The sequence below is a fragment of the Rattus norvegicus genome, chromosome 7, assembly GCF_021556685.1.
Source record: "Rattus norvegicus strain SHRSP/BbbUtx chromosome 7, alternate assembly SHRSP_T2T, whole genome shotgun sequence".
Classification (NCBI taxonomy): Eukaryota; Metazoa; Chordata; class Mammalia; order Rodentia; family Muridae; genus Rattus; species Rattus norvegicus.
Window position 1 is genome coordinate 18,128,725 of NC_141540.1, and position 144,179 is coordinate 18,272,903.

The following is a 144,179-nucleotide window of genomic DNA, read 5'->3' on the forward strand; positions in this document are numbered from 1 at the left end:
TATTATAAATAAGGCTGCGATGAACATAGTGGAGCACGTGTCTCTTTTATATGTTGAGGCATCTTTTGGGTATATGCCCAAGAGAGGTATAGCTGGATCCTCAGGCAGTTCAATGTCCAATTTTCTGAGGAACCTCCAGACTGATTTCCAGAATGGTTTTACCAGTCTGCAATCCCACCAACAATGGAGGAGTGTTCCTCTTTCTCCACATCCTCGCCAGCATCTGCTGTCACCTGAGTTTTTGATCTTAGCCATTCTCACTGGTGTGAGGTGAAATCTCAGGGTTGTTTTGATTTGCATTTCCCTTATGACTAAAGATGATGAACATTTCTTTAGGTGTTTCTCAGCCATTCGGCATTCCTCAGCTGTGAATTCTTTGTTTAGCTCTGAACCCCATTTTTTAATAGGGTTATTTGTTTCCCTGCGGTCTAACTTCTTGAGTTCTTTGTATATTTTGGATATAAGGCCTCTATCTGTTGTAGGATTGGTAAAGATCTTTTCCCAATCTGTTGGTTGCCGTTTTGTCCTAACCACAGTGTCCTTTGCCTTACAGAAGCTTTGCAGTTTTATGAGATCCCATTTGTTGATTCTTGATCTTAGAGCATAAGCCATTGGTGTTTTGTTCAGGAAATTTTTTCCAGTGCCTATGTGTTCCAGATGCTTCCCTAGTTTTTCTTCTATTAGTTTGAGTGTGTCTGGTTTGATGTGGAGGTCCTTGATCCACTTGGACTTAAGCTTTGTACAGGGTGATAAGGATGTATCGATCTGCATTCTTCTACATGTTGCCCTCCAGTTGAACCAGCACCATTTGCTGAAAATGCTATCTTTTTTCCATTGGATGGTTTTGGCTCCTTTGTCAAAAATCAAGTGACAATAGGTGTGTGGGTTCATTTCTGGGTCTTCAATTCTATTCCATTGGTCTATCTGTCTGTCTCTGTACCAATACCATGCAGTTTTTATCACTACTGCTCTGTAATACTGCTTGAGTTCAGGGATAGTGATTCCCCCTGAAGTCCTTTTATTGTTGAGGATAGTTTTAGCTATCCTGGGTTTTTTGTTATTCCAGATGAATTTGCAAATTGTTCTGTCTAACTCTTTGAAGAATTGGATTGGTATTTTCATGGGGATTGCATTGAATCTGTAGATTGCTTTTGGTAAAATTGCCATTTTTACTATAATAATCCTGCCAATCCATGAGCCTGGGAGATCTTTCCTTCTCCTGAGGTCTTATTCAATTTCTTTCCTCAGTGTCTTGAAGTTCTTATTGTACAGGTCTTTTACTTGCTTTGTTAAAGTCACACCGAGGTACTTTATATTATTTGGGTCTATTATGAAGGGTGTCGTTTCCCTAATTTCTTTCTCGGCTTGTTTCTCTTTTGTATAGAGGAAGGCAACTGATTTATTTGAGTTAATTTTATACCCAGCCACTTTGCTGAACTTGTTTATCAGCTTTAGTAGTTCTCTGGTGGAACTTTTGGGATCACTTAAATATACTATCATGTCATCTGCAAATAGTGATATTTTGACCTCTTCTTTTCCGATCTGTATCCCCTTGATCTCCTTTTGTTGTCTGATTGCTCTGGCTAGAACTTCAAGAACTATATTGAATAAGTAGGGAGAGAGTGGGCAGCCTTGTCTAGTCCCTGATTTTAGTGGGATTGCTTCAAGTTTCTCTCCATTTAATTTAATGTTAGCAACTGGTTTGCTGTATATGGCTTTTACTATGTTTAGGTATGGGCCTTGAATTCCTATTCTTTCCAGGACTTTTATCATGAAGGGGTGTTGAATTTTGTCAAATGCTTTCTCAACATCTAATGAAATGATCATGTAGTTCTGTTCTTTCAGTTTGTTTATATAATGGATCACGTTGATGGTTTTCCTTATATTAAACCATCCCTGCATGCCTGGGATGAAGCCTACTTGATCATGGTGGATGATTGTTTTGATGTGCTCTTGGATTCGGTTTGCCAGAATTTTATTGAGTATTTTTGCGTCGATATTCATAAGGGAAATTGGTCTGAAGTTCTCTTTCTTTGTTGTGTCTTTGTGTGGTTTAGGTATAAGAGTAATTGTGGCTTCGTAGAAGGAATTCGGTAGGGCTCCATCTGTTTCAATTTTGTGGAATAGTTTGGATAATATAGGTATGAGGTCTTCTATGAAGGTTTGATAGAATTCTGCACTAAACCCGCCTGGACCTGGGCTCTTTTTGGTTGGGAGACCTTTAATGACTGCTTCTATTTCCTTAGGAGTTATGGGGTTGTTTAACTGGTTTATCTGTTTCTGATTTACTTCGATACCTGGTATCTGTCTAGGAAATTGTCCATTTCCTGAAGATTTTCAAGTTTTGTTGAATATAGGTTTTTATAGTAAGATGTGATGATTTTTTTAATTTCCTCTGAATCTGTAGTTATGTCTCCCTTTTCATTTCTGATTTTGTTAATTTGGACGCACTCTCTGTGTCCTCTCGTTAATCTGGCTAAGGGTTTATCTATCTTGTTGATTTTCTCAAAAAATCAACTTTTGGTTCTGTTGATTCTTTCTATGGTCCTTTTTGTTTCTACTTGGTTGATTTCAGCTCTGAGTTTGATTATTTCCTGCCTTCTACTACTGCTGGGTGTATTTGCTTCTTTTTGTTCTAGACCTTTTAGGTGTGCTGTCAAGCTGCTGACATATGCTCTCTCCTGTTCCTCTCTGCAGGCACTCAGAGCTATGAGTTTTCCTCTTAGCACAGCTCTCATTGTGTCAAATAAGTTTGGGTATGTTGTACCTCCATTTTCATTAAATTCTAAAAAGTCTTTAATTTCTTTCTTTCTTTCTTCCTTGATCAGGTTATCATTGAGTAGAGCATTGTTCAATTTCCACGTATATGTGGGCATTCTTCCCTTATTGTTATTGAAGACCAGTTTTAGGCCGTGGTGGTCCGATAGCACGCATGTGATTATTTCTATCCTTCTGTACCTGCTGAGGCCCGTTTTTTGACCAATTATATGGTCAATTTTGGAGAAAGTACCATGAGGAGCTGAGAAGAAGGTATATCCTTTTGCTTTAGGATAGAATGTTCTATAAATATCCGTTAAGTCCATTTGGCTCATGACTTCTCTTAGTCTGTCGACATCACTGTTTAATTTCTGTTTCCATGATCTGTCCATTGATGAGAGTGGGGTGTAGAAATCTCCCACTATTATTGTGTGAGGTGCAATGTGTGGTTTGAGCTTTAGTAAGGTTTCTTTTACGTATGTAGGTTCCCTTGTATTTGGGGCATAGATATTTAGGATTGAGAGTTCATCTTGGTGGATTTTTCCTTTGATGAATATGAAGTGTCCTTCCTTATCTTTTTTGATGACTTTTAGTTGAAAATTGATTTTATTTGATATTAGAATGGCTACTCCAGCTTGCTTCTTCTGACCATTTGCTTGGAAATTTGTTTTCCATCCTTTCACTCTGAGGTAGAGTCTGTCTTTGTCTCTGAGGTGTGTTTCCTGTAGGCAGCAGAATGCAGAGTCCTCGTTGCATATCCAGTTTCTTAATCTATGTCTTTTTATTGGGGAGTTGAGGCCATTTATATTGAGAGATATTAAGGAATAGTGATTATTGCTTCCCTTTATATTCATATTTGGATGTGAGGTTATGTTTGTGTGCTTTCATTCTCTTTGTTTTGTTGTCAAGACGATTAGTTTCTTGCTTCTTCTAGGGTATAGCTTGCCTCCTTATGTTGGGCTTTACCATTTATTATCCTTTGTAGTGCTGGATTTGTAGAAAGATATTGTGTAAATTTGGTTTTGTCATGGAATATCTTGGTTTCTCCATCAATGTTAATTGAGAGTTTTGCTGGATACAGTAACCTGGGCTGGCATTTGTGTTCTCTTAGGTTCTGTATGACATCAGTTCAGGATCTTCTGGCCTTTATAGTTTCTGGCGACAAGTCTGGTGTGATTCTGATAGGTCTCCCTTTATATGTTACTTGACCTTTTTCCCTTACTGCTTTTAATATTCTTTCTTTATTTTGTGCGTTTGGTGTTTTGACAATTATGTGACGGGAGGTGTTTCTTTTCTGGTCCAATCTATTTGGAGTTCTGTAGGCTTCTTGTATGTCTACGGGTATCTCTTTTTTTAGGTTAGGGAAGTTTTCTTCTATGATTTTGTTGAAGATATTTACTGGTCCTTTGAGCTGGGAGTCTTCACTCTCTTCTATACCTATTATCCTTAGGTTTGATCTTCTCATTGAGTCCTGGATTTCCTCTATGTTTTGGACCAGTAGCTTTTTCTGCTTTACATTATCTTTGACAGTTGAGTCAATGATTTCTATGGAATCTTCGGCTCCTGAGATTCTCTCTTCCGTCTCTTGTATTCTGTTGGTGAAGCTTGTATCTACAGCTCCTTGTCTCTTCTTTTGGTTTTCTATATCCAGGGTTGTTTCCATGTGTTCTTTCTTGATTGCTTCTATTTCCATTTTTAATTCCTTCAACTGTTTGATTGTGTTTTCCTGGAATTCTTTCAGGGATTTTTGTGTCTCCTCTCTATGGGCTTCTACTTGTTTATTTATGTTTTCCTGGAATTCTTTCAGGGATTTTTGCGATTCTTTCAGGCATTTTTGCAATTCCTCTCTGTAGGCTTCTACTTTTTCTCTAAGAGAGTTCTTCCCGTCTTTCTTGAAGTCCTCCAGCATCATGATCAAAAATGATTTTGAAACTAGGTCTTGCTTTTCTGGTGTGTTTGGATATTCCATGTTTGTTTTGATGGGAGAATTGGGCTCCGATGGTGCCATGTAGTCTTGGTTTCTGTTGCTTGGGTTCCTGCGCTTGCCTCTCGCCATCAGATTATCTCTAGTGTTACTTTGTTCTGCTATTTCTGACAGTGGCTGGACTGTCCTATAAGCCTGTGTGTCAGGAGTGCTGTAGACCTGTTTTCCTCTCTTTCAGTCAGTTATGGGGACAGAGTGTTCTGCTTTCCGGCGTGTAGTTTTTCCTCTCTACAGGTCTTCAGCTGTTCCTGTGGGCCTGTGTCTTGAGTTCACCAGGCAGCTTTCTTGCAGCAGAAAAGTTGGTCTTACCTGTGGTCCCGAGGCTCAAGTTCACTCGTGGGGTGCTGCCCACGGGCTCTCTGCAGCGGCCACAACCAGGAAGACTTGTGCTGCCGTTTCCGGGAGCTTCAGTGCACCAGGGTTCCAGATGGTCTTTGGCTTTTTCCTCTGGCGTCCGAGATGTGTGTGCAGAGAGCAGTCTCTTCTGGTTTCCCAGGCTTGTCTGCCTCTCTGAAGGTTCAGCTCTCCCTCCCATGGTATTTGGGTGCAGAGAACTGTTTATCCAGTCTGTTTCCTTCAGGTTCTGGTGGTGTCTCAGGCACAGGGGTCCTGCCGCTCCTGGGCCCTCCCCCACGGGAGCCCAGAGGCCTTATACAGTTTCCTCTTGGGCCAGGGATGTGGGCAGGGGTGAGCAGTGTTGGTGGTTTCTTCCGCTCTGCAGCCTCAGGAGTGCCCACCTGACCAGGCAGTTGTGTCTCTCTCTCACAGGGACTGGGGGCAGAGAGCTGCTGCGGGCCAGGATCCGCGGGTGTGGGCCTGATTTTGTTAATTGGACGCACTCTCTGTGTCCTCTCATTAGTCTGGCTAAAGGTTTATTTATCCTGTTGATTTTCTCAAAGAACCAACTTTTGGTTCTTTTGATTCTTTCTATGGTCCTTTTTGTTTCTACTTGGTTGATTTCAGCTCTGAGTTTGATTATTTCTTGCCTTCTACTCCACCTGGGTGTATTTGCTTCTTTTTGTTCTAGAGCTTTTAGTTGTGCTGTCAAGCTGCTGACATATGCTCTTTCCTGTTTCTTTCTGCAGGCACTCAGCGCTATGAGTTTTCCTCTTAGCACAGCTTTCATTGTTTCCCATAAGTTTGGGTATGTTGTACCTTCATTTTCATTAAAGTCTAAAAAGTTTTTAATTTCTTTCTTTATTTCTTCCTTGAACAGGTTATCATTGAGTAGAGCATTGTTCAATTTCCATGTATATGTGGGCATTCTTCCCTTATTGTTATTGAAGACCAGTTTTAGGCCGTGGTGGTCCGATAGCACGCATGTGATTATTTCTATCTTTCTGTACCTGCTGAGGCCCGTTTTTTGACCAATTATATGGTCAATTTTGGAGAAAGTACCATGAGGAGCTGAGAAGAAGGTATATCCTTTTGCTTTAGGATAGAATGTTCTATAAATATCCGTTAAGTCCATTTGGCTCATGACTTCTCTTAGTCTGTCGACATCACTGTTTGATTTCTGTTTCCATGATCTGTCCATTGATGAGAGTGGGGTGTTGAAATCTCCTACTATTATTGTGTGAGGTGCAATGTGTGTTTTGAGCTTTAGTAAGGTTTCTTTTATGTATGTAGGTGCCCTTGTATTTGGGGCATAGATATTTAGGATTGAGAGTTCATCTTGGTGGATTTTTTCTTTGATGAATATGAAGTGTTCTTCCTTATCTTTTTTGATGACTTTTAGTTGGAAATTGATTTTATTTGATATTAGAATGGCTACTCCAGCTTGCTTCTTCTGACCATTTGCTTGGAAATTTGTTTTCCATCCTTTCACTCTGAGGTAGAGTCTGTCTTTGTCTCTGAGGTGTGTTTCCTGTAGGCAGCAGAATGCAGGGTCCTCGTTGCGTATCCAGTTTGTTAATCTATGTCTTTTTATTGGGGAGTTGAGGCCATTGATATTGAGAGATATTAAGGAATAGTGATTATTGCTTCCCGTTATATTCATATTTGAATGTGAGTTTATGTTTGTGTGCTTTCATTCTCTTTGTTTTGTTGTCAAGACGATTATTTTCTTGCTTCTTCTAGGGTATAGCTTGCCTCCTTATGTTGGGCTTTACCATTTATTATCCTTTGTAGTGCTGGATTTGTAGAAAGATATTGTGTAAATTTGGTTTTGTCATGGAATATCTTGGTTTCTCCATCAATGTTAATTGAGAGTTTTGCTGGATACAGTAACCTGGGCTGGCATTTGTGTTCTCTTAGGTTCTGTATGACATCAGTCCAGGATCTTCTGGCCTTCATAGTTTCTGGTGAGAAGTCTGGTGTGATTCTGATAGGTCTGCCTTTATATGTTGCTTGACCTTTTTCCCTTACTGCTTTTAATATTCTTTCTTTATTTTGTGCGTTTGGTGTTTTGACAATTATTGACGGGAGGTGTTTCTTTTCTGGTCCAATCTATTTGGAGTTCTGTAGGCTTCTTGTATAGCTATGTGTATCTCTTTTTTTAGGTTAGGAAAGTTTTCTTCTATGATTTTTTTGAAGATATTTATTGGTCCTTTGAGCTGGGAGTCTTCACTCTCTTCTATACCTATAATCCTTAGGTCTTATCTTCTCATTGAGTCCTGGATTTCTTGTATGTTTTGGTCCAGTAGCTTTTTCCGCTTTACATTATCTTTGACAGTTGAGTCAATGATTTCTATTGAATCTTCTGCTCCTTAGATTCTCTCTTCCATCTCTTGTATTCTGTTGGTGAAGCTTGTATCTACAGCTCCTTGTCTCTTCTTTTGGTTTTCTATATCCAGGGTTGTTTCCATGTGTTCTTTCTTGATTGCTTCTATTTCCATTTTTAATTCCTTCAACTGTTTGATTGTGTTTTTCTGGAATTCTTTCAGGGATTTTTGTGTCTCCTCTCTATGGGCTTCTACTTGTTTATTTATGTTTTCCTGGAATTCTTTCAGGGATTTTTGAGATTCCTCTCTGTAGGCTTCTACTTGTTCTCTAAGGGAGTTCTTCACGTCTTTCTTGAAGTCCTCCAGCATCATGATCAAAAATGATTTGAAACTAGATCTTGCTTTTCTCGTGTGTTTGGATATTCCATGTTTGTTTTGATGGGAGAATTGGGCTCCGATGGTGCCATGTAGTCTTGGTTTCTGTTGCTTGGGTTCCTGCGCTTGCCTCTCGCCATCAGATTATCTCTAGTGTTACTTTGTTCTGCTATTTCTAACAGTGGCTAGACTGTCCTATAAGCCTGTGTGTCAGGAGTGCTGTAGACCTGTTTTCCTCTCTTTCAGTCAGTTATGGGGACAGAGTGTTCTGCTTTCCGGCGTGTAGTTTTTCCTCTCTACAGGTCTTCAGCTGTTCCTGTGGGCCTGTGTCTTGAGTTCACCAGGCAGCTTTCTTGCAGCAGAAAAGTTGGTCTTACCTGTGGTCCCGAGGCTCAAGTTCACTCGTGGGGTGCTGCCCACGGGCTCTCTGCAGCGGCAGCAACCAGGAAGACCTGTGCCGCCCCTTCCGGGAGCTTCAGTGCACCAGGGTTCCAGATGTTCTTTGGCTTTTTCCTCTGGCGTCCGAGATGTGTGTGCAGAGAGCAGTCTCTTCTGGTTTCCCAGGCTTTTCTGCCTCTCTGAAGGTTTAGCTCTCCCTCCCACGGGATTTGGGTGCAGAGAACTGTTTATCTGGTCTGTTTCCTTCAGGTTCCGGCGGTGTCTCAGGCAGGGGTCCTGCCGCGCCTGGGCCCTCCCCCACGGGAGCCCAGAGGCCTTATACAGTTTCCTCTTGGGCCAGGGATGTGGGCAGCGGTGAGCAGTGTTGGTGGTCTCTTCAGCTCTGCAGCCTCAGGAGTGCCCACCTGACCAGGCGGTTGGGTCTCTCTCTCATGGGGTCTGGGAGCAGAGAGCTTTTGCGGGCCGGGATCTGCGGGTCCCTTTGGTTTTTTATATCCAGGGTTGTTTCCATGTGTCCTTTCTTTATTGCTTCTATTTCCATTTTTAACTCCTTCACCTGTTTGATTGTGTTTTTCTGGAATTCTTTCAGGCATTTTTGTGATTCCTCTCTATAGGCTTCTATTTGTTTATTTATGTTTTCCTGCGTTTCTCTAAGGCAGTTCTTTATGTCTTTCTTGAAGTCCTCCATTTTCATGATCAAATGTGATTTTAAGTCTAGATCTCACTTTTCTGGTGTGTTTGAATATTCAGTGTTTCCTTTGGTGGGAGAAGTGGACTCTGATGATGCCATGTAGTCTTGGTTTGTGTTTCCTGGGTTCCTGTGCTTGCCTCTCGCCATCAGGTTTTCTCTGGTGTTACCTTGTTCTGCTATTTCTGACAGTGGCTAGACTGTCCTATAGGCCTGTGTGTCTGGAGTGCTGTAGACTTATTTTCCTGTTTTCTTTCACCCAGTTATGGGAACAGAGTGTTCTCCTTTCAGGCGTGTAGTCTTTCCTGTCTACTGGTGTTCAACTGTTCCTGTGGGCTTGTGTCCTGAGGCGATTAGGCAGATCGCTTGGAGCAGAAAAGTTGGTCTTACCTGTGGTCCTGCAGTTCAAGTTGCTCATGTGGGGCTGCTTTTGAGCTCTCAGTGAGGGCAGCAACCAGGAGGGCCTGCACTGCCTTTTTCCGGGGCCCCTGTGCTCCGGCGTCCTAGGTGGCAATAGGTGTTTTCCTCTGGAGTCAGAAATGTGGGCAGATTGTAGTCTCTTCTGGCTTCCCAGGCGTGTCTGCGCCTCTAAAGGTTTAGCTCTCCCACCCACGGGATTTCGGAGTAGAGAACTGTTTACTGGTTCCTTTCAGGTCCATGTGGTGTCAGCACTGTCAAAAACTGGGAGTCTTAGGGGAGTCATTGTGTGCAATGAACAGAAAGCTAGTGGAACCATTGAGTTAAGGGTTAACTTGATTCTTTTTGACCACTGCCTGGAAGCTTTGCCTATGTCATTTATCATTAGAGCTTCACAGGAAAATGCAAGTAGCTGATTAGGAGCTTTGACTTCTAAAGTATAATAAGTTAATAGTTAAAGTTTAAATAATGATAAGTTTACAATTATTATTATTTTGGCCACAGGCCTGGGAATAGGGGAAGGTTGAAACTTTGGGGAGCAATTGTTATTCTTAGTTCTTTATGGGATGTGGTTATTCTTTTGAATTTGATGTGGCAATGATTATACAATGTCTTTTTGAATTATCAATAAAAGACTGGGGCAAGAGAAAGGCTGGAAACCATGAGAAGAGCATGCGAAGAGTGTGTGAAAACATGTGAAGAGTGAATGAGAGAGTAAATGAAAGAGCATGTGAAGAGTGAATGAGAGAGTACATGAGGGAGTGAATGAGAGAGCGCATGAGGGAGAAAATGTGAGAGCAAGTGAGAGAGCATGAGAAGAGAAAGTAAAGAGTGAGTGAAGAGAGAATGTGAGGTGTATATGAAGATTGTGTGTGAGTGAAAGGAGAGTGCATGCGGTGTGTGTGAGATCTATGTGTGCGGTATGTATGAAGTATGTGTGAGAATGAAAGAATGATGAGCAGAGTTGTGCATGAGTGTGGGAGTTTAAGAAAAGAAAACCACAATAAAAAAGCATAGTGCACAAGAGAAATCAGAGAGTATGTAGCCTCAAACTTCAAGAGAGAGAGAGAGAGAGAGAGAGAGAGAGAGAGAGAGAGAGAGAGATATTGGTTGATTTTAAGCCTGGAAATTGCCTGTCTGTACCCAAAGAGTAGTCTGTGTATATTTATTATGGGTCTTCCAGATATCCCTGCTTCCAATTGAGAACTCCAATGCTGTGTCAAGGATGGACCCCGGCATGAGGTGTGTTTCCCGTACACAGGATGCAAGAAAATCAGGACATAGTGAAAAGAACAAAACAACGAATAATTAATAAAAATGAAGAAGGTGAAGAATTCCAACTCAAAGTGCCAGAAAACATCTTCAACAAAATCAGTGAAGAAAATTTCCCTGACCTAAAGAAAGAATTTTCCATAAATGGAATACCAAATGGATTGGACTAGAAAAGAAAAAATTTCTCATCACATAATAATCAAAACACTAAATGTACAGAACAAAGAAAGAATATTAAAAGCAGTAAGCAAAAACATCAAGTAACATATAAAGGTAGACCTATCAGAATTATACCAGACTTTTCACCAGAAACTATGAAAGTTAGAAGGTCCTTGGCAGATGTTATCCAGACCCTAAGAAAACACAAATGCTGGCCCAGGCTAGTATACTCAATAAAACTCTCAATGACCATAGATGGAGAAACCAAAATATTTCATGAGAAAACCAACTTCAATAATATCTTTCTTTTAATCCAGCCCTACAGAGGATACTGGCAGGGAAACTCCAACAGAAGAAGAGATAAAACATCCAAGAAAAGTAGAAAAATTAAACATCACACAACAAACCCCAAAGAAGAGATTCATACACATATAGTACACTGTTCTGCAACAAAAATAACAGGTATTAGGAAGCATATGTCCTTAATACCCCTCAACATCAGTGGAATTAATGCCCCAATTAAAAGATACACGCTAACAAACTGGATACATAAAGAGGATCAAGCATTTTCTTGCACACAAGAAACACACCACAGTGACAAAGGCAGACAATACCTCAGAAGTAACAGCTGGAAAAAAGGTTTCTCAAGCAAATGTTGCCATAAGCAAGTTGGAGTTGCCATTCTAATATCAAATAAAATGGATTTTCAACCAAAAGTAATCAAAAGACCTGGGGAACAACACTTCATATACTTCAATTGAAAAATTCACCAAGAAGAAGTCTCAATTCTGAACATCTATGCCCCAAAGACAATGACACCAACATTTATAAAAAAAACTTATTAAACCTGAAAACAAATACTGAATCTTATACATTATTGGTTGGAGACTCCAAAACCCTTTCTCACCAATACACATGGCATTTAAACAAACTATAGAGATACATTATGAAACAAATTGAAGCTATGATCCAAGTTGATTTAAGAGATACCTATAGAATATTTCACCTTAAAAGAAGAGAATATACCTTCTTTTCAGCACCTCATGCAACCTTCTTCAAATCTGACACGACTCTAAAGAAACAAAATAATTTAAATGATCCCATGTATTCTATCAGGCACCTCAGCCATGGCTGAACTTCATTAACAAGAAAACAACAAAAATCACATACTCATAGAAACTGAAAAAGGCTATTCTCAATGATAATCTGGACAGAGGAGAAATAGAGATGAAATAAAAGACTTTATAGAACTCAGGGAAAATGAAGACACAACACACCAAAAATAATGGGAAACAATGAAAGCAAATATAAGAAAATTGATAAGGTCCCACACAAGTAATATAAGAGCATACCCAAAAGCTCTAGACCAGAAAGAAACAAAAACAACAAAGATGAATAGATGGCAGGAAATAGTCAAATTCAGGGTTGAAATCAACGAGTTAGAAATGAAGTGAATGAAAGCTCAAAGCACACATTGCACCTCACACAATAATAGTAAGAGATTTCAACACCCTACTCACATCAATGGACAGACCAAGGTAGCAGAAATTAAACAGAGACAGAGAGACACTAACAGAAGTTATGAACCAAATGTATTTAACAGATATTTATAGAACATTCCAACCCAAAACAAAAGGATATACCTTCTCACAACCTCATGGCACCTTCTCCAAAATTATCATATAATTTGTCACAAAGCATGCCTGAACCAATACAGAAGGTAGAAATAATCCTGTGCATTCTATCAGAACACCATGAACTAAGGTTGGTCTTCAATAACAACAATAAGGAAAGAATGCCCACATATACACTGAAGTTGAACAATGCTCTCCTCAATGATAACCTGGTGAGGGAAGAAATAAAGAAAGAAATTAAAGACTTCTTAGAATTTAATGAAAATGAAGGTACAACATACTGAAACTTATGGGACACAATGAAAACTGTGCTAAGAGGAAAACTCATAGCTCTGAGTGCCTGCAGAAACAGGAGAGAGCATATATCAGCAGCTTGACAGCACACCTAAAAGCTCTAGAACCAAAAGAAGCAAATACATGCAAGAGGAATAGAAGGCAGGAAATAATCAAACTCAGTGCTGAAATCAACCAAGTAGAAACAAAAAGGACTATACAAAGAATCAACTGAACCAAAAGCTGGTTCTTTAAGAAAATCAACAAGATAGACAAACCCTTAGCCAAGTCTGACCAGAGGTCACAGAGAGTGTGACCAAATTAACAAAATCGGAAATGAAAAGGGAGATGTAAAAACAGAATCTGAGGAAATTAAAAATATCATCAGATCCTACTACAAAAGCCTATATTCAACAAAACTGGAAAATCTGGAGGAAATGGCCAATTTTCGAGACAGATACCAGGTACGAAAGTTAAATCAGGAGCAAATAAACCATATAAACAACTCCATAACACCTAAAGAAATAGAAGCAATTATTAAAAGTCTCCAAATCAAAAAGAGCCCAGAACCAGATGGGTTTAGTGCAGAACTCTAGCAGAACTTCATTGAAGACCTCATACCAATACTGTCCAAAATATTCCACAAAATTGAAACAGATGGAGAACAACTAAATTCCTTCTATGAAGTCACAATTACTCTTATAGGTAAACAAAACAAAGACCCAAGAAAGAGAATTTCAGACCAATTTCCCTTATGAATACTGATTCAAAAATACTCAATAAAATTCTTGCAAACCAAATCCAAGAACACATCAAAATGATCATCCATCATGATCAAGTAGGCTTCGTTCCAGGTATGCAGGAATGGTTCAATATACAGAAAACCATCAACATAATCTACTATATAAACAAACTCAAAGATAAAATCCACATGATCATTTCATTAGATGCTGAGAAAGCATTTGTCAAAATTCAACACCCTTTCATGATAAAAGTCCTGGAAAGAACAGAAATTCAAGGCCCATATCTAAACATAGTAAAAGCCATATATAGCAAACCAGTAGCTAACATTAAACTAAATGGAGAGAAACTTGAAGCAGTTTTACTAAAATTAGAGACTTATCAAATCTGCCCTCTCTCTCTCTCTACTTATTCAATATATTTCTTGAATTCCTAGGAGCAAAATCAGACAACAAAAGGAGGTCAAAGGGATACAAATTGGAAAGGAAGAAGTCAAAATATCACTGTTTGCAGATGACATGACAGTATACTTAAGTGACTCCACAAGTTCCACCAGAGAACTTCTAAGCCTGGTAAACAAATTCAGTGAAGTGCCTGGGTATAAAATTAATTCAAACAAATGAGTAGCCTTCCTGTACACAAAAGACATATGGGCTGAGAAAGAAATTAGGGAAACAACACCCTTCTTAATAGTCCCAAATAATATAAAATACCTCTGTGTTATTTTAACCAAGCAAATGAAAGATCTGTATGATAAGAACTTCAAATCTCCGAAGATAGAAATTGAAGACCTCAGAAGATGGAAATATCTTCCTTGCTCATGGATTGGCAGGAGCAATCTAGTAAAAACGGCCATTTTACCAAAAGCAAATCTACAGATTCAATACAATCCCCATCAAAATTCCAATCCAATTCTTCATATAGTTCGAAAGAATAATTTGCAAGTTTATCTGGAGTAACAAAAAAAAACCAGGATAGCTAAAATCATCCTCTATAATAAAAAGACTTATGGGGTATTCACTACCCTGACCTCAAACAGTATTACAGAGCATTAGTGATGAAAACTACAAGGTATTTGTACAAAGACAGGCAGATAGACCTGTGGAATAGAATTGAAGACACAGAAATGAAGCCAACACACCTATGATCACTTGATTTTTGACAAAGGAGCCAAAACCATCCAGTGGAAAAAAGATAGAATTTCAACAAATGATGCTGGTTCAACTGGAGCTCAGCATGTAGAAGAATGCAAATTGATACATTCTTATCACCCTGTACAAAGTTAAGTCCAAGTAGATCAAGGACCTCTACATCAAATCAGATGCACTGAAAGTATAGAAGAAAAAGTGGGGTAGGGTTTCCAACACATGGGCACTAGGGAAAATTTCCTGAACAGAACACCAATGGCTTATGCTCTATGATCAAGAATCGACAAATGGGATCTCATAAAGCTGCAAAACTTCTGTAAGGCAAATGACACTGTCATTAGGACAAAATGGCAACCAACAGATTGGCAAAAGATTTTTTACCAATCCTACAACTGATATAGGGCTAATATCCAAAATACACAACGAACTAAAAAATTAGACTCCAGAGAGCCAAATAGGATGGGGTACAGAGCTAAAGAAAGAATTCACAATTGAGGAATATCAAATGGCTGAGAAACACCTAAAGAAATGTTCAACGTCCTTAGTCATCAGGGAAATGCAAAGCAAAAAAACCCTGAGATCCCACCTCACACCATTCAGAATGGCTAAAAATCAAATATTCAGGTAATAGCAGATGGTGTTGAGGATGTGGAGAAAGAGTATTACTCCTCTACTGTTTGTAGGATTACAAACTGGTACAACCTCTCTAGAAATTAGTCTGGAGGTTCCTCAGAAAATCGGACATTGCACTTCCTAAGGATCTAGCTATATCTCTCCTGGGCATATACCCAATAGATGCTGCAACACATAACAAATACACATGCTCCACTATGTTCATAGCAGCCTTATTTATAATAGCCAGAAACTGCAAAGATCCCAGATGTCCTTCAACAGTGGAATGGATACAGAAAATGTGGTACATCTACACAGTGGATTACTACTCAGCTATCAAAAACAATGACTTCATGAAATTCATATGCAAATGGATAGAACTAGAAAATATCATCCTGAGTGAGGTAACCCAATCACAGAAAAACACACATGGTTTGCACTCACTGATAAGTGGATATTAGCCCACATGCTCAATATAGCCAAGATACATAGACCACACGAAACTCCGGAAGGATGACCAAATTATAGATGCTTCATTCCTTCTTTAAAAGGGGAACCAATATATCCTTAAGATGAAATAGGGAGGCAAAGGTTAGAGCAGAGACTGAAGGAATGGCCATTCAGTGCCTTCTCCACATTTGTCCCATATATATGGCCACCACAACTAGATAAAATGGATGAAGCTAAGAAGTGCTTGCTGACAGGAACCGGATATAAAACTCTATTGGGAGATACAGCCAGAACATGTCAAATACAGAGGCGAATGCCAGCAGCAAACTACTGAACTGAGAATGGGACCCACGTTGGACGACTGAAAGGACTGAAGGGGCTTGCAATCCCATAAAAACAACAATGCCAACCAACCAGAGCTTCTAGGGACTAAGCCACTATCCCAAGACTATACATGGACTGACCCCAAGCTCCAACTGCATAGGTAGCAGTGAATCACCTTGTTAGGGCACTAGTGGAAGGGCAAGCCCTTGGTTTTGCCATGGTTGGACCCCCAGTATAGGGTATTGTTGGGGGGCAGTAATGGGAGGTAGATGGGGAGGGGAACAGCCATATAGAATAGAAAGGGTAGGGGATAGGGTGGTGATGTACAGGAAACTTGGAAAGAGATTAATACTTGAAATGTAAATAAGAAATACTTCATTTAATAAAAATGAAAGAAAAAAAGTCATACCAATTCTGAAAATGATGTCATTTCAGAATTTCCTTCATTATTTGCCTACAAATAAAGAAAATGCACTTCACAAAATTCCAACTCAATTCTTCATAGAGTTAAAAAGAGCAATTTGTAAATTCATTTGGAATAACAAAAATCCCAGGACAGTCAAAACTATACTCAACAATAAAAAAACTTCTGGGGGAATCACCATCCCTGACCTCAAGCAATAGATATAAAAACTGGTATTGGCACAGAGACAGGCAGCTAGATCAATGCAGTAGAATTGAAGACCCAGAAATGAACCCAACACACCTATGTTCACTTGATCTTTGATAAAGTAGCTGAAACCATCCAATGTAAAAAAGGTAGCATTTCAACAAATGGTGCTGGTTCAACTGGAGGTCAGCATGTAGAAGAAAGCAAATCGAACCATTTTTATTGCCCTGTACAATCCTTAAGTTCAAGTGGATCAAGGACCTCTACATCAAACCAGATACACTCAAACTAATAGAAGAAAAAAATAGGGAAGTGTTTCAAACACATGGGCACTGGGGAAAATTTCCTGAACAGAACACCAATGGCTTATGCTCTAAGATCAAAAATCAACAAATGGTACCTCATAAAACTGCAAAGGTTCTTTAAGGCAAAAGACACTGTCCTTAGGGCAAAATGGCAACCAACAGATTGGTAAATAGCTTTTTCAATCCTACGTCCAATGTAGGATGGGGAGGGGAACACCCTTATAGAAGAAGGGGAAGTAATGGGTTAGGGGTCTTATGGCCAGGGAAACTAAGAAAGGGAATAACATTTGAAATGTAAATAAAAAAATCCAATAAGAAAAGGAAAAAATAAACAAAAGTAAGTGCTGGTGCTTTGACAAAGTCAACAAGAAAGAAAAGATAATACCGGTATTCCTCAAACTCTTTCATAAAATAGAAACAGAAGGAACACTACCTAATTTATTCTATGAAACCACAGTTACTACAAAACTTTACCCCACACAAAGACATAACACAGAAAGAGAACTTTGGGATAGTTTCACTTATGAATATTGATCGAAACATACTCAGTAAAATTCTTGCAATCAAAGTTGAAGAACACACCACAACAATCATTCACTACTATCAAGTAGGTTTCATTTCAGGGATGCAATATATTGCAATTCATCAACATCCTCCACTATAAAAACAAACTGGAAGGAAAAAATCACATGAACATCTCACAATATGCTGAGAAAGCCTTCAAAAAGGTACAACACACTTCATATTAAAAGTCTTGGCGAGATCAGGAGTTAATGGCATGTTACTAAAAATAATAAAAAAGTAATGTACATCAAACCAATAGCCAACATCAAATTAAATGGAGAGAAACTTGAAGCAATCCATTATAATCAAGGAAAAGGTAACTCTGGCCACTCTCTACCTATCTATTCCTTATGTCTATTCCTATTCCACAAACTTTTAGCTAGAACAATTACACAACGAAAATAGATAAAAGGGTTATGATTTGGAAAGGAAGAAGTAAACATACTTATAAATGATAATATACATAAGTTACCCACAAAATTCTATCAGAAAACCCCTACATCTTATAAACAAAGTCTAACAAAGTTGCTGGATATAAAATTAATTCAAGTAACTCAGTAGCCTTCCTTTATAAAATGATAAATGAGTTGAGAAAAAAATGTCAACAAAACCCAATAGCTACAAATAGACACAATTAATATAAAACATATTGGAGTACCTCTCACCAATAAACTGAAAGTTAGGGATGTAAAGAACTTCAAGTCCCAGAATAAAGAAATGAAAAAAGACCTCAGAAGATTGGTGAGGACTCCCATGTTCATTGATTGGTAGTATTACGATAGTGAAAATTGCCATCTTACCATTAGTGATTTAAAGATTCCTTGCAATCCCCATCAAACGTCCAAAAAATTTTCACATAAATGGAAATAATAATACTACACCTCATATGGGAAAACAAAATGCAGAATATCCAAAACAATTTTCAACAATAAAGGATCTGGAATAATCACCATCTCTGACCTCCAGTTGTACTACAAAGTAATATTGATAAAAACCAAATGGTACTGATATCTAGACAGACAGATCGATCAATGAAATAGAATTGAAGTCACAGAAATCAACACACACTGTTATGGACAGTTAATCTAGCCAAAAACATCCAGTGAATAAAAGAATGCATCTTCAATAAATGGTGCTGATCTAGTTGGCATTCTGTGTGTAGAAAAATTAAATTTGAATCGTATTTTTCACCTTGTGGAAGGTTCAAGTCTCAGTGTATCAAGAACCTTAACATGAACCCAGATACACTGAATCTAAGAGAAGAGAAAGAAGGAAAGAAACACGAACCCTTTCAGGTCTCCATCTGCACCCCATAACTAAGGCTGTCCCACAGGTGTCCATACCCAAATCCTTTCTAGAGAGAGCTAGTCTCCTAGGAGTTCTCTCACTCCTAAAACTAAGTATGAGAACTCCACTTTTTCTCCAATAACTGTCCAAAGATGAAACTGCTAGGAGCACACAGGGCACAGGAACCATGTAACAGCCAGGGACAGAATCTTGTCAGTCCCACTCAGCATCCCAGAGCTAAGGCTGTCCCACAGTCCTCTGTACCCAAATCCCACCCTGAGAGAGCTGGTCTCCCAGGAGTATTCACACTCCAAAGATGACAGGCTCACATGTCCAGAGGAGGGACAAGGTCTAATCAGAGAAGGCAAGACCAACTTACATCAGACATAGCCAGATGGCGAGAGGCAAGCACAAGAACCTAAGTAACAGAAATCAGAACCTGGCATTAGCAAATCCCAGTTCTCCAAGCACAGCAAGCCCTGGATACCTCAGCACGCTATGAAAACAAGACTCAGATTTAAAATAACATGAGCCTCGCTGATCCCGGCCCACAGCTCACTGCTCCCAAACCCCTTTGGAGAGAGAGCTCATCGCCTGGACAGGTGGGCACTCCTGAGACTGCAGAGCAGAAGTGACCACCAATACAGTCCACCCCTGCCCACATCCCTGGCCCAAGAGGAAACTGTATATGGGCTCTGGGATCCGGAAGATAGGGCCACTGGAACGGCAGACCCCTGCAGTCCAGACACCACCCGGACCTGAAGGGAATCAGTCAACAGTTCTCTGCACCCAAATCCCGTGTGAGGGAGAACTAAACCTTCAGAGGTGCAGACATGACTGGGAAGCCAGAGGAGACTACACTCTGCCCACATTTCTGACTCCAGAGGAAAACACCTAATGTCATCTGGGACCCCAGTGCTCGGGGGCTCTGGCAAACGTTGGCGCAGACCCTCCTGGTTGCTGCCCTCACCGAGAGCTCAAAAGCAGCACCCAATGAGCAGCTTGAGCTGCGGGACCACAGGTAAGACCAACATTTCTACTCCAAGCGACCTGCCTGGTGGATTCAGGACACAGATCCACAGGAACAGCTGAAGACCAGTAGACAGGAAAGATGACACGCCCGAAAGCAGAACAATCTGCTCCCATAACTGGCTGAAAGAAAACAGGAAAACAGGTCTACAGCACTGCTGACACCCAGGCCTATAGGAAGGTCTAGCAACTGTCAGAAATAGCAGAACAAGGTAACACCAGAGAAAGCCTGATGGCGAGAGGAAAGCACAGGAACACAGGCAACAGAAACCAAGACTACATGGCATCATCGGAGCCCAATTTTCCCAGCAAAGGAAACACTGAATATCAAACCACACCAGAAAAGCAAGATCTAGACTTAAAATCACATTTGATCACGATGCTGGAGGACTTCAAGAAAGACATGAAGAACTCCCTTAGAGAAATGCAGGAAAACATAAATAAACAAGTAGAAGCCTATAGAGAGGAATCACAAAAATCCCTGAAAGAATTTCAGGAAAACATAATCAAACAGGTGAAGGAGTTAAAAATGGAAATAAAAGCAATAAAGAAAGGACACAGGGAAACAACCCTGGATATAGAAAACCAAAGGAAGAGACAAGAAGCCATATATACAAGCATCACAAACAGAATACAAGAGAGAATCTCAGGAGCAGAAGATTCCATAGAAATCATCGACACATCCGTCAAAGAAAATGTAAAACGGAAAAAGCTACTGGTCCAAAACAAACAGAAAATCCAGGACTCAATGAGAAGATCAAACCTAAGGATAACAGGTATAGAAGAGGGTGAAGACTCCCAGCTCAAAGGACCAGTAAATATCTTCAACAAAATCATAGAAGAAAACTTCTCTAACCTAAAGAAAGAGATGCCCATAAACATACAAGAAGCCTACAGAACTCCAAATAGATTGGATCAGAAAAGAAAATCCTCCTGTCACATAATACTCAAAACATCAAATGCACAAAACAAAGAAAGAATATTAAAAGCAGTAAGGGAAAAAGGTCAAGTAACATAAAAAGGCAGACCTATCAGAATTACACCAGACTTCTCACCAGAGATTATGAAAATGAGAAGACCCTGAATACATGTCATACAGACCCTAAGAGAACACAAATGCCAGCCCAGGTTACTATACCCCACAAAACTCTCAATTAACATAGACAAAGAAACCAAGATATTCCATGACAAAACCAAATTTACACAATATCTTTCTACAAATCTAGTCCTACAAAGGACAATAAATGGTAAAGCCCAACATAAGGAGGCAAGCTACAACCTAGAAAAAGCAAGAAACTAATCGTCTTGGCAACAAAACAAGGAGAAGAAAAGCACACAAACATAATCTCACATCCAAATATGAATATAAAGGGAAGCAATAATCACTATTCCTGAATATCTCTCAATATCTATGGTCTCACCTCCCCAATACAAAGACATAGATTAACAAACTGGATACGCAATGAAGACCCTGCATTTTGCTGCCTACAGGAAACACACTTCAGAGACAAAGACAGACACTACCTCAGAGTGAAAGGCTGGAAAACAAATTTCCAAGCAAATGGTCTGAAGAAGCAAGCTGGAGTAGCCATTCTAATATCACATAAAATTGATTTTCAACTAAAAGTCATCAAAAAAGATAAGGAAGGACACTTCATATTCATCAAAGGAAAAATCCACCAAGATGAACTCTCAATCCTAAATATCTATGCCCCAAATACAAGGGCACCTACATACATAAAAGAAACCTTACTAAAGCCCGAAGCACACATTGCACCTCACACAATATTAGTAGGAGATTTCAACACCACACTCTTATCAAAGGACAGATCATGGAAACAGAAATTAAACAGAGACATAGACAGAGTAAGAGAAGTCATGAATCAAATGGACTTAACAGATATTTATAGAATCTCAGTCTCTGCTCCAACCCATATGCCTGCATTTCTTGTAGAAGGCAATCTTGAGGGTTGAAAGTTCTCGGAGTATGTTTTTGTATCACTTAAATGGGGTTCCAAACTACCTACAAAAGGTAGCCTCTTTTGGTTCCATATCCTCAAGAATGTGAGTGAGAGCTTAGATCACCCCCAATGATTCTTGAGTTATTCCCATTCCAGGTCTCTGTATCATCCTGAAGATGTTCCCCACCTCTTAATCTCCATCAGCTGCAGGGTTCCATTCATTTTAATGGTCATCTAGCCACCTCTGCTGTTCTTCTCCATACCTGATCATGAATCACCATTACCCCTCCCTTTAAGTTCCTTCCCTCTATCTGTCTTTTATGACTATTTATCCAGCTTCTAAGTGAGATTTGGGCTTCCTTACTTGGGTCTTCCTTATTTTTGAGCCTGTTTGGGTTGGCAAAGTGTGGCCTGGTGCCTGTATTTTATGACTACTTACTACTTATAAGTGAGTACATAGCATGCATTTCCTTTTGGGACTGGATTATATCACTCAGGACGATATTCTCAAATCTCATCCATTTGCCTGCAAAACTCATGATGTCATCGTTTTTAACAGCTGAATAGTAGTCCATTTTGTAGATGTATCACTTTTTCTTTATTCTTCAGTTGAGGGACATCTAGGTCTTTTTCAATTTCTGGGTATTATGAATACACTTGCTAATAAGCTTAGTTTAGAAAATGTCTTTTCTTGGATGGTGGAACATCTTTTGTGTGTATGCCTATGGGTGCTGTAGATGAGTCTTGAGGGAGAACTATACCAAGAAGTTCTAGAACACACTAGATTGATTTCAAATGTGGTCTTACTGTTTGGACTCCCACCAGAAATGATGAAGTTTTCTTCTCACTCCACATGCACAGTAGCATATGCTATCTCTTGAGTTTTTTTTTGAAATTTGTTGTATTTTTATTTGTTTGCTTATCCAACCAGAAATTTCAAGCCATTTTGAGGTTGTCATCAACCAAAATGCTTCTGGCCAAACACTTTCCTCTTAATTTTTATAACCAAAGAAATTTTCAGAGAAATTTAATCCACATGTTTCTAAGTCAGTCCACACCCAGTAACATTTCAGTGCAGGACTTGTGATTCCCAGATTTTTGAAAAGCATTTTTTTTCTTTTTCTTTCTTTTTTTTTTTTTTTTATTAACTTGAGTATGTCTTATTTACATTTCGAATGTTATTCCCTTTCCTGGTTTCCGGGCTAACATCCCCCTAATCCCTCCCCCTCCCCTTCTTTATGTATGTTCCCCTCCCCATCCTCCCCCCATTGCCGCCCTCCCCCCAACAGTCTAGTTCACTGGGGGTTCAGTCTTAGCAGGACCCAGGGCTTCCCCTTCCACTGGTGCTTTTACTAGGATATTCATTGCTACCTATGAGGTCAGAGTCCAGGGTCAGTCCATGTATAGTCTTTAGGTAGTGGCTTAGTCCCTGGAAGCTCTGGTTGCTTGACATTGTTGTACATATGGGGTCTCTAGCCCCTTCAAGCTCTTCCAGTTCTTTCTCTGATTCCTTCAACAGGGGTCCTATTCTCAGTTCAGTGGTTTGCTGCTGGCATTCGCCTCTGTGTTTGCTGTATTCTGGCTGTGTCTCTCAGGAGCGATCTACATCTGGCTCCTGTTGGCCTGCACTTCTTTGCTTCATCCATCTTGTCTAATTGGATGGCTATCTATGTATGGGCCACATGTGGGGCAGGCTCTGAATGGTTGTTCCTTCTGTGTCTGTTTTAATCTTTGCCTCTCTATTCCCTGCCAAGCGTATTTGTATTCCCCTTTTAAAGAAGGAGTGAAGCATTCACATATTTATCATCTGTCTTGAGTTTCATTTGTTCTAGGCATCTAGGGTAATTCAAGCATTTGGGCTAATAGCCACTTATCAATGAGTGCATACCATGTGTGTTTTTCTGTGATTGGGTTAGCTCACTCAGGATGATATTTTCCAGTTCCAACCATTTGCCTACGAATTTCATAAAGTCATTGTTTTTGATAGCTGTATCTCTTGAGTTTTTGATTTTAGGCATTTTGGTGTGTGTACCATGGAATTGTTTTGATTTGCATTTCTCAGATGATTAAGGAGTTTGAGCATTTCTTTACCTGCTCCTAGGTCATTTGATATTTCTCTGCTGAGAACTGACTGTTTAGCTCTTTATCCCAGTTTTAAATTGGGTTATTTAATTCTTGGTGCCTATTTTCTTGAGTTCATTGTAAAATTTGGATATTACCCTTATGTCATATATAGTGTTGATGTAAAACCTTTCTCGCTCTGTGCCATTTTGTCCTATTGACAGATCCTTTGCCCTAGAGCAACTTTTCAGTTTCATGAATTCACAAATATTAATTGGATATATTATAGCTGAGTCATTTCTGTTATTTTCATGAAAATATTTCCTACACCAATAAGTTCAAGGAAACTTATACCACTTTCCCTTCTGTGATATTTATTCTGCCGAGTGTTATGTTGAGGTCTTTGATCCACGTGTACTTGAGTTTTATGCAAAGTGGTGAGTATATATTCATTTGATTTTTCTACATGCATACATCCAGCTAACCCAGCACCATTTGTTAAAGATGCTTTTACTTTTCTATTGTATGGTTTTGGCTTCATGGTCAAAAATCAAGTGTCCATATCTGTGTAGGTTTATTTCTCAGTCTTCAATTCAGTTCCATTGATCAACCTGTTTGTCTTTCTCTCAATACCATGCTAATTTTTTTACTATATTCCTTTACTACAGATTGAGGTCAGAGATGGTGATTCCTCTTGCAGTTCTCTTATTTTTCAAAGTTGTTTTGGCTATCCTGGGTTTCTTGTTTTCCCATATGAAGTTTATAATTGCTCTTCAATTTCTGTAAAAATGTGTTGGTATTTTAATGTGAATTGCATTCAATCTGTTCACTGCTTTTGAGAAAATGCCATCTTTACTATGTTAATCCTATCCGTCCAAGAACATGGGAGATCTGTCTATCTTCTGGTATCTCCTTCAGTTTCTTTTCAAGGAGCATGAAATTCTTGTCATACAGGTCTTTTACTTGCTTGGCTAGAATCATAACATGATATTTAATATTATGCATGGGTAATATAAAGGGTTTCCTATTTTCTTCCTTGGACCACTTATCATTGTATACATGAAGGTTCTTGATTACTTTGATTTAATTTTGTATCTAGGAATTTGAAGAAGGTGTTCATTAAGCTATGAGTTCTCTGGTAGAATTTTTGTGGTCACATATGTATATTTTCATAACAACTACAAAGCAGAATACTGTGACATCTTCCTTTCCTAGTTATATGCCCTTGATCTCATTTGGTTTTCTTATTCCTCTGGCTAGAACTTTAAGTACTATGTTGAATAGATCATTAGAAAGTGGACAATTTTTTCTTTTCCTTGACTTTAGTGTGATTGCTACAAATTTATTTCCATTTAATCTGATTTTGACTTTCTGCGCATGGTATATTGGTTTTTGAATGTATAGGTATTCATCCTGAATTCATGGTCTCTCCAAAACTTTGAACATAAAGTGTTGTTAGATTTTGAGATTTTGTTGAAGGCTTTTTCAGCTACTAATAAAATGAGCATGTAGATTTTCCTTTGAGGTTTTTTTTTTTTTTTTTTAAATATAGTGGGTTACACTGATGAATGTATATTGACCCCTCCCTCGCTTCCTGGGATGCAGTCTTCTTGATCATGGAGAATGGTGCTTTTAATGTGTTCTTGGATTTTGTTTGCCACAATATTATTCATTATTTTTACATAGAAATTCATAAGTGAAATTGATATGAAGTTCTCTGGTACTCTTAGGTTGGTTTAGTTATCAGTGTACCTGTGGCTTGAGGGAACAAATTTGGCAATGTTCCTTCTGTGACACTTTTGTGGAATAATTTGAGGAGTATTAGTGTTAGCCCTTATTTAAAGGTCTGGTAGAATTTTCCACTAGAATCATCTGACCCTGGGCCTTATTTAGTTGGGAGGATTTTAATGACTTTTTCTATTTCCTTAGGGATCATGAGACTGTTTAGATAATTTACCTGATCTTGATGTAAATTTGGCATGTGATATCTGCCTAGAAAATCTTCCCTTGCCTCTAGATTTTCCAGGTTTGTTAATTATAGGCTTTTATGGTAATAAATGATATGTTCTTTTTTTAAAAATTTCCTCATTTTCTCATGTTATTTATCAATTTTTTTATTTTGTTTTTGGATTTTTTGTTAACATTTCAAATGAAATCCCCTTTACCAGTTTTTTTGGCCATGAGCACCCTATTCCATACTCCTCCCCTTCTTCTATATGGGTGTTTCCCTCTCCACCACCACAAACCCTTCCTTCCCCCCTGACATTCCCCTGTACTTGGAGGTCCACATTTGGCAGGACCCAGGGTTTCTCCTCCCATTGGTGCCCAACAAGTGCATCCTGTGCTAGATATGCAGCTGGAAGCAATGGTCTTTCCATGTGTAGTATTTGGATAGTGATTTAGTCCCTGGGAGCTCTGTTTGGTTGCTATTGTTGTCCTTATGGGATTGCAAGTCCCTTTATCTCCTTCAATCCTTTTTATAATCCTTGCAACAGTTCAATGTCTTGCTAAGCATTTGCCTCTGTATTTGACATGCTCTGGCTGTGCCTCTCAGGAAAAACTATATCAGGTTTCTATCAGCATGCACTTGTCAGCATAAACAATGTTGTCAGGATTTGGTGGCTATATGTATATTGTCTGGATCCCTATGTGAGGGTGGTAATGAGTGACCATTCTTGTAGTCTCTGCTACAAACTTTGTCTCCATATACCCTCCCATGAATATTTTTCTTCCCCCTTTTAAGAAGGACTGAAGCATTCACACTTTGATCATTTTTCTTCTTAAGCTTCATGGAGTCTGTGGATTATATCTTGGGTAATTCGATCTTTCGGGCAAATATCCAGTTATCAGTGAGTGTATACAATGTGGACTCTTTTTTTGTGATTGGTTTACTGACTCAGGATGATATTTTAGAGTTTCATCCATTTGCCCAGGAATTTCATGAAGTCATAGCTTTTGATAGCTGAGTAGTATTCCATTTTGTAGGTGTACCTCATTTTCTGTATCCATTCCTCTGTTGAAGGGCATCTGAATTCTTTCTAACTTCTGGCTATTATAAATATGGCTCCTATGAACATAGTGGAGTATGTGTCCTTGGTGTGTATTAGAACATCTTTTGGGTATATGCCCCAGATATATAGCTGGGTCTTCAGGTGGTGCAATGTCCAATTTACTGAGGAACCACCTTAGTGATTTCCAGAGTAGTTGTTCCAGTTTGCAATCCCACTAACAAATGAGGAGTGTTCCTCTTTCTTCACATCCTTGCCAGCCTCTGTTGTCTCCTGAATTTTTGATCTTAGCCATTCTGACTGGTTTGAGGTGGAACCTCAGTGTTGTTTTGATTTGCATTTCCCTGATTACTAATAATGATGAACATTTCTTTAAATATTTCTTTGTTTAGCTCTGTACCCCATTTTAATAGGGTTATTTGGCTCTCTGGAGACTAACTTCTTGAGTTCTTTGTATATTTTGAATACTAGCCTTCTATCGGATATATGATTGCTAAATATCTTTTCCCAATCTGTTGGTGGCCGTTTTGTCCTAATGACAGTTTCCTTTGACTTACAGAAGCTTTGCAGTTTTATGAAGTCCCATTAGTCAATTCTTGATCATAGAGCATAAGCCATTGGTGTTTTGTTCAGGATATTTTCCCCAGTTCCCATATGCTCAAAGCTCTTCCACATTTTTTCTTCTATTAATTTGAGTATATCACATTTTATATGGAGGTCTTAGATCCATATAAGCTTTGTATAGGGTGATAGGTATGGATTGAGTTGCATTCTTCTATATGCTGATTTCCTTTGAGTCAACACCATCTGTTGAAAATGTTATCTTTTATCCTTTGGATGGTTTTAGCTCCTTTGTGAAATATCAGTTAACCTTAGGTGTGTGGGTTCATTTCTGGGTCTCCAATTCTATTCCACTTATCTACCTGCCTGTCTCTGTACCAATACCATACAGCTTTTATCACTATGCCTCTTTAATGCTGCTTGAGTTCAGGGATGGGGATTACTACAGAAGATCTGTTATTTTTGAGGATTGTTTTCTCTATCCTGGTTTTTTGTTATTCCAAATGTATTTGCAATTTGCTTTTTCTACCTCTATGAATAATTCATTTGGAACTTTGATGCCGATTGCATTGAATCTGTATACTGCTTTCAGTAAGATGGCCATTTTTACTATATTAATCCTGCCAACCCATAAGCATGGGAGACGTTTCCATCTTCTGAGATTTTCAATTTCTTTCTTCAGAGACTTGAACTTGTCATACAGATCTTTCAATTGTTTGGTTAGAGTCACACTAAGGTATTTTTATGTTATTTGTGACTATAGTGAAGGATGTAATTTCCCTAATTTTATTGTCAGACTGTTTATCCTTTGAGTAGAAAATGGATACTAATTTGTTTGAGATAATGTTATACCTGGCCATTTGCTGAAAATGTCCTATAAGCCTGTGTGTCAGGAGTTCTGTAGACCTCTTTTCCTGTTTTCTTTCAATCAGTTATGGGAACAGAGTGTTCTGCTTTCGGCAGTGTAGTTTTTCCTAACTACAGGTCTTCAGCTGTTCCTGTGGGCCTGTGTCCTGAGTTTACCAGGCAGGTTGCTTGGAGCTGAAAAGATGGTCTTACCTGTGGTCCCAAGGCTCACGTTTGCTTGTGGGGTGTTGCCTATGAGCTCTCTGTGAGGGCAGCAACCAGGAGGACCTGTGCTGCCCCTTGCGGGAGCCCCCATGCATCAGGGTCCCAGATGGCGTTTGGTGTTTTCTTCTGGAATCAGTAATGTGTGCAGAGTGCAGTCTCTTCTGGTTTCCCAGGCGTGTCTGCCTCTCTGAAGGTTTAGCTCTCCCTCCCACGGGATTTGGGTGCAGAGAACTGTTTATCCAGTCTGTTCCTTCAGGTTCCGGAGGTATCTAGGCACAGGGGTACTGCCGCTCCTGGGCTCTCCCTCACCGGAACCCAGAGGCCTTATACAGTTTCCTCTTGGGCCAGGGATGTGGGCAGGGGTGGGCAGTGTTGGTGGTCTCTTCCACTTTGCAGCCTCAGGAGTGCCCACCTGACCAGGCGGTGAGGTCTCTCTCCCACGGGTTCTGTGAGCAGAGAGCTGCTGCGGGCTGGGATCCGCAGGTGTGGGACTCCCAGTAAACACAGGGAGTGCCCAGTCCTAGAGGAATTCTGCCTCTGTGTGTCCCCAGTTCACCAAGCAGGTCACTTGCAGCAGAAAAGTTGGTCTTACCTGTGGTCCCAAGGCTCAAGTTTGCTCGCGGGGTGCTGCCCATGAGCTCTCTGCGGTGGCAGCAACCAGGAAGATCTGTGCCGCCGTTTCTGGGAGCTTCAGTGCACCAGGGTTCCAGATGGCATTTGGTGTTTTCCTCTGGAATCAGTAATATGTGCAGAGTGCAGTCTATTCTGGTTTCCCATGCGTGTCTGCCTCTCTGAAGGTTTAGCTCTCCCTCCCACGGGATTTGGGTCTCTTATTCCCCTTTTAAAGAAGGAGTGAAGCATTAACATTTTGATCATCTGTCTTGAGTTTCATGTGTTCTAGGCATCTAGGGTAATACAAGCATTTGGGCTAATAGCCACTTATCAATGAGTGCATACCATGTGTGTTTTTCTGTGACTGGGTTACCTCACTCAGGACGATATTTTCCAGTTCCAACAATTTGTCTATGAATTTAATAAAGTCATTGTTTTTGATAGCTGAGTAATATTCCATTGTATAGATGTACCACATTTTCTGTATCCATTCCCCTGTTGAAGGGCATCTGGGTTCTTTCCAGCTTCTGGCTATTATAAATAAGGCTGCGATGAACATCGTGGAGCACGTGTCTTTTTTATATGTTGGGGCATCTTTTGGGTATATGCCCAAGAGAGGTATAGCTGGATCCTCAGGCAGTTCAATGTCCAGTTTTCTGAGGAGACTCCAGACTGATTTCCAGAATGGTTGTACCAGTCTGCAACCCCACCCACAATGGAGGAGGGTTCCTCTTTCTCCACATCCTCTCCAGCATCTGCTGTCACCTGAGTTTTTGACCTTAGCCATTCTCACTGGTGTGAGGTGAAATCTCAGGGTTGTTTTGATTTGCATTTCCCTTATGACTAAAGATGTTGAACATTTCTTTAGGTGTTTCTCAGCCATTCGGCATTCCTCATCTGTGAATTCTTTGTTTAGCTCTGAACCCCATTTTTAAATAGGGATATTTGTCTCCTTGCGGTCTAACTTCTTGAGTTCTTTGTATATTTTGGATATAAGGACTTTATCTGTTGTAGGATTGGTAAAGATCTTTTCCCAATCTGTTGGTTGCTGTTTTGACCTAACCACAGTGTCCTTTGCCTTACAGAAGCTTTGCAGTTTTATGAGATCCCATTTGTCGCTTCTTGATCTTAGAGCATAAGCCATTGGTGTTTTGTTCAGGAAATTTTTTCCAGTGTCCATGTGTTCGAGATGCTTCCCTAGTTTTTCTTCTATTAGTTTGAGTGTGTCTGGTTTAATGTGGAGGTCCTTGATCCACTTGGACTTAAGCTTTGTACAGGGTGATAAGCATGGATCGATCTGCATTCTTCTACATGTTGCCCTCCAGTTGAACCAGCACCATTTGCTGAAAATGCTATCTTTTTTCCATTGGATGGTTTTGACTCCTTTGTCAAAAATCAAGTGACCATAGGTGCGTGGGTTCATTTCTGAGTCTTCAATTCTGTTCCATTGGTCTATCTGTCTGTCTCTGTACCAATACCGTGCAGTTTTTATCACTATTGCTCTATAATACTGCTTGACTTCAGGGATAGTGATTCCCCCTGAAGTCCTTTAATTGTTGAGGATAGTTTTAGCTATCCTGGGTTTTTTGTTATTCCAGATGAATTTGCAAATTGTTCTGTCTAACACTTTGAAGAATTGGATTGGTATTTTGATGGGGATTGCATTGAATCTGTAGATCGCTTTTGGTAAAATGGCCATTTTTACTATATTATTCCTGCCAATCCATGAGCATTGGAGATCTTTCCATCTTCTGAGGTCTTCTTCAAATTCTTTCTTCAGAGTCTTGAAGTTCTTATTGTACAAATCTTTTACTTGCTTTGTTAAATTCACACCAAAGTACTTTATATTATTTGGAACTATTATGAAGTGTGTTGTTTCCCTCATTTCTTTCTCGGCTTGTTTCTCTTTTGTGTAGAGGAAGGCAACTGATTTATTTGAGTTAATTTTATACCCAGCCACTTTGCTGAAGTTGTTTATCAGCTTTAGTAGTTCTCTGGTGGAACTTTTGGGATCACTTAAATATACTATCATATCATCTGCAAATAGTGATATTTTGACCTCTTCTTTTCCGATCTGTATCCCCTTGACCTCCTTTTGTTGTCTGATTGCTCTGGCTAGAACTTCAAGAACTATATTGAATAAGTCGGGAGAGAGTGGGCAGCCTTGTCTAGTCCCTGATTTTAGTGGGATTGCTTCAAGTTTCTCTCCATTTAGTTTAATGTTAACAAGTGGTTTGCTGTATATGGCTTTTACTATGTTTATTTATGGGACTTGACTTCCTATTCTTTCCAGGGCTTTTATCATGAAGGGGTGTTGAATTTTGTCAAATGCATTCTCAGCATCTAATGAAATGATCATATGGTTTTGTTCTTTCAGTTTGTTTATATAATGGATCACGTTGATGGTTTTCTGTATATTAAACCATCCCTGCATGCCTGGGATGAAGCGTACTTGATCATGGTGGATGAATGTTTTGATTTGCTATTGGATTCACTTTGCCAGAATTTTATTGAATATTTTTGCATCGATATTCATAAGGAAAATTGGTCTGAAGTTCTCTTTTTGGTTGGGACTTTGTGTGGTTTATGTATAAGAGTAATTCTGGCTTCATAGAAGGAATTCCTTAGTTCCATCTGTTTCAATTTTGTGGAATAGTTTAGATAGTATTGGTATGAGGTCTTCTAGGAAGGTCTGATAGAATTCTGCACTGTACCTGTCTGGACCTGGGTTCTTTTTGGTTCAGAGTCCTTTAATGACTGCTTCTATTTCATTAGGAGTTATGGGGTTGTTTAACTGGTTCATCTGTTCCTGATTTAACTTCGGTACCTGGTATCTCTCTACGAAATTGTCCATTTCCTTCAGATTTTCAAGTTTTGTTGAATATAGGCTTTTGTAGTAAGATCTGATGATTTTTTTGAATTTCCTCTGAATCTGTAGTTATGTCTCCCTTTTCATTTCTGATTTTGTTACTTTGGACACACTCTCTGTTTCCTCTCGTTAGTCTGGCTAAGGGTTTATCTATCTTGTTGAATTTCTCAAAGAACCAACATTTGGTTCTGTTGATTCTTTCTATGGTCCTTTTTGTTTCTATTTGGTTGATTTCAGCTCTGAGTTTGATTATTTCCTGCCTTCTACTCCTCCTGGGTGTATTTGCTTTTTTTCTGTTCTAGTGCTTCTATGTGTGCTGTCACGCTGGTGAGATATGCTCTCTCCTGTTTCTTTCTGCAGGCACTCAAAGTTATGACTTTTTCTCTTAGCACAGCTTTCATTGTGTCCCATAAGTTTGAGTATGTTGTACCTTCATATTCATTAAGTTCTAAGAAGTCTTTAATTTTTTTCTTTATTTCTTCCTTGACCAGGTTATCGTTGAGTAGAGGAGTGTTCAACTTCCACATATAAGTGGCCGTTCTTCCCTTATTGTTATTGAAGACCAGCTTTAGGCCATGTTGGTCTGATAGCACGCATGGGATTATTCCTACCCTCCTGTACCTGTTGAGTCCCGTTTTTTGACCAATTATATGGTCAATTTTGGAGAAGGTCCATCTGAGAAGAATGTATAACCTTTTCCTTTAGGATAGAATGTTCTATAAATATCTGTTAAGTCCATTTGGTTCATGACTATTCTTAGTCTGTCTAAATCTCAGTTTAATTTCTGTTTCCATGATCTGTCCATTGATGAGAATGGGATGTTGAAAACTCCTATAATTATTGTATGAGGTGCAATGTGTGTTTTGAGCTTTAGTAAGGTTTCTTTTAGATACATAGGTGTCCTTATATTTAGGGCATAGATATTTAGGATTCAGAGTTCATCTTGGTGGATTTTTCCTTTGATGAATATAAAGTGACCTTCCTTATTTTTTTTGATGACTTGTTGAAAATAGATTTCATTCGATATTAGAATGGCTACTCCAGCTTGCTCCTTCTGACCATTTGCTTGGAAAGTTGTTTTCCACCCTTTCACTCTGAGGTAGTGTCTTTCTTTGTCTTGAGGTGTGTTTCCTGTAGGCAGCAGAATGCAGGGTCCTCATTGCATATCCAGTTTGTTAATCTATGTCTTTGTATTGGGGAGTTGAAACCATTGATGTTGAGAGATATTAAGGAATAGTGATTATTGCTTCCTGTTATATTCATATTTTGATGTGAGGTTATGTTTGTGTTCTATTCTTCCCTTTGTTTTGTTGCCAAGATGATTAGTTTCTTGCTTTTTCTAGGTTGTAGCTTGCCTCCTTATGTTGGGCTTTACCATTTATTATCCTTTGTACCGCTGGATTTTTAGAAAGATAATGTGTAAATTTGGTTTTGTCATGGAATATCTTGGTTTCTCCATTTATGTTAATTGAGAGTTTTGGTGAACACAGTAGCTTGGGCTGGCATTTGTGTTCTTTTAGTGTCTGTATGACATCTGTCCAGGATGTTCTGGCTTTCATAGTCTCTTGGGAATAGTTTGGTGTGATTGTGATAGGTGTCCCTTTATATGTTACTTGACATTTTTCCCTTACTGTTTTTAATATTCTCTCTTTATTTTGTGCATTTGGTGTTTTGACTGTTATGTGATGGGAACAGTTTTTTTTCTGGTCCAATCTATTTGGAGTTCTGTAGGCTTCTTGTATGGTTATGGGCGTCTCTTTCTTTAGGTTAGGGAAGTTTTCTTCTATGATTTTGTTCAAGATATTTACTGGTCCTTTGAGCTGGGAGTCTTCACTTTCTTCTATACCTTATGTTTGATCATCTCATTGAGTCCTGGATTTCCTGTATGTTTTGGACCAGTAGCTTTTTCTGCTTTACATTATCTTTGACAATTGAGTCGATGATTTCTATGGAATCTTCTGCTCCTGAGATTCTCTCTTCTATCTCTTGTATTCTATTGGTGATGCTTGTATCTACGACTCCTTGTCTCTTCCTTTGGTTTTCTATATCCAGGGTTGTTTCCCTGTGTTCTTTCTTGATTGCTTCTATTTCCATTTTTAATTCCTTCTACTGTTTGATTGTGTTTTCCTGGAATTCTTTCAGGGATTTTTGTGATTCCTCTCTATAGGCTTCTACTTGTTTATGTATGTTTTCCTGCGTTTCTCTAAGAGAGTTCTTCATGTCTTTCTTGAAATCCTCCAGCATCATGATCAAATATGATTTTGAATCTAGATCCTGTTTTTCTGGAGTGTTTGGACATTCAGTGTTTGCTTTGGTGGGAGAATTTTGCTCCGATGATGCCATGTAGTCTTGGTTTCCATTGCTTGAGTTCCTGCGTTTGCCTCTCTCCATCAGATTATCTCTGGTTTTACTTTGTTCTGCTATTTCTGACAGTGGCTAGACTGTTCTATAAGCCTGTGTGTCAGGAGCTCTGTAGACCTGTTTTCCTGTTTTCTTTCAATCAGTTATGGGAACAGAGTGTTCTGCTTTCAGCAGTGTAGTTTTTCCTAACTACAGGTCTTCAGCTGTTCCTGTGGGCCTGTGTCCTGAGTTTACCAGGCAGGTTGCTTGGAGCTGAAAAGATGGTCTTACCTGTGGTCCCAAGGCTCAAGTTTGCTCGTGGGGTGTTGCCTATGAGTTCTCCGTGAGGGCAGCAACCAGGAGCACCTGTGCTGCCCCTTGCGGGAGTCCCCATGCATCAGGGTCCCAGATGGCATTTGGTGTTTTCCTCTGGATTCAGAAATGTTGGCAGAGTGTAGTGTCTTCTGGCTTCCCAGGCGTGTCTGCCTCTCTGAAGGTTTAGCTCTCCCTCCCACGGGATTTGGTTGCAGAGAACTGTTTATCTGGTCCATCCCTTCAGGTTTCAGTGGTGTCTCGGTCACAAAAGACCTGCTGCTCCAGTGCCCTTATCTACGGGATCCCAGATGCCGTATACCATTTCCTCTTGGGCCAGGGATGTGGGCAGGGGTGGGCAGTGTTGGTGGTCTCTTCCGTTCTGCAGTCTCAGGAGTGCCCACCTGTCCGGGCAGTGAGCTCTCTCTCCCACGGGGTTTGGGAGTAGTGAGCTGGGTGGGAGACATTTAATAACTGCTTCTAATTCTTTAGGAGTTGTGGGTTGTCTAGATGGTTTATCTGATCCTGATTTAACTGTGTTACTTGGTATCTCTCTAGAGAATTGATTATCCAGATTTTCCACTGTTGTTTAACATAGGCTTTTATAGAAGGATCTGATGACTTAATGAATTTCCTCGAATTCTATTTTTAGGTCTACCTTTTCCTTTCTGATTATCAATTTGAGTACACACTTTCTGCCCTCTGGTTAGTCTGCCTAAGGTTTTATCTATCCTGTTGATTTTTTCAAAGAACCAGATCCTGGTTTTGTTGATTCTTTGTATAGTTATTTTTGTTCGTACTTGGCTGATTTCAGTCCTTAGTTTGATTAATACCTGCCTTCTACTCCTCTTGGGTGTATTTACTTCTTTTTGTTCTAGAGCTTTTAGGTGTGTTGCCTCTCTTGTTTCTTTTTGTAGGCACTTGGAAGTATGAGTTTTCCTCTTAGCACTGGTTTAATTGTGTCCCATAAGTTTGGGTATGTTGTGCCTTCATTTTCATTAAATTCTGAAAGTCTTTAATTTCTGTCTTTATTTCTTCCTTGATCAAGTTATCATTGAGTAGAATGTTGTTCAATTTTCATTTATATGGGTGTTTCTGTCTCTATTTTTGTTATTGAAGTCCTGCCTTAATCCATGGTCATCTGATAGGATGCATGGGATAATTTCAATCTTGCTGTATCTGTGGAGGGCTGTTTTGTGACTGATTATATGATCAATTTTGGAGAATGTACTATGAGGTGTTGAGATGAAGATACTGTCTTTTGTTTTAGGATGAACTGTTCTATAAATATCTGTTAAATCCATTTGGTTCATAACTTCTCTTAGTTTCTTTATATATTTTTTAATTTCTGTTTCCATGATCTGTCCATTGATGAGATTTGGGTGTGGAAACCTCCTACTATTTTTGTGTGAGGTGAAACGTGTGCTTTGAGCCTTAGTAAGGTTTCTATTATGAGTGTAGCTACCCTTATATTTGGAGCATACATATTTAGGTTCGAGAGTTCATCTCAATAGATTTTTCTTTGAAAAATATGGAGTTGCCGTCCTTATCTTTTGTGATAACTTTTGGTTGGAAGTCCCTATTATTTGAATTTGAATGACTACTCAAGCTTGTTTCTTCAGACCATTTGCTTGGACAGTTGTTTTCTAGCCTTTTACTCTGAGGTAGTGTCTGTTTTTGTCTCTCAGGTGGGTTTCCTTTATGCAGCAAATTGATGGATCCTCCTTATGTGTCCAACCTGTTAATCTATGTCTTTTTATTGGGGAATTGAGTCCATTGATGTTGAGAGATATTGAGGAATAGTGATTGTTGTTTCCTGTTATTTTTGTTGACAGAGGTGAAGTTATGTTTGTGTGTCTCTCTTGATTTCGTTGCAAGGAGATTAACTTCTTGCTCATTCTAGCGTGCAGTTTCCCTCTTTGCATTGGACTTTTCCATCTATTATAATTTGTAGGGCTTGATTTATAGAAAGATATTGTGTAAATTTGCTTTTGTCATGGGATATTTTGAATTCTCCATATATGTTAATTAAGAGTTTTGCTGGATATAGTAACCTGGACTGGCATTTGAGTTCTCCTAGGCTCTGACACCAGCCCAAGATCTTCTGGCTTTCATAGTCTCTGGTGAGAAGTCAGTCTGGTGTTATTCTGATAGTCCTGCCTTTATATGTTACTTGACCTTATTCCCTTACTGCTTTTAATATTCTCTCTTTGTTTTGTGCATTTTGTGTTTTGACTATTATGTGATGGGAAGGATTTCTTTTCTTGTCCAATGAGTTCTGAAGACTTTTTGTATGTTTCTGGGCATCTATGTCTTAGATTAGGGAAGTTTTCTTCTATAATTATGTTGAAGATATTTACTGACCCTTTAAGTTGGGAATCTTCACTGTCTTCGATACTTATTATCCTTAGGTTTGATCTTCTCATTGTGTTCTGGGTTTCCTGGATGTTTTGGTCTAGGAGATTTTTGTAGTTCACATTATCTTTGACAGTTCTGTCATTTTCTATGGTTTCTTCTGCCCCTGAGATTCTCTATTCTCTCATTTGTATTGTTGGTGATGCTTGTATCTATGACTCCTGGTTCTTCCCTAGATTTTCTATCTCTAGGGATGTCTCCCTTTTCTCTTTCTTTGTTTTTATTTCCATTTTTTAAAAATCCTGCATGGTTTTGTTCAATTACTTCACCTGTTTTTTTTGTTGTTGATTATTGGTGTGTGTGTGTGTGTGTGTGTGTGTGTGTGTGTGTGTGTCTGAGAGACAGAGAGAGAGAGAGAGAGAGAGAGAGAGAGAGAGAGAGAGAGAGAGAAAGAGAGAGAGAGGGAGAGAGAGAGAGGGAGAGAGAGAGAGAGAGAGAGAGAGAGAGAGAGAGAGAGAGAGAGAGAGAGGGAGAGAGAGATTGTGTTTTCTTGTAATTCTTTAAGGGATTTTTGTGTTTCCTCTTTAAGGGCTTCTACTTGTTTACTTGTGTGATTCTGTATTTCTTTAAGGGAGTTATTTATATCCTTCTTAATGTCCTCCCTCATCATCATAAAATGTGATTTTTATATCCAAATATTGCTTTCCTGGTGTGTTTGTATATCCAGTATTTGCTTTAGTGGGAAAACTTGGCTGTGATGGTGCCAAATAGTCTTGGTTTCTGTTGCTTAAGTTCCTGTGCTTGCCTCTTGCTGTCAGGTTGTCTCTTGTGTTATCTTCTTTTGCTGCCGCTGACAGGAGCTTGCCCCTCCTGTAGTCCTGTGTGTCAGCACTCCTGTAGACCTGTTTCCTTTCAGCTGGATATGGGAACAGAGAACTCTGCTCTAAGATGAGTATGTGCTCCTGAATTGGATTTCACCTTTTGTTGCAGGCAGAAAACTGAAGTGTCTGGTCCCTGACTACTCCTGGGTCCCTATGCCCAGGGAGCACAGATGGCACTAGGTGATTTCCTCTTGGGTCCGGAGTGTGGGCAGAAAGTAGTTGTCTCCTCTGAGTTTTCTAGAGTATCCACTCTTCTGAGTGACTAGCTCTTTCCACCACAGGATTTGGGTACAGGAAACAGTGTGACCAATTCAGTTCAATTCTGTGTGCAGGCAGGAACTGACTGATGATTACTCCTACATTCCTTTATTTGGAGGCACTATGCAGTTTCCTCTTAGACCAGGGATGTGGGCAGAAGTGGACAGAAGTGGCAGTCTGTCCTGTTGTCTCAGTATTGTCTGCATTTCTGGGAGTTTAATTCTCTTCTCCACTCAACTCCAAATTCTCAAACCAGAAGGGCTCCTGTCTAAAGGTAATATGGAGACAAAGTGTAGAACAGAGCCTGAGGAAAGGCCATCTATGACTGCCCCACCTGAGGATCCATTCCATATACAATCACCAAACCAGACACTATTGCAAATACCAAGAATTTCTTGCAGAGAGTAGCCTGTTATAGCTCCCTCCTGAGAGGCTTTGTAAGAGCCTGACAAATACAGAGTGGGTGGCTCACAGACAACCACTGGACTGAGCACTTGGACCCCAGTCAAGGAGTTAGAGAAAGGATTGAAGGATCTGAAGATTTTTGCAACCCCATCGGAAGAACAACAATATCAACTAAACAGACTCCTTGGAGCTGCAAGGGACTAAACCACCAACCAAAGAGTATACATGGAAAGACCCTTGGCTCTAGCCACATATGTAGCAGAAGTTGGCCTTTCTGGCATCAAAAGGAGGAGAAGCTTTTCATGCTGTTAATGCTGCATCTCCCAAGTGCAGGGGAATGCCAAGGTGTTGAGGTGGGATTGCATGGGTAGGATTGAGGCGAACCCTCTTAGATGCAGGGGGATGGAGAATGAAAGAGGGGTTTCTGGAGGGAAACTTCGGAAGGGATAACATTTTAAATGTAAATACATTAAATATTCAATAAAAAGAAAAAATAAATGCTGTCTTAGTGCATTTTTTTTGTTGAGTGTGAAATATATTTCCTCATATCTTTTGACTACTTTTGGTGGAAAGTCTATTTCATTAGATATTAGAATGGATATTCCAGCTTGTTTTTAGTGTCTATTTGCTTGCAAAAGCATTTTCTAGCTCTTTTCTCTGAGGTAGTATCTATCTCTGGTTCTAAGTTGTGTTCCTTGAGTCAAGCTGAGTGATGAATTTCCTTTAACGATCCATTCTGTTAACCTATTTCTTTTTATTGGTCAATTAACCCACTGATGTTGAGAAGTATTAATGGAAAATGGTTATTTATTCCTGTTATTTTGATGATGGTGATGATGATGATGAGAGAGAGAGAGAGAGAGAGAGACAGAGACAGAGACAGAGAGAGAGAGAGAGAGAGAGAGAGGACTTGCTTCACTTCTTTGGTTTTGCTGGTATGGAATTACCTATGCCTTTTTAAATCTTGGGTTTAGTTACACTGACTGTTGAAACTCTATAGTAGCCTGTAGAATAGGAGAAATATTGTTCAATTTTTCTCACGGAATATCTTTTCTATTTAGCCCAAAAGCTGTCCTGCTATTCATTTCCTTGACTGATGGGATAAACCCCACTATTATCCTATTCTTTTTATTCCTTACTGCATCTGCACTGATTTTGAAGAGAGAACATCAATGTACTGAAAGACAGAAAGTGACTCCTACAAAAGTCACAGTTTATTAGGGGGTAGTCTTGTAACCAGGTTCTGACATGGTTTATCTATAGATTCCATAAAACTAAAGGATTTTTGGACTACCTTGACTGCTCATCCTATAAAATAGTCATTGAACATTTTATGGAAGAGATGAAATGCAACCTAAATAGAACAATGAGAATTAGACATTAAGGATACACAGGGCTATGGATAAGGGAACAAATTATGAGTAACTAAAATATTTCAGATTCATTTTAGTCTAAAGACTAAGAAGAACCTGCTGTGAAAATAGAGAGCGAGCCAAGAACAGAAATCAGAGAAAACAACAAGGGCTTCACTTTACAGAGCCCTTTAGAATGCAGTGAAGTGTTTGCATATAATGGAGCCTTGGCTGAACCTAAGCAGAGTGATGAAATCTAGGTTTTTAAGCAAGATGCCTCTGGAATTATATATGGGGTAAAATATAGGAGTGAAAAATGTAACCCAAAATCCTAGAAGCAGGATCCATTTGTTTGGAATATTTCCCCTCAATTTTCTATCCATCTGTCACCCCACCATATCTGTATTTCTTGCTGTCTCTCTCTTAGATTTTAGGAATGCAGAAGAGAGAGAGGTTTAGGGGAAAAGTAGACATGCCTCTATCTCCATTATCAACCTCATCTCATCCTGTGACGTAAACTTCTTTCTCATCTGAAACCTATATTCCAATGTTTCCAGGATCTCCTCAAACATCAACACCATTCCTGATTTAATGTACATTATTTACAAAGATACTTTATATCCACATTCTGCTTTAGAAAAATATGGAAGAAAGCTGATTTCTTTTGATACACTTTTGGGAATTTTCATGGTTTCTAATATACTAAGAAGTGCCTTAACAACAATGATTTTCCTGGCCTTTTTAAACTAACTTGATTAGTACATGGTAAACTAGAACTGTCTGGAAACCTGTGTTCTCCTTGCACTCAATCATTGTTAAACAACTGCTGATAAGCTAGACAGAACACAAAACCCATCTTTCTTGCATACAACACTTGTTGCAAATATGAAATATAACACTCAGTATTTTTATGAGTCCCCATGGACTCAGAACAAAGTGCTTCACTAAGTAGAGCTGGATGGGGACTAATGGACATGACATAAAATGTAAAGAATTATTGCTTCTTCAGAATAAGAATTACTCCTTAATCAGAACAACAATATTTGTATAAGAGGAAAGATTGTGACCAAGAAGTAAGGGGGGTTGTAATTTTATCCAGATACAAAGAGGGGCTCTAGTGGATAGAAGAGTACATCTGAGACTGAGCCTCTCTATCCCCTAAAACAGGCAAAAACAAGAAGGGTTAGTTTGGGGGTCACCTGAACAGAAATTCTCATAAGTTATATCATGCAAGCCAGATTTATTTTCCCTTTTTCTCATCTATTTAAGGCTTTTATGTTATTAACATTTAAAGACTTTGCATCCTTCAGATCATCATGAACTAAGGCTAAACATCATCAACAAAGACAACAACATACAAGCAGAAGAATGCATATTCATGAACACTGAGCAATGCTCTACTCAATGATATCTTGGTCAGGGAAAAATGAAGTAAGAAATTAAAGATTTCCTAGAATTCAATGAATATTAAGACACATCATACCCAATCTTATGGAACACGATAAAAGCAGTGCTAAGAAAAAAATTTGTAACAATTAATTGTCCTTATAAATGACCTGGAAAGATTCTACTCTAGCAACTTAACAGCACACTAGAAAGCCATAGAACAAACAGAAAACACATCCAAGAGGAAGAGACAGCAGGAAATAGTGAAACTCAAGACAGAAACCAATCAATTGGAAACAGAGTGGTACAAATAATCAACAAAACCCAGAAGTGGTTCTTTGAGATATTCAACAAGATCAATAAACCCATAGCCTAAATAACTAAAGGACATAGAGACAGTAATGAAAATAATAAAATTAGAAATGAAAAGAGATATAATAACAGAAATTGAGGAAATTAAAAAATCATCATTTCCTACTACAAAAGCCTATACATGAAAAAACTGAAAAAGAGAAAGATACGGCATATGAAAGTCAAGTCAAGAGCAGGTAAACTAACCAGTCCCATATAAATGAAAGAAATAGAAGGTATTAGAAATCTCCCAATCAAAAAATCCGGGGCCAGATGGCTTTAGTGCAGAATTGTACCAGAACTTCAAAGAAGAGCTAAGACAAATGCTCTTCACAATATTCCATACAATAGAAACAGAAGGAATACTACGTAATTCATTCTATGAAATCACAGTGACTCTGATACATAAACCACTCAAGATCCAATAAAGACAGAGAAGTTCAGACCAAGTATACTAGTAAATATTGACCCAAAAATATTCAATAGAATTCTGGTAAACCCTGTTCAAGAACACTTCTAAACCAGCATTCACAATGATTACATAGTCTCCATCCCAAGGATGCAGGAATGTTTCAATATATGAAAATCCATTAGCACAATCCTCTATGTAAACACACTCAAAGGAAAAAAATCCACAGGATCACCTCATTAGAAGATGAAAAAGCATTTGACAAAACAAACACACCTTTATGTTAATAGTACTGGAGAGATCAGGAATTCAAGGCCCCTATATAAACATGATAAAAGCAATATACAACTACCCATCAGCCAATGTTAAATTAAATGCAGTGATACTTGAAGCAATCCCCCTAAATTTAGAGACAAGGCAAGGTTGTCTACAGTCTATATATTCCCTACACTGCTCAAAGTTCTAGCTAGAGCAATTAGACAACAAAAAGAAATCAAGGGGACTCAAGTTGGAAAAGAAGAAATCAATGTATTACTTTCACTACTTGAGAGTGATATGATAATATACATAATATACACATGAATTCTACCAGAGAACTTTTTCAGGTGATAACAACTTCAGCAATAATAAACAGACTGAGAAAGAAATTAGTGAACAGTACCCTTAAGTATAGCAACAAAGACTTAAAAGTATCTTGATGCAACTCTTACTAATTCAGTGAAAGATTTATATGGCAAAAACTTCAAATCCTTCAAGAAAGAATTCAAAGAAGACCTCAGAATATGGAAAGATCTCCCAGGATCACGAATTAGTGGGATTAACATAGTAAAAAATGGTGATTGAACGAAAAGTAATCTACAAATTCAATGCAATCTCATCATGATTCCAACGTAGTTCTTCATACATATGCAAAGAGCAATTCTCAATTTCATATGGAAAAACATACAAAACAACAACACAACAAGTACTGTGAAAACAATTCTTAACAATAAAAGAATTTCTTGAAACTCACCATTCCTCACTTCAAGCTGTACTACAGAGCAGTAGTGATAACAACAATAACAACAACAACAACAACAACAACAACAACAACAAAAACCAAACAAAAAGCAAACAAAGAATATGCAATGTATTAGTACAGAGACAGGTTGATCAATGGAATAGAACTGAAGATCCAGAAATAAGCCCACAGACATGTGGACACTTCATCATTGGCAAAGAAGCTAAAATCAGAAAATGGAAAATAAAAAAAAACCTTCACTAAATGGTGCTTACTAACTGGCAGTCTCTATGTAGATTGGAGAAGCTAGGGTTGAGCAAATGGAAAAAAGAGCTCCTGGTAAGGAACAATCACTATTCCTTAATATCTCGCAACATCAATGGACTCAATTCCGCAATAAAAAGACATAGATTAACAAACTGGATACGCAATGAGGACCCTGCATTCTGCTGCCTACAGGAAACATACCTCAGAGACAAAGACAGACATTACCTCAGAGTAAAAGGCTGGCAAACAACTTTCCAAGCAAATGGTCTGAAGAAGCAAGATGGAGTAGCCATTCTAATATTGAATAAAATCGACTTTCAACTAAAAGTCATCAAAAAAGATAAGACAGATCACTTCATATTCATCAAAGGAAAAATCCACCAAGATGAACTCTCAATCCTAAATATCTATGTTCCAAATTCAAGGGAAACTACATACATAAAAGAAACCTCATTAAAGTTCAAAGCACACATTGCACCTCACACATAATAGTAGAAGATTTCAAAACTGCACTCTCATCAATGGACAGGACATGGAAACAGAAATTAAACAGAGACATAGACAGACTAAGAGAAGTCATGAACCAAATGGACTTAACAGAGGACTTAAAACTTCTAGCTTAATGGTTATACCAAGTATATTTGGGTGGCCCCTCCCTATCTAAAATTATTTAAGAAAATGCCCTACAATTTTTATTGACATCATTGTCCCTAGCTCTTGGAAGAAAATTCTCAATTGACATAATATTTTGTTGAGCCTTTGCCTTGGCTTTGATCAATAAAGTATAATTCAAAATAATCAAGAAGATAGCATCTCTTTCCTTCCTAAGTTATCCTGTGTCATGTTTTGCCATCAAGGTATCAGTAAGATATCTTCTTACTTTTGCTAAACTGAAAAGGTCAAATAAAGCACTGAAAATGATGTATGGAAGAAATGTAATGAAGAGGGAACCTATCTTTTTACAGCAGTCCTTAGTTGCCTGTATTGATTCATTTAAGTGTCGGGTGTTTTGAGATTTTCCTTCCACATTATGATATCAACCAGATTTGTCATAATGAAGATTTTCTCTAGCCAGTAATTTGGTTCAAATTTTAGGGGTTATTTAAACACAAGCAATAAATCTTTTGGTCTGGCACTGAAAAGAAAAGTTACCATTAAAGTGTTCATTCTGCTGGTGCAGACAACCTAATTACCTTTTTCCAGCAGATACCTAAGTTATCTTTGAGCCATCTCAAGAGCTAGCCCAAGGAATAATGATCTTCTGCCATTGAGATATTTGTTTGCTCTTGGTACATATATATTCATTCACGTACACAGATAAACACACACACACACACACACACACACACACACACACACACACACACACACACACACACACACACCAGAAAAACACATAACATGTAAGAAATGAAAACTTGTGACAGATGTAGTAAGTTTTGACTTACACATTTTAATTTTTAGAAGAGATACATTGCAGTTATCTGCTACTCACCTGGTATTTTTGCATTCATAATGAGAATGGAGTGGACTCTAAAATAGAACAGGGATGCTCTTCTGTTAGAGTCAGAATTAAAGAAAATGTGAAGAGACAGCACTGTTGTCAGTAATGTGTCCATGTAATCAAAACCACAATCCTTTTTAACTCTTCTTTTATTATTTATTTTTTTAATTTTCTTGAATTTTCTTGAATTTCTTGAATTTCTTATTTTTCTTGAATATTTTATATATTTGCATTTCCAATGTTATCCCCTTCTCCTTCTCCCATCCCCAATGCCCCTCCCCATGCTTCAACTCCCACCCACTCACTCCCTCCTCAATAGTCTGTCATACCCTTACATTGAGGAAATGGGAGTTCATAGGACTAAGGTCTTTTTTCCCTATTGATGTTGGGCAATTACATCCTCTGTGACATATGTGGCTGGAGCCATGGGTACTCACTGGTTGGTGGTTTAGACCCTGGGAGCTCTGGAAAGGTCTGGTTGGTTGATATTGTTCTTATTCCTATGGGGTTGCAAAGCCTTTCAGGTCCTTTAGTCTTTCCTCTAAATCATTCATTGGGGACCCCATGCTCAAAACATGGTTACTATGTTCCATGTGTTGTCACCTTGCATTTCAGTGGCATATGGCAGAATAACGTACATAAAATTTCTTGATCAATATCATAACAAATTCATTGCATGAACAGTGATTTGTAGGCTATGTAAAATATGCTGTACAGTATTCATAGTAAGCAAATTAACATGAAAATAAAATATTGTCTATAGTGTAGCACAAAGTAAAATTGTCTTATGGGCTAGAAAATAATCCCTGGTTGTAATATATTTGTTCAGTAACTTCATACAATCAACATAGAGATTCTTAGCAGATATTAAATTGTTTAGATAATTTCTATATATACACTCATGTCAGAAAAAAAAGTAAATGTGTGATGCTTATCTGCAAGGAGGATACTGCAGATACATTAATTCAATTTTCAATCATGGGTAAACAGAAAACAATAGCAAAGACGATCATAATTAAGATGAAAGTAATAACATGATTTCTACAATGAAATTAAGATTATGGATCTCAAGTGATAAATTCACCTTGACAGTTGGTTACCCAGGAATGAGATTAAAAAAAGTGTCTGAAATGGTCAAAATTTTGTGTGTAGATGTTTATGTATCATAGAGCGATCTCTGAGTGAGGAGATCCATAGGAAAGCAAGTGGCAGGTAAACATAACAGTAATTGTATTAAGTTTTATAAAGTCTGGTGTTTCACTCAACTAGGTTATTGATGCCTGACATGGGTCTTTCCTTGCCTGGTTTATCCATTTCCAGTAATGAGTTCCTCCCAAGTAATATGTGTATATTACTTTCAAGGGCTCCCATATGATCACTTTCTTGGTAAACTGTTGTGTGAAGAAACACAGAGAGTCCAAACCTGGGATCTTGCAGTCTTAGAGGAAATAATTTTAATTCTGCCTGGAGAGGAGGATTATGTTCTTTTATATAATGACCTGTTTTTTTTTTTTACTGTGTATGGGCCTGAAGGATAATGTGCATTGGAACTCTCCAAGGATTGTGAAAATGGTTCTGGTAAATTTCTCAAGCTGATTAGAGTTACATATTCAGTCATCAAGTGATAAACATCATGAGGATATGGACACACACAAACACGCACACACACAGATGGGGAAAGAAAGAGATAGATGCACACACATAAACTCAAGCATATATATGCTACACAATGCAACTTAGCACTTCAAGACTTAGATCTCAGCTGAGATATCTATTAATATGCTATTCTCTTGGCTTTTTATTTCCTGGTTTTTACAGATGCCAACTCTCATCTTCATCATTGCATTCCCTTCCTGCCTAAATGATACAAAACACTATTTATATCAAGATGGGACTGTAATAATTGGTGCATTTTTACCTATTTTTCAATTATACCCACTGAAAGAAATGATGAATTGGAAAACATTGCATTTTGACAAAGAAAATGGATTAAGGTAAGTGTATTCAATTGATACCCTCTCTTTAAGTATTCAAGTGTTTTAGGTCAAGTGTGGAATTTAACACTATTGGATACATTTTCCATCATGACACTCTGTATCGTCTCTTCCAAGATGCTCTCTTTAATTTTGTTTTCTTGTTGACTACTCTTGATCTTTCAAATGGGAAGGGAAGAAAAAGATTTGGTTTCAGAGTTTTATGGTTTGTATTAGATAGGTAGAATTTGCCTACCTTCCCCTCTGCTCTGTCTAGTTCCTTGCATTCTGAGCACATACAATGACTTCTCTACAGTAGAATGGTTGTTGATAGTAGCTTGGCACACCAGTCCATGAAATTGAAAAAAATTTCAGTCATGAGTCTGTTAGAGCAGGTAATACCTTTGAAATCTGTGACTTTGAATTTCCCACTCAGGTTCCAGTTTGATAATTGTTGTTTGTTTCAGCCACCTTTGATTTGGGTGCAGTAAGGTAAGAACTAGAACTATATGTAACTTCACTACTGTTTTGTATTCTTAATATTTTGTAAAGATTGACTCCAATTATTTTCTACCTCTTTTATATCCAATTTTTTAAACCAAATCCCACCTACTCAATCCATGTTTCCATTATACATTTACTTGATTTTATGGATTATTCATAGAGACATATTCTATGAGATATGCTCACTGTGTGTTTATCCTTGGATCATCTTAAATCTAGAGGGATAACATGTCTGGATGGACAGTTTTTCTCCAGTTACCTCGGTGAACATAGCAATAAATTTCAATAGTCAATTACCTCAAGTGAAATAAAATATATTTCATAACATACAGGTATTTCTATAAATGTGGGGAATACTAAAATTGAATATTAGAAATGGAGAAACAAAACATATATCCAACACTGAAGTCAACATGGGGAAATAAAAATACACAATGAATGTCCAGCTCATGGTCAATTTTCAGAAAATTTCTAAAATAGCAAGGATTTTGGGGAAATTGACCATGGGACATTTTGCTAACATCTTAGTATGGTGATAATTATCTGATAAGGTCAGTGGATAGGGGAAATAACCCAGAATAAAATGTGATTAGATTGTGAGGACATCTTTTCATATTTGAAATAGAAAACATGATCATAGTAGTCCAAATTTCACAACTAGGTGAAATATTTCATGTGGTCTTCTACAAGTCCCAGAGGTGTGTGTGTGTGTGTGTGTGTGTGTGTGTGTGTGTGTGTGTGTGTGATTGTTGTTTTGCTTTGTTTTTTTTTTAGTTTTTCAAGGAATAAAGCTGCACATGTTTCTGATTTTCCTCTGCCTTGCAGTATCCCCTCCTTAGTCTACACTGCATACTCTGCCATGTCTCTACAGACAGTATATCAGTAGCAGTCTGGAGAGCATTAGCAAATGATTGCTCTTACAGTGAAACAGATTTAAGGAACTAACTCTTCAAATATGAAAAAGAAAAGAGTGACTTGTCAGATTATTTAATAGGTCATGAATTATGGATGATTTTGCTATTTCCATGTGTATTAAATATGTTTGCCTTATATAACAAATTTTAAAAGTATCCTGATTCGTTTAAGATTGGGTGTATTCATAGACATGTAGTAATTAATATCTACTAATCTTCAATCATGCTTCTTATTAAATTTATATAATATAGCTAGAGAGTATATAGTCAGTTTGAAATAGGATCCTCCTGACCATCTTTAGTCCATTTTTCACACACTCTGGTCCTATATGCACAAGTACAAGCATCATACTTACCATGAACACAGAGGTCATATGCTTTTGTGTGGCTGACCTTATCTACTACAACACTGATGTTTGAAGTTACCTGTTTATGACTGACCTTTTTTTCTTACTTTTATATTAAATCATTCTACAGTAACTTATTGTAAGTTATCCATTTTTGTAGTAAAAGTATATTGGAAGCAGAAACAGCAGTAAGACAAGTATGAAACTTATAGCCAAATAAAATGAGGTTGGAATAATTTTCTGTAGTGGCTTTTATACAACTATGATATTTCTCAGCAAAAAAAAAAATCACTGGTTATGTTATAAGCTAACAAATGATTCAGGTAAATTTCGAACCATACAAAAATCTTAATTATTAAAGTGTAATATCTATGGTTCAAAATCATTTACATAAAAATAACAGTCACTAGTCAAATAACAGCCCCATCCAACTATGGAAGCCATAGTCCTTGTTAAAGCAAAAAACAATAATTTCTTTTTTATTACTTTTTAAAATTAATTATTTATTTCTTTTATCTCTTTATTGGATATTTTATTTAAGTTTGAAATGAACCTTTCCAAGTTTCCTCTCCAGCTACCCCCTATCCCATCGCACTCCCCCTGCTTGGATGAGAGTGTTCTGCCGCCCATCCATGAACTCCCTCCCTCCAACTCTCCCTGGCACTCCCCTACACTGGGGAATGGACCCTTCACAGACCAAAGACCTCAACTTCCATTTGTGCCCTACAAGGCCATCCTCTGCTACATATGTGGCTGGAGCTATCGGTACCTCGATGTGTACACTTTTGTTGGTGGTTTAGTCCCTGGGAGCTCTGGGGTGTCTGGTTAATTGATATTGTTGTTCTTCCTAAGGGGTTGCAAACCCTTCAGCTCCTTCAGTCCTTTCTCTAACTCCTCCACTGGAGAACTCATTCTCAGTCCAATGGTCAGCTGCAGGAATATGCCTCTGTATTTGCCAGTATCTGGCAGAGCCTCTCAGGAGACAGCTATATCAGGATAATGTCAGTGCGAACTTCTTGGCATGTCATATGGTTCTGGATTTTGGGACTGTATATGGGTTCGATCCCTGAGTGGGACAGTCTCTGGATGGCCTTTCCTTCACTCAGTGCTCCACATTATGTCTCCCTACTTTCTCCTGTGACTATTTTATTCCTCATTCTAAGAAGGACTGAAGCATCCATATTTTGGTCGTCCATCTTGAGTTTCATGTGGTATGTAAATTTCATCTTGGGGAGTCTGAGCTCTTGGGCTAATATCCATTTATCAGTGAGGGCATACCATGTGTGTCCTTTTGTGACTTGGTTACCTCACTCAGAATATTTTCTAGTTTCATTCATTTGCATAATAATTTTATAAAGTCATTGTTTTTAATAGCTGAGTAGTACACATTATGGAAAAGTACCGCAGTTTCTCTACCTATTCCTCCATTGAAAGACATCTGTTTTTATTCCAGAATCTGGCTATTATAAATAGTGTTGCTGTGAAAATAGTAGAGCATGTGTCCTTGTCATATGCCATATGTTGTCATATATTCTTTTAATGTTGAAAATAGTTTTTGCTAACCTTCCGTTTACTGTTATTCCAAATGAATTTGAAAATTGCTTTTTCTATCTCTATGAAGAATTGAGCTGAAATTTTGATGGGGATTGCATTAATTCTGTAGATTGTTTTTGGAAAGATGGTCATTTTAGTATATTAATACTGCCAACTCATGAGCATGGGAGGCTTTCCATCTTCTGAGATTTTCTTCAATTTCTTTCTTCAGGTACTTGAAGTTCTTGTCATACAGATGCTTCACTTGCTCGATTAGAGTCACACCAAGGTATTTTATATTATTTGAGACTATTTTAAACTGTGTCTTTTCCATAATTTCTTTCTCAGCCTGTTTAACCTTTAAATAGATGAAGGCTACTGATTTGTTTGAGTTCATTTTATATCCTGGCACTTTTCTGAAGTTGTTTATCAGCGGTAGGAGTTCCTTGGTGGAATTTTTGGGGTCACTTAAGTACGCTATCATATTATCTGCAAATACTGATATTTTGCCTTCTTCCTTTACAATTTGTATCCATTTGATCACTTATTCTTGTCTAATTGCTCTGGCTTGGACTTTGAATACTACATGGAATAAGTAGAGAGAGAGAGAGAGAGAGAGAGAGAGAGAGAGAGAGAGAGAGAGAGAGAGAGAGAGAGAGAGAAAGAGAGAGTGGGTAGCCCTGTCTAGTCCCTGATTTTAGTGGGGTAGCTGAAGTTTCTTCCATTCAGTTTGATGCTGGCTACTGGTTTTTTATATATTGGTTTTAATATGGTTAGTTATGGGCTTGGATTCTTGATCTTTCCAAGACTTTTACCAAGAAGGGCTATTGAATTTTGTCAAATGATTTCTTAGCATGTAATGAGATTATTATGTGGATTTTTTTCTTTGAATTTGTTTATATAGGGGTCTATGTTGATGGATTTCGATACATTGAGCCATCCCTGAGTCCCTGGGATGAGGCCTATTGATCATGATGGATGATCTTTTTGATGTGTTCTTCGCTTCAATTTGGGAGAACTTTACTGAGTATCTTTTAGTCAATATTCATAAGGAAAATTGGTCAGAAGCTTTCAATTTTGGAGGGACATTATGTGGTTTAGGTATAAGTGTAATTGTAGCTTCATAGAATGAATTGGGTAGTGTTCCTTCTGTATCCATTTTGTGAAATAGTTTGAAAAGTATAGGTATTAGTTCTTTTTTGAAGGTCTGATTGAATTCTGCACTAAATGCACCTGGTTTATTCAATACTTCTATTCTTTAGGGGCTATGGGACTATTTAGATGGTTAATCTGATCCTGATATAATTTTAGTAACTGTTATCTGTTTTAAAAAGTCCATTTCCTCCAGATTTTCCAGTTTTGTTGAGTATAATTTTTGTAGTAGGATCTGAATATTTGTTGAATTTCCATACTTTCTGTTATTATGTCTTCCCTTTTTTTCTGATTTTGTTAATTTGGATAGTGTTGAATGGGTTATCTATTTTGTTGATTTTCTCAAAGGACCAGGTCCTGTTTTTTTTTTTTTTTTTGATTCTTTGTACAGTACTTTTAGTTTTCACTTGGTTGATTTCAGCCCCGAGTTTATTTCCTGCACTCTATTCCTCTTGGGTATATTTGCTTGTTTCATTTCTAGAGCTTTCAGGTATGCTGTCAAGCTGTTAGTGTGTGCTCTCCCCAATTTCTTTTTGGAGACACTCAGAGTTATGAGTTTTACTCTATTGTGTCCCAAAAGTTTTGGTATGTTGTGCTTTCATTTTCATTAAATTCTAAAATGTTTTTATTTCTTTCTTTACTTCTTCCTTGCATAATTATCATTTAATAGACAATTGTTTACTTTCCATGTGTATGTGGGTTTTCTATAATTTTTGTTGTTATTGAAGACTTGCCTTAATCCATCATGATTTGATAGGATTCATGGAATTAATTCAATCTTTTTATATTTGTTGAGGCTTGTTTTATGACCGACTATATGGTCAGTTTTGGAGATGGTACAATGAAGTGCTGAGAAGAAGTCATACTTTTTTTTAGGTTGAAATGTTCTATAGATATCTGGTAATACCATCTGGTTGGTAACTTCTGTTAGATTCACCCTGTCTCTGTTTAGTTTCTGGTTTTATGATCTGTCCATTGCTGAGAGTTGGGTGTTGAAGTCTCCTGCTATTGTGTGAGGTGCAATGTGTGCTTTGAGCATGAGTAAAGTTTCTTTTATGAATGTGTGTTCTCTTGGAGCATAGATGTTCAGAATTGATAGTTCATCTTGGTAGATTTTTCTTTTGATGTATATGAAGTGTCCTTCCTTATCTTTTTGATAACTTTAATTGAAAGTCTATTTTATTCAATATTAAAATGCCTACACCAGTTCATTTCTTGGAACCATTTGTTTGGAAAAAATTTTCCAGCAACTTCCTCTGAGATAATTTCTATGATTTTCACTGAGGTGCATTTCTTGTATGCAACAAAATGCTAGGTCCTGTTTACATGTCCAGAGAGTTAATCTATGTTATTTTATCACATTGTTTAGTCCATTGATGTTAAGATATTTCTTAAAACGGGATTGGTGTTTCCTCTTATTTTTGTTGTTAGAGGTTGAAATATCTTTTTTGGGTTAGTTGAAAGAAGCTTACTTTCTTTCTTTATCTAATGTCAAATTCCCCTTGATATGTTAGAATTTTCCATCTATTAAACCTTGTAGGGCTAGAGTAGTGGAAAGTTACTGTGTATATTTGGTTTTCTCATGGAACATCTAAATTTCCCTGTCAATATTAATTTAGAGTTTTGCTGCATGTAGTAGCCTGGACTGGCATTTGTGTTCTCTTAGGGTCTGTATGATATATGCCCAGGATCTACTGTCTTTCATAGACTTTGTCCAGAAGTGTCGTATGATTCTGATAGGTATGTTTTTTTATGTTACTTGTCCTTTCTCCTTACTGCTTTGTTATATTTGTTTTGTGCATATCCTTTTTTTAAATTGGGTATTTTTTATTTACATTCCAAATGTTGCTCCCTTTCCCGGTTTCCCAGAAATAAGACCCCTATTCCATCCATTTCCCCTTCTTCAATAATGATATTCCCCTTCCCATCTACCTCCCTTACTCCCCCACTCTGACATTCCCATACACTGGGGATCCAACCTTGGCAGGACCAAGGGTTTCTCATTCCATTGGTGTCCAACAAGTCCATTCCCTGCTACATATGTAGTTGGAGCCGTGGGTCAGTCCATGTGTAATTTTTGGGTAGTGGTTTAGTCCTTGAGAGATCTGGTTGGTTGGCATTGCTGTTTTCTGGGGTTTCAAGCCGCTAGTTGGTTGGCATTTTTGTTTTACGGGATTGTAAGCCCATTTCAGCTCTTTCAATCATTTTCTATTTCCTCAAAATGGGTCCCGTTTTCAGATCAGAGGTTTGCGGCTAGCATTCGCCTCTATATTTGACATGCTCTGGCTATGTTTCTCAGGATACATCTATGTCTGGTTCATTTCAGCATGTACTTCCTAGCTTCATCCATCTTATCTAGTTTTGTTGGATATTTATGGTTCACATGTGGGGCAGGCTCCCAATATCCATTCCTTCAGTCTCTGCTCTAAAATTTGTCTCTATATCCCCCCTAGGAATATTTTTGTTCCTCTTTCTAAGAAGGAGTGAAGCACCTGCACTTTGGTCATCCAAACCAACAGGTATGACCTCATTTGCTCATACCTCTTGAGCTTCATGTAGTCTGTTGATTGTATCATGGGTAATTCAAGCTTTGGGCTAAGATCCACTTATTAGTGAGTGCATACCATGTGTGTTTTACTGTGATTGGGTTACCTCACTCAGGATGATATTTTATAGTTCCATCCATTTGCCTATGAATTTCATGAAGTCATTGTTTTTGATAGCTGAGTAGCAAACAATTGTGTAAATGTGCCACATATTCTGTATCTATTACTGTGTTGTCATGCATCTGGGTTATTTCCTTCTGGCTGTTATAAATGAGGTCGCTATGAACAGAAGGGAACACGTGTCTTTGTTGTACGTTGGAGCACATTTTGGTTATATTTCCAGGAAAAATATAGCTGTGTCCTCAGGTAGAAAAATGTTGAATTTTCTGAGGAACCTCCTGACTGATTTCCAGACTTGCCCAACTTGCAATACCACCAACAATGGAGGGGTGTTCCTATTCTCCACATGCTTGCCAGGATCTGCTGTCACCTGAGTTTTCTATCTTAGCCATTCCGACTGTGGTCAGGTGGAATATCAGTGTTGCTGTTATTTGCATTTTCCTGATGACTAAAGATGTTGAGAATTTGATTAGGTACTTCTCAGACATTTGATAGTCCTCAGCTGGGGTTTCTTTGTTTATCTCTGTACTCCATTTTTAATAGGGTTATTTGGCTCTCTGGAGTCTAACTTCTTGAATTCTTTGTATATTTTGGATATTAGCTCTCTATTGGATGTATCATTGGTAAGGATCTTTTCCCAATCTGTTGGACGCTGTTTTGTCTTAATGACAGTATCCTTTGCCTTACAGACACATTACAGCTTTAAGAGGTCCCATTTATTGATTCTTGATCTTAGTCACTGGAAATTTTCACCAGTGCCCATGTGATTGAGACTCTTTTCCACTTTTTCTTCTATTAATTTGAGTGCATCTGGTTTTATGTGGAGGTCCTTGATCTACTTGCACTTAAAGTTTTACAGGACAATACAAATGAATCAATCTGCATTCTACATGCTGCCCTCTAGCTGAATCAACAGCATTTGTTGAAAATGCTATCTTTTTCCAATATATGATTTTACCTCCTTTCTCAAAGGTCAAGTGACGATATGTGTGTGGGTTCATTTGTGGATCTTCAATTCTATTCCACTGATCTACCTGCCTGTTTCTGTACCAATACCATACAGTTTTTATCATTATTTCTCTTTAATACTGCTTGAGGTCAGGGACAGTAATTTCCCCCATAATTTCTTTTATTGTTGAGTATATTTTTCTATATCCTGTTTTTGTTATTCCAAATGAATTTGCAAATTGTTCTTTCTAAATCTGTAAAGAATTGATTTGGAATTTTGATGGGGATTGTATTCAATCTGTAGATTGTTTTTGGCATAATGCCCATTGTCACTATATTAACCCTGCCAATCCAAGAGCATGAGAGGTCTTACCGTTTTCTGAGATCGTCAGTTTCTCTCTTCAGAGACTGGAAGTTCTTGCCATACAGATCTTTCACTTCATTGGGTAAAAGTCACACCAAGGTATATTTTATTATTTGGGACTATTGTGAATGGTGTCATTTCCATAATTTCTGTCTCAGTCTGTTTATACTTTGAGTAGAGAAAGCCTACTCATTTGTTTGATTTAATTGTATATCCAGGCGCCTTGCTGAAGTTGTTTATCAGGCTTAGGAGTTCTCTGGTAGAGTGTTTATGGACACTCAAGTATAGTATCATATCATCTGCATATAGTGATATTTTGACTTCTTACACTCCTATTTATATTCTTTTGACTTCCTTTCATTGTCTGAATGCTCTGGCTAGTACTTCATGTACTATTGTAAATAAGTAAAAGAGTCTAGTCCCTGATTTTGGTGGCATTGCTTTAATTTTCTTTCCATTTAGTTTAATGTTGTCTACTGGTTTGCTGTATGTTGCTTTTACTATGGTTAGATATGGTCCTTGAATTGCTGATCTTTCCAGGACTTTTATCATGAAGGGGTGTCGAATTGTGTTAAATGCTTTATCAGCATCTAATGAAATGATCATGTGGTTTTTTTTTTCTTTGAGTTTGTTTATATAGTGGACTACATTGATGGCTTTTCCTATAATATACCATGCCTACATCCCTGCAATGAAGCCTACTCGGTCATGATGGATGATCATTTTGATGTGTTCTGGGATTCAATTTTTGAGAATTTTACTGAGTATTTTTGCACTGATATTCATTAGAGAAATTGGTCAGAAGTTCTCTTTTTTTTGTTGGGCCTTTGTGTGGTTTGAGTATGAGCATAATTTTTCTTCATAGAAGGAATTTGGTAGTGTGTGTTTCTCTTTCGTGGAATAGCTTGGACAGTATTGCTATGAGGCCTTCTATGACAGCCTGGTAGAATTCTGCACTAAACCTATCTGGTCCTGAGCTGTTTTTGTTCAGAGACATTTAATGACTGCTTCTATTTCTTTGGGAGTTATGGGGTTGTTTAGGTGGTTTATCTGTTCCCAATTTACCTTTCGTACCTCATATTTGTCTGGAAAATTGTCCATTTCTTCCAGATTTTCCAGTTTCATTGAATATAGATTTTTGTACTAGGATCTGATGATTTTTATTAATATCCTCAGATTCTGTTGTTATGTGTCCCCTTTCTTTCCTCATATCGTTAATTTGGATACATTCTCTGTGACCTCTGGTTATTCTGGCTAAGGGTTTATCTGTATTGATTTTCTCAAAGAACCAGATCCTGGTTTTGTTTATTCTTTGTATAGTTCTTTTTTGTTTCCACTTGGTTGATTTCAGCTTCTTGTTTGATTATTTCCTGCCTTCTACTACTCTTGGCTACATTTGCTTCTTTTTGTTCTAGAGCATTTAGGTGTGCTGTCAAGCTGCTGACATATGCTCTCTCCTATTTCTTTTTGCAGGCCCTCAGTGCTATAGGTTTTCTTCTTAGCCCTGCTTTCATTGTATCCCATAAGTTTGGGTATGTTGTATCATCATTTTCATTAAATTCTAAGAAGCTTTTAATTTCTTTCTTTTTTTCTTCCTTGACCAAGTTGTCTTTGAGTAAAGTGTTGTTCAACTTCCATGTATATCTGGTGTTCTGTCGTTATTGTTATAATTGAATACCAACCTTAAAATGTGGTGATCTGATAGGAGGCATGGGATTATTTCTACCTTTCTATGTCTGTTGAGGCCTGTTTTGTGACCAATTATATGGTCAATTTTGGGGAAGGTACCATGTCGTACTGAGAAGAATGTATACCCTTTTGTTTTAGAATGAAATGTTCTATATATATCTGTGTAGACCATTTGATTCATAATTGTGTTAATTTCTCTATGTCTCTGTTAATTTCTGTTTCTGATATATCCTTTGATGAGAGTGTGGTGTTGAAAACTCCCACTATAATTGTGTGAGGAGCAATGGATGATTTGAACTTTAATAAGGTCGTCTTTATGAGTGTAGATGCACCTGCACTTGGAGAATAGATTATTTTTATGATTGAGAATTTTTCTTGGTGTACTTTTTCCTTTCATGAATCTGAAGTGTCCTTCTGTCTCTTTTTGATGACTTTTAGTTAAAGTCAATTTTATTTGGCTCCTCAAACTTGTTTCTTCAGCGCATTTGCTTGGAAAATTGTTTTCCAGCCTTTTACTCTGTCTGTCCTTGTCTCTGAGTTAAGTGTCTGGAATGCAGCAAAATTCTGTATCCTCTTTACATATTCAATTTTTTAGTTTATGTTTTTTAATTGGGGAATTGTATCCATTGTTATTGATACATGTTAAGGAATTGTGGTTGTTGCTTCCTGTCATTTTTTTTGTTATAGGTGGAATTATGTTTGTGTGTCTCTCTTCTTTTAGGTTCTTTGCTAGGAGATTAGATTCTTGCTTTTTCTAATGTGTAGTTTTCTTCCTTATCTTAGAATTGTCCATTTATTATCTTTTGTAGGTCTGGATTTGTAGAAAGATATTGTATAAATTTGGTATTGTCATGGAATATCTTGGTTTCTCTGTATATGTTAATTGAGACATTTGCTTAATATAGGATCCTGGGCTGACATTTGTCTTCTCTGAGAGTCTGTATGACATCTGCTTAGTGTCTTCTGGCTTTCATTGATTCTGGTGGGAAGTCTGGTATAATTCTGATAAGTCTTCATTTATATATTACTTGATCTTTTTCCCTTATGACTTTTAATATTCTTTCTTTTGTGCATTTTGTTTTGAATATTATGTGACAGGAGTAATTTCTTTTCTGATCCAATCTATTTAGTGTTCTGCATTTTTCTTTTTTTTTTTTTTTTTTTTTGGCTTTCAAGTTACTTAGGAAAGAGAAAAGTAACTTTCTTCTCTTTCCCCATCTTTTTTTTTACTTTTATTTTATTTTATTTTATTTATTTATTTTTTTTATTAACTTGAGTATTTCTTATATATATTTCAAGTGTTATTCCCTTTCCCGGTTTCCGGGCAAACATCCCCCTCCCCCCTCCCCTTCCTTATGGGTGTTTCCCTCCCAACCCTCCCCCCATTGCCGCCCTCCCCCCATAGTCTAGTTCACTGGGGGTTCAGTCTTAGCAGGACCCAGAGCTTGCCCTTCCACTGGTGCTCTTACTAGGATATTCATTGCTACCTATGGGGTCAGAGTCCAGGGTCAGTCCATGTATAGTCTTTAGGTAGTGGCTTAGTCCCTGGAAGCTCTGGTTGCTTGGCATTGTTGTACTTTTGGGGTCTCGAGCCCCTTCAAGCTCTTCCAGTTCTTTCTCTGATTCCTTCAACGGGGGACCTATTCTCAGTTCAGTGGTTTGCTGCTGGCATTTGCCTCTGTATTTGCTGTATTCTGGCTGTGTCTCTCAGGAGCGATCTACATCTGGCTCCTGTCAGTCTGCACTTCTTTGCTTCATCCATCTTGTCTAATTGGGTGGCTGTATATGTATGGGCCACATGTGGGGCAGGCTCTGAATGGGAGTTCTTTAAGTCTCTGTTTTAATCTTTGCCTCTCTCTTCCCTGCCAAGGGTATTCTTTTTCCTCATTTAAAGAAGGAGTGAAGCATTCACATTTTGATCATCCGTCTTGAGTTTCGTTTGTTCTAGGGATCTACGGTAATTCAAGCATTTGGGCTAATAGCCACTTATCAATGAGTGCATACCATGTAAGTCTTTCTGTGATTGGGTTAGCTCACTCAGGATGATATTTTCCAGTTCCAACCATTTGCCTACGAATTTCATAAACTCGTTGTTTTTGATAGCTGATTAATATTCCATTGTGTAGATGTACCACATTTTCTGTATCCATTCCTCTGTTGAAGGGCATCTGGGTTCTTCCCAGTTTCTGGCTATTATAAATAAGGCTGCGATGAACATAGTGGAGTACGTGTCTCTTTTATATGTTGAGGCATCTTTTGGGTATATGCCCAAGAGAGGTATAGCTGGATCCTCAGGCAGTTCAATGTCCAATTTTCTGAGGAACCTCCAGACTGATTTCCAGAATGGTTTTACCAGTCTGCAATCCCACCAACAATGGAGGAGTGTTCCTCTTTCTCCACATCCTTGCCAGCATCTGCTGTCACCTGTTTTTGATCTTAGCCATTCTCACTGGTGTGAGGTGAAATCTCAGGGTTGTTTTGATTTGCATTTCCCTTATGACTAAAGATGTTGAACATTTCTTTAGGTGTTTCTCAGCCATTCGGCATTCCTCAGCTGTGAATTCTTTGTTTAGCTCTGAACCCCATTTTTAAATAGGGTTATTTGTTTCCCTGCAGTCTACCTTCTTGAGTTCTTTGTATATTTTGGATATAAGGCCTCTATCTGTTGTAGGATTGGTAAAGATCTTTTCCCAATCTGTTGGTTGCTGTTTTGTCCTAACCACAGTGTCCTTTGCCTTACAGAAGCTTTGCAGTTTTATGAGATCCCATTTGTCGCTTCTTGATCTTAGAGCCTAAGCCATTGGTGTTTTGTTCAGGAAATTTTTTCCAGTGCCCATGTGTTCCAGATGCTTCCCTAGTTTTTCTTCTATTAGTTTGAGTGTGTCTGGTTTGATGTGGAGGTCCTTGATCCACTTGGACTTAAGCTTTGTACAGGGTGATAAGGTTGGATCGATCTGCATTCTTCTATATGTTGCCCTCCAGTTGAACCAGCACCATTTGCTGAAAATGCTATCTTTTTTCCATTGGATGGTTTTGGCTCCTTTGTCAAAAATCAAGTGACCATAGGTGTGTGGGTTCATTTCTGGGTCTTCAATTCTATTCCATTGGTCTATCTGTCTGTCTCTGTACCAATACCATGCAGTTTTTATCACTATTGCTCTGTAATACTGCTTGAGTTCAGGGATAGTGATTCCCCCTGAAGTCCTTTTATTGTTGAGGATAGCTTTAGCTATCCTGGGTTTTTTGTTATTCCAGATGAATTTGCAAATTGTTCTGTCTAACACTTTGAAGAATTGGATTGGTATTTTGATGGGGATTGCATTGAATCTGTAGATTGCTTTTGGTAGAATGGCCATTTTTACTATATTAATCCTGCCAATCCATGAGCATGGGAGATCTTTCCATCTTCTGAGGTCTTCTTCAATTTCTTTCCTCAGTGTCTTGAAGTTCTTATTGTACAGATCTTTTACTTGCTTGGTTAAAGTCACACCAAGGTACTTTATATTATTTGGGTCTATTATGAAGGGTGTCGTTTCCCTAATTTCTTTCTCGGCTTGTTTCTCTTTTGTATAGAGGAAGGCAACTGATTTATTTGAGTTAATTTTATACCCAGCAACTTTGCTGAAGTTGTTTATCAGCTTTAGTAGTTCACTGGTGGAACTTTTGGGATCACTTAAATATACTATCATGTCATCTGCAAATAGTGATATTTTGACCTCTTCTTTTCCGATCTGTATCCCTTTGATCTCCTTTTGTTGTCTGATTGCTCTGGCTAGAACTTCAAGAACTATATTGAATAAGTAGGGAGAGAGTGGGCAGCCTTGTCTAGTCCCTGATTTTAGTGGGACTGCTTCAAGTTTCTCTCCATTTAGTTTAATGTTAGCAACTGGTTTGCTGTATATGGCTATTACTATGTTTAGGTATGGGCCTTGAATTCCTATTCTTTCCAGGACTTTTATCATGAAGGGGTGTTGAATTTTGTCAAATGCTTTCTCAGCATCTAATGAAATAATCATGTGGTTCTGTTCTTTCAGTTTGTTTATATAATGGATCACGTTGATGGTTTTCCGTATATTAAACCATCCCTGCATGCCTGGGATGAAGCCTACTTGATCATGGTGGATGATTGTTTTGATGTGCTCTAGATTTCGGTTTGCCAGAATTTTATTGAGTATTTTTGCGTCGATATTCATAAGGGAAATTGGTCTGAAGTTCTCTTTCTTTGTTGTGTCTTTGTGTGGTTTAGGTATAAGAGTAATTGTGGCTTCGTAGAAGGAATTCGGTAGTGCTCCATCCGTTTCAATTTTGTGGAATAGTTTGGATAATATTGGTATTAGGTCTTCTATGAAGGTTTGATAGAATTCTGCACTAAACCGTCTGGACCTGGGCTCTTTTTGGTTGGGAGACCTTTAATGACTGCTTCTATTTCCTTAGGAGTTATGGGGTTGTTTAACTGTTTTATCTGTTCCTGATTTAACTTCGATACCTGGTATCTGTCTAGGAAATTGTCCATTTCCTGAAGATTTTCAAGTTTTGTTGAATATAGGTTTTTATAGTAAGATCTGATGATTTTTTGAATTTCCTCTGAATCTGTAGTTGTGTCTCCCTTTTCATTTCTGATTTTGTTAATTTGGACGCACTCTATGTGTCCTCTCGTTAGTCTGGCTAAGGGTTTATCTATCTTGTTGATTTTCTCAAAGAACCAATTTTTGGTTCTGTTGATTCTTTCTATGGTCCTTTTTGTTTCTACTTTGCTGATTTCAGCTCTGAGTTTGATTATTTCCTGCCTTCTACTCCTGCTGGGTGTATTTGCTTCTTTTCGTTCTAGATCTTTTAGGTGTGCTGTCAAGCTGCTGACATATGCTCTTTCCTGTTTCTTTCTGCAGGCACTCAGCGCTATGAGTTTTCCTCTTAGCACAGCTTTCATTGTGTCCCATATGTTTGGGTATGTTGTATCTTCATTTTCATTAAATTCTAAAAAGTTTTTAATTTCTTTCTTTATTTCTTCCTTGACCAGGTTATCATTGAGTAGAGCATTGTTCAATTTCCACGTATATGTGGGCATTCTTCCCTTATTGTTATTAAAGACCAGTTTTAGGCCGTGGTGGTCCGATAGCACGCATGGGATTATTTCTATCTTTCTGTACCTGTTGAGGCCCGTTTTTTGACCAATTATATGGTCAATTTTGGAGAAAGTACCATGAGGAGCTGAGAAGAAGGTATATCCTTTTGCTTTAGGATAGAATGTTCTATAAATATCCGTTAAGTCCATTTGGCTCATGACTTCTCTTAGTCTGTCGACATCACTGTTTAATTTCTGTTTCCATGATCTGTCCATTGATGAGAGTGGGGTGTTGAAATCTCCCACTATTATTGTGTGAGGTGCAATGTGCGCTTTGAGCTTTAGTAAGGTTTCTTTTACGTATGTAGGTGCCCTTGTATTTGGGGCATAGATATTTAGGATTGAGAGTTCATCTTGGTGGATTTTTCCTTTGATGAATATGAAGTGTCCTTCCTTATCTTTTTTGATGACTTTTAGTTGGAAATTGATTTTATTTGATATTAGAATGGCTACTCCAGCTTGCTTCTTCTGACCATTTGCTTGGAAAGTTGTTTTCCAGCCTTTCACTCTGAGGTAGTGTCTGTCCTTGTGTCTGAGGTGTGTTTCCTGTAGGCAGCAGAATGCAGGGTCCTCGTTTCATATCCAGTTTGTTAATCTATTTCTTTTTATTGGGGAGTTGAGGCCATTGATATTGAGAGATATTAAGGAATAGTGATTATTGCTTCCCGTTATATTCATATTTGGATGTGAGGTTATGTTTGTGTGCTTTCATTCTCTTTGTTTTGTTGCCAAGACGATTAGTTTCTTGCTTCTTCTAGGGTATAGCTTGCCTCCTTATGTTGGGCTTTACCATTTATTATCCTTTGTAGTGCTGGATTTGTAGAAAGATATTATGTAAATTTGGTTTTTGTCATGGAATATCTTGGTTTCTCCATCAATGTTAATTGAGAGTTTTGCTGGATACAGTAACCTGGGCTGGCATTTGTGTTCTCTTAGGGTCTGTATGACATCAGTCCAGGATCTTCTGGCCTTCATAGTTTCTGGCGAGAAGTGTGGTGTGATTCTGATAGGTCTCCCTTTATATGTTACTTGACCTTTTTCCCTTACTGCTTTTAGTATTCTTTCTTTATTTTGTGCGTTTGGTGTTTTGACAATTATGTGATGGGAGGTGCTTCTTTTCTGGTCCAATCTATTTGGAGTTCTGTAGGCTTCTTGTATGTCTATGGGTATCTCTTTTTTTAGGTTAGGGAAGTTTTCTTCTATGATTTTGTTGAAGATATTTACTGGTCCTTTGAGCTGGGAGTCTTCACTCTCTTCTATACCTATTATCCTTAGGTTTGATCTTCTCATTGAGTCCTGGATTTCCTGTATGTTTTGGACCAGTAGCTTTTTCTGCTTTACATTATCTTTGACAGTTGAGTCAATGATTTCTATGGAATCTTCTGCTCCTGAGATTCTCTCTCCCATCTCTTGTATTCTGTTGGTGAAGTTTGTATCTACAGCTCCTTGTCTCTTCTTTTGGTTTTCTATATCCAGGGTTGTTTCCATGTGTTCTTTCTTGATTGCTTCTATTTCCAATTTTAATTCCTTCAACTGCTTGATTGTGTTTTCCTGGAATTCTTTCAGGGATTTTTGTGTCTCCTCTCTATGGGCTTCTACTTGTTTATTTATGTTTTCCTGGAATTCTTTCAGGGATTTTTGTGTCTCCTCTCTATGGGCTTCTACTTGTTTATGTATGTTTTCCTGGACTTCTTTTAGTTATTTTTGCGATTCTTTCAAGCATTTTTGCGATTCCTCTCTGTAGGCTTCTACTTGTTCTCTAAGGGAGTTCTTCACGTCTTTCTTGAAGTCCTCCAGCATCATGATCAAAAATGATTTTGAAACTAGATCTTGCTTTTCTGGTGTGTTTGGATGTTCCATGTTTGTTTTGATGGGAGAATTGGGCTCCGATGGTGCCATGTAGTCTTGGTTTCTGTTGCTTGGGTTCCTGCGCTTGCCTCTCACCATCAGATTATCTCTAGTGTTACTTTGTTCTGCTATTTCTGACAGTGGCTAAACTGTCCTATAAGACTCTGTGTCAGGAGTGCTGTAGACCTGTTTTCCTCTCTTTCAGTCAGTTATGGGGACAGAGTGTTCTGCTTTCGGGCGTGTAGTTTTTCCTCTCTACAGGTCTTCAGCTGTTCCTGTGGGCCTGTGTCTTGAGTTCACCAGGCAGCTTTCTTGCAGCAGAAAAGTTGGTCTTACCTGTGGTCCCGAGGCTCAAGTTCGCTCATGGGGTGCTGCCCACGGGCTCTCTGCAGCGGCAGCAACCATGAAGACCTGTGCCGCCGTTTCCGGGAGCTTCAGTGCACCAGGGTTCCAGATGGTCTTTGGCTTTTTCCTCTGGCGTCCGAGATGTTTGTGCAGAGAGCAGTCTCTTCTGGTTTCCCAGGCTTGTCTGCCTCTCTGAAGGTTCAGTTCTCCCTCCCATGGGATTTGGGTGCAGAGAACTGTTTATCTGGTCTGTTTCCCTCAGGTTCCGGCGGTGTCTCAGGCAGGGGTCCTGCCGCTCCTGGGCCCATGGGAGCCCAGAGGCCTTATACATTTTCCTCTTGGGCCAGGGATGTGGGCAGGGGTGAGCAGTGTTGGTGGTCTCTTCCGCTCTGCAGCCTCAGGAGTGCCCACCTGACCAGGCAGTTGGGTCTCTCTCTCACAGGGTCTGGGGGCAGAGAGCTGCTTCGGGCCGGGATCCGCGGGTGTGGGTTTGTGGTTCTTCTTTAAGGTCTTCTACTTGTTTACTTGCGTTCTCTTGTATTTCTTTAAGGATTTATTTATGTCCTGCTTAAAGTCCTCCATCAAAATTATAAGATATAATTTTATATCTAAATCTTGCTTTTCCAGTGTGTCATGATATTCAGTATTTGCTTTGGTTGGAAAGCTGTGTTCTGATGGGGCAAAGTAGACTTGGTTTCTGTTGCTTAGGTTCCTGTACTTGCCTCTCACCACCAGGTTGTCTCTGGTGTTAGCTTTTCTTGCTGTTTCTGATAGTGAATTTTCCATCCTTTAGGCCAGTGTCTGTCAGCATTCCTGTAGACCTATTTTCTTTCTGCCAGATCTGGGAACAGAGACCTCTGCTCTTAAGTGTGTGGGCATTCCTGGCCAATGACTTTGAGTTCTTGGCACAGGTAGAAACATGAAGTGTTCTGCCCATGACTGTTCCTAGGTCCCTGTACCCAGAGGGGCAATATGGCACTAGGTGATTTCCTCTTGGGTTGGAAATGTAGGCAGAGAGTATTCTCCTCTGAGTTCTCAGGAGTGCCTGCACTTCTGAGTGTCCAACTTTCTCCCCAACAGGATTTGGGTGCAGGTTTGTGACTGGTTCAGTTCAGTTCTGGATGCACACCTGACCCAACATGGTCCTGTGGTTGACTACTCATATATTATTGTATCTGGAGGCACTATGCAGTTTTTTCGTAGGCAAGGGACGTAGGAAAGATGGGCAGAAGTGGCAGTCTGTCCTGTGGTCTCAGGATTGTTCAAAGTTCTGGGTGTTCAGCTCTCTCCCTCACAGGATTTCACATTTAATGTTTTAATTATTATATTACAGAAAGTGTTTCTTTTCTAGTCCAGACTATTTGGAATTCTACAGGTTTGTTGTATGTTCATGGGGATTTATTTCTTTAGGTTAGGGAAGTTTTCTTTTATAATTTCGTTGAAGATTTTTACTGGCCCTTTAGTTTGGGAATCTTTGCTCTTTTCTATACTTTTTATCATTAGGTTCGACCTTCTCATTGTGTCCTGAATTTCCTGGATGTTTTGGGTTAGGAAGTTTTTGCACTTTGCATTTTCTTTGTTGTTGTGTGAGTGTTTTCTATGGTATCTTCTACCCCTTGTAGCTGATATTGCTTCTATGACTTCGGATCTCTTTCCTAGTTTTTCTATCCCCAGGGTTGTCTCCCTTTGTGATTATTTTATTGCTTCTCTTCCCATTTTTATATCGTGGGTGGTTTTGTTCAATTCTTTTACCTATTTGTTTGTATTTTCCTGTATTTCTTCAAGGAGTTTTTGTCTTTTCTCATTAAGCGCTTCTATTGCTTACCTGTGTTTTCCTGTATTTATTCAAGGAAGTTATTTATGTCCTTCCTAAAGTCCTCTATCAGCATCATGATATGTGAAATTAAAACTGAATCTTGCTTTTCTGGTGTGATGGGGTTCAAGACTTGCTTTTGTTTTAGAACTGGGTTTTGATGGTGGCAATTAGCCATGGTTTCTGTTGCTTATGTTATTCTGCTTGCCTCAAGTCACCTAGTTACCTCTAGTGCGACCTGCCCTTGCTGCCTGTGACAGGAATGTCTGTCTCTCCTTTGATCCACTTTGTGTAAGAACTTCTCAAAGTCTAGTTGACTATGTGATCCCATGATTCTGTGATCCTGATATTTTCAGTGTATTAGAGCTCCTGGCAGTCAAGCTTTCTCAGGGTGCTGCAGGAGTGGTTGGAGAGCCAGAGCCCTGTGTTTCCACTAGGCACTCATGCATGCTAGACAGAACCATTTCAGGCTGTAAGGATCCAGTGCTTCTGCTTGGGCAGGTGTTTGTGTTTTCCTGGTTCCTGTGGGGTCCACTGGGTATTGCCAGATATGTTGTGGCTTCAGCTATGATCTTGAGTGTGTTAGAGCTCCAGTGCTCCTGGTTGTGTCTGATCTCCTGGGAGACAAGCTTCCTCTGTTATCCTTGATCCTATGATCCTGGGCCTTTCAGGGCACCTGGAAGTAAGCCTTCCTCTGGGTGTCGTAAGAGTTTTCACAGAGCCAGAACCCAGGGCTGCTCTGATCTGTCCAGGTTCAGATCATAAGGAAACCATGCCACTTGCTTTATGGAGGGTCATGCATCCCTGCATCCTGGGGAACCTAATTACTCCAGGTTTTGGGGTAGATGTTGTGACCTCTCCTGTGATCCTTGGTATTTCAAAGTTCCTGGGAGTCAGGCTCCCTCTGGCTCTTGTGGGACTGGGCACAGTGGTAGTACCCAACGTCTACTCAGGGCACCGTTTGAGACCTGAAGGAAGCCATGCTGCTGGCTGGGTGGGGGTTCCTGCCTCCCTGTATCCAGGGGACACAGTTACTCCAGTTGTTGAGGCAGATATTGTGGTCTCTTCTGTAATCCTAGGTGTTTCAGAGCACCTGGGCATTGGGTTCTCTCTGGGAGTTGTAAGAATGGATGCACAGCCAGCACCCCATGTCTACTCCTGGTACAGTTTCAAACCGGAAGGAATCGGTGGCATTGGCTTCGTGGGTTGGGGGCCCACAATTTGTGTCTCTGGATCCTGGGGGTTCCAGTTACTGCAGGTGTTGAGACAGTTGTTTAGGCCTCCTTAGCTGTGATCCTGGGCATGTTAGACCACCTGAGATTCGAGATATTTCTGGGAGCTATGGGACTGGGTGTGGACCCAGTTGCAGCTTTTCACCAGAGGGTATTTCCTTCATTCTCTGGTGGATTTTTGTCCCTACATTTCTTTTAGACAGTAATAATTCTTGTTCAAAACTTTTGAAGGTAGGTTGTTAACCTCACTTCTCCACTGAGGTTCCTTTCAGTGTACTGGATCTTATCTCTTCAGGTTCCATCTGTTCAAAATTAGACATTTTGGCTAAGGTAACCCATATTGAATCTTGGGCACATCTTACATCCCATGACTCTGTGATAATCTAGAGGTTCCACCACATGCCATCACCTGTACTCGTGGCTGTTGTATATTTCCATTCATTTGTTTTGTCTCTCAATGTACCTAATTTTGCCGACCCCCAACCTCTCATTTTCTTCCCACCCACCTCTCCCACACAGGTCCTTCCCACCCTTTGCCTTGAATATTTTTATCCTTCTAAATTGGATGGAAGCATGTTTACTTCAGCCTTCTTCCTTGTTAAAATTCTAATGGCCAATTGGTTGTATCACAGATATTTTCTACATTTTGGCATGAGTGAGTTCGTAGCATGGGTGCTCTTTTGGGCTGTGTTGCATCACTAGGAGTATATTCTCTAGCTCTATCCATTTGCCAAAAAATTTTATGACATCCTTGTTTTATATAGCTGAATAGTATTCCATTGTGTAATTGAACCCCATTTTTGTATGAATTCTATTTTTTGGGACATCTGGGTTGTTTCAAGCATCTAGCTATTACAAATAATGCAGCTATAAACAATGTGGTAAGCATGTCACTGTGGTATGGTAGGGAATCTCGTGATTATATGCCCAAGTGTAAGAGTTGATGCACAGCCAGCACCCCAGGCCTGCTCTGGGTCCAGATTCAGACCATAAGGAACCCATGCTACTGGCTTTGTGGAGGTTGTTTAATTCAATTAATTTTCAAATGCCCTTGTCCAGTTTCCTCTCAACAAAACCTCTATTTCCTCCTACCTCCCAGTGCCCACCCACTTCTGCCTCAGCTCCCTAGCATTCCTGAACCCTGGGTAATTGAGCCTCCACAGGAGGCTCCCATCCAAGTAATGCTCAATAAGGCAATCCTCTGCTACATATCCAAATAAAGGCATGGGGCCTTGTGTGTACTCTTTGATTGGTGGTTAAGTTCCTAAGTACTTTGGGGGAAGTCTCGTTGGTTAATACTTTTGCAAACGTCTTCATCTTTTACAGTCTTTGCCCTAATTTCTCCATTGTGGTCCCCATGCTCAGTTCAATGTTTGGCTGTGTACACTTCCATTTGTATTTGTCAGGCTCCTGCCTTCAGATATATCTATTTCCAAAATCCTTAGGACCCTCTGTATTGATTTTCAGAGTGGTTGTACCAGTTTGCAATCCTAGCAGGAATAGGAAAGTGTTCCTCTTTCTCCATTTGTTAACATGAGCCATCACTAGAGATTTTGATATTAGCCATTCAGATAGGTATAAGGTAGAATTTTAGGGTTGTTTTGCTTTGCGTTTCCATGATGACTAAAGACAGTCATGTCTTAAGTGAATGTAGGGCATTTGAGATACTTCTGTTGACAATACTCTGTTTAGATGTGTACCCCAATTTTAAATTTGGGTTATTTTGTTTTTTTTGAATTTTAACTTTTTGAGTTCTTTATGCATTTTGGATTTTTGTCCTCTATCAAATGTAGAGTCAGTGTAGATCTTTACCATTTTGTGGGTTGCTGATTTGTCTGGTTGACAGTGTCCTTTGCCTTACACAAGCTTTTCACTTTCAAGAGGCACCATTAATCAATTTCTCTTCTTTGAGAACAAGTCATAGGTGTTCTGTTCAGGAAAACTTTCCTGTGCCCACACACTTCAAGTAACTTCTCACTTTCTTTTCTATTGTATTCAGGGTATATGGTTTTATGTTGTGCTCTTTTATCCCCTTGGATTTTAGCTTTGTGCAGGGTGATAAACACAAACAATATGCATTATTTTGCATTCAGACAGTTAGACAATCAGCACTTCCTACAGATGCTTTCTATTTTCCCCTGTATTGTTGTGATTTCTTTGTCAAAGATCAAGTATCCATAGGTGTGAGTTTATTTCTGAGTCTCTGATTTTATTCCAGTGATCAACCACTCTTTCTCTGTACCAATACCACACGACTTTTATCACTATTGCTCTGTAGTACAGATGGCAACTCTTGGTAGCTTCTTAGAAACATTTGCTTAGAAAACTTTTTCCCAGACCTTTACTCTAAGGAAGTATGTTTTATTTGCTGAAGTGAGATGTTTTTCTTTGGATGGGAGAAACCTAATGATGCATCGTAAGTACATATCCAGTATCTTAGCCTGTGTCATTTTTATTGAAGAATTGACTCCTTTGATGTTGAGAGATATTAAAGACCAATGATTGTCAGTTCCTGTTACTTTTGTTGTTGGAAGTTGTATTACATGAGTGTTTGTGTGTGTGTGTGTGTGTGTGTGTGTGTGTGTGATGTTCTTCTTTTGGTTTGTTTTGTGATAATTAATTATTTGGGTTTCTTTGAGGTATAGTTATCTGCCTTGTACTGAAGCTTCCATTGTTGTATCCTCTGTATGTCTAGGTAAGTAGAAAAGATAATTGTTTCCATTTGGTTTTGGTATGGAATGTCTTGGTGTTTCCATTCATGATGATTGAGAGTTTTACTGCATATAGTAGCCTGGTTGCTCATGTGTGCATAACATCTGTCCAATGTCTTTTGACTTATAGAGTCTGTGTTGAGAAGTGTGATGTAATTCTGATAAGTTACCCTTATATGTTACTTGGCATTTTTCCATATAGCTTTTAATATACCTTCTTTGATCTGTACATTTAGTGTTTTGATTATTATGTGCTGGTAGGAGTTTCCCATTTGGTTCAATACATTTAGTGTTCTGTTTGTTTCTTATACATTCATGGTCTTCTCTTTAAATTAGGTATGTTTAAATGGAATTCATTTAAAATGTTCTCTGGGTCTATGAATTGTTTATCTTCACCCTCTTCTATTCCTATTCTATTCCTAAAATTTTGTCTATTTCTTGTGTCCATAATTTTCTGGATGTTGGTGTTAGGAACCTTTTTCATTTTCCATTTTCCATTTCCTTTGAAAAATATGTTAATATTTCTTATGTAGTATTCTACAACTGAGATGACCTCTCCCATCTCTTGTTTTCTTTTGATGACGCTCATATATGTAGTTCCTATTCTCATTTCTAGGGTTTCCAACTCCAGTGTTACCTATATTTGTGATTTCTTGATTGCTCATATTCCAATGTTGAATCTTAGATGATCTTGCTCAATTCCTTCTTTTGTTTGACTGTATTCTCCTGCATTTCCTAAATGGAGTTATTTTTTCTCTTTAAATGCTGCTGTCTGTCTATTTTCCTGTATTTCTCTAAGGGAATCCCTTTTATCCTCCTTAAAGTCCTGTATCATATATATATACAATAGGATTTTAGGTCAGAATCTTGATATTTCAGATATGTTAGGGCTTGCTGTGGTAGGAGAAATGGGATCTACTGATTACAGTAATATTGGCTTCTGTTGCTTAGATTTTTGTGCTTGCCTTTCACCATCTTATTATCTCTGGTGTTAACTGACCTGGGTGTCCCAGAATGGAGCATGGATTTTGGAGACAGACACAGCTGTTTGTTACAAGTTAGAACAAGCCTCCTGGAGTCATGCAGTGTTGTCTTAGGTTAGGGCTGGCTTCCTATCTTCCTGGTTAGAGTGGATATCCTGTTTCTCTGTTTAGAGCAGCCTTTCTGTGTTAATTCTTAAGGCAGACCCTTGGAATGCAGACAAATCTGTGGGAACCTATAGTGATCTCCCAAGGGTCCAGGTGAAAGTACATACTGGAAGCACTTTTGGATTCTTACAAAGCAGGATAGTTCCCATATCTGCTGAGATGTCTGTGGGTCCAAGCTGGTGCAAATATTAGGGCGTGGTGTCTCACCATTGTCCCTGAGTTGGGCAGACTTTCTGGGAGACAAACAGGTTTTGTACTTTGGTGGAGCAGGCACTCAGATCTGCCAAGAAGTTATTTATGAAAACATAGCATTGTTATATGCTACATTTTGAAAATCATTGCTTCCCCCCTAAATCTGTCTGTGTTACTTAGATGCTCAAATTTTGCAGATTGTAGTGAAACTATCATTACTTAACAGTTAATATAAGCAAGTGCCAGCCATGTGTTTACTCTGTGTGTGGGTAACCTCACACAGGATGATTTGTTTTCTAGATCCAAAGTCCATGATATTTTTTTATAATGGACAATATTTTTTAATCTTTATTAACTTGAGTATTTCTTTCTTTTTATCTTTATTAACTTGGGTATTTCTTATTTACATTTCGATTTGTTATTCCCTTTCCCGGTTCGGGCCAACATCCCCCTAACCACTACCCCTCTTTATGGGTGTTCCACTCCCCATGCGCACACCATTACCAAGGGCTTCCCCTTCCACTGGTGTTCTTACTAGGCTATTGATTGCTACCTATGAGGTTGGAGACCAGGGACATTCCATGTATAGTCTTTGAATAGTGGCTTAGTCCCGGGAAGCTCTGGTTGTTTGGTATTATTGTTCATATGTGGACTCGAGCACCTTAAAGCTCTTCCAGTCCTTTCTCTGATTCTTTCAACGGGGGTCCTGTTCTCAGTTCAGTGGTTTGTTGCTGGCATTCGCCTATGTATTTGCTGTATTCTGGCTGTGTGTCTCAGGAGACATCTACATGCGGTCCTTGTCGGCCTGCACTACTTTGGTTCATCTTATTTAATTGGGTGGCTGTATATGTATGGGCCACATGTGGTGCAGGCTCTGAATGGGTCTTCCTTCTGCCTCCCTATTCCCTACCAAGGGTACTCTAGTTCCCCTATTAAAAAAGGAGTGAAGATTTTGAATTTTGTTCATCCCTCTTGAGTTTCATGTGTTCTGTACATCTAAGGCAATTCAAGCATTTGAGCTAATAGCCACTTATCAATGAGTGCATAACATGTGTGTTTCTGTGATTGGTTTACCTCACTCAGGATGATATTTTCCAATTCCATCCATTTCCTATGAATTTCATAAAGTCATTGTCTTTGATAACTGAGTAATATTCCATTGTGTAGATGTACCACATTTTCTGTATCCATTCCTCTGTTGAAGGGCATCTGGGTTCTTTCCAGCTTCTGGCTATTATAAATAGGGCTAGGAACATAGTGAAGCATGTGCCTGTGTTATATGTTGGTGCATCTTTTGGGTGTATGCCCAAGAGACGTATAGCTGGGTCCTCAGGTAAGTCAATGTCCAATATTCTGAGGAGCCACCAGACTGATTTCGAGAATGGTTGTACCAATCTGTAATCCCACCAAGAATGGAGGAGTGTTCCTCTTTCTCCACATCCTTGCCACCATCTGCTGTCACCTGAGTTTTTGACCTTAGCCATTCTCACTTGTGTGAGGTAAAATCTCAGGGTTGTTTAGATTTTCATTTCCCTTATGACTAAAGATGTTGAACATTTCTTTAGGTGTTTCTCAGCCATTCTGCATTTCTCACCTGTGAATTCTTTGTTTAGCTCTGAACCCCATTTTTAATAGGGTTATTTGTCTCCCTGCAGTCTAACTTCTTGAGTTCTTTTTATATATTGGATATAAGTCTTCTATCAGTCGTAGGATTGGTGAAGATCTTTTCCCAATCTGTTGGTTGCAGTTTAGTCCTAACCACAGTGTCCTTTGCCTTACAGAAGCTTTGCAGTTTTATTAGATCCCATTTGTCGATTCTTGATCTTAGAGCATAAACCATTTGTGTTTTGTTCAGGAAATTTTCTCCAGTGCCCATGTGTGCGGGATGCTTCCTCACTTTTTCTTCTATTAGTTTGGAGTATCTGGTTTGATGTGGAGGTCCTTGTTCCACTTGGACTTAAGCTTTGTACAGGGTGATAAGCATGGATCGATATGCATTCTTCTACATGTTGACCTCCAGTTGAACCAGCACCATTTGCTGAAAATGCTATCTTCTTTCCATTGGATGGTTTTGGTTCCTTTGTCAAAAATCAAGTGCCCATAGGTGTGTGGGTTCATTTCTGGGTCTTCAATTATATTCCACTGGTCTATATGTCTGTGTCTGTTCCAATACCATGTAGTTTTGTTTTGTTTTGTTTTTTTTATAACTATTACTCTGTAACACTGCTTGAATTCAGGGATAGTGATTCCCCCAGAAGTCCTTTCATTTTTGAGGATAGTTTTAGCTATCCTGGGTTTTTTGTTATTCCAGATGAATTTGGAAATTTTTCTGTCTAACTCTTTGAAGAGTTGGATTGGTGTTTTGATGGGGATTGCATTGAATCTGTAGATCGCTTTTGGTAAAATGGCCATTTTTACTATATTAATCCTGCCAATCCATGAGCATGGGAGATCTTTCCATCTTCTGAGGTCTTCTTCAATTTCTTTCTTCAGAGGCTTATGTTCTTATTTTACAGATCTTTTACTTGCTTGGTTAAAGTCACACCGAGGTACTTTTTATTATTTGGGACTATTATGAAGTGTGTCTTTGCCCTAATCTCTTTCTCAGCTTTTTTCTCTTTTGTGTAGATGAAGGCTACTCATTTATTTGAGTTAATTTTATACCCAGTCAGTTTGCTGAAGTTCTTTATCAAATTTAGTAGGTCTCTGGTGGAACTTTTGGGATCACTTAAATATACTATCATATCATCTGCAAATAGTGATATTTTGACTTCTTTTTTCCAAACTGTGTCGCCTTGATCTCCTTTTGTTGTCTGATTGCTCTGGCTAGAACCTCAAGAACTATATTGAATAAGTAGAGAAAGAGTGGCCAGCCTTGTCTAGTCCCTGTTTTTAGTGGGCTTGCTTCATGTTTCTCTCCATTTAGTTTAATGTTAGTGACTATATGGTTTTAACTATGTTTAGGTATGGGCCTTGAATTCTTATTCTTCCAGGACTTTTATCATGAAGGGGTATTGAATTTTGTTGAATACTTTCTCAGCATCTAATGAAATGATCACGTGGTTCTGTTCTTTCAGTTTGTTTATATGATGGATCACGTTGATGGTTTTCTGTATATTAAACCATCCCTGCATGCCTGAGATGAAGGCTACTTGATCATGGTGGATGATTTTTTTGATGTGCCATTGGATTCAGATTGCCAGAATTTTATTGAGTATTTTTGATTCGATATTCATAAGGGAAATCTTTTTTTGTTGGGTCTTTGTGTGATTTAAGTATAAGAGTAATTGTGGCTTCATAGAAGGAGTTTGGTAGTGCTCCATCTGTTTCAATTTTGTGGAATAGTTTGGATATTATTGGTGTGAGACCTTCTATGAAGGTCTGATAAAATTCTGCCCTAAACCCGTCTGGACCTGGGCTCATTTTGGTTCGGAGATCTTTAATTACTGCTTCTATTTCATTAGGAGTTATGAGGTTGTTTAAATGGTTTATCTGTTCCTGATTTCACTTCAGTTGATTTTTCAAGTTTTGTTGGATATAGGTTTTTGTAGTAGTATGTGATGGTTTTTTGAATTTCCACTGATTCTGTAGTTATGTCTCCCTTTTGATTTTTTATTTTTTTTTATTTGTATACTCTCTTTGGGTCCTCTTATTAGTCTGGGTAAGGGTTTATCTATCTTTTTGAGTTTCTCAAAGAACCAACTTTGGTTTCTGTTGATTCTTTCTATGATCCTTTTTGTTTCTACTTGGTTGATTTCAGCTCTGGGTTTGATTATTTCCTGCATTTTTCTCCTCCTGGGTGTATTTGCTTCTTTTTGTTCTAGAGCCTTTAGGTGTGCTGTCAAGCTGCTGACATATGCTTTCTCCTCTTTCTTTTTGCAGGCACCCAGAGGTACGAGTTTTCCTCTTAGCACAGCTTTCTTTGTATCCCATAAGTTTGGGTATGCTGTACCTTCATTTTAATTAAATTCTAAGAAGTCTTTAATTCTTTCATTATTTCTTCCTTGACCAGGTTATCTTTGAGTAGAGCATTGTTCAACTTCCATGTACATGTGGGCGTTCTTCCCTTAATGTTATTGAAGACAAACTTTAGTCTGTGATCGTCTGATAGGACGCATGGGATTATTTCTATTTTTCTGTATCTGTTGAGGCCTGTTTTATGACCAATTATATGGTCAATTTTGGAGAAAGTACCATGAGGTGCTGAGAAGAATGTATATACTTTTGCTTTAGGATAGAATGTTCTATAAATATCTGTTAAGTCCATTTGGTTCCTGACTTCTCTTAGTCTGTCTATGTCTCTGTTTAATTTCTGTTTCCATGATCTGTCCATTGATGAGAGTGTGGTGTTGAAATCTCCTAATATTATTGTGTGAGGCACAATGTATGCTTTGAGCTTTAGTAAGGTTTCTTTTATGTATGTAGGTGCCCTTGTATTTGGAGCATAGATATGTAGGATTGAGAGTTCATGTTAGTGGATTTGTCCTTTGATGAATGTGACATGTCCTTCCTTATCTTTTTTGATGACTTTTAGTTGAAAATCTATTATATTCGATATGAGAATGGGTACTCCAGCTTGCTTCTTCAGACCATTTGCTTGTAAACTTGTTTTCCAGCCTTTCACTCTGAGGTAGTGTCAGTCTTTGTCTCTGAGGTGTGTTTCCTGTAGGCAGCACAATGCAGGGACCTCATTGCGTGTCCAGTTTGTTAATCTATGTCTTTTTATTGGGGATTTGAGATCATTGATGTTGGAGATATTAAGGAATAGTGATTATTGCTACCTGTTATATTCATATTTGGATGTGAGATTGTGTGCCTTTCTTCTCTTTGTTTTGTTGCCAAGACGTTTAATTTCTTGCTTTTTCTAGGATGTAGCTTGCCTCCTTATGTTGGGCTTTACCATTTATTATCCTTTGTAGTGCTGGATTTGTAGAAAGATATTGTGTAAATTTTGTTTTGTTATGGAAGTATCTTTGTTTCTCCATCTATGTTAATTGAGAGTTTTGCAGGATACAGTAACCTGGGCTGGCATTTGTGTTCTCTTAGGGTCTGTATGACATCTGTCCAGGATCTTCTGGCTTTCATAGTCTCTGGCGAGAAATCTGGTGTGATTCTGCTAGGTCTGCCTTTATATTTTACTTGACCTTTTCCCCTTACTGCTTTTTTTATGTTTTTTTGTTTTTTTTTCATTAACTTGAGTATTTCTTATATGAATTTCAAGTGTTATTCCCTTTCCCGCTTTCCGGGCAAACATCCCCCTCCCCCCTCCTCTTCCTTATGGGTGTTCTCCTCCCAACCCTCCCCCCATTGCCGCCCTCCCCCCATAGTCTAGTTCACTGGGGTTCAGTCTCAGCAGGACCCAGGGATTCCCCTTCCACTGGTGCTCTTACTAGGATATTCATTGCTACCTATGGGGTCAGAGTCCAGGGTCAGTCCATGTGTAGTCTTTAGGTAGTGGCTTAGTCCCTGGAAGCTCTGGTTGCTTGACATTGTTGTACTTTTGGGGTCTCGAGCACCTTCAAGCTCTTCCAGTTCTTTCTCTGATTCCTTCAACGGGGGACCTATTCTCAGTTCAGTGGTTTGCTGCTGGCATTCGCCTCTGTATTTGCTGTATTCTGGCTGTGTCTCTCAGGAGCGATCTACATCCGGCTCCTGTCGGTCTGCACTTCTTTGCTTCATCCATCTTGTCTAATTGGGTGGCTGTATATGTATGGGCCACATGTGGGGCAGGCTCTGAATGGGTGTTCCTTCAGTCTCTGTTTTAATCTTTGCCTCTCCCTTCCCTGCCAAGGGTATTCTTTTTCCTCATTTAAAGAAGGAGTGAAGCATTCACATTTTGATCATCCGTCTTGATTTTCGTTTGTTCTAGGGATCTAGGGTAATTCAAGCATTTGGGCTAATAGCCACTTATCAATGAGTGCATAACATGTACGTCTTTCTGTGATTGGATTGGCTCACTCAGGATGATATTTTCGAGTTCCAACCATTTGCCTACGAATTTCATAAACTCGTTGTTTTTGATAGCTGAGTAATATTCCATTGTGTAGATGTACCACATTTTCTGTATCCATTCCTCTGTTGAAGGGCATCTGGGTTCTTTCCAGTTTCTGGCTATTATAAATAAGGCTGCGATGAACATAGTGGAGCACGTGTCTCTTTTATATGTTGAGGCATCTTTTGGGTATATGCCCAAGAGAGGTATAGCTGGATCCTCAGGCAGTTCAATGTCCAATTTTCTGAGGAACCTCCGGACTGATTTCCAGAATGGTTTTACCAGTCTGCAATCCCACCGACAATAGAGGAGTGTTCCTCTTTCTCCACATCCTCGCCAGCATCTGCTGTCACCTGAGTTTTTGATCTTAGCCATTCTCACTGGTGTGAGGTGAAATCTCAGGGTTGTTTTGATTTGCATTTCCCTTATGACTAAAGATGTTGAACATTTCTTTAGGTGTTTCTCAGCCATTCGGCATTCCTCAGCAGAGCTAAACAAAGAATTCACAGCTGAGGAATGCCGAATGGCTGAGAAACACCCCTTACTGCTTTTAATATTCTTTCTTCATTTTGTGCATTTGGTGTTTTGACTATTATGTGACAGGAGGAGTTTCTTTTCTGGTCCAATCTATTTGGAGTTCTGTAGGCTTCTTGTATGCTTATGGGCATCTCTTTCTTTAGGTTAGGGAAGTTTTCTTCTATGATTGTATTGAAGATATTTACTGGTCCTTTGAGCTGGGAGTCTTCAGTCTCTTCTATACCTATTATCCTTAGGTTTGATCTTCTCATTGAGTCCTGGATTTCCTGTATCTTTTGGACCAGTAGCTTTTTCTGTTTTACATTATCTTTGACAGTTGTGTCGGTGATTTCTATGGAATCTTCATCTCCTGAGATTCTCTCTTCTATCTCTTGTATTCTTTTGGTGATGCTTGTATCTAGGGCTCCTTGTCTCTTCCTTTGGTTTTCTATATCCAGGGTTGTTTCCCTGTGTTCTTTCTTGATTGCTTCTATTTCCATTTTTAATTCCTTCAACGGTTTGGTTGTGTTTTCCTGGAATTCTTTCAGGGATTTTTGATTCCTCTTTATAGGTTTCTACTTGTTTATTTATGTTTCCCTGCCTTTCTCCAATGGAGTTCTTCATGTCTTTCTTGAGGTCCTCCAGCATCATGATCGAAAATGATTTTAAATCTAGATCTTGCTTTTCTGGTATGTTTTGATATTTAGTGTTTGCTTTGGTGGAAGAATTGAGGTCCAATTATGCCATGCAGTCATGGTTTCTCTTGCTTGGGTTCCTGTGCTTGCCTCTCACCATCAGATTGTCTCTGGTGCAACTTTGTTCTGCTATTTTTTTCAGTGGCTAGACTGTCCTATAGGCCTGTGTTTCAGGAATGCTGTCGACCTGTTTTCCTGTTTTCTTTCAGCCAGTTATGGGAACAGAGTGTTCTACTTTTGGGCGTGTTTTCTTTCCCTGGCTACTGGTCTTCAGCTGTTCCTGTGGGCATATGTCCTGTGTCCACCAGGCAGGTTGCTTGGAGTAGAAAAGTTGGTCTTTCTTGTGGTCCAGCGGCTCAAGTTGCTCACGGGGGGCTGCTTTTGAGCTCTCTGTGAGGGTGGCAACCAGGAGGCCCTGCACTGGCTTTTCCAGTAGCCCCCATGCACAGGGTTCCCAGATGGGGTTAGGTGTTTTTCCTGTGGAGTCAGAAATGTGGGCAGAGTGTAGTCTCTTCTGGCTTCCCAGGCTTGTCTGCCTCTCTGAAGTTTTAGTTCTCCCTCCCATGGGATTTGGGTGCAGAGAATTCTTGATCTGGTCCCTTCAGTTCTGGGGCAGTTTTTGGAGTGCAGGGGACCTGCTGCTCCAGTTCCCCTATGTTTCAGTTCCCAGAGACTGTATACAATTTCCTATTGGGACAGGGATGTGGGTAGGGGTGGGCAGTATTGTTGGTCTCTCCTGCTCTGCAGTCTCAGGAGTGCCCACCTGTCTGAGCGGTGAGTTCTCTCTACCAAGGGGTTTGGGAGCAGTGAGCTCTGGGCCGGGGTCTGCGAGGTTGGGGCTCCAGCCAACAACCGGATGTGTCCGATCCCAGAGGAATTTTGCCTCTGTGTGCTTCGAGACCACCAGGCAGGTCGCTTGGAGCAGAAAAGTTGGTCTTACCTGTGGTCCTGCAGCTCAAGTTCGTTCGTTGGGGGTTGCTTCTGAGCTCTCCATGAAGGTGACAATCAGGAGGGCCTGCGGTGCCCTTTTTGGGAGCCCCCATGCACCAGTGTTCCAGATGGCATTAGGTGTTTTCCTCTGGAGTCAGAAATGTGGGTAGAGTGAAGTCTCTTCTCCATGATATCATTTTTTAAAATTGCTGAGTAACATTATGTAAGGTTGAGGGGGATCTAGATTGTTTCTGAATCTTGATTTTATCTGTTAAGCTGCTAAAAATATCATTGAGCAAGTGTTCTTAGTAGGATGGAGATTCCTGGTTCTTGAGGTTGAACAGTCCTCACATGTGTATGAAATTTGCACAAGATCAATAAGTGCAATGGTTTCCCAAAGAATGAGAAAAACTTCAACACTTTCAGTCTTACATGAGTGAACTTTGGTATATTCCAGTGTTTCATTGAAATGGTGCTCTTTCTAGAGTATGGTTCTCATGTCCCCATAAAGAATCCTATGATTTAAATATATTGGGCTAATTGTTCATAGTTTATTCTGACCTACAAACCTGGCTGTCTTTTTTTTTTAACAGTGTAGTTCTGACATTTTAACTACTATTTCTTTATCCTGCCTTCTAGAATCTCTTCATGGAGTGCTTCACATTTAGTTGCTTTTAAGAATAATGTGTCTTCAAAGTGGTTTTCTTTTTCAAATTTTTCATTTTCATTTAGATTTGGGTCTTTGTATATCAAGGGCTTGTCTGTTACCCATGATGTGGGTCTGGTTTGGAATTCACAGTTTTACCTGCTTTTACATTGTAAATGTTAAGACTGTAGAGATATAGTTGCACTCTCAGAATAATAACACTTTTGCTTTTTAACATTTTAAAGCTTATAAGTTTTATTTATATATTTTGTACTGGATATTTCATGTATTTTCATTTCAAATGTTAACCGTTTTCTGGGTTTCCTCTCCAGAGGCTCCCTATCCCATCTGCCCTTCCCCTGCTCTCTCTCCCACCTACTCACTCCCATCTCACAGCCATGGCATTAGCTTTCACTGGGGAATCTAGTCTTCAAAGGACTAAGGGCCTCCTCCACTGAAGTCTGACAATTCCGTACTCTCCTACTTGTGTGCCTGGAGCCATGGGTCACTTCTTGTGTACTCTTTGGTTGATGGTTTAGTCCCTAGGAACTTTAGGGTCTCTAGTTGGTTGTTATTGTTCTTCTTCCTATTGGGTTGCAAGAACTTTCAACTCCTTCAATTCTTTTTCTAACTCCTCTATTGGCATCCTTATACTCACTCCAATAGTTAGCTGTGAGCATCTGCCTTTGTGTTTGTCATGCTCTGGTAGAGCCTCTCAGGAGACAGCTATAACAAGCTCCTTTTTGAAAACAATTCTTGGCATCACCAATATATATATATATTTCTCAGTGTGTTGGCATTTCATCATGTGAAAATGTTAGCTGTTGTTTTCCTTACTTTGGAAACTAGCAATATATTTTTCATTTTGATTGTATTGAATTTTAAAATTGTATTCTGATGATATGGATGTGTAACCATTTTTAGAGCTACTTCTGAATTGTTTTAGTCTTGTATTTAAAAATAGTAAGGATTTAAACATTCATATATCATTTTTATTTTTATACTTATGAGAATGTATGATCTATTTAGGTAGCACTTATAATAATTGTTATCTGAGATCATTCTATGTGGATTTTCTCTATTTACCTAATTGTATTGATTAGTGTTGTACTACAAATGAATGAATAATGATGTATTGTAGATGGTATAGTAGTTTGCCAAGCATGTTCAAGCCATAACTTTCATTCTCTGTATGTACATAAACCCTCCTCTGGGTTATATGATTTTAACCATAGGCCATGAGATGTAGACATATCCATATCATCATCACTTTAAATCCTCTTCAACCAAATGACAATTTTGAGGTCTTTCCAACTAAAATATAGTTGAATCATTGTCCAAAAGTGAGAAAAAAGCCTGAGATTGGGGAATTGATTTTTCTGGTGCCACGTATACTTTATGTTTAGTACCAAAACTTTCCTTTCTATATTTCATATAAACAAGGTTGTGGTATGCACAATGTGATCTTTTTCATTTTTATAAACTCTTTCCCCTGAAATAGCTCTGTACATAACAGAACTGGAATACAAAAAATATAGTAATCATGGTGTTGGTCTAAGATCTTATTATACTCCATGTTGTTTTAATGTAACTATGCATGTGCCAGATCCTGTTGACATTATGATTATTCAACATGGATATAATGATAGAAATGGTGAGAAGATGGAAGGAAGGGCCAGGATAGGAAAGTTCATTGTTAGGATGGACCTAAAAGAGAGATTTTACCTATCTACACAAAAATACCATAACTGTAATATGTATGACTTTATAATATGAATATAAGGTAGTTTTTTTTTATTCAAGCTAGTTGTCTTTGAAAAATAGTTATGCATCAGGGAAGAAAGTGCTATCTATATGTCATCAAACAACATGCCATAATTTTTTGTACTCACATTGTCCTTCACCTAACATGATCAGCTAAGTTGTTATTTTATTATTTAAAACATATTATGGCTCTGAATTAGTATCCTATATAATCTATAATTTCGTAATAATTTATATTTTTGTAATACATTATTATTTTTATCATATAATTATATCATTGTTAACAACCTTCCTGCTCCAAAATCTCCTTTGTCAGTCTCCAAACTATCTCATACCTCCCAATTTATCCCTCTCATATTAATGGCCTCCCTTTCTATTGTTATTATTGATATACTTATGCAAAATACATTTATATACCTATAGCCCTTTGATCCTATTTAATGTGTCATATCTACATATGGTTTTGGAACTGACTAATTGGAATTGGAAAAATAATTTGATGCTCATTTTCCCCAAATGACTATTTCTCGTGCTTTCAGCAGTAATTCGTTGCCTACTGTCCAAGGTCTATGGGTGAGTCTCTCAGAGTTCTCACCCTGTGAACACAGGTCTACAGGTTCATTTGTTCTATTTGAAACTATATTGTTTGGGTACTGTATGTATCTTCTCTCTTACTTATAAGACATACTCTCTTAGTCATCTCACTCTTATTATGTTTTTGGCTGAACTTCAACAACATTACCCAAGGTTAATTGCAAGAGATATGCTGTAGATTTCTCAGTTCTTCTGGGAATGCCCCCTTCTGCATTGCCCACTTCCATGATTATTTAATTATTTGTTGAAATACAAATTTTCTTTTGTGAGGTAAAAAAGCTACACTTATTTAAGATACAAGCAAATAGTTTTAGAAGTCATTTATGTCTGGTTTAAAGCTCCATATGTACTTTGAAAATTGTAGGAGATTAAAGAGGGGGATCCAGTTTGACCATCCTGGAGTGTGAAATGCTGGGGCCTTTTTTAATTCTCATATAAACTTAAGTGAATTAATCTATTTGCCAACAGATGCTTTAGAAAAGATGAAAACAATATGGTATTTTATGAATCTATTGAAGTATTTTCATAGGAAATAAAATTTGGATATTGAACCAAGAACCAATGTGAAAAATTAGGAATAATGACACATAAGTTTTGAGCAATGTATGTTGAAAGTATTATTTTTTTAACCTCCACATATGTATATAGACTTACCTTCCCAAGTATGATGTATATTCTTCACTAGATGTCATTGTTATAAAAATGTGAAGATTCCATATCATAAAAAGTTGTTACATTATAGGTGAGAAACCTGAGTTCATATGCACAGAGCCAACATCAAACTGATAATAACAGCATACTATTACATAGGATGTATTCTTAAAAGGACGTGTGATGATGAGACAGAAAAATTCAGAGCAACCCCTTTGGCACATATAAGGATAATAATAGAGACATGTAATTTGAAGAGGCTAAAAAACAAAGTTGGTCAGAGAAGTAATCATCTGCATTTCATGTACAAGCATTAGGATGTGTTCCAAACACCAAGACATGTATATATAAATACACGAGAAATAGATATCCTGACACACACAGTATACAGTTATATACATACATCAGATAGATTGAAATTATTATTTTTTTTATTAACTTGAGTATTTCTTATAAACATTTCGAGTGTTATTCCCTTTCCCGCTTTCCGGGCAAACATCCCCCTCCCCCCCTTCCTTATGGGTGTTCCCCTCCCAACCCTCCCCCCATTGCCGCCCTCCCCCAATAGACTAGTTCACTGGGGGTTCAGTCTTAGCAGGACCCAGGGCTTCCCCTTCCACTGGTGCTCTTACTAGGATATTCATTGCTACCTATGGGGTCAGAGTCCAGGGTCAGTCCATGTATAGTCTTTAGGTAGTGGCTTAGTCCCTGGAAGCTCTGGTTGCTTGGCATTGTTGTACTTTTGGGGTCTCGAGCCCCTTCAAGCTCTTCCAGTTCTTTCTCTGATTCCTTCAATAGGGGACCTATTCTCAGTTCAGTGGTTTGCTGCTGGCATTCGCCTCTGTATTTGCTGTATTCTGGCTGTGTCTCTCAGGAGCGATCTACATCCGGCTCCTGTCGGTCTGCACTTCTTTGCTTCATCCATCTTGTCTAATTGGGTGGCTGTATATGTATGGGCCACATGTGGGGCAGGCTCTGAATGGGTGTTCCTTCAGTCTCTGTTTTAATCTTTGCCTCTCCCTTCCCTGCCAAGGGTATTCTTTTTCCTCATTTAAAGAAGGAGTGAAGCATTCACATTTTGATCATCCGTCTTGATTTTCGTTTGTTCTAGGGATCTAGGGTAATTCAAGCATTTGGGCTAATAGCCACTTATCAATGAGTGCATACCATGTATGTCTTTCTGTGATTGGGTTAGCTCACTCAGGATGATATTTTCCAGTTCCAACCATTTGCCTACGAATTTCATAAACTCGTTGTTTTTGATAGCTGAGTAATATTCCATTGTGTAGATGTACCACATTTTCTGTATCCATTCCTCTGTTGAAGGGCATCTGGGTTCTTTCCAGTTTCTGGCTATTATAAATAAGGCTGCGATGAACATAGTGGAGCACGTGTCTCTTTTATATGTTGAGGCATCTTTTGGGTATATGCCCAAGAGAGGTATAGCTGGATCCTCAGGCAGTTCAATGTCCAATTTTCTGAGGAACCTCCAGACTGATTTCCAGAATGGTTTTACCAGTCTGCAAACCCACCAACAATGGAGGAGTGTTCCTCTTTCTCCACATCCTCGCCAGCATCTGCTGTCACCTGAGTTTTTGATCTTAGCCAATCGCACTGGTGTGAGGTGAAATCTCAGGGTTGTTTTGATTTGCATTTCCCTTATGACTAAAGATGTTGAACATTTCTTTAGGTGTTTCTCAGCCATTCGGCATTCCTCAGCTGTGAATTCTTTGTTTAGCTCTGAACCCCATTTTTTAATAGGGCTATTTGTTTCCCTGCGATCTAACTTCTTGAGTTCTTTGTATATTTTGGATATAAGGCCTCTATCTGTTGTAGGATTGGTAAAGATCTTTTCCCAATCTGTTGGTTGCTGTTTTGTCCTAACCACAGTGTCCTTTGCCTTACAGAAGCTTTGCAGTTTTATGAGATCCCATTTGTCGATTCTTGATCTTAGAGCATAAGCCATTGGTGTTTTGTTCAGGAAATTTTTTCCAGTGCCCATGTGTTCCAGATGCTTCCCTAGTTTTTCTTCTATTAGTTTGAGTGTGTCTGGTTTGATGTGGAGGTCCTTGATCCACTTGGACTTAAGCTTTGTACAGGGTGATAAGCATGGATCGATCTGCATTCTTCTACATGTTGCCCTCCAGTTGAACCAGCACCATTTGCTGAAAATGCTATCTTTTTTCCATTGGATGGTTTTGGCTCCTTTGTCAAAAATCAAGTGCCCATAGGTGTGTGGGTTCATTTCTGGGTCTTCAATTCTATTCCACTGGTCTATCTGTCTGTTTCTGTACCAATACCATGCAGTTTTTATCACTATTGCTCTGTAATACTGCTTGAGTTCAGGGATAGGGATTCCCCCTGAAGTCCTTTTATTGTTGAGGATAGCTTTAGCTAACCTGGGTTTTTTGTTATTCCAGATGAATTTGCAAATTGTTCTGTCTAACTCTTTGAAGAATTGGATTGGTATTTTGATGGGGATTGCATTGAATCTGTAGATTGCTTTTGGTAGAATGGCCATTTTTACTATATTAATCCTGCCAATCCATGAGCATGGGAGATCTTTCCATCTTCTGAGGTCTTCTTCAATTTCTTTCCTCAGTGTCTTGAAGTTCTTATTGTACAGATCTTTTACTTGCTTGGTTAAAGTCACACCGAGGTACTTTATATTATTTGGGTCTATTATGAAGGGTGTCGTTTCCCTAATTTCTTTCTTGGCTTGTTTCTCTTTTGTATAGAGGAAGGCAACTGATTTATTTGAGTTAATTTTATACCCAGCCACTTTGCTGAAGTTGTTTATCAGCTTTAGTAGTTCTCTGGTGGAACTTTTGGGATCACTTAAATATACTATCATGTCATCTGCAAATAGTGATATTTTGACCTCTTCTTTTCCGATCTGTATCCCTTTGATCTCCTTTTGTTGTCTGATTGCTCTGGCTAGAACTTCAAGAACTATATTGAATAAGTAGGGAGAGACTGGGCAGCCTTGTCTAGTCCCTGATTTTAGTGGGATTGCTTCAAGTTTCTCTCCATTTAGTTTAATGTTAGCAACTGGTTTGCTCTATATGGCTTTTACTATGTTTAGGTATGGGCCTTGAATTCCTATTCTTTCCAGGACTTTTATCATGAAGGGGTGTTGAATTTTGTCAAATGCTTTCTCAGCATCTAATGAAATGATCATGTGCTTCTGTTCTTTCAGTTTGTTTATATAATGGATCACGTTGATGGTTTTCTGTATATTAAACCATCCCTGCATGCCTGGGATGAAGCCTACTTGATCATGGTGGATGATTGTTTTGATGTGCTCTTGAATTCGGTTTGCCAGAATTTTATTGAGTATTTTTGCGTCGATATTCATAAGGGAAATTGGTCTGAAGTTCTCTTTCTTTGTTGTGTCTTTGTGTGGTTTAGGTATAAGAGTAATTGTGGCTTCGTAGAAGGAATTCGGTAGGGCTCCATCTGTTTCAATTTTGTGGAATAGTTTGGATAATATAGGTATGAGGTCTTCTATGAAGGTTTGATAGAATTCTGCACTAAACCCGCCTGGACCTGGGCTCTTTTTGGTTGGGAGACCTTTAATGACTGCTTCTATTTCCTTAGGAGTTATGGGGTTGTTTAACTGGTTTATCTGTTTCTGATTTACTTCGATACCTGGTATCTGTCTAGGAAATTGTCCATTTCCTGAAGATTTTCAAGTTTTGTTGAATATAGGTTTTTATAGTAAGATGTGATGATTTTTTTAATTTCCTCTGAATCTGTAGTTATGTCTCCCTTTTCATTTCTGATTTTGTTAATTTGGACGCACTCTCTGTGTCCTCTCGTTAATCTGGCTAAGGGTTTATCTATCTTGTTGATTTTCTCAAAGAACCAACTTTTGGTTCTGTTGATTCTTTCTATGGTCCTTTTGTTTCTACTTGGTAGATTTCAGCTCTGAGTTTGATTATTTCCTGCCTTCTACTCCTCCTGGGTGTATTTGCTTCCTTTTGTTCTAGAGCTTTTAGGTGTGCTGTCAAGCTGCTGACATATGCTCTTTCCTGTTTCTTTCTGCAGGCACTCAGCGCTATGAGTTTTCCTCTTAGCACAGCTTTCATTGTGTCCCATAAGTTTGAGTATGTTGTATCTTCATTTTCATTAAATTCTAAAAAGTTTTTAATTTCTTTCTTTATTTCTTCCTTGACCAGGTTATCATTGAGTAGAGCATTGTTCAATTTCCACGTATATATGGGCATTCTTCCCTTATTGTTATTGAAGACCAGTTTTAGGCCGTGGTGGTCCGATAGCACGCATGGGATTATTTCTATCTTTCTGTACCTGTTGAGGCCCGTTTTTTGACTAATTATATGGTCAATTTTGGAGAAAGTACCATGAGTAGCTGAGAAGAAGGTATATCCTTTTGCTTTAGGATAGAATGTTCTATAAATATCCGTTAAGTCCATTTGGCTCATGACTTCTCTTAGTCTGTCGACATCACTGTTTAATTTCTGTTTCCATGATCTGTCCATTGATGAGAGTGGGGTGTTGAAATCTCCCACTATTATTGTGTGAGGTGCAATGTGTGCTTTGAGCTTTAGTAAGGTTTCTTTTACGTATGTAGGTGCCCTTGTATTTGGGGCATAGATATTTAGGATTGAGAGTTCATCTGGGTGGATTTTTCCTTTGATGAATATGAAGTGTTCTTCCTTATCTTTTTTGATGACTTTTAGTTGGAAATTGATTTTATTTGATATTAGAATGGCTACTCCAGCTTGCTTCTTCTGACCATTTGCTTGGAAAGTTGTTTTCCAGCCTTTCACTCTGAGGTAGTGTCTGTCTTTGTCTCTGAGGTGTGTTTCCTGTAGGCAGCAGAATGCAGGGTCCTCGTTGCTTATCCAGTTTGTTAATCTATGTCTTTTTATTGGGGAGTTGAGGCCATTGATATTGAGAGATATTAAGGAATAGTGATTATTGTTTCCCTTTATATTCATATTTGGATGTGAGGTTATGTTTGTGTGCTTTCATTCTCTTTGTTTTGTTGCCAAGACGATTAGTTTCTTGCTTCTTCTAGGGTATAGCTTGCCTCCTTATGTTGGGCTTTACCATTTATTATCCTTTGTAGTGCTGGATTTGTAGAAAGATAGGGGCTGGGGATTTAGCTTAGTGGTAGAGCGCTTGCCTAGCAAGAGCAAGGCCCTAGGAAGGCCCTGGGTTCGGTCCCCAGCTCCGGAAAAAAAAAAAAAAGAAAGATATTGTGTAAATTTGGTTTTGTCATGGAATATCTTGGTTTCTCCATCAATGTTAATTGAGAGTTTTGCTGGATACAGTAACCTGGGCTGGCATTTGTGTTCTCTTAAGGTCTGTATGACATCAGTCCAGGATCTTCTGGCCTTCATAGTTTCTGGCGAGAAGTCTGGTGTGATTCTGATAGGTCTCCCTTTATATGTTACTTGACCTTTTTCCCTTACTGCTTTTAATATTCTTTCTTTATTTTGTGCGTTTGGTGTTTTGACAATGATGTGACGGGAGGTGTTTCTTTTCTGGTCCAATCTATTTGGAGTTCTGTAGGCTTCTTGTATATCTATGGGTATCTCCTTTTTTAGGTTAGGGAAGTTTTCTTCTATGATTTTGTTGAAGATATTTAGTGGTCCTTTGAGCTGGGAGTCTTCACCCTCTTCTATACCTATTATCCTTAGGTTTGATCTTCTCATTGAGTCCTGGATTTCCTGTATGTTTTGGACCAGTAGCTTTTTCCGATTTACATTATCTTTGACAGTTGAGTCAATGATTTCTATGGAATCTTCTGCTCCTGAGATTCTCTCTTCCATCTCTTGTATTCTGTTGGTGAAGCTTGTATCTACAGCTCCTTGTCTCTTCTTTTGGTTTTCTATATCTAGGGTTGTTTCCATGTGTTCTTTCTTGATTGCTTCTATTTCCATTTTTAATTCCTTCAACTGTTTGATTGTGTTTTCCTGGAATTCTTTCAGGGATTTTTGCGATTCCTCTCTGTAGGCTTCTACTTGTTTATTAATGTTTTCCTGTGTTTCCCTAAGTGTGTTCATGTCTTTCTTGAAGTCCTCCAGCATCATGATCAAATATGATTTTGAAACTAGATCTTGCTTTTCTGGTGTGTTTGGATATTCCATGTTTGTTTTGGTGGGAGAATTGGGCTCCGATGATGGCATGTAGTCTTGGTTTCTGTTGCTTGGGTTCCTGCGCTTGCCTCTCGTCATCAGATTATCTCTAGTGTTACTTTGTTCTGCTATTTCTGACAGTGGCTAGACTGTCCTATAAGCCTGTGTGTCAGGAGTGCTGTAGACCTGTTTTCCTCTCTTTTAGTCAGTTATGGGGACAGAGTGTTCTGCTTTCCGGTGTGTAGTTTTTCCTCTCTACAGGTCTTCAGCTGTTCCTGTGGGCCTGTGTCTTGAGTTCACCAGGCAGCTTTCTTGCAGCAGAAAATTTGGTCTTACCTGTGGTCCCGAGGCTCAGGTTCGCTCGTGGGGTGCTGCCCACGGGCTCTCTGCAGCGGCAGCAACCAGGAAGACCTGTGCCGCCCCTTCCGGGAGCTTCAGTGCACCAGGGTTCCAGATGGTCTTTGGCTTTTTCCTCTGGCGCCCGAGATGTGTGTGCAGGGAGCAGTCTCTTCTGGTTTCCCAGGCTTGTCTGCCTCTCTGAAGGTTTAGCTCTCCCTCCCACGGGATTTGGGTGCAGAGAACTGTTTATCCGGTCTGTTTCTTTCAGGTTCCGGTGGTGTCTCAGGCAGGTGTCCTGCCGCTCCTGGGCCCTCCCCCACGGGAGCCCAGAGGCCTTATACAGTTTCCTCTTGGGCCAGGGATGTGGGCAGGGGTGAGCAGTGTTGGTGGTCTCTTCTGCTCTGCAGCCTCAGGAGTGCCCACCTGACCAGGCAGTTGGGTCTCTCTCTCACCGGGTCTGGGAGCAGAGAGCTGCTGCGGGCCCGGATCCGCGGGTGTGGGACTTCCGGTAAACACAGAACGTGCCCGGTCCTAGAGAAATTCTGCTTCCGTGTGTCCCAAGCTCACCAGGCAGCTTTCTTGCAGCAGAAAATTTGGTCTTACCTGTTGTCCCGAGGCTCAGGTTTGCTCGTGGGGTGCTGCCCACGGGCTCTCTGCAGCGGCAGCAACCAGGAAGCTAGATTGAAATTATTAAGTGGGCACTTTCATGATAATCTATCTCAGGAACCTGGGGGTTAATGAAGAAACAATTTTTTTCATATTTTTTTGAGGGTGAAAGCTCAGAAGAATAGAATGCTTAGTGAAAGATTCCCACATCATTCAAGGGAAAAATTAAGTTTACATCCCCACATCTTGATATCAGATAAAGTTATGTGTACTGGGCCTGTAATTAATCAGTATGCAACTTATGTATCTCATCAACTTCAAATGTCATAGTATAGCACACCACTTGAATGGAAACAATTAATTTGCAGACATAAAAGTGTGTGCTCTATCAAAACGTAAACGTTCAAACTGTATAAGGTATTGCACCAAATTTTTTAGATAAAACAATTCTGAGTTCCCCATAGAAATGCTATAATACTTGTATGCAGGATCAATGTACAGGAGTACCAACTTGTTTTGGCCATGTTATTTGTCATCAATGAGATCAACTCGAACTCCAACATTTTACCAAACACCTCTCTGGGACTTGAGATTTATACTCTGCCATATTATGAAAGGAATATTCTGAGGAATATATTCTATTGGCTCACGGGGTTGAGCACCTCCATTCCTAATTACAGCTATAGACAACAGAGCAAATCAGTTGCAGTACTTACAGGAATATCCTGGCAAACATCTGAAAATATTGAGAGACTGCTGAATCTTTACAAATTTCCGCAGGTGAGTGAAAGTTATGTGAGAGATGGGCCGCCAGGTCTCCTTTTTCAGATTGTAGCTATGTACAAAATAAAAAGGAGAGATTTTGATTGCTTAGTGTAAAAGGACAACTACAGAGTCAGAAAAATACACTTCCATCTTTTTTTTTAAATATGGTACTGTACAGATGGTAGTGTAAAACCTTGAGTCTCTTTCTTAATTTTCTAAAAATACTGAGACACTGAGGTTTGTCATTAGGAAGCATTGAGCACTTTTTTTTTTCGTTTTTTTTTTCTTTTTTTCGGAGCTGGGGACCGAACTCAGGGCTCTGCGCTTGCTAGGCAAGCGCTCTACCACTGAGCTAAATCCCCAACCCCGCATTGAGCACTTTCATATCAATCACTTCAATCTTTTGTTTATGACATAAGCTCTTTATCTTTTCTAAAAATGACAATTCCTTTGCTAAAGTATTACATACCATATTTCTTTCAGCTTTCTCTGGTGCCTTTTGATCATATTCTGAATGACAGAAGTCAGTTTCCTTCTCTGTACAAGGTGGCCCCAAAAGGAGAATCTCTACTATGTGGTATTGTGTCTCTGATGCTTTATTTCAACTGGACCTGGGTTGGACTGGTCACCAGAGATGACCACAGTGGCAATCAATTTATATCACACTTGACAAAGGAGTTCAACAAGAATAACATCTGCCTCACTTTTGTATGGGCAATATCGGTAATAGGGGAAACAATGTATCATTTGTCAAATAGTTTTTATTTCAAAATTGGTAAGACATCAGCAAAAGTGGTCATAATTTATGGAGACATTAAATTTATATTTTTTGAAACAGAAAATATCTACAGAAAGTTCATACTGGAAAAAGTTTGGGTCACAACCTCAAAATTGCTAGGCTCAAAATATCCAGAATACAACATGTTAAGTTTATCCCATGGAATTCTCACTTTTTCACCCCATCATGGGGAGATTCTTGGTTTCACAAAGTTTATTAAAGAGGCTACTCCTATCAAGTACCCAGAGGATAGTTTTCTTCATTTCCTGTGGAGTTCAAATTTCAACTGTTCATTTTCACCTACTGATTGTAAAATACTTGAAAACTGTATGCCCAATGCCTCTTTGGAATTGTTGCCAAAGAAAAAGTTTGATATGGTCATGTCTGAAGAGAGTTACAATGTGTATAATGCTGTGTATGCCATTGCTCACAGCCTCCATGAGATGATTCTCAACAAGTTTCAAATTCAACCACAGGCAAACAAAGATAGGAATACGTATTACCCCTGGCAGGTAATACACCCTTCACTGTATTGTAACATAGGTGACTTAACTGATGCTCTTAAAATCCAAAATAGTTAGCATAGATTCTAATTTTTCTTTTAATAGTCTATTAAAGGAAATATATGCTTTGGTACTTAGATGTGAAAGTACTGCCCTGTCTATATGGAGGTTTTCATTTCAGGGAATAACTCTTAGTAAAACCAACTGGGATATGGATCTTGGCAATATCTTAGTAGGAAATTCGAGCTTTTCCTGCTCATTCTGACAAAACGTGCTAAATATTCCCATACAACACTAGATATGTTCTTTAAACTATTTCTGAGTTCCCATCAAACCAGATTAACTCACATTCTATATGAAGTCTATGAAATAAATTCAGAAAATAGGAGATGAGTATATTGAAAGAAATTGAGATTTATTCACACTATATTCCTTGATCATTTAGTACTTCTTAGATTAGATTGTTCTCTAAAACTGATATTTAAGAAACCAAATTATACTTATTTTCAACTAAGATCTCCTTTGTTCAACCTTATAGAAAAATAATTTAAATAGTATTAACATCATACATTATAGAAGGAAAAAAACTTCATATTTGTAGTTTTATTGCACTCTAAAAATTTAACTATTTTTATAGTATTTCACATGTCTTTTAGCTTCACCCTTTTCTGAAGAATATTCAAGTGCTAAATTCTGTTGGTGACCATGTAGTCCTTGACTGGAAAAAGAAGACAGACCCAGAGTACGATATTATCAACCTTTGGAATTTCCCAACAGGTCTTTCACTATTTGCGAATGTGGGTAAATTTTCTCCAAGATCTTCCCAAGGCCAACGAATGTCAGTATATGAACAAATGATTCAATGGCCTATAAAATTTACAGAAGTGGGTATATTTCTTATTTAAAAGATTCTAATGCATGTAAATTATGTCTGATTCTGGACTTAATGGCCCTTGGTTGTTTATGTAGATCCCATCAATACAGCCATAACCATAAACATAAAGAATTCTACTGATTGCTCGCTCATTCTTGTGGATCTGATTTTCAATATTTCCAAATAATCTAATTATTTTGTCATTTAAAGCCAGGATTTGAATTCATTGTGTAAGAAGTCATTGTAACCAAACAACTATTAACATGACATAAATTAGACTTATCTAGGAAGAGGAATGTCAGTAGAGAAAATATTTACAAACCTGGCCTGAAGCCAAACCAGTCAGAAATTTTACTGATACAACATTTACATAGAGGTATTTTACTTTAATTTACGTACGTTTAAACGACAGAAGTGACAAAGGGTCCTTAGTTTTCCGAGAGAGAAAGGTGAAAATGACATGATTAATTATCAAGCAACTATGGAGAAATCCTCTATGATCTCCATTTCAACTATTTTCTCAGTTTTCTGATTTTAACAACTCTCCTTAATTTTATTGGTGATAAAATGTGATATAAAAGTGGAAGATGAAATGAGAATTTCTATTCATAAGTTGTTGTTGTTGTGTTGTTTTATTACAACAATAAAAACTCTAACACAGCTGATCTGCACAGTTGGGCTTTACTTAGGCATTTGAGAAACAGATCAGCACAGTCAGAGCAATCCTGTTTTCCTTACCTGACTTATCAAAATGTAGGCAACGAAATTAATGTCAGGAAAAGATTTTTTGTTTACCATCAAGGATTGAGGATGCAGTCCATTATGGTAGGGATCATTGATTTTAAAAAATCAGGAAGATTTTCTTAAAAATCAGGAATAAGAGGGTAAGGGCTGCTGTGGACAGAACATGATTTCCATATCAATTCATGTGCCAAAAATGATAGCACTCATTTTGAGAATGTTTTCAAAACTTAGCTAATGGAATGTAGTAAACACTACTCAGAAATGCCTCATCATTTGTTTTTATGGTGGGATTAATTCATACAATTCTGACAGACAGGCACATGGAAGATGAATGTCCTCATTTGTGTAGCCAGGAATTTCAGGGACAGAGTTGGTCTGGAGTCCCAACATGCCCTCCTTAGAGATTTTCACAGAAAATAACATAACTCTTCTTGACTAGGTCTTTAAAAATCTTTATAGATCTTATGGGGTTTATAGTACTTGGACCCAACACGAAGCAGAATGTATTTGTAAGTCGTGCTACATGAAAATATGGAAAAATACAGCAAAAACCTATAATAATTTTAAATATGCAATTTAATTAACAAATGGTCTGTATTATAAAAATCCTTTACTTGTGCACCGGTTAATATGTATTTTTTACCTCATATCAAATATTTTTCAGACCCCTCAGTCTGTCTGCAGTGAGAGCTGCACTCCTGGATTTAGGAAAGTCATCCCAAAAGGCAAGGTTATCTGTTGCTTTGATTGCATTCCTTGCCAAGAGAATGAGATTTCCAATGAGACAGGTAAATGACAAGGCACTGATTCTCCTCCTTTTCCACAGTGTTCTGACAAAGTTATTCTATCAGAGAAAAATAGGAACGAGAACCAAATGACTATTCCTCTTCTTCAGTTTATCAGTTTTATTGTTCCAGTGCATTATCTGTTAAAACAATAAGTATGAATGATTTACATTTTTGACCATTGCAGGTATTGTGGACTCAAGAAATCAGTTCCTCATAGCAAAAATGAATGTTGCACAATAACGAAGAATTTAACTGACAATATTCTGAGTATTAATTCTGCATACACTTGAAACTATATTTTTAGCTACTATATTTATTCTGTCTTCATTTTACATCTTGCTTAATGACCCTCCTCTCTTCACTCCCTCTCAAAATCCTTATTACCATTCCCTGTGTCCTTCTCCTCTAAACAGCACCTGTTACTCCTCTAGGTACCACACTGACACATTAAGTTTCTGTCAGTGTGCCACTTCATTTTCTACTGATGCCAGACAAGGGAGACCAAACCAACTAGAACATATGTCCCACAAGATTTGGAGATATTATACACACACAGACACACACACATACAAACATGGACACAGACACATATATATATATGCATATACGTACATATCTACATATGTACATATATAGGTACATTTACATACACATATATACCAAGCTGCACTTCTGATAGAAAATTTGCCTCTGTATTTGGCATGCCCTGGATGTGCCTCTCAGGAGACAGTTATATCAGACGTCTGTAAGATGCACTTCTTAGTTTCATCAATCTTATCTACTTTTGGTGGATATATATATATATATATATATATATATATATATATATATATATATATGCGCTATTCCCTCCCAAAGGTATTCTTGTTCCCCTTTGAAAGAAGGAGTGAAGAATTCGCATTTTGGTCATCCTTCTTGAGTTTCTGTACATTTAGGGTAATTCGAGCATTTGGGCTAATATCCACTTATCAATGAGTTCATACCATGTGTGTTTTTTTGTGATTGGGTTACCTCACTCAGGATATTTTCCAGTTCCATCAATTTGTCTGTGAATTTTGAAAAGCCATGTTTTTTAATAGCTGAGCAGTATTCCATTGTGTAGATGTACCACATTTTCTGTATCCATTCCTCTGTTGAAGGGCATCTGGGTTCCTTCCAGCTTTGGGCTATTATAAATAAGGCTGCTATGAACATAGTGGAGCATGTGTCTTTGTTATATGTTGGGGCATCTTTTGGGTATATGCACAAGAGAGGGTTTAGCTGGGTCCTCTAAGATTCTACTTCACAGCAGTCAGAATGTCTAAGATCAAAAACACAGGTGAAAGCAGTTGCTGTGGACGATGTGGAGGAAGAGGAACACTCCTCCATTGTTGGTGGGATTGCAGACTGGTACAACCATTCTGGAAACCAAACTGGAGGTTCCTCAGAAAAATTGGACATTGAACTATCTCTATTCCATTTTTAAATAAGGTTATTTGACTTTCTTTGGAGTCTAACTTCTTGAGTTCTTTGTATATTTTGTATATTAGGCCTATATCAGATATAGGATTGGGAAAGATCTTTTTCCCATTTGTTGGTTGTTGTTTTGTCCTAATGACAGAGTCCTCTGCCTTCCAAAAGCTTTGTAGTTTTATGAGGTTCCATTTTTCAATTCTTGATCTTAGAGCATAAGCCATTAGTGTTTTTTGAGGAAATTTTTCCTATCGCCCATGTGTTAGAGACTCTTCCCCAGTTTTTCTTCTATCATTTTGAGTGTATCTGGTTTGTTGTGGAGTTCCTTGATCCACTTGAACTTAAGGTTTGTACTGGGCAATAAGAATGGATCAATTTGCATTCTTTTACATGCTCACCTCCAGTTAAACCAGTGCCATTTTTTGAAAATGCTAATTTTTTCCATTGGATGATTTTTGCTCATTTGTCAATGATCAAGTGACCATAGGTTTGTGATTTCATTTCTGGGTCTTCAATTCTATTCCACTGATATATCTTCAGTCTTTATTTCTTCCTTGACCAAGTTTTCATTGAGTAGTGCATTGTTCAACTTCCATGTATATGTGGTCTTTCTGTTGTTTTTGCTTATATTGAAGACCAGCCTTAGTCCATGGTGATCTGATAGGATGCATGGGATAAATTCCATCTTCTTGTATCTCTTGAGGCATGTTTTTGACTAACTGTATGATTGACTGTTGATAAGGTACCATGAGGTGTTTAGAGAAGGTATAGTGTTTTGTTCTAGGTCAAAATGTTCTATACATGTCTGTTAAATTCCTTTGATTCATAACTTCTGTTAGGTTCTGGATATTTCTGTTTGCTTTATGTTTCTATGATCTGTCCATTTCTGAGAGTGTTGAAATCTCCTACTATTATATTGTGAGGTATAATTTGTGATTTGAGGTTTATTTAGGTTTCTCTTATGACTGTAGGTGCCCTTCCATTAGGAGCATAGATATTTAGAATTGAGAGTTCACCTTACTGAATTTGTATTTTGATGAATAGGAAGTGTCTTTCCTCATATTTTTGGATGTCTTTTGGTTGAAAGTCAATTTTGTTTAATTAGAATGACTTCTCAAACTTGTTTCTTCACACCATTTCCTTGGAAAGTTGTTTTCCAGACTTTTACTCTGAGGTGGTGTCTGTCTTTGTCTCTGACTTTTGTTTCCTGTTTGCACCAAAATGCTAGGTCCTCTTTTCATATCCAGTCTCTTAGTCTAGGTCCTTTCATTTGGGAATTGAGTCCATTGATGTTAAGACATATTAAAGAATAGTGATTGTTATTTCCTGTTATTTTTGTTGCCAGAGGTGGTATTTTGTTTGTGTGTCATTCTCCTTTTGCGTTTGATGCAAGATGATTTATTTCTTGATTTTTCAAGGATGTGGTTTCCCTCCTTGTGTTGTAGTTTCCCATCTATTTTCCTGGGTAGGGCTGTATTTGGAGTAAGGTTTTGTGTTAATTTTTGACTTGGACTATTTTGGTTTCTCTATCTATGTGAATTGAGAGTTTTGCTGAATCTCATAGCCTGGGCTTGTATTTGTGTTCCCTTAGGGTCTTTATGACAGTTTCCCAGGATCTTCTGGCTTCCATAGTCTCTGGTAAGAAGTCTTGTGTAGTTCTTAGAGGTCTGCCATTATATATGTTATCTGACCTTTTCCCCTTACTTCTTTTAATATTTTCTCTTCGTTTTGTACATTTGGTGTTATGACTATTATGTTACAGGAGGAATTTCTTTTCTATCCCAATCTATTTGGAGATCTGAAGACTTCTTGTATATTTATGGGCATCTTTTTTTTTAGGTTAGGGAAGTTTTCTTCTATAATTTTATGGAAGATATTTACTGGCACTTTAAGTTGGGAGTCTTCACTCTCTTCTATAACTATTATCCTTAGGTTTTTATCTTCTCATTGTGTCCTGAATTTCCTGGATGTTTTGGGCTAGGAGTGTTTTGCATTTTACATTATCTTTAATGTTTATGTGGATGTTTTTTATGGTATCCTCTACCCCTCAGATTCTCTCTTCTATCTCTTGTATTCTGTTGGTGATGCTTGCATCTATGATTGCTGATCTCTTCCTTAGGTTTTCTATTTTCAAGGTTGTCTCCGTTTGGTTCCTTTATTGTTTTTATTTCCATTTTACAATCTTGGATGGTTTTGTTCAATTCCTTATTCTGTTCGTTTTTATTTTTCTGTGATTCTTCAAAGGATTTTGCATTTCCTCTTTAAGGGATTCTACTTTTTGACTTGTGTTGTCCTTTATTTCTTTAAAGCAGTTATTTATGTTTCTCTTAAAGTGACCTATCATCATCATGATAAGATCTTGCTTTTTCTGTGTGTTTATACATTCATACATATACATATATGTATGATACATATATGGTATCACTGGGCTCTGATGATGCCAAGTACTTTTTGTTTCTCTTAGTTTAGGTTCCTATGCTTGCTTCTTGCCATCAGATTGTCTCTGCTGTTAATTTGTCTTGTTTTCTCTGACAGTGGCTTGACTCATTTGTTGACCTATGTGTCAGCACTCCTATAGACTTGTTTTCTTTCAGCTGGATCTGGGAACAGGTAGTTTCTCCTCAGTTTGTGTGACCTGAAGACTCCAGGTGAGTTTCTTTGTGCAGAAGAGTTGGTCTTACCTCTTCTCTCAGGTGTATAGGCAATCCTGGCAACTGGCTTTCAGCTCTAAGGGTAGGCAAAAACCTGAAAGGTCCTGTTCCTGATTCCTCCTATGTCCCTATGTCCAGAGGTCACAGATGGCACTATGCGGTTTCCTCTTGGGTAAAGAATGTGGGAAGAAAGTAGCTGTGTCCTCAGAGTTCTCAGGACTTTCTATACTTCTGAGGGTCTAGCTCTCTTCCCCATGAGATTTGGGTGCAGGGATCTTTGGGACTGGTTCTGTTCATTTCCCAGTGCAGGCAGAAAGCATCAGGTTCCTGCGGCTGACTGCTCCTATATTCCTATATCCAGAGGCCACTATGCAGGTTCCACATTTGTCAGGAATGTGACCAGAAGTGGGTAGAAGTGGCAGTCTCCCTTGACCTCTCAGGATTATCCGCAGTTCTGGGAGTTCAGTTCTTTCCAAAATGGGATTTGGGTGCAGGGAGCTATGGGACTGTTTTAGTTTAGTTCCTGACAGCCAGAAACCGGAAGTGTACTGTCCCAGATGACTTCTGTCTTATGGTGTCCAGAGGCCTCCAGGTAGCAAAAAAGTTGGTCTTACCTCTGCTGTCAGGTATGTTGGCACTCCTGGTGACTGATTTTCTCAGAGACAATTTAGAGTCCTGTCTACAAGCATAAGAGTGCATCATTAATAGTGTTAGTGATTGGCATTTGCCCATGAGTTTGGTCTCAAATTCAACCAGTGGTTATGGGTCATTCCCTCTATGTCTTCTCCATTATATTCCCTGAATTTCTTATTGACAGTACATTGAGATGCCTGATTAAATTGTACTTGAGTTTTGTTTAAGGTGATAAATATAGGTCTATGTGCAATTTTGTACATGCAGGCATTCAGTCAGACCAGCACCATTTCTTGAAGATGGTTTCATTAATCCAGTGTTTGGTTTTTGGCTTCTTTATCAGATATCAAGTGTCAACGGATGTTTGGATTCACTTCTGACTTTGATTTGACCTTTCGATCAATTTCTTTTTTTCTATAATAATATTAGATTTATTACTATCCCTCTTTTTTTTTCTTTTTTCTTTTTTTTGTCGGAGCTGGGGACCAAACCCAGGGCCTTGTGCTTGCTAGGCAAGCGCTCTACCACTGAGCTAAATCCCCAACCATTACTATCCCTCTTAAATACAACATGAAATCAGAAATGATTCTTCCACAACTTTTTTCTTCCATCTTTATTTTGGGTATTTCTTATTTTTTCATCTTCATTAACTTGAGTATTTTTTATTTACATTTTGATTGTTACTCCCCTTCCCAGTTTTCAGGCCAACATCCCCCTAACCGCTCCCCCTCCACTTCTCTAGGAGTGTTCCCCTCCCCAGCATCCCATTACCGACCTCCCCCAGCAATCACATTCACTGGGGGTTCAGTCATGTCAGGACCAAGGGCTTCCCCTTCCACTGGTGGTCTTACTAGGCTATAAATTGCTACATATGCAGTTGGATTCCAGGGTCAGTCCATGTATAGTCCTTGGGTAGTGGCTTATTCACTGGAAGCTCTGGTTGGTTGTAATTGTTGTTCACATCGGGTGACAAGAGCCTTCCTGTTCTTTCAGTCCTTTCTAAGATTCAGAATCAGACAGGGGTCTCATTCTGAGTTCAGTTGTTTGCTGGTTATATTCGCCTAACTATTTGCCGTATTCTGGCTGTGTCACTCAGGAGATATCTACATCCAGTTCCTGTCTGCCTGCACTTCTTTGCTTCATCCATCTTATCTAGCTTAGTGGCTGTGTATGTATGGGCCACATGTGGGGTAGGCTCTGAATGTGTGTTCCTTCTGCCTCTGTTCTAAACTTTGCCTCCCTATTCCCTGCCAAGGGTATTCTTGTTCCCCTTTTAAAGAAGGAGTGAAGCATTCGCATTTTGGTCATCCTTCCTGAGTTTCATGTGTTCTGTACATGTAGGGTAATTTGATCATTTGGGTCAATATCCACTTATCAATGAGTGCATATTATGTGTGTTTTTCTGTGATTGGGTTACTTCACTCAGGATGATATTTTCCAGTTCTATCCATTTGCCTATTAATTTCATAAAGTCATTGTTTTTGATAGCTGAGTGGTATTCCATTGTGTATATGTACCACATTTTCTGTATCCATTCCTATGTTGAAGAGCATCTGGGTTCTTTCCAGCTTTGGGCTATTATAAAGGAGGCTGCTATGAACACAGTGGAGCATGTGTCTTTGTTTTATGTTGGTGCATCTTTTGGGTATATGCCCAAGAGACGTATAGCTGGGTCCTCAGGTAGGTCAATGTCCAATATTCTGAGGAACCACCAGACTGATTTCGAGAATGGTTGTACCAATCTGTAATCCCACCAAGAATGGAGGAGTGTTCCTCTTTCTCCACATCCTCTCCAGCATCCACTGTCAACTGAGTTTTTGATCTTAGCCATTCTGACAAGTCTGAGGTGAAATCTCAGGGTTGTTTTGATTTGCATTTCCCTTTTGACTAAAGATGTTGAACATTTCTTTGGCTGTTTCTCAGCCATTTGGCATTCCTCAGCTGTGAATTCTTTGTTTAGCTCTGAACCCCATTTTTAAAAGGTTATTTGTCTCCCTGCAGTCTATCTTCATGTTTTATTTGTATATTTTGGATATTAACCATGACCCAGTTATAGGATTTGTAAACATCTTTTCCCAATTTGTTAGTTGCCATTTTGTCCTAGCAACATTGTCCTTTGTCTTACAGAAACTTTGCAGTTTTGTGATATCCTGTTTGTCGATTTTTGATCTTAGAGTATAAGCCATTGGTGTTTTGTTCAGGAAATTTTCTCCAGTGCCCATGTGTTCGAAATTCTTCCCCACTTTTTCTTCTATTATTTTGAGCATATCTGGCTGATATGGTGGTCCTTGATCCACTTGGACTTAAGCTTTATACAGGGTGATGAGAGTGGTTCGATCTGCATTCTTCTACATGCTGACCTCCAGTTGAACCTGCAACATTTGTAGAAAATGGTATCTTTTTTCCATGGAATAGTTTTGGCTCTTTGTCAAAAATCAAGTGACCATAGGTGTGTTGGTTCATTTCTGGGTCTTCAATTCCATTCCACTGGTCTGTCCGTCTTTGTACCAATACCATACAATTTTTATTACTATTGTGTTGAGTACTGCTTGAGTTCAGGGATAGTGATTTTCCCGGAAGTCTTTTTATTGTTGAGGATAGCTTTAGCTATCCTGGGTTTTTTGTTATTCCGTATGAATTGGCAAATTGTTTAGTCTAACTTTATGACGAATTGGTTTGGAATTTTGATGGGGATTGCATTCAATCTGTAGATCGCTTATGGTGAAATGTTCATTTTTACTATTTTAACCATGCCAATCCGTGAGCATTGGAGATCTTTCCATCTTCTGAGGTCTTCTTCAATTTCTTTCTTCAGAGGCTTGACATTCTTATTATACAGATCTTTATTTGCTTGGTTAAAGTCACACCGAGGTATTTTATATTATTTCAGACTATTGTGAAGGATGTTGTTTCCCTAATTTTTTTCTTGGCTTCTTTCTCTTTTGTGTAGATGAAGGCTACTGATTTATTTGATGTAATTTTATACCCAGCCACTTTGCTGAAGGTGTTTATCAGCTTTTGTAGTTTTCTGGTGGAACTTTTGGGTTCACTTAAATATACTATCATATCATCTGCAAATAGTGATGTTTTGACATCTTCTTTTCCAATCTGTATCTCCTTGATCTCCTTTTGTTGTTGATTGCTCTGGCTAGAACTTCAAGAACTATATTGAATAAGTAGGGAGAGAGTGGGCAGCCTTGTCTAGTCCCCGATTTTAGTGGGATTGCGTCGTTTCTCTCCATTTAGTTTAATGTTAGCGACTGGTTTGCTGTATATGGCTTTTACTATGTTTAGGTATAGGCCTTGAATTCCTATTCTTTCCAGGACTTTTATCATGAAAGGGTGTCGAATTCTGTCAAATGCTTTCTCAGCATCTAATGAAATGATCATGTTGTTTTGTTCTTTCATTTTGTTTATATTATATAATGGATTACGTTGATGGTTTTCCATATATTAAACCATCCCTGCATGCTTGGGATGAAGCCTACTTGATCAAGGTGGATGATTGTTTTGATCTGTTCTTGGATTCGGTTTGCCCGAATTTTAGTGAGTATTTTTGCATCCATATTCATAAGGGAAATTGGTCTGAAGTTCTCTTTCTTTGTTGCGTCTTTGCGTAGTTTAGGTATATGAGTGATTGTGACTTCATAGAAGGAATTCGGTAGCGTTCCATCTGTTTCAATTTTGTCGAATAGTTTGGATAGTATTGGTATGAGGTCTTCTATGAAGATCTGATAGAATTCTGCAGTGAACCTGTCTGGACCTGCACTCTTTTTGGTTGGGAGATCTTTAATGACTGCTTCTATTTCATTAAAAGTTGTGGGGTTGTTTAAATGGTTTATCTGTTCCTGATTTAACTTCAGTACCTTGTATCTGTCTAGGAAATTGTCCAATTCCTGCAGATTTTCAAGTTTTGTTGAATATATGCTTTTTTACTAGGATCTGATGATGTTTTTATTTCCTCTGATTCTGTAGTTATGTCTCCCTTTTCATTTCTGATTTTGTTAATTTGGACACACTCTCTGTGTCCTCTGGGTATAAAATAATTTTTATTCTTCATATATTCCTAACAGTAAATGTATCTCATTTCTGAAAGTGATGTGATATTTTATTTTTTATTTATTAATTTCCATTATTTTACAATAAACAAAGTAGACATATGTTCCCTCTGTGGGACATATTGAAACTGAACATAAAGGCTACCGAACTGTTAACTTTTTATAATTCATCTATGCAGACTGAAGACATAGTAATTACATTTATGAGTTTATGTGGATATAGAAGGTATCACATATTACCTCAAAATACTTTCATCAGTATATAGTAATGTTTAGACTCTACAGAAATGTGTTCATTTTGGAGCGAATGAATGGAATAAAGAATTATATATGCCTATACCAATCTAATGTTTTATTTTCTTTGAAAAGACAGATACAATTTTGTGTAACACTTAAAATATAAATTACTGAAGACGTATGGTACAATGTGTTAAACCTATATTTCAAGACAAACCTTTAAACTTGCACAAAGTAAATAATTGTCTTACAGTTCAATCATCACAAATGAATGAATTGGCATTCTCTGTAAAATACACTCATAAGAAGCTAAAATGACACAGCAACAAAATAAAACAAAATGTAGCAGAATACAAATATATTAGAATATGACATTACCATTAAAAGAAATACTGAGAAAGATGTCTCATATTGTGAGAAGAGAGTACAATACAGAATAAACAAGACAAATAAAAGCAAATTTGTCCATAAAAAGAAGTAAATGTACAGACTCTCTACATGCTTTAAAAAAATCAAAAGGAAATATTTTTTATATTAACTTCAGTATTTCTTATTTATATTTCGAGTGTTATTCCCTTTCCCGGTTTCTGGGCAAACATCCCCCTAATCCCTCTCCCTTCCCTTCTTTATGAGTGTTCCCCTCCCCATCCTCCCCCCATTGCTGCCCTCTCCCCAACAATCTAGTTCACTGGGGGTTCAGTCTTAGCAGGACCCAGGGCTTCCCCTTCCACTGGTGGTCTTACTAGGATATTCATTGCTTCCTATGAGGTCAGAGTCCAGGGTCAGTCCATGTATAGTCTTTAGGTAGTGGCTTAGTCCCTGGAAGCTCTGGTTGCTTGGCATTGTGGTTCATAAGGGGTCTTGAGCCCCTTGGAGCTCTTCCAGTTCTTTCTCTGATTCCCTCAATGGAGTCCTATTCCCAGTTCAGTGGTTTGCTGCTGGCATTCGCCTCTGTATTTGCTGTATTCTGCCTGTGTCTCTCAGGAGAGATCTACATCCAGTTCCTGTCAGCCTGCCCATCTTTGCTTCATCCATCTTGTCTAATTGGATGGCTGTATATGTATGGGCCACATGTGGGGCAGGCTCTGAATGGGTGTTCCTTCAGTCTCTGTTTTAATCTTTTCCTCTCTATTCCCTGCCAAGTGTATTCTTGTTCTCCTTTTAAAGAAGGAGTGAAACATTCACATTTTGATCATCTGTCTTGACTTTCATTGTTCTAGGCATCTAGGGTAATTCAAGCATTTGGACTAATAGCCACTTATCAATGAGTGCATACCATGTGTGTTTTTTGTGATTGGGTTAGCTCACTAAGGATGATATTTTCCAGTTCCAACCATTTGCCTACGAATTTCATAAACTCGTTGTTTTTGATAGCTGAGTAATATTCCATTGTGTAGATGTACCACATTTTCTGTATCCATTCCTCTGTTGAAGGGCATCTGGGTTCTTTCCAGCTTCTGGCTATTATAAATAAGGCTGCTATGAACATAGTGGAGCACGTGTCTTTTTTATATGTTGGGGCATTTTTGGGTATATGCCAAAGAGAGGTATAGCTGGATCCTCAGGCAGTTAAATGTCAAATTTTCAGAGGAACCTCCAGACTGATGTCCAGAATGGTTTACCAATCTGCAATCCCACCAACAATGGAGGAGTGTTCCTCTTTCTCCGCATCATCGCCATCATTTGCTGTGACCTGAGTTTTTGATCTTAGCCATTGTCACTGATGTAAGGTGAAATCTCAGGGTTGTTTTGATTTGCATTTCCCTTATGACTAAAGATGTTGAATATTTCTTTAGGTGTTTCTCAGCTATTCGGCATTCCTCAGCTGTGAATTCTTTGTTCAGCTCTGAACCCCATTTTTTAATAGGGTTATTTGCCTCCCTGCGGTCTAACTTCTTGAGTTCTTTGTATATTTAGGATATAAGGCCTCTATCTGTTGTAGGATTGGTAAAGATCTTTTCCCAATCTGTTGGTTGCCGTTTTGTCCTAACCACAGTGTCCTTTGCCTTACAGAAGCTTTGCAGTTTTATGAGATCCCATTTGTCGCTTCTTGATCTTAGAGCATAAGCCATTGGTGTTTTGTTCAGGAAATTTTTTCCAGTGCCCATGTGTTCCAGATGCTTCCCTAGTTTTTCTTCTATTAGTTTGAGTGTATCTGGTTTGATGTGGACCTCCTTGATCCATTTGGACTTAAGCTTTGTACAGGGTGATAAGCATGGTTTGATCTGCATTCTTCTACATGTTGACCTCCAGTTGAACCAGTGCAATTTGCTGGGAATGCTATCTTTTTTCCTTTGATGGTTTTGGCTCCTTTGTCAAAAATCAAGTGACAATAGGTGTGTGGGTTCATTTCTGGGTCTCCAATTCTGTTCCACTGGTGTATCTGTCTGTCTCTGTACCAATACCATGCAGTTTTTATCACTATTGCTTTGTAATACTGCTTGAGTTCAGGAATAGTGATTCTCCCTGAAGTCCTTTTATTGTTGAGGATAGTTTTAGCTATCCTGGGCTTTTTGTTATTCCAGATGAAGTTGTAAATTGTTCTGTCTAACTCTTTGAAGAATTGGATTGGTATTTTGATGGGGATTGCATTGAATCTGTAGATCACTTTTGGTACAATGGCCATTTTTACTATATTAATCCTGCCAATCCATGAGCATGGGAGAACTTTCCGTCTTCTGAGGTCTTCTTCAATTTCTTTCTTCAGAGTCTTGAAGTTCTTATTGTACAGGTCTTTTACCTGCTTGGTTAAAGTCGCACCGAGGTACTTTATATTGTTTGGATCTATTATGAAGGGTGTCGTTTCCCTAATTTCTTTCTCGGCTTGTTTCTCTTTAGTGTAGGGAAAGGCTACTGATTTATTTATGTTAATTTTATACCCAGCCACTCTGCTGAAGTTGTTTATCAGCTTTAGCAGTTCTCTGGTGAAACTTTTGGGACAACTTAAATATACTATCATATCATCTGCAAATATTTTGACTTCTTCTTTTCTGATCTGTATCCCCTTGACCTCCTTTTGTTGTCTGATTGCTCTGGCTAGAACTTCAAGAACTATATTGAATAAGTAGGGAGAGAGTGGGCAGCCTTGTCTAGTCCCTGATTTTAGTGGGATTGCTTCAAGTTTCTCTCTATTTAGTTTAATGTTAGCAACTGGTTTGCTGTATATGGCTTTTACTATGTTTAGGTATGGGCCTTGAATTCCTATTCTTTCCAGGACTTTTATCATGAAGGGGTGTTGAATTTTGTCAAATGCTTTCTCAGCATCTAGTGAAATCATCATGGGGTTTTGTTCTTTCAGTTTGTTTATATAATGGATCACGTTGATGGTTTTCCGTATATTAAACAATCCCTGCATGCCTGGGATGAAGCCTACTTGATCATATTGGATGATTGTTTTGATGTTCTCTTGGATTCGGTTTCCCAGAATTTTATTGAGTATTTTTGGGTCGATATTCATAAGGGAAATTGGTCTGAAGTTCTCTTTTTTTGTTGGGTCTTTGTGTGGTTTAGGTATAAGAGTAATTGTGGTTTCATAGAAGGAATTCGGTAGTGCTCCATCTGTTTCAATTTTGTGTAATAGTTTGGATAATATTGGTCTTAGGTCTTCTATGACGGTCTGATAGAATTCTGCACTAAACCTGTCTGGACCTGGGCTCTTCTTGGTTGGGAGACCTTTAATGACTGCTTTTATTTCCTTAGGAGTTATGGGGTTGTTTAACTGGTTTATCTGTTCTTTATTTAACTTCGGTACATGGTATCTGTCTAGGAAATTGTCCATTTCCTTCAGATTTTCAAGTTTTGTTGAATATAGGCTTTTATAGTAAGATCTGATGATTTTTTGAATTTCCTCTGAATCTGTAGTTGTGTCTCCCTTTTCATTTCTGATTTTGTTACTTTGGACACACTCTCTGTTTCCTCTCGTTAGTCTGGCTAAAGGTTTATCTATCTTGTTGATTTTCTCAAAGAACCAACTTTTGGTTCTGTTGATTCTTTCTATGGTCCTTTTTGTTTCTACTTGGTTGATTTCAGCTCTGAGTTTGATTATTTCCTGCCTTCTACTCCTCCTGGGTTTATTTGCTACTTTTTGTTCTAGAACTTTTAGGTGTGCTGTCAAGCTGCTGACATATGCTCTTTCCTGTTTCTTTCTGCAGGCACTCAGCGCTATGAGTTTTCCTCTTAGCACAGCTTTCATTGTGTCCCATAAGTTTGGGTATGTTGTACCTTCATTTTCATTAAATTCTAAAAAGTCTTTAATTTCTTTCTTTATTTCTTCCTTGACCAGGTTATCATTGAGTAGAGCATTGTTCAATTTCCACGTATATGTGGGCATTCTTCCCTTATTGTTATTGAAGACCAGCTTTAGGTCGTGGTGGTCTGATAGCTCGCATGGGATCATTTCTATCTTTCTGTACCTGTTGAGGCCCGTTTTTGACCAATTATATGGCCAATTTTGGAGAAAGTACCATGAGGAGCTGAAAGAAGGTATATCCTTTTGCTTTAGGATAGAATGTTCTATAAATATCTGTTAAGTCCATTTGGCTCATGACTTCTCTTAGTCTGTTTACGTCTCTGTATAATTTCTGTTTCCATGGTCTGTACATTGATGAGAGTGGGGTGTTGAAATCTCCTACTATTATTGTGTGAGGTGCAATGTGTGTTTTGAGCTTTAGTAAGGTTCCTTTTATGTATGTAGGTGCCCTTGTATTTGGGGCATAGATATTTAGGATTGAGAGTTCATCTTGGTGGATTTTTCCTTTGATGAATATGAAGTGTCCTTCCTTATCTTTTTTGATGACTTTTAGTTGGAAATTGATTTTATTCGATATTAGAATGGCTACTCCAGCTTGCTTCTTCTGACCATTTGCTTGGAAAGTTGTTTTCCAGTCTTTCACTCTGAGGTAGTGTCTGTCTATGTCTCTGAGGTGTGTTTCCTGTAGGCAGCAGAATACAGGGTCCTCGTTGTGTATCCAGTTTGTTAATCTATGTCTTTTTATTGGGGAGTTGAGGCCATTGACGTTGAGAGATATTAAGGAATAGTGATTATTGCTTCCTATTATATTCATATTTAGATATGAGGTTATGTTTGTGTGCTTTTCTTCTCTTTGTTTTGTTGCCAAGACATTTAGTCTCTTGCTTCTTCTAGGGTATAGCTTGCCTCCTTATGTTGGGCTTTACCATTTATTATCCTTTGTAGTGGTGGATTTGTAGAAAGATATTGTGTAAGTTTGGTTTTGTCATGGAATATCTTGGAATCTCCATCTATGTTAATTGAGAGTTTTGCAGGTTACAGTAACCTGGGCTGGCATTTGTGTTCTCTTAGGGTCTGTATGACATCTGTCCAGGATCTTCTGGCTTTCACAGTTTCTGGCGAAAAATCTGGTGTGATTCTGCTGTGTCTGCCATTATATGTTACTTGACCTTTTTCCCTTACTGCTTTTAATATTCTTTCTTTATTTTGTGTGTTTGGTGTTTTTACTATTATGTGACGGGAGGAGTTTCTTTTCTGGTCCAATCTATTTGGAGTTCTGTAGGCTTCTTGTATGCTTATGGGTATCTCTTTCTTTAGGTTAGGGAAGTTTTCTTCTATGATTTTGTTGAAGATATTTACTGTTCCTTTGAGCTGGGAGTCTTCACTCTCTTCTATACCTATTATCCTTAGGTTTGATCTTCTCATTGAGTCCTGGATTTCCTGTATGTCTTGGGCGAGTAGCTTTTTCCACTGTACATTATCTTTGACAGTTGTGTCAATGATTTCTATGGAATCTTCTGCTCCTGAGATTCTCCCCTCCATCTCTTGTATTCTGTTGGTGAAGCTCGTATCTACAGCTCCTTGTCTCTTCTTTTGGTTTTCTATATCCAGGGTTGTTTCCATGTGTTCTTTTTTGATTGCTTCTATTTCCATTTTTAATTCCTTCAACTTTTTGATTGTGTTTTCCTGGAATTCTTTCAGGGATTTTTGTGACTCCTCTCTATGGGCTTCTACTTGTTTATTTATGTTTTCCTGGAATTCTTTCAGGGATTTTTGCGATTCCTCTCTGTAGGCTTTTATTTGTTCTCTAAGGGAGTTCTTCACGTCTTTCTTGAAGTCCTCCAGCATTATGAACATATATGATTTTGAAACTAGATCTTGCTTTTCTTTTCTGTTTGGATATTCCATGTTTGCTTTGGTGGGAGAATGGGCTCCGATGATTCCATGTAATCTTGGTTTCTGTTGCTTGGGTTCCTGCGCTTGCCTCTCACCATCAGATTATCTCTAGCGTTTCTTTCTTCTGCTATTTCTGACAGTGGCTAGACTGTCCTATAAGCCTGTGTTTCAGGAGTGCTGTATACCTGTTTTCCTGTTTTTTTTTCAGTGAGTTATTGGGACAGAGTGTTCTGCTTTCGGGCGTGTAGTTTTTCCTACCTACAGGTCTTCAGCTTTTCCTGTGGGCCTGTGTCTTGAGTTCACCAGGCAGGTCGCTTGCAGTAGAAAAGTTGGTCTTACCTGTGGTCCCGGAGCTTAAGTTTTCTTGTGGGGTGTTGCTTATGAACTCTCCATGGAAACAGTTTTAAATATGAAACCTTTCCTAAAATTTTGAAAGTTATACCCAGCATGATATGTAAAATTAAACACTACCAAAAACATATATTTTTCTTTCCATGGATATTGATTCACAGGGATATAGCCTTTAAAAGTTGTACTAGAAGAACAAAGGAAACCTAAATAAACTATTAAATAAGAGTTTTCATAAAAATATTTTAATCTTGAAGACTTCTAATGCTTTAGTAATTTAATAGGTATGAGGTGGACTTAATATTTAAAGGAACTTACATCCCAGAACACTGGCCTGAATTTGATTGCAGAACAAGGAAGTAGATGAGAGAAATAAGTCCTGGTAGCATTACTCTGACATCCACATACTCATACTAGTATATGTGACATCTTCCTGCCAAAACAATGGAAGAGTTGGGGAAAGATGTAAGAACTTTGAAAAAATATTTAGTGGTATCCAATCAAGATCAACATGAGAATGAGAAAATTTCTAAAAATTTCATAAATAAAAATGAATGTGTCATACATCTGAAACCACCATCATTTTAGAGGAAAATTCAGTCAATAATATATTCTTTCAAATTGAATTCATACATTCATTTTGAAATTAAGAAATATTTTATAAGAACTTTTGTAAGGACTAAATTAATTATTGCTGGGTAATTTTGTATTCTCATGACTTAAAAGAATGTGTCAATCATATTGCAAAAATATACACAAATCACTTTGTTACAAAGAGAAAAAAACATGGAATAGTTGAAGACCCAACAAAAATATGTGGCCTTTTGGAAGGTGGTGTCCTGAATGTTTTTATTTTTAATTTGATACAATTTACTGACAAAAAGAAACCATAGTTTAAAAAATGGCTGTAAGGACTGGCCTGTTTATAAGCTTTTTGATCATATTTGTGGTTAGTGATTCCTGTGGGCTGGTCTAGTCCACTATGTGTGGTACAATCTTAGTGGTTGTCCTGAGGTACATAATAAAGTAGTTGAAAATTGCACTCCTTGAAGGCTATACAAAACCTCACCCCATTGACTCACCTGTACTTCGTGCCTCCCTTGATTTCCTGCCTGGTTTCCTCAGTGATATATTTATAAGGTGTAAGATGGAAAGTAGCCTTTCCTCCATAATTATCTTTTCCTAATGGGATTTTAGAAACGGGGCATAAACCTTATCTTTTGGGATTATTTATCTTATAATACTCAGTTGTTTATAACTAAAGTAACAAGTGAACATAATTGCAACAACAATCCAATGACTTGCAACTGTAAAATATATTAGGGTAAAGGGAAATCTTTACCATGCATTCACGTCTAAATTCTATTACCACCAGATATGCAACAGTGCATGAAGTGTCCAGAAACTCACTATACAAATGCAGAAAGGACACAGTGCCTCAGGAAAACTATAACATTTCTGTCCTATAAAGATCCCTTGGGGATGGGACTCACAATCATATCTCTGGGATTCTCTGCACTCACAGGTCTTATTATTGGAGTCTTTGTAAACTACAGAGATACTCCAGTTGTGAAGGCCAATAATAGATCTCTCAGTTACATCCTGCTCATAACTCTCACACACTGTTTCCTCTGTCCTTTACTCTTCATTGGACTCCCAAACACAACCACTTGTATCCTGCAGGAGAATCTTCTTAGACTTGTCTTCACAGTGGCTTTATCATGTGTGTTGGCCAAAAGCATCATTGTTGTCATGGCCTTTCAGATTACTGCTCCAGGAAGAAAGACAAGGTGGTTGCTGATATCAAGGGCCCCAAATTTGATAATTCCAATTTGTACCCTGATACAAATACTATTCACTAGTATATGGCTGTGTACATCTCCTCCATTTGTTGAAGTGGATGCTCACTCTGAACGTGGATATATCATCATTCTATGCAACACGGGATCAACTCTTGCCTTCCATGGAACTCTGGCCTACTTGGGTGTCATGGCTATTACTAGCTACTTCATGGCCTTTTTGTCCAGGAATCTGCCTGACATATTTAATGAGGCTAAGTTCCTGGCTTTCAGTATGCTGGTGTTCTGCTGTGTCTGGATCACCTTTCTCCCTGTCTACCACAGCTCCACAGGGAAGGCTGTGGTAGTTATAGAAATTTTCTCTATCTTAGCTTCCAGTGCAAGCATTCTAAGCCTAATATTTGTTCCAAAATGCTATGTTATTTTGTTTAGATCAGAGAAAAACACCATTCATGCAATTTTCAATAAAAGACTTCATAGAAGTAAAACTTTATTTAAACTATAGATCACATGATTTTTCAACTAAATTGAATACTACTAATTGTCTACCACTCTAATTTTCAAATATAAGGCTATAATATGGTCTTCCAAATATGGCTTTGTGGGTTATGTTCATCTTAGTAAATCTTATATTCTGAGCCTGACCTGCTGGCATCACACAGTGAAGAAACCAACTTTCTGAATTCAACTATTGTTTGTTGAGAACTCCAAATAAATAAACATGTGTAATAAATCTTTTGAAAACACCATAATTTAAGATATGATTGCATGAACTTTCACTGTTTTTCTCATTTAATAAATTTTTTCTGCTTAGATCTATTACATTTTGGAGTCATGATTCTTTTCTAATTTGTTTTTTTTAATTCCATTTTTCTTGGTTATTTTGTGTATTTACATTTCATATGTTAATCCATTTCCCTACTCTCCCATACTCACCCTACCCTCTCCCTGATTTCATGAAGATGCAACCACTCCCACATTTATACTTCTACCCCAACACCCTAGCATTTTCCTTCATTAGAAAAAGAAGATTCACAGGTCAAAAGGCTTTTTTGCTCCTATTGTTTATGGACAATGGCAACCTGTACTACATATGCATCTGGAAATCTATGGTCCCTCCTTGTGTATCAACTGGTTTGTGGTTTTGTCTCTAAGAGCTCTGTTAGGCTCTGGTTAAGTGATATTGTTGTTTTTCCTCTGGTGTTGATAATACCTTCACCTCCTTCATTCTTTTCTCTCCATTGTGTTTTGCATGCTCACTCCAATGGATAGATGCAAGCATCCTCATCTGTATCAGTAGTGGTCTTGCAGAGCCTCTTAGGAGTCATGCATACCAAGCTCCTGTCAGCAAGCACTTATTGTCATCAGCAATAATGAGTGGGGTTCGTAGCTGCATAACAGATGGATCCCATCCCCATGTGCGCCAGTCACTTGATGACCTTTAATTCTGCCCCTATTCCACTCTTTGTAACTGTACTTTGTTCTCCCTTTTTGTAGATATTTTTATTTACATTTAAAATATTATTCCCTTTTCTTGTATCTCATTCATAAGCTCCCTATCCCATTTTCTTCCCCCTTATTCTATAAGGGTGTTCCCCCTCCAGAAACACTCCTTCCTGCCTCCTCACCCTTACTTTTCCCTACACTAGAAGGTCCAGCCTTGGCAAGAACAATAGCTGCTCCTCCCATTGGAGCCCAACAAGGCCATCGTCTGCTACATATGCAGCTGGAGCCACAAGTCTGTCTATGTGCAGTTTTTGGGTAGTGGTTTAGTCCCTGGAAGCTCTAGATGGTTGGTATTGTTCTTACGGGGTTATCAGTACCTTCATCCCCTTCAATCCTTTCTCTTACTCCTTCAATAGGGACACTGTTTTCAATTTAATGATTTCCTGCTAGCATTCGCTTATGTATTTGTCATGAACTGGCTGAGCCACTCAGGAGATGACTATGTCAAGCTGCTATCAGCATGTACTTCTTGGCATCAGCAATCTCATCCAGTTTTCATGGCTGTATATATATACTGGAACACCCCCCCCCCGTGGGACAGGCTCTGAATGGTTGTTGTTTCAGTCTCTGCTCCAAACTTGGCTCCACGTTTACTCCTATGAGTATTTTTGTTCCCCCTTTTAAGGACTGAAGCATCCATACTTTGATCATCCTTCTTGAACTGCATGTGGTCTCTGGATTTTGGCTTGGGTAACTGGAGCTTTTGGACTTATATCCACTTTTCAGTGGTTGCATAGAACTTTTGTTTTGTTTTGTTTTGTTTTGCTTTGCTTTGTTTGTGATTGTGTTACCTCACTCAAGTTAATATTTTCTAGTTCAATCCTTTGCCTATGAATTTCATGAAATTCATTGTTTTTGATAGCTGTGGAGAACTCTATTGTGTAAATATACCACATTTTCTGAGGGCATCTTTGTTCTTTACAGCTTCTGGCTATTATAAATAAGGCTGCTAAAATGTGTCCTTGTTATATGTTGGAGCATCTTTTGGTTGTATGCCCAGGAGTGGTATAGCTGGGTCCTCAGCCAGTACTGTATCCAATTTTCTGATGAACCTTGATTTCCAAAGTGGTTGTATCAGCTTTCAATCCCACCAACAGTGAAGAAGTGTCCCTCTTTCTCCACATCCTTCCCAGCATTTTCTATTACCTGAAATTTTGATCTTAGTCATTCTGACTGGTGTAAAGTAGAATCTCAGGGTTGTTTTAATTTGCATTTTGCTAAACCTGATAATCAATTTCAGCAAAGTGGCCATATATAAAATTAATTCAAACAAATCAATAGCCTTCCTCTATTTTAAGAATAAACAGGCTGAGAAAGAAATTAGTGAAATGATACTTTTCACAATAGTCATAATGTAAAATTCCTTGGTGTTACTCTTACCAAGCTAGTGAAAAATTTGTATGACAGGAACTTCCAGTCTCTTAAGAAAGAAATCTAAGAAGATCTCAGTAGTTAGAAAGATCTGTCATGCTCATGGATTTAAAGGATTAATATAGTAGAAATGGCCATGTTGCCAAAAGTATTCTACAGATTCAATGTGATCCCCATCAAAATTCAAACTAACCTCTCACAGAGTTAGAAAAAAACACTTGGGAAATTCATTTGAATAACAAAAATTCCAGGAGAGTGAAAAGTATTGTCATCAGTAATAAGAGAACTTCTTGGGAAATAACCATCCCTAACCTCAAACTGCATTTCAAAGAAATCATGATAAAAACTGCATGGTATTATACAGAGATAGGCATGTAGACCAGTGGAATAGAATTCAAGACCCATAAATGAACCAACAAACCTATGGTTACTTGGTTTTTGGCAAAGGTGTTTAAACTTCCAATGGAAAAATTACAGCATTTTCAATAAATGCTGTTTGTTAACTGGAGGACAGCATGTAGAAAAATGCAAATTGACATATGCTTATATCCTTCTACCAAGCTCAAGTTGAAGTGGTTCAAAGACCTCTACATAAAACCATATACAGTGAATCCAAAAGAAGAGAAAGCGAGGATGAGCCTCGAACACATAACAACAGGGGAAACTTCCTGAATAGAACACCAATAGCTTATGCTGTAAGATGGAGAATTGACAAATGGGACCTCATAAATTTGCACAGCTCCTGTAAGGCAAAGGACACTCTCAATAGAATAAATGGGAAACCCACTGATTGTAAAAAGATCTTTACCAATCCTACATCCGATAGAGGGTTATTATCCATAGTATACAAAGAACTTGAGACGTTAGATTCCTGAGAATCAAATAATGTTATATAAAAATAGCCCCAATACTAAAGAAAGAATTCCCAACTGAGGAGTACTGAATGGCTGGCTGAGAAGCAGCTCAAGAAATTTTCAACATCCTTAGTCATCATGGAAATGCAATTCAAACAACCCTGAGATTCCACCTCACAGTATTCAGAATGGCTAAGATCAAACACTAAGGTGACAGCAGATGGCTGGCAAATATCTGGAGAAAGAGGAACACTGCCCTAGAGCTTTTAGGTGTGCTGTCAAGCTGCTGATATATACTTGCTCCTGTTTATTTTTGCAGGCACACAGAGGTATAGGTTTTCCTCTTAGCACTGCTTTCATTATGTCACAAAATTTTGGGTATGTTGGATCTTCATTTTCATTAAATTCTAAGAAGTCTTTAATTTCTTGCTGTATTTCTTTCTTAACCAAGTTGCCATTGAATAGAGCATTTTTCAACTTCCATGTATATGTGGGCATTTCACTGACGACTAAGGATGTTGAACATTTATTTAGGTGTTTCTTAGTCATTCAGTATTCCTCAGTTGATAATTCTTTGTTTAGCTCTTTTTTTCTTTTCTTTTTTTCAGAGCTGGGGACTGAACTGAGGGCCTTGTGCTTGGTAGGCAAGTGCTCTACCACTGAGCCAAATCCCCAATCCCCCTTTGTTTAGCTCTTTACTCTATTTTTTAATTTGGGTATTTGGTTCTCTGAAGTCTAACACCTTGAGTTCTTTCCATATTTTGTATATTAGCCCTTTATCATATGTAGGATTGGTAAGAATCTTTTCCCAACACATTGGTGGCCCTTTTGTCCACATGACACTTTCCTTTGACTTACAAAAGCTTTGCAATTTTATGAGGTCCCATTTGCCAATCCTTGATCTTAGAGCACAAGTCATTGGTGTGTTGTTTAGGAAATTTTCCCCTGTGCCTATGTGTTCGAGATTCTTCCCCACATTTTTTTCTATTAGTTTAACTATTTCTGGTTTGATGTGGAGTTCCATGTTGGACTTAATCTTTGTACAGAGTGATAAGAATGGATGGATTTGTATTCTTCTACATGCTGACCTCCAATTGAACCAGGATAAGTTGTTTAAAATGTTATCTTTTTACTATAGGATGGTTTTAGCTCATTTGTCATATGTCAAATGACTATAGGTGTATGGATTCATTTCTGGGTGTTCAATTCTATTCCACTGATCTTCCTGCCTGTCTCTGTACCAGTACCATACAGTTTTTATCATTATTGCTCTGTTATACTGCTTCAGATCAGGGATGGTGATTCCCCCAGACATTATTTTATTGTTGAGCATAGTTTTCACTCTCCTCGGTTTTTGTTCTTCCAAATAAATTTGCAAATTGTTCTTTCTAACTCTCTGAAGAATTGAGTTGGATTTTTGATAGGGATTGCATTGAATTTGTACATTGCTTTTGGCAAAATGGACATTTTTACCATATTAATCCAGCTAATCCATGAGCCTGGCCAATCTTTCCATTGTCTTAGACCTTCAATTTGCTTCTTCAGACTTGAAGTTCTCATTTTACAGATCTTTCACTACTTGGTTAGTGTCACATCAAGACATTTCATGGTATTTGTGACTATTGTAAAGAAACAGTGTCATTTTCCTAATGTTTTTTCTCAGTCTATTTATTCTTTGGTAGAAGAAGGATATTGATTTGTTTGAGTTAATTTTGTTCTAGCCACTTGGCTGAAGTTTGTTTTCATCTGTAGAAGCTTTCTTGTAGATTTTTTGTGGGGAGGGTTGAGTCAATTATGTTTACTATCATATCATCCACAAATAGTAATGTCTTGAATTCCTCCTTTCCAATTTGTATTATTTTGATCTGCTTTTGCTGATTAATTGGTCTGGCTAGAATTTGAGTGCTATATTGACTAAAAGGTGGAGAGTGGGCAGGCTTATCATATCCCTGATTTTAGTGGGATTGCTTAAAGTCTCTCTCCATTTTGTTTGTTGTGGTATATTGGATTGATATATATTGCTAATGTTACATTTATTTATGAGACTTGAGTTACTACACTTGCCAAAACATTTATCATGAAGGGGTGGTATATTTCTCAAAGACTTTACAGCATTTAATGAGATGATTAAGTGGTTTTTTTTCTTTTAGTTTTTTTTATATAGTGCATTATATTGAAGGGTCTACATATATTGGGCCAGGCTTGCCTCCCTGGTATGCTTACTCAATCATGGTGTATGATTCTATTGATGTGTTGTCTGAATCACTTTGCTAGAATAACACTGAGTACTGTTTCATCAATATTCATGAGGAAAATTGGTCTGAAGTTCACTTTTTATGAGTTGTTTGTGAAATCACTATCAGTATAACTATGGCTTCATTGAATGTATTGGGTAAAGTTTCTTCTGTTATGAGACTGAGACGTATTGGTATTGGGTCTTATTTGAAGGTCTGACGGATGGAATTCTTAACTAAAACCACTTGATCCTGGGAATTTTTTGTTTCAGAAACTGTATGAGATTTACCATAGATCTAGTTTTAGAGTCTTTGTTGAGAAGTCTAGTATAATTCTGATGGGTTTGATTTTATAAATTACTTGAACTGTTTCCTTACTGCGTTTAATATTCTTTCTTTTATCTGTGCATTTGGTGTTTTAATTATTATATAGTGTGAGGAATTTCTTTTCTGCTCTCATGTGTTTGGTGTTATGTAGGTTCCTTTATGTTTATGGACATTCTTTCTTTAGGCTAGGGGAGTTTGTTTCTATAATTTTGCTGAAGGTGTTTGGTGGCCCTTTGAGATGATGTATCTTTACTCTCTTCTATATGCATTATCCTTAGGTTGGTCTCCTAATTGTGTCTTGGATTTTCTGGATGTTTTGGGATAGGAGATTTTTGCAGTTTGCATATTCTTTGAGTGTTGGGTCAATGTATTCTATGGAATAGTCTCAACTTATGATTCTCTCTTCTATTCCTAGTATTCTTCTGGTGATGCTTGCATCTATGACTTCTGATCTCTTTTCTAGGAATTGAATCTCTTAGGTTGTATGTAGAATTAGTGATTTCTTTATTGTTTCTATTCCAATTTTAGGTCCTGGATGAATTTTTTTATATTCTTTTACCTGTTTAGTTATGTTTTTTTTATTTTTAAGGAATTTTTGTGTTTCCATCATCAGCTATGATTTTTAAATCAGAACCTTGTTTTGATGTTGTATTGGGGAATTCAGAGCTTGCTGTTGTTGGAGAACTATATTGTGATGATGTCAAGTAGCCTTGCTTTCTGTTGCTTATGTTCTTGTGCTTGCCTTTTATCTTCTGGTTATCTCTTTTGTTAGCTGGTCTGACATTGGCTTGTCCCTCCTGTGGTCCTTTGAGTCTGTAATCTTAGGTGGGTCAGTACTCCTGGGAGATCAGCTCTCTCTGGGCAGGATTTGGGTGTGGAGAGCTGTGGCACAGGGTTAGCTCCTGGGTACAGGTATAAACCAAAAGGATTCTGTTCCATGCTACTTAGTTGTTCCTGTGTCCTGTTGACCCCAGCCTTGTTCCATTTGGGACAGTTATTGGAGAAGTAATGGTAGTCTCACCTGTAATTGTATATTGTCTCAGCACACCTGGGAGATCAGCTGTCTTCAGGCAGGATTTTTCACCTGTATCTTTTTCTTGTAAACTTGAGTCCATTGATAGTGACAGATATTCATGTTCAAGTATTGTTTTTCCCTATTATGTTGTTGTTGGAGTTGTTAGTATGTGTGTTATTATATATTTGTTATATGTATTCATTTAGTTCCCTCTTAACTAGGTTCCTGGAAAACCTTTTAAATGTTCCTTAGTTTTTCACCTCCTTCTTACATTATCTCCTTTACTACCTTTCCTTGTTCTTTCATTGTGTTTCTTCCCCCATTAATTTATAAGTTTTTATTCTACTTCTTTCTAGATATATCCAATCTTCTTCTAAATATCTTGCTTTATATAGAATCCCTGCAGTTGTAGGGATTATAGAATGTATATCAAAATATTTTAGGGTAACATCCATACTTAATAACTTACTTCTATATTTATATTTCTCTGTGTCAATCACTCATCAATACATTTTTCTGGCTTTATCCTTTTACATGAGAACTTCATATTTTCATTATTATCATAACCTAATAATCCATTGAAAACATAGCACATTTTGTTTATCTATGTATCTGTTGAGACACCTGTATCCTATTTACAATTTTGCTATTAGACATAGACTTGTAATGACTATGGTTGACCCCTTGTTTATGTGGTAGGATATATTTTCCTTTGGAAATATGCCTAAGACTGAGATGTGTAGTTCTTGAAGTAGATCTATTCCAATGCTCTTGGGGAAGTTTCAAACATAATTTTTAGTGACTGTTAATATTTGAATTTTCTCCAGTAATGTATAAGTGTTTTCTTTGTTGCACATATTTACCTTCTTGAGATGCCATTATGAATATCTTAATGATATTCTGAATTTTCCCAGTGCATTTCTTAAATTCTCACCTTTTATTCATAATTTTAACAGTTTGAATATACCATTTCATTTTATTTGTCCAATATTTTTTCAAAAAATATTTTTAGATTGAACTCCTGAATGTTTCCTTTTATAAGGGACCTCATACAAGTAATCTAGATACTGTTCAGAATCTTCATGCTAGGTATTTAGAGATCCCCTGTAGATATTATGTTCTTTGAAGAAATGGAGTTATTTCTATGATACACTCATGTCAATAAGGGAAAAGTGTGATGCTAAATGGTAAGGAGGATGCTGGGGACATATTGATTCAATATTCCTGCATAGATAAAGGAAAAAAAGAATACCAAAATAGCAAATAAGATCAAAATTAAGATGAAATTAGTAACTGATGATTTCTTCAATGAAATTAAGTTACTCCTCTGAAATTCGCCATGACAGTCTGTTAACCAAGAATGATGCATGAAATGTATATGGTAGATGATGGGCAAAATTTCAAAAGGAGACATACTTCTATGATAGACAGGATGATTTCTGAATACTGAGAACTCAATGAAAGTAAAAAGTAAAATGTACAATAAATGGTATTAAGTTTTAATTAGCCAGGTGTGCCATTAATTGAACTTTTCAGTGCCTGGCATGGCTTTTTCCTTGCTTGTTCAACTTTTTCCAACAGTGAATTCTTCTGATGTAATATGTATGCAATATTTCAAGAGCTCTCATGTTAATACTATTTTTCTAAACTCCTTTTTCCAAAATCACTGAGGAGTTCAATCCAGGGATCTTGCATGCTTGGAGGAAATAATTTTGATTCTGGCATAAGAAGAAATTGTGTTATCTTGTATCTGTTTTTTGCTGGGAGCCAAAATTGCTCATACATCCTCTGTCTCAGGAATGTTTAAGGAATGTCAAGCCCACTTATACCCTCTAAGAAATGTAGCCACTTATCTTTTCTTATCAGCACACCTGCAATTTGTGATTTAGGGTTGCAGGAACCTAAAGAACACTGAGAGGGTGGTAATGGTAGTGAAATTGGTCTTGGGCCTGTGTGACCTTACTGCTTTCTTGTCTTTATAAGCCACTACCCAGAAATAAAATTTGATAGCTTGATCAGGCGAATGACTTGCACTCATTTGTGCCCCCTTTTCCCCATTCTTTTACCCCCTCCCAAGTGTACACTGAACCTCCTCGGTTTCGACAGTTGGTGCCCAGACATGGGGCCTTGGCGGGGATGTGTCTGAACATTGCTTTCCCTATGGAATTTCCCCTATCATAGGATCTCTGCTTCCATGAGGACTGGATAGAAGACCTGGATTTGAGATCACCACACCCTCCCACTGTGAGTCTGATCCATGTAAATTAAGAAATAGCAATATAATCATGTGACAGGCACTGAGTAAATATGACTTATTCTTACAATGTCTTAAGGAGTCCCTTAAGGAATGAGAAACTCAGGTTAGGAAAAAGAATCTTGCTAAATTCTTTATATTCATTGATGATGTTTGTCCTTGGTCTCCCCAAAAGGGGACTAATGATGAAAAGAGGTGGGCCCAAGTGGGAGAATGTCTAAAAGGTTGTTATAGAATATTTGGCCCAGAAAAGTTTCCAGTTCAAGTCTTCTTCTATTGGAAATTGATTAATGAAATACTTTTGGTTGATAAGACATGGCCAGATGGTCAAGAGGTAGTTACAGAGGGACAAAAAGCCCTATAGAGCCTTTCCTGAGCCCCTTCAGCGTGTGATTCTGTTTCTATTGTCATTCCAGAACAACTCCCCCCCACTCCTTTCCCTTAGGGTTGGACTGGGTGGGTGTCTCATAAAACACCACACCTCTCATAGTTTTTACACTGACCCAGTAAGGGGGAAGGAGACCTGAGGGCTCTCAATTCTCACACAAAGTGCCAATCCTTATGGGTGCAAGGAACCCACTCTGAGGAGTGTTATGTGGGGAGATTTACTGGGGCGGTACACCAGGCAAATGGTAATGCATGTCTCCAATGGGAGCTCAGGTATGACAGAATCCTCCAATGGAAGAGAAGGGCAAAAGCTCACTTGATCTTGATTTTGCCTAGGAATACAGACCATGACAGAGGGTTTTCACAATCCTTCTGAATTTTTTGGGTTTTAAGCAGGAGGTGTCAGAAAAGTTACCACAGGGATAAATGGCTTGTGGCAGCCAGAGACATTAAGTCACCATGGAATTGGTATGTATATTTCTGAACCATGCCTTGGAAACTCCAGGTAGAGAACTTGACAGGTTGATATATTTTGGGCTAAAGTCCAAATATTTTGATAAGTTGTTTACTGGTATTGGAATTGGTAAAAGGTGTTTAGTTTCTTTCATGAATTATCCTGCTAAAGTTCACATGGCTCAATGATGCCGGCTAGAGAGGGTTTGTGGTTATTTTGATATTTATTTGTTAAAAAAGTTTAAAAGTACAAGGTTTAGACTAGTCACTCCTTCTGTTGATGCCATTACAAACTTATGAGCTTTAATAGACAGCATATTGACTTCCTGGCATCCAACCAACACTCTACAAATTCATTATCGGCGACTTGATTTGGCTGACAGAGGCCTGACTGAGCCCTATGATGATCTGCCTCCTTTACGAGCAGCATAAAACTCAGATTTGTGTTAGCCTGTATTGGCATGTTTATCTGCAAGGAGTGGGAGACTGAGTATTGCAAGGGGAGGACCCTATTGTCTGTCTCTAAGTCCCCTGAGAAGTAAACCTGATTGCAAAGAGGTTGGTGTTAATCTCTCCCTTTGTCAGATTTCACAGATAAGACTTCTGTCCAGATAACCAAGACAAAAATTCTTCTCCTCCCCAAAAAAGACACCAATACTGCATAAAGGATCCTTATAATACAAGCATCCCTGGCTGCTTACTGACCTCATAAAAAAGAGGTAAAAGGGGAGGAGATGCCAGGAGCCAAGCAGCTTACACATCCTCTGTCTCAGGAATGTCAAGCGCACTTACACCCTCTGAGAAACCTAGCCAGTTATTTGTTCCTACTAGCACACCTGCAATTTGTGGTTTAGAGTTACAGGAATGAAAAAAAGAATGGGAATGTGGTAATGGTAGTGAAATTGGTCTTGCATTCTGCACGGCCTTCCTGCTTGCTTGTCTTTATAAGCCACTGCCCAGAAATAAAATCTGAGAACTTTATCAGGTAATCGATTTGCTTTCCTTCTTTTCCCCTCCTGTCACCCATTTTTCCCCTCTCCCATGTCCCTGGAGGTTGGGGTAGTTTTGCACTGAGTATAGAGTCCCAGATGCAGTGGTAGGGTACATTGGAATTCTCAATGGCAAAGGAAAGTATTCTTGGAGTGATCTAAGGCTGATTAGAGTGATATGACCAATCAGCAAGTCAACATCATCATAACCACACACAAGCACATGCAAACATGTGTGCATGGATGCATGTGTGCATGCGTGTGTGTGCGTGTGTGTGTGTGTGTGTGTGTGTGTGTGTGTGTGTGTGTGTGTGTGTATGCTACCAAATGGTTCAAAACAACCCAAGTCATATCTTGGTTGAAAAAACTATTAATATTCTGTCCCCTTGACTTTTCATTTTCTGGTTTCTAAAGATGCCAACTCAACTCTCATCTTTATTATTGTTATACCTTCTTGCCTAAAAAAAACAAAATACCATCTATTCCATGATGGGAAAGTAGTAATTGTGAATTTTTCTATTATTTATTTATACATTTTGAGAGCAATAGATTGGAAAATATTATCTATTGACATAGAAAATAATTTCAGGGAAGTGCTTTGACACAGTCTTTTTATAAATATTCACAAGCTTCAGGTTAGTGTGGAGTTTGACATTATTTTATGTATTTCATATCATGAGGCTCTGTATCTTCCCTTCCAAGATCCTCTCTTTAATTTTTTTCTTGTTTATTCCTTTTGTCGTTCAAGAAGGAAGTAAAGAGAGAGACATTTGTTTTATATCTGAGAGTTACAATTTTTCCACCTTCCCCTTTGCTTCCTATAATCCTCCTACTCTGAGCATGCATGATGCAAGGTCTGCACTAGAGGTGGTGTTGTAGAAGCTTGGCACAACATTTCAGGGAACTGGAGAATTTCAATTATGATTTTGTTAGTGCAGGTAATGCCTTTGAAATCTGTGATTTTGGATTCCCTATTCATGTACTAGTGGTATAGTTATTTCTTGTGTCATCTATGGCTGATTGGAGTGCCGTAAGGTAAGAATTAGAAATGTATTCATTTTAAATTTTGTTTTGTACTCTTAATGTTTTACAATGTTTAAAAGTAAATATTTTCCCCATCATTTGGAATCAGACTTTTAAAACTAATTAACCCACTTAATTCATATGTTTCCATTATACATCTGCTTGAATTTATATAAATACAGGAACATACTGAGGACTCTTATTTAGGACATTTTAAAACTGCAAGTAAAATATAGCTAGATGGATAGTTTGTTTCACTTTCCTTTGCACATTAAGAGAGAAATAACAATATACATTTTTTAAAAAAGAAAGAAATGTATTTTTTATCATACATATATTTCTATCACTGTACTGATGATTAGAATTAAATATTCAAAATTTAGAAATAAAGTATATACCCAACTCATAATTCCACATGGGAACATAAAAATACACAAGAGATATTTAACTTTGGATCAGTTGACAGAAAATTGTTGAGAGAGTAGCATCAATTTTGTTGAATGTTGTAACACTTTCCTAACACATTAGTGAGGTGACGAGTCATCAAGTCAAGTCAGACAAGAGAGGAAATAATTCAATAATAAAATGTGATTAGAGGACATCTTTTTATATTTTCTGAGAAGTTGAAATAGAAAACATGATCAGAGTAATCCAAACTTCAAAACTAGCAAATAATTCAAGCATACTCTGCCTGCTCCAATACTGATTTTTCATTTTAGTTTTGTCAGAAATAAGTCTGTACTTGACTCTGTTTTTGCTCTGCAATACAGGATCTTCGGCTTAGGCTCAATTGGGACCTGTGTACAATGTCTATCCAGGCTGTACATCAGTAGCAATCTACCTGTAATTAACCCACATGCAGTAGAAAAAAATTAAGTACCCTACTTAACAAGTTTGTATGACAGATATATGAACTTTCAGGTGATTTGACAGGCCATCAAATCAAGAAATATATTTCTGAGTTGAATTTTCTTATTTTTCTATATATGAGGTATATATTTGCCTTATGTAACACATCTAAAACATACCTATTTTGTACAACTTCAGATTAATATATATATATATACATATGTATATATATACTAATCTTTTTCATGCTTCTGATTAAATCTTTTATAATACAGTGATCGAGTGCATAGTCATTTTTGAGTAGGATCCTTCTGACAGTATTGATTCTGTTTTCTAAAATTCTGATTTACTTGGTCAGGTATGAACATAATATTTTCCTTGAACACAAACTGTCCTGTGCTTTGGAGTGTCTGGCAGTATCTACAACAGTGATGTTTGAATTTACTTCTTTGTAATTAACTTTTGTTTTTTGACTTTTATATTGATTAATTTTGCATTATCTTAGTGCAAGGTATATTTTTTGTATTAAAAAATATATTGGAAGCAGAAACAGCAATAAGAAAAAGTTGAAATCTTTAAGCCAAAATGAGTCACATATTAAATGTAGTCTGAATAATTGTCACAATATTGTGATGAGATAATCCTATATATGTTTCAACATCTTTCTCCAAAGACTTGTCGTTTTTATTGTACAGGTTCTTTATTTCTTCGTTTTTGTTTCCCTAAGTGATTGAATTTTTGCTGCACTTATCTATTAGTTCATATCATCTGTTAATAGTGATAATTTGCTTTCTTAATTTTTAGTTGAATTTGTTTTTCTATCTTACTGATTCTCCTAAAGAATTAAGTCATTGTTTAAATGATGATTTCTATTTCATTGATTTCAGCCATGGGTTATTTTATTTCCTGCCATGCATTCCTCTTGTGTGTGTTTGATTTATTTTGTTCTAGAGAATTCTGGTTTGCTGTTATGTTGCTAGTATTACATCTCTCCAGTTTCTTTATCAAAGTACTTAGTGTTATATAGTTTCCTCTTAGAATAGATCCATTGTGTCCTATAAATTTGAGGTTGCTGTGTATTTCTTTTCACTGAACACTAGGAAGATTTTTTTTTTCGGAGCTGGGGACCGAACCCAGGGCCTTGTGCTTCCTAGGTAAGCGCTCTACCACTGAGCTAAATCCCCAGCCCCGCTAGGAAGATTTTTCATTTATTCCTTTATCTACAGGCTAACCTAGTAGATATAGCTAGTCATTCAGTACAAAATTGTTCAGTTTACATGAGTTTGTAAGCTGTTTCAGTCATTGTTGGTATCAAGCTATAATCTATATATTTCTTATCTCATGTACATGTTAATTTCAATTTTCTAGTACCTGTTGTGATATGCTTTGTGATTTAGCACATGTCAGTTTTTGAGAATAAATAATTTAAGGTTCTGAGAAGAAAGTATATTCTATTGCATTTGGATGAAATGTTTTAGGTATCTATTGTGACCATTTTGTTCATAATGTCTGTCACATATATTATTTCCATGTTTTATTTTGGTCGGGGTGACTAGAGCATTTGTGGGGTTGGGATATTGAAGCCTCTCACTATCTGAGTATGAGAGTCGGTGTATAATATAAGCATGAGTAAAGTTTCTTTCTATATAGGGGAGTCCATGAAATTAGGGCATATATGTTGGGAATCTAAATATCATCTTGGTAGATGTTTTCTTGAATAAATGTGCAGTGTTCTTCCCTATCTCCTTTGAGTCATTTTATTTTGAAGTGTATTTTGTTACACAGTAGAAAAGCTATGACTGTTTACTTATTGGAACAATGTATTTGATAATTTTTGATCTCTTTTATACTTGTATGCATGTGATGTTTTCTAAGCTGAAAATTAATTATTATGGCAAAGCTCAATTGGTTGATTTTCCACATCCAAATACTTTTTGTGTGTTTAGGTATGTACATTCCTTCACTCTATTTGTTATTCATTATAAATAATAAGGGTTATGATCTACAATGCTCTTTAATTTGCTGTTCATTAGTTCTTGTAATGCTCTCAAATTGTCATTGAGTCACAATGCTTGAGGAAATTTTATCCCTTCTCTCTGTACTGGCTCTTCTATCTAGTAATATTTGGTCTATTCAGACTCCAGTGTTTAAAGAGCAGGTACATGGATTCTGGTGATGAAAACATGTATTCTATTATGTCCACATTATTTCTTTTGATGTTGACACAGAAGAGAGGAGGTATATTATTCCATAGGTCTATGTGCCATAAACACACTTAGTTCTTGTTAGTGGTTGCAGTATTTTACCACAAGGCATGAATTTCAACCTCCTTTACACCATCCCCAGTATGTTTGACCTAATTTATTGAATAATATCATTCTAACTCAATAGATGAAATAGCTCTCTGTGACTATTTAATTCCAATCACTAGAAAAATAAGATTGGACAACTAGACTCTAAACTTTTATATTATTGGAATTAACCTTTTTAGGTCATGATGTGCTTTTTGTTCCTGTCTACTTCATACATAGCAGAATGAACTGAGGAAAATAAATCACAGCTGAAAAGTTGCCTTCCTTAGATGTTGCACTCTTTTCTCAGGTGGTCCACAGGTGTCTGGCAATGGAAAATGAAATAGGTAATCCAAATGAAAAAACAATCCAAATGTCAATAATTTCTTGTGCTTTCTACCTCACTTTGTGCATCCATGTTTCTGTCTAGAGTTCTTGATTAGAATTCCTGGATTCTTTAAATGTAAAATATAAGTTGAAATTACCCATTTTTTGTCATGGCAGTTTTGTTTGCACCACTAATGAAAGTCTGATTTCATCCATTCAGATGACAGTCTCTCTGCTATATTTGGCAATGTTTGGGCATTTTGATACCTGTAGTGGTCCTTCAGTGTTCCTATAATGGTACATTGTGTATTACTTTTTTATAAATTACTGTGTACAAAGGCCTTTCTTATCTAGCAGGTGTTCTGTCTGAAAGAATTCTGTAATTTTACCAAAGAGTTCTTTCTGCCTTACTATGTGGCTGGTCTTGCTTCTTCGGTGATTTGCAAAACTAATAGCAAACTGTGCTTCCACACATTTCTGGTATGTTTTACATAGCATGACATTTTCCTTTTAGGTATGAAATATAATTTGGGATGATTTTTCCAAAGGGTAGAGAATGTAAGGTCTTTAATGTATGTTTATTATTTTTCCTTTTACTAGATTTTTTATTACATTTCAAATGTTATTCCCTTTCCTGAAATCTCAACTTTAAGCACCCTGTCTCATTCCTCTTCCCATCTTCAATAATGGTACTCCCCTCCACACTCACACCCCTTCCCGTTCCCCAACATTCCCCTACACTGGAGGTCCAACCTTGGCAGGACCCAGGTCTTCTCCTTCCATTGGTGCCCAATAAGGCCATCCTCTGCTACATATCCATCTGGAGCCATGGGTCAGTCTATACATAGTCTTTGGTTAGGCGTTTAGTTCCCAAGAGTTGTGGTTGGTTGAGATTGTTGGTCTTATGGGGTTGCAAGACCCTTCAGGTGTTTCATTCCTTTCACAAATTCTTCCAATGGGGGTCCTCTTCTCAGTTCAATGGTTTGCTGCTAGCATTTGCTGCGATATTTGACATGCTATGGTATGTCTCTCAGAAGACATCTATCATGTATTCTGCTCAGCATGCACTTCTTAGCTTCATCCATCTTATCTAGTTTAGGTGGCTCTATAAATGTGGACCACATGTTGGGCAGGGTCTGAATGGCTGTTCCTTCAGTGTCTGCTCCAAACTTTGCCTCCATATCCCCTCCTATGAATATTTTTGTTCCGCCTTCAAAGAAAGAGAAAGCATGCACACTTTGGTCATCTTTCTTGAGTTCCATGTGGTACGTGAATTGTATCTTGGGTAATTCAGGCTTTTGGGCTAATATCCTATTATCAATGAGGACATACCACATGTGTTTTTCTGTGATTGGATTACCTCACTCAGGATGATACTTTCTAGCTCAACCCATTTGCTTTTGAATTTCATAAAGTGGTTGTTCTTTTTTTATAGCTAAGTAGTATTCTATTGTGTAGATGTACCACATTTTCTGTATTCATTCCTCTGTTTAAGGGCATCTCTGTTCTTTCCAGTTTCTGGCTATTGAAAATTAAGCTCCTATGAACATAGAGAATATTGTTTCTTTTTTGTATGTTGGAACATCTTTTGGATATGTGCATAGGAGAGGTATAACTGTGTTCTCAGATAGTGTAATGTTCAATTTTCTGAGGAACTTCCAGACTGATTCCCAGAGTGGTTGCACCCATTTGCAATAACACCAATAATGGAGGAGTGTTCCTCTTCCTCCATGTCCTATCCAGCATCTGTTGTCTCCTGATTTTTTTAGCCACTCTGATTGGTGTGAGGTGGATATCAGGGATGTTTTGATTTGAATTTCCCTGATGACTAAAATTTTGAGCATTTCTTTAGGTACTTCTCAGCCATTCAATATTCTTTAGCTGAGAATTCTTTATTTAGCTCTTCACCCCATTATTAATAGGTTTATTTGACTCTCCAGAGCCTTACTTCGTGAGTTCTTTGCATATTTTGGATATTATCCCTTTGTCAGATGTTGGATTGGTAAAGATCTTTTCCTAATCTGTTGATTGTTATTTTTATCCTAATGACAGTGTCCTTTGCCTTACATAACCTGTTCAATTTTTAAGGTCCCATTGGATTCTTGATCTTAGAGCATAAGCCGTTGGTGTTTTATTCATTAAATTTTCTCCAGTGCCCATGTGTTTGAGACTCTTCCCTACTTTTTCTTCTATTAGTTTGAGTGTATATGGTTGGATGTGGAGTTCCTTGATCCACTTGGACTTAAGTTTTGTAAGGAGTAATAAGAATGGATCAATTTGCATTCTTCTACATGCTGACTTTAGTTCAATTAGCACTATTTGTTGAAAATGCCATCTTTTAATCCACTGGATGGTTTAACTCATTTTCATAGATTAATTGACCATAAGTTTATGCATTCATTACTGGGTCTTCAATTCTATTCCACTGATCTACCTACCTAACTCTGTTCCAATAGCACAGAGTGGTTTTTTTTAAAATCACTAATGCTCTGTACTATTGCATGATGTCAGGGATGGTGATTCCCCCAGAAATTGTTTTATTGTTGAGGATAGTTTTTGCTATCCTGTGTTTTTTGTTATTCCCAATGAATTTTTAAATTGCTAATTCTAACTCCATGAAGAATTGAGTTGGGGTTTAGATGGTGATTGCATTGAATCTGTAGATTGCTTTTGGCAAAATCCCTATTTTTACTATATTAATCCTGCCGATCCATGGGGATGGGGGGAGCTTTTGATCTTCTTAGATATATTTCAATATCTTCATTCAGAGACGTGCAGTTCTTGTCATACAGATATATCTTGATTAGATTCACTCCAAGGTATTTTATATTATTGTGGGACCATTTTAAATGGTGTCATTTACCAGACTTCTTTCGTAGTCAGTTTATCCTTTGAGTAGAGGAAGGCTACTGATTTGTTTGAGTTAATTTTATACACAGCTACTTTTCTGAAGTTGTTTATCAGGCTTGGTAGTTCTCTGGTGGAACTTTTGGGGCCCCTTAAATATACTATCCAATCATCTGCAAATAGTGATATTTTGACTTCTTCTTTTCCAATTTGTTTCCCTTTGAACTACCTTTGCTGTCTGATTGCTCCGGCTAGGACTTCAAGTACTCTATTGAATAAGAAGTGAGAGAATGGGCAGCCTTATCTAGTCACTGATTTTAGTGGGATGATTTCAAGGTTCTCTCCATTTTGTTTAATGTTAGCTACTGATTTGTTATATATTGTTTTTACAATGTTCATGTATGCATCTTGAATTCCTGATCTTTCCAGGGCTTTTATCATGAAGGGGTGTTGAATTTTGACAATTGCTTTCTCAGGATCTAATGAAATTATCATGTTTTTTTTTCCTTTTGGTTTGTTTATATACAGGATTACATCGATGGATTTACACATATTGAACCATCCCTGAATCACTGTGATGAAGCCTATTTGATCATGATGGATGATCGATTTGATGTGCTCTTGTATTCGGTTTGTGAGAATTTTATTGAGAATTTTTGCGTCAATATTTATAAGGGAAATTGGTTTGAAGTTCTCTTTCTTTTCCTGTCTTTGTGTGTTTTAGGTATAAGCATAATTGCATAATTATGGCTTCATAGAAGGAATTGGGTAGTGCTTCATCTGTTTCTATTTCGTGGAATAGTTTGGATAGTATTGTAATGAGGTCTTCTAGGAAACTCTGGTAGAATTCTGCACTAAACGCATCTGATCCAGGGATCTTTTTGGTTGGGAGATTTTACTAACTGCTGCTATTTCTTTATGAGTTACGGGGTTATTTAGATAGTTTACTTCTTCCTGATTTAACTTGGGCACCTGGTATTTGTCAAGAAAATTTTCCATTTCCTAAAGATTATCCAGTTTTGTTTAATATAGGGTTTTGTAGTAGGAGCTAAAGCTTTTTTGAATTTCTTCAGATTCTGTTGTTATATCTTCCCTTTCATTGCTGATTTTCTTAATTAGGGTACCCTCTCTGTGTCCTATGGTTAGTCTGGCTAAGGGTTTATCTATATTATTTATTTTCTCAAATAACCAGTTCCTAGTTTTGTTATTTCTTTCTGTAGACCATTTTGTTTCTACTTGGTTGATTTAAACCATGAGTTCATTTATTTCCTGTCTTCTACTCCTCTAGGGAGTATTTGCTTCTTTTTGTTTTAGAGCGTTTCGGTGTGTTGTTATGCTGCTGAGATATGCTCTTTCCTGTTTCTTTTTGCAGGCACTCAGAGCTATAACTTTTCCTCTTAACACTGCTTTCCATTGTGTCCCAAAAGATTTATTTTCATTAAACTATAAAAAAGTATTTAATTTCTTTCTTCATTTCTTCCTTGACGAGGTTATCATTGAGTAGAGTATTTTTTCAACTTCCATGTATATATGGGCTTTCTGTCATTTTTGTTGAAATCGAAGATCAGACTTAATCCGTGGTGATCTGATAGGATGCATGTGATTGCTTATATCTCCCTGTATTTGTTGAGGTCTGTTTTATGATCTCTTATACGGTCAATTTTGGAGGAGTTACCATGACGTGCTGAGAGAAAGGTATATCCTTTTGTTTTAGAATGAAATGATCTATAAATACCTATTAAGTCCAATTGATACATAACTTCTGTTAGTTTCTCTATGTCTCTTTACGTATCTAGTCTGTTAGTTTATGTCTTTTTATTGTGGAATTGAGTACGTTGATGTTTAGAGATATTAAGGAATAGTGATTGTTGCTTCTTGTTATTTTCACTGTTAGAAGTGAAATTATGCTTTTGTGTCTCTCTTCTTTTGGTTTCCTTGCAGTGAGAATACTTTCTTTGTTTTTCTATGGTATATTTTCCCTCCTTGTGTTTTAGTTTTCCATTTATTATCCTTTGTATGGCTGGATTTGTGGAAAGATATTGTGTAAATTTGGTTTTCTTTTTGAATATCTTGGTTTGTCCATCTATGTTAATTGAGAGTTTTGCTGGATATGGTAGCCTGGACTATCATTTGTGTTCACATAGTGTCTGTATGACATCTGCCCGTGATCTTCTGTATCTCATAGGCTCCGATGATAATGCTGTTGTAATTCTTACAGGTCTGCCATTGCTTGACTTTTTCCCCTTACTGGTTTTAAAATTCTTTCTTTGTTTGTGCATTTGTTATTTTGACTATTATGTGACCCCAGGAATTTCTTTTCTAGTCCAATAAATGTGGAGTTCTGTATGCCTGTTGTATGTTTATGAGTATCCCTTTCTTTAGGCTAGTGAAGTTTTATTCTAAAATATTCTTGAAAATATTTACTGGCCATGTAATATGGAAGTCTTCACTCTCTTCTATACCTATTATCCTTAGGTTTGATCTTCTGGTTTGTCCTGGATGTCCTGTATGTTTTGAGATAGGAGCTTATGGCATTTTACATTATCTTTGATGGTTTGTTTGATATTTCCTATAGTATCTCCTGTGATTATCTCTTCTATCTATTTTATTCTGCTGCTGATGCTTGCTTCTATGTCTCCTGACCTCTTACCTAGGTTTTCTATCTCCAAGATTGCCTCCTTTTGTGCTTTCTTTTTTCTTTTCTTTTTTTCGGAGCTGGAGACCGAACCCAGGGCCTTGCACTTGCTAGGCAAGCGCTCTACCACTGAGCTAAATTCCCAAACCACCTTTGTGCTTTATTGTTTGCATTTTCATTTTTAAATCCTGGACAGTTTTGTTCAATTCACTCACCTGTTTCATTTTATTTTCCTGTAATTCTTTATGATATTTTTGTATTTAAAGGCTTCTACTTGTTTACTAGTGTTGTCCTGTATTTCTTTAAGGGAATTATTTTTGTATTTCTAAAAGTCCTCTATCATCATCATAAAATGATTTCAAATCTATATCTTGCTCTTTCAGTGTATATTAATATCCAGTATTTGCTTTGTGAGAGAAATGGGCTTTGATGATGCCAAGTAGTTTTTGTTTCTGTTGCTTAGGTTTCTGTGCTTGCCTCTTGCCATCAGGTTGTCTCTGGAGTTAGCTTGTCTTGGTGTGTCTGAAAGTGGCTTTACCCTCCTGTAGGCCTGTGCATCAGCAGTCCTGTAGCTCTGTTTTCTTTCAGGAAGATCTGGTAACAGTGAGCTCTGCTATCAGGTGTTTAAGTGTTCCTGGCAACTGGCTTTCAGTTTGTGGTGCAGGCATAAACACAAAGGGTCCTGCCACTGGCTGTTCTTAGGTCCCTGAGCCCAGGCAGCACAGATGGCACTAGGTTAATTTCTCTTTGGTCAGGAATGTGGTCAGAGAATAGTCTCTTCTGAGTTCTTAGGAGTGTCCACATCTCTTTGGTTCCAGCCCTCTCCCCAACAGGATTTCTTAGCATTTCTTTGAAAAGGTGCTTTCTCCAGAGTTTCTCATGTCTTAAAAAAGAATCTTGTGGTCCAAATATATGGGGCTATGTGTTCATACTGTATCATGACCTACAAATCCAACTATCCTCTTTAATACTGAATTCCTGCTGTTTTCACTTCCACTTTTTCTCCTGCCGTTTTGAATCAATTAGTGTAGTGACTTTTATGTACTTTTACATATATTGTTTGATCAAGGTAGTATGGATTTTTTTGTTTGGTTTTTTACTTTTTAACTATTTTTGAGATAGGGTCAATGAATATCAAGGGCTTTCTTTGATCCACGATGTAGGTCTAGTTTTGAATTCCCAAATCTGCAAGCTTCTGAATGATTAAAGTTAAGATTACAGAGATATAGCTGCATTATAAGTCTCACCAGTAGTATGACTAATGGCACTGATACTTTTTAGAAATTTAAAGATTAGAAGTTTTATCTAGTCAGACTATCAATGATATTAAACTGTCAACTTTGTAAACAAAGGGCTAGATGTGGGCAGCTCTATCTCTCTGCTCCTCTTCACATCTACCCCTTCATATTATTCTCCTGCTACTGATTATCCGGCTTTTTCTGTCTTTTTTGCAGCCTTCCTTTCTCTCCCAGAATTTCTGAAGTCCACTTTCTGCTCATCTATTGCATTTCAGATATCAATTATATCCAATAGACATGTGACAAAGGACAAATGTTCAAAAAATATAAGAATAGTTATGGTCCATAGAAATAGCAATACCAAGTTATGACTATTAAGCTAGCACTTAGTTCTCTGCCAGTTTAGCAATAACAAATTTCACATATAGAAAAACACCTTCAGATAAAATACTACAACATAAAACCATATCACCAAGAAGGTACTATTCATTGTGTTCATAAGAACTCAGTTGTGAGATTTCAACTTCTATGGAAAATGTAACTGACATTTTATTGTGATCTTTATTCCATTTTCTAAATTTCTACACACACACACACACACACACACACACACACACACACACACATATATATATTTGCATATATATAATATATATAATAAGTAAGAGGTAATATATATTATCTACTCAGAAATTTGGCCTTTCATCACGATGAAAAGATGACATGTTGCCTTCCTAGCTATTGAAACTGCTGACAGGTTTTCATTTGGTTTGCATTGAATTTGTAATTTTACTTTGCCAATATGGATGTGTAAAATTTTAAAGCTACTCTTGAAGTTTATTGATCTTGCATTTAAAAATAGTATGAATTAAACACTCAAGTATCATTTTTATTCTTATACTCATGAGAATTTACAATCTACTCAGGTAGGATCTATAGTCATTTTTATGTTAGATGATTCTACAGAGATTTTCTCCATTCACATAATAAGATATTTTACCTTTGTACTACCAATGAATAGATAATATTGTATGATAGATGGTAGAATACTTTGCCAAGCATGTTCAGTCCATAGCCTTTATTTCATATAACCACATATAGTCTCCTCTGAGTCACATGATGGTAACCACAGGTCATGGGATGTACATTTAGCCATATCATCATCTAAGTCCTTTCCAACCAAATGGTGATTTTTTAAGCCATCCTAACTAAAAGACATTTGAATAATTGTCCAATAGGGGACTTCTGTGGTAGTGTGCATTTATTGTAACTACCAACACACCCCTTTGTATATTTCATATAAATAATATTTTGGACTACAAAATCTGTTCTTTTTGATTTTTATAATTATCTTTCACCAGATATACTTATGCATACAATAGAATTTGAAGCCAAGAACTATAACAATTGTGTAAGACCAAGTTGTTTTACTGCACTTTTTTTAAAGTGACTTCCTCTGAGCGAGATTCTGTTGACATATTCACTCTATAAAATGGATGTACTTTTACAAATGGTAAGAGGAGGAAAGAAAGTTCTGGGATAGAACACTTTGCTGTTACAATGTTTCCAAAACATATGTGTTGTTTAATTTCATAAAAGTAGCATAGTATTAAGCCTATGTAGGATTTTGTAATGTTAAAGTTAGGTGTCTTGGGGTTGAGGATTTAGCTAAGTGGTAGAGCACTTGCCTAGCTAGCACAAGGCCCTGGATCCGGTCCTCATTTCCAAAAAAAAAAAAGTTAGGTATCTTTCCTAATTCAGACTCTTTGTCATTGAATAACATTTATGTGTCAGGGGGGAAATACCACTTAGTTATGACCAACATTATGCCGTGATTTTTTTGTACTAAGCTTTTCCTTCAGCTCAAATTTGTTTTCCAATTGTCACAAAAGTGTAATTGTTATTCCAAACATAATATTACTCTAAATTAGTATCTTATTTATTCTACAATTTTGTAATAATTACTATTTTTCTTTATACTACTTTCTTATACTAATACTGCAATTATATCATTTGTATTCCAAATGTTCCCTTAAATATTTTTGTCCATAACATGTTTATCCCTCTCAAACATATGTGTATATGCAATATTATATACCTACTGCCTATTGAGTTTATATAATTTAATATTTCATGTTTGCATATGATTTTGGGTCTAAGTAATTTGAATTGAACAATTTTTTGGCTATTTATTCAAAACAATGACTATTTCTCCTACTTTCAGCAGTGTGTAATTGGTTATAGTCCTAAGTCTATGAGGAAGTCACTGATAATTATAACTGTGAGAAAGCAGGTGTACAATAGTTGTCTTATTTGTGTTTTGTTTGAAGCCATATTTTTGGAATAGCATGTGTGTATCTTTTCTTTTATTGATAGGGCATTCTTGCATATTGCTTAATCATGTGAATTTCACCATGCTCCCTGAGGTTAATTGCAGGAGATGTGTGGTAGACTTTTCAGTTCTTTTGGCATGCCTCTGGTGATACATTATTCTTTGACCACTAACATTGTGCTATAGTTATCGGTTGCAATGAAAATTTCTGCGATGGCCAAGAGCTACACTTATCTCTCAATGTAAGAAAACACAATCAGGAAGAATTTAGGAACAGTTCAGGTTATAACATTGAGTCCTACTCTAAAACTGTTAGGAATTCAAAGAGGAGATTCCAGTGTCACTATGCTGGACTGTGAATAGCTGAATCCATTTTTTTAACACAAGCTTCAGTGACTCAATATACTTGCCAAAGGATATTTTAAAAAAGATGAGATTAAAATATTTCTGCCTCTTCACTCAGGATAGATCAAAGGTCACAATATCCTCCCACTCCCCAATGCCTACCTGTCTACCAGCAACCAGGGACATAAATGAGACTCTCTCCAAATACCCAGGCAAGCTGGGACACCCAGAGAGACTACCTGATGAGAGATCTACTCTCCCTCCCACAGCTGAGCTCCATGTTTCTTATGTTCTGATTCTCTACCTAAGTCATCTTTTGTGGCCAGATGCTCTCCCGTACTGTACAACCTACCTGTCTCCCAGGAGGTTTTCAATAACCAAGGACACAGGCAAGACTCCTGCCCAAATATCCATGGCAGCTTGAACCCACAAAGCCCAGATGATGCAGGAGCTGACCACTCCTCTACCACTCCTTCGTCCTTCTGCTATACTTTTCGACCTGGGCTATCTCAAATGGCCTGATACCCTCCTGCACACCACAGCCAACCAGTCTCCCAGGAGGTCTTCAGGAATGAAGAAAAATGCAAGTCTACAGTAATTAAGGAGACAGTACAACTATCATAATGAGGAATATAGAAGGTCTGCCTTATCCATGTGGCACAGTTTTAAAGTTTGCAATCTCATCTGCAACTGTGGTAGATCCTGCACTGGAATTCAAAACCTGCCTGTCTCCCAGGCAATTCACCCTAACCAGGAACACAGATGGTCTGTGCTAAGCAGAGTCACAGGAGAACTATTCTTATCAGATGAACGATAACTCCAACTAGTGAAACAGTGCCTGCCTTGGAGAAGGCGAGCTCTAATCAGATCACAGAGCCATACATGCCTCCAAGAATGTCAGTTCAATTCTGAGGCAGAAAGGCCAGTTAACACCAGAGATAAACAGATGGCATGAGGCAAGAATAAGAACACAAGAGACAGAAACCAGTGCAATTCATCACCATCACATACCACCTCTACCAACACAGCAGGACATGGATATGCCACGTGAAAAGGCAAGATTCTGACCTAAAATCTCATTTTATGAAGATGGTAGAGTCCTTTAAGGAATATCTAAATAATTCCCTTAAATAAATACAGGAAAACATAAGCAAAGAGGAAGAAGCCCTTAAAGGGAAAAAAATAAACCACTTAAGCAAAATTCATTCAAGCAGGGGAGGGCTTGAACAAAATAGTTCAAGACTGAAAAATTGAAATAGAAACAATAAAAAATTGCAAATGGAAGCAACCCTGTAGATGGAAAAACTAAGAAGTGTCCAGGAGCTACAGATGCAATCACCACTAACAAAAATACAAGGGATAGAAGAGATAATCTCAGTTTTAGAACATTTTGAAACACCTATTAAACAAAATACCACATGTAAAATGATTAAAGCTCCTCAGCAAAAATATGCAAGAAATTCAGGAAACAATGAAAATATAAAACTGAGGAATGAATAGTAAGAATGAGGAAGGTGAAGATTCCTAACACAAAGGTCCAGGAATAATCTTCATCAAAATTAAAAAAGAAAACTTCCCTAACCTAAAAATAGAGTTGTCTGTAATTGGAACACCAAATTGATTGGAACCAAAAAATTTCTCATCACATAATAATCAAAATACTAAATGCACAGAACAAAGAAAGAATATTAAAAACACTGAGCAAAAAGGATCAAGTAACGTATAAAGGAAGATCTATCAGAATTACACCAGACTTATCAACAGAGTCTATAAAAGCTAGAAGAACCTTAGCAGTTATCACCCAGACCCTAAGAAAACATAAATACCAGCTCAGTCTACTATACCAAGCAAAACTCTCAATTACCATAGATGAAGAAATCAAGATAATCCATGAGAAAACCATCTTATATAATATCATTCTACTAATTCAGCTCTACAGAGGATACTGGCAGCTTCCTGGCATACTCCAACACAGGAAGAGCTATTACATTCAAGAACACACAAAAAAATAAACATAACAGAATAAACCTCAAAGAAGAGATTCATAAACATATAATACACTCTTCTGCAACAAAAGATAACAGCTATTAAGAAACATCTGGGGGCTGGAGATTTAGCTCAGTGGTAGAGCGCTTACCTAGGAAGCGCAAGGCCCTGGGTTCGGTCCCCAGCCCCGAAAAAAAAAAAAAAGAACCAAAAAAAAAAAAAAGAAACATCTGTCTTTCATATCTTTCATCAATGGACTTAATTCCCCAATGAAAAGATACAGGGTAAAATATTGGACACATAAAGAGAATGAAGCATTTTGCTGCACACAAGAAACACACTGTAGTGACAAAGTCAGAAAATACCTCAAAATTAAGAGTTGGATAAAAGAATGTTGCCAAGTAACAAGCTGGAGTTCCTGTACTAATACTGAGAAAATGGACTTTCAATCAAAAGTAATCAAAACAGCTGGGGTAAACACTTCATATACTTTAATGGAAAATTCACCAAGAAAAAGTTTCAATTCTGAGCATCTATGTCCCAAAGGCAATGGCACCCACAATTATAAAAAAACAACTTTATTAAATCTGACATGAATATTGAAACTCACACATTAATAGTGCGAGACTGCAACACTCCTTTCTCACCAATGCACAGGTAATTTAAGCAGAAACTAAGATGAGACATAATGAAACCAACAGAAGCTATGAACCAAATTGATTTAATAGATATCTATAAGACATTTCTCCATAGAAGAAGAGACTTGAGAAACAGACCGGATAAACAGTTCTCTGCACCCAAATCCCGTGGGAGGGAGAGCCAAACCTTCAGAGAGGCAGACAAGCCTGGGAAACCAGAAGTGACTGCTCCCTGCACACACATCTCGGACGCCAGAGGAAAAAGCCAAAGACCATCTGGAACCCTGGTGCACTAAAGCTCCCGGAAGGGGCGGCACAGGTCTTCCTGGTTGCTGCCGCTGCAGAGAGCCCGTGGGGAGCACCCCACGAGCGAACCTGAGCCTCGGGACCACAGGTAAGACCAAATTTTCTGCTGCAAGAAAGCTGCCTGGTGAGCTTGGGACACAGGAAAGCAGAATTTCTCTAGGACCGGGCACGTTCTGTGTTTACCAGAAGTCCCACACCCGCGGATCCCGGCCCGCAGCAGCTCTCTGCTCCCAGACCCGGTGAGAGAGAGACCCAACCGCCTGGTCAGGTGGGCACTCCTGAGGCTGCAGAGTGGAAGAGACCACCAACTCTGCTCACCCCTGCCCACATCCCTGGCCCAAGACGAAACTGTATAAGGCCTCTGGGCTCCCGTGGGGGAGGGCCCAGGAGCGGCAGGACCCCTGTGCCTGAGACACCGACGGAACCTGAAAGAAACAGACCGGATAAACAGTTCTCTGCACCCAAATCCCGTGGGAGGGAGAGCTAAACCTTCAGAGAGGCAGACAAGCCTGGGAAACCAGAAGTGACTGCTCCCTGCACACACATCTCGGACGCCAGAGGAAAAAGCCAAAGACCATCTGGAACCCTAGTGCACTGAAGTTCCCGGAAGGGGCGACACAGGTCTTCCTGGTTGCTGCTGCTGCAGAGAGCCCATGGGCAGCACCCCACGAGCGAACCTGAGCCTCGGGACCACAGGTAAGACCAAATTTTCTGCTGCAAGAAAGCTGCCTGGTGAACTCAAGACACAGGCCCACAGGAACAGCTGAAGACCTGTAGAGAGGAAAAACTACACACCGGAAAGCAGAACACTCTGTCCCCATAACTGACTGAAAGAGAGGAAAACAGGTCTATAGCACTCCTGTCACACAGGCTTATAGGACAGTCTAGCCACTGTCAGAAATAGCAGAACAAAGTAACACTAGAGATAATCTGATGGCGAGAGGCAAGCGCAGGAACCCAAGCAACAGAAACCAAGACTACATGGCACCATCGGAGCCCAATTCTCCCATCAAAACAAACATGGAATATCCAAACACACCAGAAAAGCAAGATCTATTTTCAAAATCATATTTGATCATGATGCTGGAGGACTTCAAGAAAGACATGAAGAACTCCCTTAGAGAACAAGTAGAAGCCTACAGAGAGGAATCGCAAAAATCCCTGAAAGAATTCCAGGAAAACACAATCAAACAGTTGAAGGAATTAAAAATGGAAATAGAAGCAATCAAGAAAGAACACATGGAAACAACCCTGGATATAGAAAACCAAAAGAAGAGACAAGGAGCTGTAGATACAAGCCTCACCAACAGAATTCAAGAGATGGAAGAGAGAATCTCAGGAGCAGAAGATTCCATAGAAATCATTGACTCAACTGTCAAAGATAATGTAAAGCGGAAAAAGCTACTGGTCCAAAACATACAGGAAATCCAGGACTCAATGAGAAGATCAAACCTAAGGATAATAGGTATAGAAGAGAGTGAAGACTCCCAGCTCAAAGGACCAGTAAATATCTTCAACAAAATCATAAAAGAAAACTTCCCTAACCTAAAAAAAAGATACCCATAGACATACAAGAAGCCTACAGAACTTCAAATAGATTGGACCAGAAAAGAAACACCTCCCGTCACATAATTGTCAAAACACCAAACGCACAAAATAAAGAAAGAATATTAAAAGCAGTAAGGGAAAAAGGTCAAGTAACATATAAAGGGAGACCTATCAGAATCACACCAGACTTCTCGCCAGAAACTATGAAGGCCAGAAGATCCTGGACTGATGTCATACAGACCCTAAGAGAACACAAATGCCAGCCCAGGTTACTGTATCCAGCAAAACTCTCAATTAACATTGATGGAGAAACCAAGATATTCCATGACAAAACCAAATTTACACAATATCTTTGTACAAATCCAGCACTACAAAGGATAATAAATGGTAAAGCCCAACATAAGGAGGCAAGCTATACCCTAGAAGAAGCAAGAAACTAATCGTCTTGGCAACAAAACAAAGAGAATGAAAGCACACAAACATAACCTCACATCCAAATATGAATATAAAGGGAAGCAATAATCACTATTCCTTAATATCTCTCAATATCAATGGCCTCAACTCCCCAATAAAAAGACATAGATTAACAAATTGGATATGCAATGAGGACCCTGCATTCTGCTGCCTACAGGAAACACACCTCAGAGACAAAGACAGACACTACCTCAGAGTGAAAGGCTGGAAAACAACTTTCCAAGCAAATGGTCAGAAGAAGCAAGCTGGAGTAGCCATTCTAATATCAAATAAAATCAATTTCCAACTAAAAGTCATCAAAAAAGATAAGGAAGGACACTTCATATTCATCAAAGGAAAAATCCACCAAGATGAACTCTCAATCCTAAATATCTATGCCCCAAATATAAGGGCACCTACATACGTAAAAGAAACCTTACTAAAGCTCAAAACACACATTGCACCTCACACAATAATAGTGGGAGACTTCAACACCCCACTCTCATCAATGGACAGATCATGGAAACAGAAATTAAACAGTGATGTCGACAGACTAAGAGAAGTCATGAGCCAAATGGACTTAACGGATATTTATAGAACATTCTATCCTAAAGCAAAAGGATATACCTTCTTCTCAGCTCCTCATGGTACTTTCTCCAAAATTGACCATATAATTGGTCAAAAAACGGGCCTCAACAGGTACAGAAAGATAGAGATAATCCCATGCGTGCTATCGGACCAATACGGCCTAAAACTGGTCTTCAATAACAATAAGGGAAGAATGCCCACATATACGTGGAAATTGAACAATGCTCTACTCAATGATAACCTGGTCAAGGAAGAAATAAAGAAAGAAATTAAAAACTTTTTAGAATTTAATGAAAATGAAGATACAACATACCCAAACTTATGGGACACAATGAAAGCTGTGCTAAGAGGAAAACTCATAGCGCTGAGTGCCTGCAGAAAGAAACAGGAAAGAGCATATGTCAGCAGCTTGACAGCACACCTAAAAGCTCTAGAAGAAAAAGAAGCAAATACACCCAGGAGGAGTAGAAGGCAGGAAATAATCAAACTCAGAGCTGAAATCAACCAAGTAGAAACAAAAAGGACCATAGAAAGAATCAACAGAACCAAAAGTTGGTTCTTTGAGAAAATCAACAAGATAGATAAACCCTTAGCCAGACTAACGAGAGGACACAGAGAGTGCGTCCAAATTAACAAAATTAGAAATGAAAAGGGAGACATAACTACAGATTCAGAGGAAATTCAAAAAATCATCAGATCTTACTATAAAAACCTATATTCAACAAAATTTGAAAATCTTCAGGAAATGGACAATTTCCTAGACAGATACCAGGTATCGAAGTTAAATCAGGAACAGATAAACCAGTTAAACAACCCCATAACTCCTAAGGAAATAGAAGCAGTCATTAAAGGTCTCCCAACCAAAAAGAGCCCAGGTCCAGACGGGTTTAGTGCAGAAATCTATCAAACCTTCATAGAAGATCTCATACCAATATTATACAAACTATTCCACAAAATTGAAACGGATGGAGCACTACCGAATTCCTTCTACGAAGCCACAATTACTCTTATACCTAAACCACACAAAGACACAACAAAGAAAGAGAACTTCAGACCAATTTCCCTTATGAATATCGACGCAAAAATACTCAATAAAATTTTGGCAAACCGAATTCAAGAGCACATCAAAACAATCATCCACCATGATCAAGTAGGCTTCATCCCAGGCATGCAGGGATGGTTTAATATACGGAAAACCATCAACGTGATCCATCATATAAACAAACTGAAAGAACAAAACCACATGATCATTTCATTAGATGCTGAGAAAGCATTTGACAAAATTCAACACCCCTTCATGATAAAAGTCCTGGAAAGAATAGGAATTCAAGGCCCATACCTAAACATAGTAAAAGCCATATACAGCAAACCAGTTGCTAACATTAAACTAAATGGAGAGAAACTTGAAGCAATCCCACTAAAATCAGGGACTAGACAAGGCTGCCCACTCTCTCCCTACTTATTCAATATAGTTCTTGAAGTTCTAGCCAGAGCAATCAGACAACAAAAGGAGATCAAGGGGATACAGATCGGAAAAGAAGAAGTCAAAATATCACTATTTGCAGATGACATGATAGTATATTTAAGTGATCCCAAAAGTTCCACCAGAGAAC

At 38.1% G+C, this 144,179-nt stretch overlaps 1 protein-coding gene across 1 annotated transcript; it reads left to right on the plus strand.

Annotated features, from left to right (window-relative positions):
* Positions 1 to 46,409: 46,409 nt before the first annotated feature.
* On the plus strand, positions 46,410 to 112,589 carry Vom2r55 (vomeronasal 2 receptor, 55). The gene is made up of 6 exons (NM_001099495.2): positions 46,410 to 46,648; positions 90,484 to 90,775; positions 91,244 to 92,050; positions 92,698 to 92,925; positions 94,324 to 94,447; positions 111,347 to 112,589. Exons 1-6 carry the CDS (start codon positions 46,434 to 46,436, stop codon positions 112,273 to 112,275), a joined length of 2,595 nt encoding a protein of 864 aa, NP_001092965.2. The 5' UTR covers positions 46,410 to 46,433; the 3' UTR covers positions 112,276 to 112,589.
* The last annotated feature ends 31,590 nt before the right edge of the window (positions 112,590 to 144,179 follow it).

Excerpts from the sequence above, each read along its gene's own strand:
- Vom2r55 (NM_001099495.2), top strand. The coding sequence starts at position 46,434 with ATGCTATTCTCTTGGCTTTTTATTTCCTGGTTTTTACAGATGCCAACT. Across the intron at positions 46,649-90,483 it reads GACAAAGAAAATGGATTAAG|GATCAATGTACAGGAGTACC; the intron begins GTAAGTGTATTC and ends ACTTGTATGCAG. Across the intron at positions 94,448-111,346 it reads TGAGATTTCCAATGAGACAG|ATATGCAACAGTGCATGAAG; the intron begins GTAAATGACAAG and ends TATTACCACCAG.